The sequence below is a fragment of the Pelmatolapia mariae genome, linkage group LG8 (assembly GCF_036321145.2).
Source record: "Pelmatolapia mariae isolate MD_Pm_ZW linkage group LG8, Pm_UMD_F_2, whole genome shotgun sequence".
Taxonomy (NCBI): domain Eukaryota; kingdom Metazoa; phylum Chordata; class Actinopteri; order Cichliformes; family Cichlidae; genus Pelmatolapia; species Pelmatolapia mariae.
Genome location: NC_086234.1, coordinates 15,985,445 through 16,129,623, shown reverse-complemented (window position 1 = coordinate 16,129,623; position 144,179 = coordinate 15,985,445). Strand labels below are relative to the sequence as shown.

Genomic DNA, 144,179 nt, shown 5'->3' with positions numbered 1-144,179 from the left:
CTGCAAAGGGGTGACTTTCCCCTGCAGGCCCATCTTCTCCAGTATTGTCCTTATCACACACAAAAAATAAGAGAAGCGAGAAAACCATGACAACTATGTTTCTCCTCTTGTTTTAATAAATTGAACCATTTGATCTTTGTTCCCTAAAGCATATCACACAAAGGTTAATTCGAAAACTCTAAATTAGCTGTATACAGCTAATACATGACAAAACGGGACCCACCATACAAATTTATTTTCTAGCTCCCCTACATCATTACACACTCAAGGAATTTTCACAATGTGCATTCTGCCTACAGTTAGAAGGAAAAAAAACAATTTCACTCTTTAATTTTTATCCTCGCCCTCACTATCCTCTCCTCTGAGTCTGAATCTCCACTCTTTGGTCATTTCCATTCATCTTCATAGTCTAGCCTTCATATGCAAAAGATAACAGTAATAATACAAAAAAAAAACTTCACAAAAAAATGAGATTACACACAAAAATATGAAACAGCATTAGTTGTTCATCTGCTAAAAGAAAGCTTCAAGTTACCTTACATCAAGTTGTTCACTCATGAGAATCTGTTGTTAGGATAAGGAAGCAATTCAGTGTGAGACATGTTTCTCCTCTTTATCATTAGATCCATCAACCCATGGATGTTTGCCATTTGGACAGGGCATGTTCCAAGTTTGTGTATAGATGCACCTATCTATAGATGCACAAACATAACATTTTCAGATATTTTGGTTTACAAGTTTACAAAACTCTGTTCACAACTACGCATTCTGATTTAGAAGTACAAAATATTTATGACCACAATTTGAGCTCATACATGTCATCAGTCCTTCACAGTCCCCTCACGTGTATCGTTGCTTATAGTGGAGCCTCTCACGCAGCATATTTAAGTATCCACTGAGACCAATATGATGTCATATCAAAAAAACAAACAAACAAATCTTTATGATTTTGGAATGGATTGACCCGCTGCTAACCTTTTAGACAAAGGGACTTACCGTTCAATGTTATCTGTGGCCCAGATAGGTGAATTTCCCCGAAGCCCATTGTAATCTGGAGAAGCTCACATTACATTTGCTCTCAGTAAGATATTTTATAGCGCTTTTAGTTTCAGCCTTGCAGGCTTGCTTAAAAGAGAGCTGATAATAAAATTCTCAACACAAAATATCATCCCCTGGAGGGATGACACCTGACAGGTTTTCCTTTCAGCACATTGTAAAAAAAAAAAAAAAAATCGGCCTAGTTTAAGACATGTCCAAGCATAACTTTTCTCTGAAGCTATCCGAATAAAAGTGTTGACTTCCTGGGTGCGACAGAATTGCCTCTGCAGCTATTTAGACAAAACCTTCCTCAAGGAAAATGAGAAACATCTGACATTAAAGAATAGCTGCAGTTATAAACACTACCCCAATCGGACCAGGAGTGACATGTTTAGCCACACGTTCTCCTTAAATTGTTGGCTGTCTGAGTGGTGTCCAAAAACGATGTGGGCTTTAAAGATAAAAAATCACAAAGAAAGAACAATACAGTATCCACATCTAGGTCTCTCTCCTCCAAGTCTCTTTCAAGTACATGACTTAATAATTGACCAACAAATCGATTTACTCTGCCTTACACAAACTGGTTGCTGCAGGATGATTATGTTAGTTTAAATGAATCAACACCCCGAGTCATTCTAACTATCAGAATCTATCACAAGCCACGGGGGTGGTGTGGCAGCATTTGTCTACACCAGCCTATTAATCAACCAAAGACCAAGACAGACTTTTAATTCATTTGAAAGCCTGATGCTTAGCCTTGTCCACCCTAGCTGCAAAACTCAAAAACCAGTCTTATTTGTTATCATCTATCGTCCACCTGGGCCTTACACAGAGTTTCTGTCTGATTTCTCAGACTTTTTATCTGATTTATTGCTCAGCTCAGATAAAATACTTATTGTGGGTGATTTTAATATTCATGTAGATGCTAAAAATGACAACCTCATCATGGCATTTAATCTGTTAGTAGACTCAATTGGCTTCTCTCAAAATGTAAAATAACCTACCTACCGCTTTAATAACACTCTAGATCTTGTGTTAACATATGGCATAGAAACTGAGCATTTAACATGTTTCCTGAAAACCCTCTTTTTTCTGATCATTTGCTGATAACATTTAAATTTACAGTACTTGATTACACAGCAGTGGGGAGTAGACTTCAGCACAGTAGATGTATTATTGAAAGTACTGTAACTAAGTTTAAGAATATAATCGACCCACTGTTATCATCTTCAATGCACTGTACCAAAACAGAGCAGAGCAGCTACCTGAGCTACCAACAGAGTTTGATTATCTTGTTAATAATTTTGCCTCCTCACTACATACAACACTGGATACTGTAGCTCCTGTGAAAAATAGAGCCTCAATTCAGAAGTACTTGACTCCCTGGTATAATTCTCAAATATGTAGTCCAAAGCAGATAACTCCTAAGACGGAGAGGAAATGGCGTGTCACAAATTTAGAAGATCTTCATTTAGCCTGGAGAAATAGTTTGTTGCTTTATAAGAAAGCCCTCCGTAAAGCTAGAACATCTTACTATTCATCACTGATTGAAGAAAATAAGAACAACCCCAGGTTTCTCTTCAGCACTGTAGCCAGGCTGACAAAAAGTCAGAGCACTATTGAGCCAACCATCCCTTTACACAAATAGTTCACAAATAAAATTTTAACAATTAGAGAAAAAATTACCCATAATCATCTCACAGATATAACATAGAGGAATGGCTTATTTGAAGAGTTTCAGTCAGGTTTCAGAGCTCATCACAGCACAGAAACAGCTTTAGTGAAGGTTACAAATGATCTTCTTATGGCCTCTGACAGGGGACTCATCTCTGTGCTTGTCCTGCTAGACCTCAGTGCAGCGATACTGTCAACCATAATATTCAATTAGAGTGATTAGAGCACGCTGTAGGTAGGTATTGTGCTGCAGTGGTTTGTATCATATCTATCTAATAGACTCCAATTTGTTTATGTAAATGGAGAGTGCTCTTCACACACTAAGGTTAATTATGGAGTTTCACAGGGTTCAGTGCTAGGACCAATTCTACTTATGTTAAACATGCTTCCCTTAGGCAGTATCATCAGAAGCCATAGCATACATTTTCACTGCTATGCAGATGACACCCAGCTTTATCTATCCATGAAGCCAAATAACACACACCAATTAGTAAAACTGCAGGAACATCTTAAAGACATAAAGACCTATATGGCCTCTAATTTTCTCCTTCTAAATTCAGATAAAACCGAGGTTACTGTACTTGGCCCTGAAAATCTTAGAAATATGGTATCTAACCTGATTCTTACTCTGGATGGCATTACCTTGGCCTCCAGTAACACTGTGAGGAACTGTAGCGACTTCCACAGTGCCTGCCTCTTTGCCTGACGCGCTGTCAACTTTACGCAATAATGCGAGAGGTGGAATTGCTTGCTTGTGTATTAAAGTGCTTTGAGAGTTTACAGAGTAATGTGATCGGCTCCCGATTCAGACTCTTAAAACATCACAGGCTCTAATGCAACAAGGGAAAACAAGTCAGACATGTATTGGACTTTTTTCCATCTTCTGTGTGTGTACATATCAGTGGAATGGAATACTCCTGGTGGTAATATCGGTGAGGTCTTTAACAGAAGAAGATGATTAGGGGTCAAAGCTTCCAGGTCGTTAGGATCCATTGAGGCTTTGATAATTGGGCGGCTGTTAATGATGCCTTCAACCTCACAAAGTACTGTATGAAGACCTTCTTCATCCAGGTTTTGTACTTTCATTATGGAATTAAGTACTTTGCGAACCAGTCTTTTTTTTTTTGCCTGTCCCATTTGGTTCTTTAGCTGTCAGAATTGTTGTCTGAAGGCCAACAAGGATACCCAATGGATTTACTTTACCAAGTGGATCATCACGGCCTTGCCGTATTGGTCCATTTGATTGACCTTGTTATTATTTATTTTATTTTATTTTATTTTCAGTTGTTACAGACGGGACAGACATGACTAGGGGATAGGAAAGGGAGAAAGAAAGATGAAGGAAAAGAAAAACAGAGGGGAAGAGGGACAGTGAGAAAGGGCACTTAAAAAGAGAAAGAAAAAAATCTAGATCACCTGTTGAGAGAAACAGAAGAGAAAACAAGCAAAAAAAGAGAGCAACATAATAAACGCAACACCATCGCATTAATCTAGCGATGTGCGAGTGTAAAGAGCAGTAAATACTAAATATTGAATGTTGTGGTGCAGCACGCAGGACCGATAGCGCACAATGTGCTTTGAGGTAGCAGCCAAGAAAGGTGTAGTTTATGTCTATGAACAGTGAACACCCGTGTGCACACCTGTGTGGATCAGCGCGCTTGTATTCAGAAGGTTTCCCCATGTAACGGTCTACTAGAGGGTGTAGGGAGCCATAGCCCCGTCCCCCAAGGCATGAAGCAGGCATGGAGGAGGTCCAGGCTCCAGACATCCAGAGGCCCCAGAGTGCGAGAGCCCAAGGAGGACCACCGGAGAGGCATCCATGTCACCCTCCTGGGAAGAGCTGAGGAGAGCCCCAGACGAGGGGTCACCCAGCAGCCACGGAGCAGAAGCCAGAGGGGGCTGCACTGGCGTGCCCGCCGGCTCTGCCGGCAGCCAGCTGTGCCAGAGTGAACCGAGCCGTAGGCCCAGAGGCTGGAGGCCCGAGAGCCCCCTACGCCCCGGAAGAGGCCTGACCGAGCAACAGGCGCCAGGCCCCGCCAAGTAGCCACCGGGAGTGAGCTGGTACATACCTGATCGCCTAGCCCCGGACACCAAGAACACCAACGCACCGACCACTGAGGGCAACAGTCACCGGCAGGGAGTGTGGTGAGGGGAGATAGGCCTCCATACTTTGGAGGGCCTGGGAGTTCCCAGAGAGGTGGAGTCTAAGACCCGACCTGACATATAGACACAGACAAACAGGCACACACAGACACAAACATGCATTCCCACCCTCATGCACACATATACAAATACTCAGCACTCACCCAACATAAGGATAGACACAAGTGGACATTGTACACACAATCACACTCCCCAAACATACGCTATACCCCCGGTCCAGGTACCCTCGCCCCCAGAGGAGGAAACGGCACCTAGACCCAGGAGATGTTACCCGGCAAGCAGACCGGCCCCGGCTCCGCAGCAGCAGGGAGGCCCCGCATCCCAGATCCCAATCGGATGGCCAACACCTCCTCCCAGCCCCCCCGGCCCGATGGCCAGCAGAGAACGGGGGTGTGTGAAGACCCCATACCCTCCCTCCCTCCTCCCGCTGCGTGTTGTTCTAAAGTGCATTTAAAATACGGGAGGGCATGGTGCTGCTGCCAGAGAACAGCAGGTGTTAGCACGGCCCCTCCCGAGAACACTCAATGTCTACATGGATTTAAAATTGAGAGGTGGGCACCGACGCTAGAGGTGGGGTTGAATACACAGACCGTCCTCTGGACGCGGTTAACGTGCACACCCTCAAGGGTGTATGTGTTATGAGAGTGTGAGTAATGTGGATGTCCAAGTTGTGGAATAAAATTGAGGCACAGGTGGCCAGAAGGGGACAGAGGGGGTGGAATGCCTCCCATGCACCCTGGTGACACACCTGCACCCCAAGGCCCTACTCGTGTGTGTGGGTTTGGTGGAGCGGGAAGAGGGAGGCTGTCAGGGATGGGGAGGAAAAGAAGGGAGGGGCAAGAAGCCCCTCCCTGGGGCCAGCTCCCCCGCTGACCCCAGTAGGCACCCCCGTCCTCCGGCACCCACCAAGGCAAGGGGGCCCAGGCCCATCCAGACCGGGGTCTACGGCAGCACCACCGCCAAGCCCCACAGGACCCGGGGCAGCCCACCCGACCCCACCGCAGCGGAAACTGTACCCACCCCAACATTCAATCATCTCCCAGACTACACAGGACAATAGACACCCAGGTTAAGTTTATTCTCCTCCTCTCCTATGTCTCTCCCCCACCTGCAGAGTGGACTCCTGCAAGGATGGAACAACCTCCCTGCCAGTTGAAGAGCCCCCCAGTTAGGCGAATGCACCAGAGGCCCCCTGCACCAGGGCTGAGCCCCCGTGCACCCACCCGCCCACAACCTCGGCGACACACCAACGAGGACCGAAGCCCCCAAGGCCCAGCCAGAGCCCTAGCACGGAGGTGAAGCACCTTCGAACCCCAAGCCCCCACGCCTGCCCCAGATCCACTCAGGGGCAGCCAGGCTACCAGGCCAGTAACCTACGTCCGCCAGCACAGACCCTCCCCCAGCCCTGCTGCACGCAGCCATGAGGAAAACGCCCTCTAAGAGCAACCAGGGCCACTAACTAGGTTATGACTACAACCCCCGGGTTGAGCCCTCCAGGGATAACATCCCTAGGGATTCTCCAGATGCCCTAAACCCGTCCCAACCTCCACATCAACCACAATAGCGAAGGCGGGACCAAACCACGACCCCCCACTTCCGCAAGGTGATAGAGCCGATCAAAGGAGCCCAGAGGGATTGATCTAATGTGTTGGCAGAGGCTGTATCGAGACTAATGTCATCTGTTAGATGGTTTCTATATTGGCTAGAATTAAGATTATTTTTATTTTTCCAGTTCATGAGGACCGTTTTCTTGGCAATGCATAGGGCAGTAAAAACCATGTGGACTGTACTAGTTTCTGTAGTGACATCATCCAATATGCCCAACAAGCACACTAAAGGGGAGGTTGGAATTTTACATTTCAGACACTTTGATAAGTCTTCACATATCCCGCGCAAAAACTTCTGAACTGGTGGTCAGAACCAAAGAGCGTGGATGTAATTGTCTGGTGTATTGCCTTGACAGTGTGAGCAGTTGTTGGAAGATGTAAAGCCCATCTGGAACATCCGATGACCTGTATAGTGCACTCTATGTAGTATTTTGTATTGTATTAATTGCAGACTGGGATTTCTAATCAATTTAAAGGTTTTTAAGCATATCTGAGACCAGAAGTTTTGGTCTAAGCTGACTGATAAATCTGCTTCCCACTTTGCAATAGGAATGGATATTGATTCATCGATTTTAGAAAGTGTTCTGTATATATTAGACAATAATTTGGGGGATTTAACCCTTTAAGACCTACCATAGAACCAAGTCCGCCAGACCTAATATTATATATTTACATGCTGTAGTGGCATTTTTGGGAGCATTTCAAGTTGCTATACATCAATACAACCATTATAGCCCAAATTTTAATAATATGTATGCATTAAGTGCATAGTAATTACATAAATTGCAAAAAAGTGCAATAAACTACAAAAAAATTGAAAATCGTTTTTGTTTTTTTAACATATATTTCTAGTTAGAGAAATTTAAGAGGTTTATTGCTCAAAACTGTAAATACAAAAAAGTTGCACAAACTAGTTTCCCACCACAGGAAATTTATTTTAAGTGTCTTCATAGTTTTATTTTTGAAATACACCAATTTTCATATACTGCAGGAAAAACGAAAATAAATATTATTTGCAAATTTGCAAGAAAAACAGCATGTGCATCAAAATAAACTATTTCCAGCAGTGCAATATGAGTCCTAAGCATCACAGAAACAACACAGAAAGTCATAAAGTCAAACATAAGTTTTAAAAACACCAGTATAGGGTCATAAGGCCACGATGGTTAAAAAAAACTACATTTCCGCAAAATGACGTCACTTCCGGTTTCGGGCAGGTCATGTGGACATGCGACAGTTCACGCTGATGGACGTAGGAAGTGTTATGAACAGCTGATCGGATCGGCAAAGCGTTTTTCTGGAATATTATGTTTTTGTTGCTGCAAGCGCTTTTTATGCAGTTTTTGCAAAGCTATATGTAGAAGGAAACTTTGACCTAGAACAAGCTGATGGCATAAGATGTAAGTACAACTCCTCCGGTTTCATATGCAAAAAAAATTATTGCGCTAGCTTACGTGGTTGCAGTGCTACCGGGATTTAAAAATAGTTACGCAAAACGGAGCGTGTCCGCTCCGACCGGCTTTAAAGGGTTAAGAGTAAGAAAATGTACCGCACTTGGTGGTGTTTGTAATTCAACTTGACCGAGGTTAAATTTCTTTTTTACTATGGATTTAATTTGTTGATATTCTAAAAATCTTTTCTTGTTGATCCCATATTGTATAACTAGTCTGTCAAACGGAATAAAGTCTGTTCCTTCTAATATACAGTCAGGTCCATAAATATTGGGACATCGACACAATTCTAACATTTTTGGCTCTATACACAACCACAATGGATTCCAAATGAAACGAACAAGAGATGCTTTAACTGCAGACTGTCAGCTTTTATTTGAGGGTATTTACATCCAAATCAGGTGAACAGTATAGAAATTATGACAGTTTGTATATGTGCCTCCCACTTCTTAAGGGACCAAAAGTAATGGGACAATTGGCTTCTCAGCTGTTCCATGGCCAGGTGTGTGTTATTCCCTCATTACCCCAATTACAATGAACAAATAATAGGTCCAGAGTTCATTTCAAGTGTGCTGTTTGCTTTTTGAACCTGTTGCTGTCAACTGCCAGGATGAGATCCAAAGAGCTGTCACTACCAGTGAAGCAAGCCATCATTAGGCTGAAAAAAACAAAACAAACCCATCAGAGAGATTGCAAAAACATCAGGCGTGGCCAAAACAACTGTTTAGAACATTCCCAAAAAGAAGGAACGCACTGGTGAGCTCAGCAACACCAAAAAACTAGGAAGACCACGGGACACAACTGTGGTGGATGACCAAAGAATCCTTTCCCTGGTGAAGAAAACACCCTTCACAACAGTTGGCCAGATCAAGAACACTCTCTAGGAGGCAGGTGTATGTGCGTCAGAGTCAACAATCAAGAGAAGACTCCACCAGTGTGAATACAGAGGGTTCACCACAAGATGTAAACCTTTGGTGAGCCCCAAAAACAGGCAGGCCAGATTAGAGTTTTCCAAACGACATCTGAAAAAGCCGTCGCAGTTCTGGAACAACATCCTATGGACAGATGAGACCAACATCAACTTGTACCAGAGTGATGGGAAGAGAAGAGTATGGAGAAGGAAAGGAACTGCTCATGATCCTAAGCATACCACCTCATCAGTGAAGCATTGTGGTGGAAGTGTCATGGCGTGGGCATGTATGGCTGCCAGTGGAACTTGTTCTCTTGTATTTATTGATGATGTGACTGCTGACAAAAGCAGCACAATGAATTCTGAAGTGTTTCGTGCAATATTATCTGCTCATATTCAGACAAATGCTTCAAAACTCATTGGACGGCGCTTCACAGTGCAGGTGGACAACGACCCAAAGCATACTGCAAAAGCAACCAAAGAGTTTTTGAAGGGAAAGAAGTGGACTGTTTTGCAATGGCCAAGTCAATCACCTGACCTGAATCCGATTGAGCATGTATTTCACTTGCTGAAGACAAAACTGAAGGGAAAATGCCCCAAGAACAAGCAGGAACTGAAGACTGTTGCAGTAGAGGCCTGGCAGAGCATCACCAGGGATGAAACCCGGCGTCTGGTGATGTCTATGTGTTCCAGACTTCAGGCTGTGATTGACTGTAAAGGATTTGCAACCAAGTATTAAAAAATGAATGTTTGATTTATGGTTCTTATTCTGTCCCATTACTTTTGGTCCCTCAAGAAGTGGGAGGCACATTTGCAAACTGTTGTAATTCCTACACCGTTCACCTGATTTGGATGTAAATACCCTCAAATAAAAGCTGACACTCTGCAGTTAAAGCATGTCTTGTTCGTTTCATTTGGAATCCATTGTGGTGGTGTATAGAGCCAAAAATGTTAGAATTGTGTCGATGTCCCAATATTTATGGACCTGACTGTATGTTCCAAGTACGAGCTAGTCTTATCAGTTGCTCCCAGGTTCCTCCGTGATGTGAACCTCCAGGTGGATTAAAGGTCCATTTAACTCCCTTTTGCAGAAAGATGTCATTGATTTTTGCCTGGTTCCAATGTTCAATGGCAGTTCTAAGTTCGCATTCAGCACCTACAAAGTTAGTTCCATTGTCAGAACGCAGTTCTCGAACCTGACCTCTTCTTGCATTGAAATGTCTGAACGCATTAATGAAAGAGTCAGTGTCCAGTGATGGAGCAACCTCAATGTGAACAGCACGGATAGCAAGGCAGGTGAATATAATACCGCATCTCTTCACCACGCTCCTCCTACTTTTCACATTGAAGGGGCCGAAGTAATCCACTCCCACCTGCGTGAATGGAGGTTCATCTGGAATGATTCTTTCATAGGGCAAATCCGCCATCTGTTTATTCACTGGTGGTTCATTAAGACGTCGACAGATGACACATTTAGATAGCACTTTTCTTATTGCTGTACTAGCTCCAATCAACCAGTACTTTTCTTTTAGCTTAGACAGCATGTGGTTACGACCACCATGTCCAACTTCCTGATGTATATGTCTAAGCAAGAGCTCGGACATGTGTTGATCCTTTGCTAGTATTATGGGATATTTCACCTCAACCGGCATCGATGATCTACTGAGTCTCCCACCCACTCTGAGAATTCCATCTTGCAGCTGTGGACAGAGTCTTCGAAGAGGACTTGATTTTATAATGGGTTGTCCCTTCTCCAGACTCACATGTTCCAAGGAAAATCTCATCCTCTGACAGAACTTGATGATGACAACCTCAGCTTTGTCCAAATCTTCCACTGTAAGGTTCTTAATCACAGATGTCCTCTTGAAGTTCCTCAGCTTTTCTTCCACAAATGATTTCTGCTCTTTTCTGACCTCTGACTGTGGTAAGCTTGAACACAATTCTCTCCTTTTCTTCACAAAGGACAGAAGCGAGTCCTTAAATTTCAACAGCCATGCCACTGACTTCTTAAGACGTGCCCAGGTGGAAAAATGTTTAAACAAGCGAGTAACAGAATTTTCTCCAGCTTGCTCAACACTCACTGTGGCAACTGGTTTTACCTCAGGATCATCAGATGAAAGCAGACTGATGTCATCTGTGTGGACAGGCCATTCACTCATAGATTGTAGAAGATACTGAGGCCCGGATAACCATTTTGTATTCTTCATAAAAACATCGACTTTCACTCCTTTTGAGGCCATATCTGCTGGATTACTGGCTGTGTCCACATATCTCCATTGCGAGGAAGATGAAACTCTTAAGATTTGTGAAACTCTGTTGGCCACAAAAACCTTGAAGTCTCACTCCTGATGTATTTAAGAACAGAAGCACTGTCTGTCCAAAACAAAGAATCCTGAAGCTCCATCTGCAGCTCTTTCCTCCAGAGTACATCCATTCGACTGGCCATGGTTGCTGCAATGAGCTCTATTCTCGGGATGGTAAAGGATTTAAGAGGAGCAACACAAGCCTTTTCCATAACAAATGCACAGTGTCGTTCTGAACAGATGTTTTCATCAGCAGGATAGGTCACTGTGCCATACCCATCCTCACTGGCATCACAGAAATGGTGCAGCTGAGCTCTGGTGATTTCTCCAAATCCATCAGGTTTCAGACATCGACTCACTTCAAACTTGGTCAATAGCTGGAGCTGCTGGAGCCATGTTAACCATCTTTTGGAAAAAAGCTCTGATACATTGTCATCCCAGCCGATTCCTTCCTTGCATAGATCTCTTAGGATTTTCTTTGCAGTTAAGACCACAGGACTTAGCATTCCAAGAGGATCATAGATAGAACTGACAATTGAAAGGATTCCTCTTCTGGTGAGCGGTCTGTCCTTGAGCGCAATCTTGAACTTATTTTATGCACCACTTCACACCCAAAACTCGCTCGATCATTGAGGAATCCAATTCCATGTTCAACTCTTTCATGCCTGTTGCTCTGTAACTTTCAGGAATGGCTTGTTGGTGATCCACTTTTTAAGCGGAAATCCTCCTTTGGCACACAAAGAAACCAACTCCTGGTACATTAACACAGCTTGCTCATTTGTTCCAACGGACACAAGACAATCGTCCACATAAAAACAGTGCAACAACTTCTTCACAGCTCCCTCACTGTAGAGATGTCCAAAGTCACCCGCATGTGGCAGGATGAATGTTATTCCTTGGTTCAACCCACTTTCAGCCTGGCGCATTAGGGGGGCGCTAGTATAAATAGTGGCCATTTGAGCGTCCCTGGATCGCTTACCTGTGATCTCCTTTTTGGTCACCTGACTTCCCGTTGGTGTTGCCGAGATTAGTTGCGGGTTACTTCTGAAGCCTCCATCGCGGCTGGTAGGTGTTTACTCATTGTAAGTGTACATTACCTTACTTGGTGGTAAACGGCTATTGTTTGTAGGTCGTAGCTGTAGAAGCCTCCTCTGAGCCATTCTGCTCATGTTTTATGACGCGGCTTACTCGGTACGTGATCAACTTTTGTTACGATCTCTGCCTTTTATTGTTCTTTTATAGTAATTACTTATTGTGCTTTGCAGGAAGTGTGGGCCTTAGTTTTACGCCACGCTACGCGAGCTGAAGTGCTGCTGCTTTGCTTTGCTGTGCTTATACCGTCTGTTCCCGTTGCGAGATTTCTTTCCCTGCTGCTGCCAGCTTTTACAGTGGACGGCGGCGTGGACAGCGGCCATATGCATGCCGGTTATCGGAGTTAGCTGGAGTGCATATTGATTGACCGTTAACTTGTAGTCGTGTAGACGGCAAGTTGGAGCAATACGGCGATTCCGTTTGCTCCAGATTTTAGAGTTTTATCCAGATTGTATGTTGTTTTACTGTTTTTGATTTGTAGTTTGGATTTTTGTTACGCCACTGGTGGGAGGCCCTTTTTCTAGCTGTAGATCACCAGTGTGGTCCTGCAGTTGGGTTATCCCCCAGCGCTGCATATTAGTTTTGTTGCAATATATTAAAATTTTCTTTGTTTCTTTTATTCAGATGCGGAGCGCCGACGTGGAGGAGACTAGGGTGCCTTGGTGGTGGGAGCCTTTGAGTGTACACACCTGCCTTGTTTAGTTTATTAGTGTGAGTGTGTGCTGCACTGTCTTGGTGTATTTTCTTCTTTTTTTGAGTTTGTGTGTGGCATCCCTGCCCTCCACTGGTAAGCCTCAGCTCTGAATACCTTTTTTAGCATACTTGTACACTGATATTTATGACTGTGCTTTTAAACGTTGTTTTAATTAATAAATTGTCAACTTATTTTATCATTGAACCTCGTCTCTGTATTGAGTATAACAAACCTAACTGCCTTCTTGGTGATTAGTGTTACCTCCAGTATTCTCTGGGTGAAATTCCCAGGGTGGCGTTGTCTTTTTAAACTGTGAAGCGTACTTACTTTATTCCCACCTCGTGCTGCCACACGCACACTTTCTGAGTTCAAAGTTGGCGCAACTTGGCGATGAAGTTGCCCCAAAGAGATGTACATTCATCCTATATTCAGATGTTGGTTGTTCCACATCACCTTTAGGCCACCAGAGAAATCTCAATAGATCTTTATCTTCAGCTGGAACCATGACTTGGTGGAACATGGATTCAATATCTCCCATGATTACAACTGGCTCCTTCCTGAATCTTGTTATCACTCCTATTAAAAAGCTTGTAAGATCAGGTCCTTGTAAGAGTTGGGAGTTTAAAGATGTTTCATGCGTCTCTCTCAAATCTCTTTTTTAGAAAGCGCAGACGTTGTTGAACAACTTTCTTATTGTTTGGCATACTGATACTAGCATTCCGAAAAGGTAATGCAATCTGGATATGACCACCCACATATTTGAGTTAGTCACTACTTCCAGAAATCTCTGATCCTCTCTTGACAATCCAATCTGCTCATCAACTTTGCTCTCAGGAAAGTCATTTTTGAACTGTTGCTGCCAAATAGTGATGTGTCGGTCGCGAACAAAACGGCTCTTAGAGCCGACTCTTTGAAGTGAACGACGCGAGCCGAGCTGTGTTTTTTTTCTTTCTCTCACCCTCTCTCTCGCACTTTTTTTCCGCTTCACTCCGCACGCGAGCCTTGTGCTTTGCAGTGGGAAGAGGGGGGAGGGGCGGTAGTTACACTCGCAGTAGCACAGGAACAGAGCCGGAGGGAAAGAGAGAGAAAGAGAGCCAGGGACAACAACGTCACATTAGACAGGTATAGCAATCATCCACAACTATATTCAGTTGCAGATGATAAAGGATTCAGAAAGTTTATACATGCAGGCCCATATGACAGAGAATGTGCATCTTCTTTTTGTTTTCATATTTTAATTTATATTTAATTGTGTTGTGGTTTGCAGTGTTTTGTGTTGTTTCACTTAAAATTTGTTTAAAAGGAAAAAGCTGAAAATTTAAATAGTTAAAAGTTGAAATGTAAATAGTTGGTTTTTGTATTATATGATTTATTTATTACATTTTATGTGGAGTGAATAAATAAAAGTATATTTTCGGTGGCCCCTAGAGACAAAGCACGTACAAACTCCAAAACACGTAAAAACTCCAAAACACATAAAAACTCCGAAGCACGTACAAACTCCAAAACATGTACAAACTCCAAAACACGTAAAAACTCCATAGCATGTACAAACTCCGAAGCACGTACAAACTCCGAAGCACGTACAAACTCCGACGCACGTACAAACTCCAAAACTCGTAAAACTCCAAAGCACGTACAAACTCCAAAACACGTACAAAACACAACAGAAGTGCTCCAGGATGATAGGGGCAGTGTTGAGCTTTTGTTACCTAGTGGCTACACAAGCCAGGAAGTACCAACGACCGGACTTGGTGTGTGGTAGTAACAGGTAAATGAACATTTTTTAAATTATTTGAATATATATGAGTGTTTGTGTATAAACACACAAACAATACACATATGCTTTCAATTGTGTAATTTAAGTGATCTAGGTAGCTCTGTTTTGGAAGTTCAGTTAACGCTAGAAATGTGTTTTGGAGTTTGTACATGCTTTGAAGTTTGTACGTGCTTTGAAGTTTGTACGTGCTTTGGAATTTGTATGTGCTTTTTGGAATTTGTACATGCTTTGTCTCTAGGGGCCACTGTATATATTTATATATAAACATATATACTGAAGCGAGATCAATCAACTGCAGACCAGACAACAAACGACGGAGGCTCCAGAAAAGTGCAATCAAACTATGAGTTTATTACACAGGAGAAGAAGCATCAGCATATGTCCTCTTCTGACAAGAATACACTGAATGGGGGTTTTATAGAACAGAAAATGTACGCCCCCATGTACACGTCAAGTACAGGTCAAAAATACATTGTTGACAGACATGGGTACATCTTGTACATTTTATAGCTATAATCAGACATAGAACTTCTCTATTCTATAACACTCGCCTTTTAAGGTAATAAACTTAAAGCCTCAGGTTCCCTTAGGGCTAATTATTGACCCTCGTCACCAATCACTAAGTAGACAGAACTGCCGCAGGTCTCAGAAAGAAGCAGAAGACACTTGGGCCTTCGCTCAGGCCTGCTACTAGATTAATATGTGTAATGTAAGCCTGCATGCAATTAACCTGCTATGTTCTCATCCTCCCTCAACATGTATCACCTGAACATCGCGTCAGTGAAGCTTACAACCCTCCTGAATGGAACACCAACTCTAAACAAGCACAGATAAGCAATGTGTATAGAATAAACTCAACCTGCAAATAGAAAGGTCAATGTGGTGACAAACATCTTCAATATAACCCTGTAAGAAATATTACTGACAAAATAATGCTGTAAAACATGTTATTAATGCATTCATCATAAGGCAGATTATATGGCAGCAATAAAAGAATTTCTGAATCCTAACATTCCCTCTTTTGACATTCCAACAAGGAATGTCACCAAACTTCGTGTTGTATCACTCCCTGCCCCACTCTATGGGTTCTAAGTTCATCTGGTAGATGCCCTCAACCCAGCCAGGGTTCGCAACCCTCTCCATTAGTTTTACCAACAATCCTCTGACACAAGGAATGATACAACACCCAGCGATGACCAACATTCCCAAAAATCCAGCCAATGAGCATATCACTGACATAGCCACACCTTTCCATCGTCCAAACACAGATGTCATCCAGGACGCCAGCGGATTTTCGATACCTGAGTGCTATGCATGGTTTTAGACAATTCGATTTTTGCACTCCCGTCAGTGAACTCGGACCTAATTGTTCCGCGAACCCCACCATGGCGTCCCTGGTTAGGTTAGCGAGTCTCAGCAGGTTGTAATGAACATAATGCGGTCAACATTTTTATTAGGCGTTACTCAAAGAAATATACTCTCAAATCCTGCAGCTACCAGATTTACCAGCTTGTAGTCGTCTGGAACTCCCCTAGGCACTCCTATGGAGTCTATCCAAGTCGGTGAGTTCAGGCGAGGATCATAAGCCTGTGTACCCTGGGTCCCTCTTTTGGCCAAAACATGCCTCTTACGTCTGGCGGCTAAAGTACGTGTGTTACGTTGTGGAATAGCCTTTACCCGGTGCCCAAATAAGCATAAGTGGAGCTCCCAATCGCACCATCGCACATGTCCCTACGCTTCCCATAGGAACACGAACCAACAGAGTATTTTCCACTGTTGTCTGCTTTGAAATGGGAGGGAAAAGTCTGGACAACAGAGTGCAGTTGCCAGTACTCACTACACTCCTTGTTAGCTGCAACATACAGTCATAGCCCCACTTATCCTCTAAATGCAATAGTGCGGGCTCTGTAAACAAACGTGGCCCAGCCGAAGCACAGGCAACACAGTCAGATACCTGTTGTTCTCTAGCATTTTGAGCCACCCAATCAAGCCAGAGGTTACTGTCCTTGAAACCGGTGGCTCACTCAATCAAATCCTCAGGTTTTAATCTAGTATAATCTGTTGTAACAAGTAATCTCTCTTTTGGTTCCCGTTCCTTTTGCGCAACCGTTCCCCAAGTCACCGTCTGATCAGTCAGAGTGGTGATTGAGCTTTCTACGAGCGGCTTAGACTTTGGATCAACTAAATTTACCCTAAGCATATCATATGGTGATTCCAGACCCATACATTATACGCTCTCCAACTACTACTAGCTCCTGTACACTTAATGACGTCACACAAATCAAACGTGAATAAGCTGGTAGACCCCTTAACATAGTTCAACGCTATGCCATTACTCATGCTGAGACACTCATCACCTTTACCCGACACCTCGCGCTTTTGTCTTTTTACCGATCCCGTTTTAGCAACTACAGTCTCAGGAAGCGCTGGGCTGGACTGGCCTCTGTGTTCAGACAAGGGGTCCGGAGTGTCCTGCAAAATATAACCAACAAACAACACGGCCATAGTTAATATCATTGCATACAATAAACATGTAGTTGTAAGGAACATTTTGATGAGTTTTCTGATGGCCTGTCTCTGACTCGGGTGGTTGCCTCATGTTATATAAACTTTGTATCCTGGAATGAAACTCCCCTGCTTGTGTAGAGTCCTCAACTTGTCACCGCTCCTTTCTGCTGGCGTGGTGACCTTCTAAGCTGCCGCTCTTCTTTCTTCGGCCCCCCAGGTGGACTACTGGGTGGCCCGTTGCACAGGTGAGGGGATTTATTCTGCCTCTGTTTGTTGACACCCGTGTTAGTTGAAGACGAGTTTTCCTCTACCAAACTCTCATGTGCTGGTGCACACTGGGACCAATGATACCAGGTATCGCCTTTCCCTCTTAGTTGAACTGCAGTAGTTGTCCTAGCAAATGACCTCGTAAGGACCCGTCTAACGTGGCTCCTTTTCCAAAGACCACCCTCTTTCCGGGCTCCTTTGCTCTGCCACACCTCTTTCTCCTCCAGAGAAGCCTCCTGTTGGGCCCGTCTGGCCTCCTCCAACCTGTTGATGCCTGCCTCCTCTTCAGCAGTTACCTGCACCCTCTACTGTTCTCCTTTATAACCTCCTGCTTCCTTTGCTGCTTCATCCGCTCTCTGATTTCCTCTAAATGCAACCATGGTATTCGCCTGAAAGTATCCTTCAATTTTCCCTGCTTCTTTTATCTCAATTCAGTTCCTTATCTGCAAACTATAGCATAGCCGCTTTGGCAACAGTGGGAAGGAAAAACTCCCCTTTAACAGGAAGAAACCTCCGCCAGAACCACGCTCAGGTACGGGCAGCCATCTGCTGCGACTGCTTGGCGTGAGCTAACCGAGACTTTAAAGAGAGAGACCTAATATTTAATAATCCACATTTCCCTGTTTTATTCTTCTTCAGATGTGGATTCTGTATTGTTCTTGCTTTGTTATTATTTATGTTTAAGTTGTTTATTGATAGTTTTCGGTCTGTTGTTGTCTATTTGGGAGCTGACATAGTCTCTATGGATAAGGGTTTTTGACGGGGTAGCATCAGGAGAGAAGCTCCAGAGAGGCATGTTCCATGTCAAAAGCTAAAATATAACAAAAGAGATTATGCTAAACAAACAAAACCTTTCAATTGCCCAACCCTATCTGTCTCCTCAACGGGTTGTATGTTTTCAATGTTTCCTTATTATTTTGTCATAAAAATAAATCAAACAAATAACTTAAGCTGTGTGACAGCACCTTGCATTTACACCGGGCTGTGAGCTGCCCTGAATCTACTTTGCTACACCCCCTTTCCCTAGCCTGTATGTTCTAGAAGAGAGCAAGCTGCTCGTTGGTAAACAAGTTTATCATCACAAAAGTTATTAGATAAAAAGTCACGTAGACCTTTGCTTAGTGATCCTAAAAGAGCACATGTCATGTAGCTAATCACATATACACGATTTTCCTTTGACATATCTGTATGTGCAAGCCTAAATTATAACCTCTTATTCTAGAAATCAAAAAGAACATGAAAATAACAATTTCTGCCTCAGTTTTACCATACCTAAATTATCAAAACCCCCAAACGTCATCAAGTAATCCTAAAACCCATTTCAAATTAAGTCTTAAATCCTGTAACTCCCCCTTTTGTGACACATCTCATGTGTTACAAACTCAAAATCCTTCGCTCGAGCTAAGGAAATTAAAAGAAAAAGGTTAGTCATATCATATTAGGCATACATGCTCCGGCCCTTCAACCTGTGTTTAAGGAATGAAATCAAATTAATCATCTGTCAAATCTTTTCTTGGCTCCATCCACAGCCTGCATCCTTGGACTTCCTAGAAACAAAAACCTGTATGTTAACCAGAACTTCACATTTCATACTCAGTTTTTCCCCACTTATGATCCAACCTGTGTTATAAAAGAAAACTTAAACCAGAACAGTTATCAGTCATGTGTTTAACCTTAGTCCAGTCTTTATCTCAGTGTCCAGTCGGTCCAACCTATGGTCTGCCTGGTCATTCCATTCACCGTCCATTTCCACACATTCACTCACACGCATTAACATCAGGTATTGCTAATAGCAGAGACTTCCCCACAAATAATCAAACTTTCCACTCTCAGCAAATCAACTCATTTATTTTCTTTTACTTGTTTCTAGGAAAATAGTTCTTTATACTTTTGGACTGGATTGGCTCGCTGCAATCCTTTTAGACAGGGACTCACAATCTGATCAGATCCCCACAGGTGGCCTCTTTCCTCCGCCCATTGTAATCTGGAAAAGGTCACCTTATGTTTGTTCTGAGACTTCTGTCAGTGCTGTTATTCACTCTTTTGCAGGCCTAATTAGAACAAAAATGAGAAGAGGAGAGCTGATTATTAGCTCATCAAAGCACAAAACAAAATCACCTGACAGGTTTTTCTAAGTGCACTGCTACAAAAATAATGGGCCCAATTCTACACATGTCCATGTTCAATAAAACTCCCTCTAATAAAATAAGAAAACAACACAAATCTAACCAATAAAAGTAACCCATCACTACAACAACAACCTCAACAATCTTAAGCACAGAACATTTTGCCACAAGTTCTTCAGGGTCCTGACACTCTCAGTTCAACTTAACATAATTTCACCTGCTCCAAACACAGAAAATCTCGTTAAACGCCACACAACTTGCACACCATCAACACTAAATTCTGAATATTTCTCTTCTAAAAACTACTACACACTAAGCGAGTTGGACAACATGATAAACAGACTCGTATGCTAAACCTGCTATCTGATCTTCATGAACTCTTTTGTATTCTAAGGTTAAAGCATTTTCTATTTGTGTGTGTGATTGTGTATATGTTTTCTGTGGTTTTCTCAGACTCCTTCACAAGGTTCGCTAACCCCAATTTTGATTTCCCACCTTAAATAACAGCATTCCCTGTCCTCAGCCAGATGTTAGAGCTTGCTTTTCAGGTTCAGGGAACAATTCCCCCTGAAAGACAGTGAGTGTCTCCCCTCTTTAACTCGTCACTCGTCATTGTTAATGACATGTTTGTTTAGCATTTCCCCCTCTGCCTCAGCCGAACGGCTTTACCCTTGAAGCCCCATCTCCACCAGTGACTCCAAGCTCACCGGGACTTAGGGAGCAGTCGTGACTGTGCCTGCCTTAGGTTGTCCCAGGGTTTCGAGGTGGGATCTTACCCGTCATGGGCTATCCAGCCTTCCATGCTCGCCTGATACGGGGGCCAAGTGGGCACGAGTGGGCACGAGTGCTATGAGGTTAGGGGACACACTGGCTCTGGAAATAAAAGGAGTGTAAGCTGCTTTCTTCATTGCCTGGGTGCATTAAACTATCCCACTTCTGATCGCTTCCAACAATAATTTCACCTGTAGCAATTTGTGTACGTGTGTTTTCTATTCATTAGTGTAATTGTTAGTTCATGTATTTATTTTCTCGGTCTTTCCCTTTTCTAAAACATGTAATTAATATATTTTTATTACTTTTTCTTAAGACATTCAGTCTCTAATTCCTCTGTTTTCATGTTGCAACGTCTCTCCAGCTCACCAGCTATAATCAGACTTCCTGTTTGACGCACACACTCTCCAGTTTGGCTACGCACACACTTTTCTCTCGAACTTCCTCTTTCTCCCACACTCTGCTATGTGTTATTATTACTTATTTATTATTTTGTACAAATCACACAGAATCATTCAAATCGAGTACTCACAACATTCACACACTTAGAATCACTCGAAATACGCTTTCCTAAGAGTATTTTATCAAACATACTTTTGAGACTCAGAAAGAGGAAGTAGACAACACTCAGTAACTGCGTCTGTCCTCTTAAAAGAGAAGAGAAATAAACACATATGGGACAATTCTCCCCATCCTAGACGAAATGTGACCTTAAATATCTGTTTCTAAGTCATGTTCTTCTCTACACACAACTCTTAGCCTCCAGGGCATAAAACTTTGAACCTTAAGTTTTTACTTTACCAGAACCCTCATACGTGCAATAAGACTGCTATATGTGCAATTCTTTCTTTGACAAAATTGTATTTTGTATTTTCTTACTCAGCTGTATATAGTATTGGTATTCTATTTTATTCTATTTTATATTATTCTATTCTACTTTATTTTATTGCATTCCAGTGTTTTCTAATTTCTGCTGCATAACTTTGCACTTTTGCTGTAACCAAAACAAATTTCCCACCTGTGGGACTAATAAAGGTCATCTTTATCTTTAACTAGCCCAAATGAAATCCTAGTCCAATGCACACATGTGTTGCAGTCTAAAATTAAAAGAGGAAGTAACTCACACCTAAGAACTTTGTGTGTGTGTTAATGTCTGTGTCCCTTTAAATGAAAAAAGGTGAACACATGTGGTGAGTTTTCCTCAATTTCACAAAATATGACATTAAATATCCTTTTCTAATACCTATTTCTCTTTACACACTCTAACTGACCTCCAGGTCATAACCTTTGGACTTAACTCTGATATAAGTCCACACAGCGCACCAAGCACAGAGAAAATTCAACCTCGGTGCTTCAGAATTCTCCTCAAAATTCAGAAACTGTTTCTATCATTTTCTGCCCAAGAACTTCATCATATGGACGTCGCCGGGTCCAGTAATCTTCAGCACATGTACATCACTGCAGCCAGTGAGGATTTAAAACCAGTTTCTTGTCTCAGTTTACCCAGCATTCACTTATCACAGGGACCGCAACCGATCCATATCAACATAATTGTGAGTCCACATGTACAACTTATTCTTCACTTGTGTCACAACCCATCTAGTAATATCATCAGAATTACTTCAACATGGTAAACATTGATTTTCCTTTTAAAATCAACTTACCATCAAAACTCAAGATCACAGCTGACTCGATTCTCCGAGATCCTGAGTCAGTTAAACATCTTGCTCAACTCACGGTGTCTTTTTCTCGGACTCCCTCGTCTGAGCTCACTCTTTTTACCTTGGCATCTTGTTACGGGTTCGAAATTGAGGACGAGAGTAAAACAATGATGGTCCAGAAGAGGTCGGTCAAACAATTGATTTTAATGGATGCACGCAGCGTGGAGAGGTGTAAACTGCAAAACATCAGTTGTACATCTCTGCCCAAAATACACTCTAGATTGCTTTTATCCCATCAGGGTATTGTAACGCCCCCTCTTGCGTTTACAGTCACATAATTTGCATGTACAGAACATTCATGTATTTTAAGAGATAACTGCAGACACAGAAGTTCCCCATCCATCCAAATATGGTGAAGATCTCAGGCCTTTGAGGTCCCCATGGACTGGACATCCTTTCGTCACCTGTAACTAAGCAAACTCAAATACCACAAGAAGCTGAATACATTCAGGCCTTTGCTCAGCTACTATTTTACTGTAACAATATACTCAGGCTCTGAGTTATGATATATATATATTAACTCAATCATTTTAAAGTAGTTATAACTGCACCTGTAATAAACATGTTAATATTTGATTATGATAACCCCTATAATATAACTTATAACATAATGCCAGCAGCTTCAATAAACACTTTGATGAAATGATAATTAATGTAATGTTAAGGATGATGGTTATATACAGTTCAGCAGTGACCTAATTTCTTTAAATATTACAATTCCCTCTCTTGATGTCTCTCCAGAGACATCACCACACCATTTCCTTGGGTCACTCCTCGACCCACTCTGTCACCTCTACATCCATTAATGGGATCATGGGCCCCGAAACCACCATTCCCAGGTCCACTTCCTTCGCTCTGACCCTCTCTAGCCGTCCTCTGACTCAGCAAATCAGAAAACCACCTCATATCCTCTAGGTGGTCCAGTAATAAAACACCAGCTCCCACTTGAAAACACTTCATCCTTAAGTGGTCTCTGCTCCTTTCCTGGGTCCCTCTCTAGTGGAAATCTTCTCCTGTAAGGGATAAAAAACAAACAGCCTTTCTCTGCTACACCTCACTAACCTACTTTGTTCATCTAATGTTCCTTTAATTATTCAAAGTTGGTTGACAATATCATGTTCTGGGCTCTATCCGTTATATTAACTTTACCTAATCTCAATACTCTTTATGTGTGTGAGCAACGCTTTTAGTTCTATTAAGAACACCCCGGGTAAAATATACACCATCCCTATGTCAGCCTAAATGTCCGCTAGAAAACACACTTCAAAATTTTCTATCATCATTTACGCCTCTTTTTGCTTCAAGCATATACATAACATGCAAAAGTTACTGTTCATACCAGTTAGACAAGTTTCTATTATCTACAACATTTTGTTTCACCCGGCTCACCCTCACACATTTCCTGTTCACTTATTGCATATTTATCTTTAACACCTTTTACCTCAGCAGTTGCTAAGCCGAAACAAAGCACCATGTATTCCACCTTTACCCTACAAAATAAATCTATGTCATGTTTGTGTCTGTAATCATGTTTTGCATTCATTCATTACACTCCACGCCATTCCTGCAAGTTAGGAGCTGTAAATTTAAAAGCTACATAAAGTCCAGGCCTTCGGCCTGGCCTATATTTAAATCATGTGTGTTTGTAAGCGTGCATGCAATTAACCTGCTATGTTCTCATCTTCCCTCAACATGTATCACCTGGACACTCTCACCCGTGAAGCTTAAGACCCTTTTGGACGGAACATGAACTCTAAACAAGCACAGTTATGCATTGTGTATGAAATCAACTCAACCTGTAAATAGAGACATCACTGTTATGACAAACATATTCAATACTATTAAAATTATACTGTACAACCTATTATTAATGCAGTCATCATAAGGCACATTATATAATGGCAATAAAAATCTCTAAATCCCAACAGGTCCTGTTTTTAAATCTTCCCTGACTTTCCCTTCAAGTTCTGCTTTCTTAGTACAATAATTAGGTCCTCCTAATCCCATTAAATCTGCCATATTGATTTCTTCATGAGTAAGTGTCAGATTTCGAGCATCTAAAACTTTACTCAGTCTCTGTTGTGCTAATGATGTCATAGTGAACGCCTGCAAGTTCACATAAGCCACCACACTATGTTAGTTAGAACTTTTAGTGAGTGTTCTCTCCCTACATGTGCTGTTTCCTATATTATTTTGGCCACCCCTGCTGCATGCTGTGCACATTTAGGGTGCCTTGCTTCTGTTGGACTCAACCTTATGTTAACCTACATAAGTACCTGTCTTAAAAGCGACCTCTGCACAGCTCAGACGCCAGTTGCAAGAGCTCTCTAACATTAAATCATCAGCTGTGACTTATATAGTGTTATTTCGGTACTTTATACTTCACTCATTTGAATGTTGTTTATATGGGGAGTTCCTCTTTTTGTGTCTATATTTATTAATATGCCTTGTGCACTAAAACTTCCTATTTTTCAGTCTGGCTGAGCACTTGTTTGTGAGTAAAAGGTGGCCTTGCTCTACAAGCCAGCCTTCATTATTAAAGTACATAAAACAAGATCATAACCAGATTCATATTAAAAATATAGCTTTTATTCCTAACACCAGTCCCCGTTTTTTTTCTCCCCTGAGAAATGAACTAATTCCTAGTTTATGACATTTAAGTTTACTTCAATACATTCCCATTTAATTTTATTTATATAGCGCCAAATCACAACAAAAATTTGCTTCAAGGTGCTTCATATATACAGAGAAAAACCCACCAATCTTGTGACCCCCTATTGAGCAAGCACTTTGGCAACAGTGTGAAGGAAAAACTCCCTTTTTAACAGGAAGAAACCTCCAGCAGAACCATGCTCAGGTACGGGCAGCCATCTGCTGCGACCGCTTGGCGTCAGCTAACAGAGACTTTTGAAGAGAAATACTTAATATTTAATAATCCACATTTCACTATTTTATTCTTTGGTTCAAATTTTTATTCTGTATTGTTCTTTATTTGTTATTATTTATGTTTAGATTGTTTATTTCTAGTCTTGGTTTGTTGTTGTCTGTTTGGGAGCTGACATAGTCTCTATGGATAAGCGTCTTTTGGTGGGGTAGCATCAGGAGAGAAGCTCCAGAGAGGCATCTTTCATGTTAAACACTAACATATAACAAAAAAGATCTCCTCAACGTGTTGTATATTTTTAATATTTCCTCATTACTTTGTCATAAAATAAATCCAACAAATAACTCAAGCTGTGTAACAGCACCTTGCGTTTACGCCGGGCTGTGAACTGCCCTGAAGCTACACCCCCTTTTACCCCATTTAATTTCTCAATCTTACTTTAAACTATTTCTGACCTTCTCCTTCTCTCATCTGATCATCTCAAGCACGTCCTGTACCAAATTTGCTTCCTCTTTTCAAGTCCCACATTTAATTACAAGCTCTAATACATTTGCCCTATATGGCTGTTCCGACGTGTTTCCTGTCAACTTAACAGAGTTATTCTCAAAACTCAGAGCTGAAGTTCCCCTTTCCTAAGTCTGTATGTTCTACAAGAAAGCAGGTCGGTAAACAAGTTTATCATCACAAAGGTTGTTAGGTAAAGGTCACGTAGACATTTGCTTAGTAACCCTAAAAGAGCACATTTCATGTAGCTAATCACATATATTAAGACCCCCCTTTTTGTGACACATCTCATGTGTTACAAACTCAAAATCCTTCACTCAGGTTAGGGAATTAAAAGAAAAGTTAATCATATCATATTAGGTATAGTTGCTCCGGGCCTTCAAACCTGTGTTTAAGGAATGAAATCAAATTAATCATCATGTCAAAATCCCTTCTTGGCTCCATCCACAGCCTGCATCCTTGAAACGTCCTATAAACAAAAGCCTGTATGTTAACTAGAACATCACCTTTTATACTCACTTTCTCCACTTATGATCCAACCTGTGTTATAAAGGAAAAGTTAAAACAGAACAATTATCAGTCATGTGTCCAACCTTAGTCCAGTCTTTTGTCAGTGTCCAGTCGGTCCAACCTATGGTCTGCCTGGTCGTCCATCCACCTGTCCATTCCCACACATTCACTCACACGCATTAACATCGGGTGTTGGTAGACTTCCACACAAATAATCAGATTTACCACCTTCAGCAAACTCAGTTTATTTATATAATCATTTATTTTCTTTTTACTCGTTTCTTAAGAAAATAGTTCTTTATACTTTTGGACTGGATTGGCTCGCTGCAATCCTCTTAGACAGGGACCCACAATCTGACCCATTGTAATTCGGAAAAGGTCACCTTACTTTTTGTTTTCCTGAGACTATTGTCGGCGCCGTTATTCATTGTTTTCTTTTGCAGGCCTGCTTAGAACAAAAATGAGAAAAAAGAGAGCTGAGTATTAGCTCATCAAAGTACAAAACAAAATCACCTGACAGGTTTTTCTTTATAAGTGCACTGTTACAAAACCCCTTAAACATGTCCATGTTTATTAAAACTCCCTCTTTAAAAATAAAACAACAACCTCAAAAATCTTCAACAATCTTAAATTTCACCCATAGAACACACCCAAAACGTAAAAAGCTACACCGTTTCGTACACAATATCCCCCTTTAAGCACTTTACCAAACTCACATTCAACCAAACATATAAGCACGTTCTCACCATATGTCAACACTAATTTATAAACCTCTTAATCAAATTTGCACCTCTGAACTGTCTACTCCTCCTTCAAGGCCTCAATCACACACACACAGCAAGCTCCTCTGTCATCACTCACATTAGCTCTCCAACTAATTTTCATACTCAGTCACAAGATAAATACATGTTTAAACCTTATCACATTATTCAATTATTTTCATTTTCTTTCTATACTAATCACTTGTTTTTTTATCAATCAGTGCAACAGCGCTCCTAAGTCACCCTTCTTAAACTACTTTAATCACTTCTCTTTTGTTTTTGTTTTTTCCATAACTCACTCCCTTGTCATACAGCTTCGTTTGAGTTATTCCACAACTCTATTTTATCCAAGTGTGTTTTAAGTTTATTTTCTTCAACATTCACACTAGTTTAACACTCATGAAATTAGCAAGCTCATTTAATTACATATGTTTGTGTTCTTAGGCAGGTTTTAATCACTATCTATGCATTACTCTTCATGAGCTTATCTCTGTAGGGTTAGTGCATTTTCTGTTTGTATGTGTGATTTTTATAAATGTTTATTCGTGATCTTTGTGATCTCGTAAATGTTTCTTTTGCAGTGTTTCAGACTCCTTTTGACAGGGTGTGTTTTCTCTCTCTGGCTCATCACTGGTCATTGTTAGTGGCATTTCCCCTTCGCCTGTACCCAGCAGCTTTACCCATTGAAGTCCCGTCTCCTCCAGTGACTCCAAGGTCACTCCGGGACTTAGGTTCAAGCAATCGTGACTGCGCCTTGCCTTAGGTCGTCCCAGGGTTTCGAGGTGGGATCTTACCCGTCATGGGCTGTCCAGCCTTCCATGCTCGCCTGATACAGGGGCCAACTGGGCAAGGGTGTTATCAGGTCTGGGGGACACACTGGTTCTGGAAATTAAAGGAGTGTAAACTGCTTTCTTTATTTCATGTGTGTATTAAGCTTTCCAACAATAATTTCACATGTAACAGTTTGTGTACGTGCGTTTTCCCTTCATTAATGTAATTGTTAGTTCATGTATTTATTTCTCTCGGTCTATCTCTTTTCTAAACCCTGTAATTAATATAATTTTATTACTTTATTACTTTTCTTAAAACATGCATTCGCTTAATCTTTTTAGAATTTAAGGTCTGTCTATTTCTCTGGGTGCTCCCCTCACATCATCAATCACTCACACACCTTCCTCTCACACACACAGCAGCACAGTATTTCCTGTTTCTACAGCTTCTGCAGAGACTTTTTTTTTTTTCACAGTCTACAAATAATCAGTAATTCTACTAAATCTTTATTTAAAAGCAATATGCCTTCATTTCACTCACACACATTTTAATAACGCTCTTTCACATATCAGGACAACTAACACTTCTCCACACACATCACCATTCTTTAGGTCAGTTTTGTAGCATCAGTCACACAATCATTTCTTGAGTGGGTGTACTAAGTGCATATACTTATGTGTTTTCAATCAGCGTCGGTGGGATTTAGATTTCTATCCTGCCTACAGTATAATTCCAGGGCCCGAAATATAACAATACTACTACATACAAAATGTAATAATGCTTCTTCTGATCGCCTTATTACTGAAGTTACTAAAAAGCCGTAATAAGTATCTGAAACCACAGCGTGACATCGACAGGTTACGTCATAAACATCTCCTGTCCATGTATATTCAACTACACAATACCCTGAATCCAACATGTGTATTTACACAAACTGTTATAAAATGTTAGTCAAAAAACACGGTGTCAGTACAAAGAGTCAATAAAACACAAGTCCTATTGCTTTCAACAAGTATTACGTCGTTCAAGGACGTGTTAAAGCAAAACCCATACTCCAATTCTACATGTATCATAAAGTAGTCATCGTATCTAACAACCGTAGTGCCAACAAAGTAGAAATAAAAGCAATTCTTCCCTTAAAACACCAATTCAAGTCGTCCTTAACCCAGGCTCTGCAGTCAGTCATTAGCCACTCATTAGTAAACAGGAAATGTGACTCCAAATAAGTCAGAGGCATCTCATTTACATAGACACAGACACACAGAGTGTAAAAATAACCAGCTTGCTGCGATGCCCTTGGCAGACAGACAATATATACAAACCGAAAATTGCAGTAAAAACATCACACACAGACGTCTTATACAAAATCACATATACAAGGCCTTAGAAGTGCGTACCCTACACAATTTAGACAAATTTTAAATTAACCCTCCAAGGGACAAACTCCAAGTTTTTGATAATCAGTGACAGTATCAGGTCCAACCTGTATCTGTTCTAATTGCTAAGGTTCCTAAGTCAATTTAAAAGCGTCCAACGCCCAAGGTCCAACCTTTGCTACCCAAAAAAGCGCAAGTACCGTTCCAAACGGTAAAGTGGTCCAACCACTAGCTATTTTGGAGGTTCCCAAGTTCTCCACGATCGCTAATCGGACTATCCCTTCCAAAGGAAAATCCCAAGCGTCCCCAGGAAATTTGGAGCGTCACCTCCGAGAAATGCGCTTCTTAGAACATCCCACAGTTCCGTTCTACATAAATTTAATTATATTTTTAAAGACATCCTATGAAACCACCAAACCGACTTTACTGATGTCCAAGCCCAGCTTTATATTCAATTCTGACTGTATTACCATACACAGTTTCCAAATTACCTATATTCTAAATTCAGTAGTCCAACTACTGTAACTTATCCTTTTCCTATTTCCGTTACTTTTTACTTATTCATATTCAGTAGTCCAACTACTTAAATCCTTGTAGCAGTCCAACTGCTTTTCCTTTAATCAGTACTGTCACTTAACCTTACATTATCATTACTTCAACTTCAATTCTCATGAGATTTTCACCAAAATCAAAACAGACCTTTACCAGTAATTTCAGTGAGTAGACTTTCAATTTTGTAATCGTCAATCTGGCACAGTTTGGAAATAATTCAACAGGTAGTGCCTTACCTTTAGATAAGCCGGCTTATGTCAACTCACTTCGACCACTGACTCGCGTCTGCCTGTTTGAGTACCTCGGACCCTCTCGGTCTCAATCTCCAACTCTCTCCCTCTCTCAACCCTCGGCCAATGCACCAAATGTTACGGGTTCGAAATTGAGGACGAGAGTAAAACAATGATGGTCCAGAAGAGGTCGGTCAAACAATTGATTTTAATGGATGCACGCAGCGTGGAGAGGTGTAAACTGCAAAACATCAGTTGTACATCTCTGCCCAAAATACACTCTAGATTGCTTTTATCCCATCAGGGTATTGTAACGCCCCCTCTTGCGTTTACAGTCACATAATTTGCATGTACAGAACATTCATGTATTTTAAGAGATAACTGCAGACACAGAAGTTCCCCATCCATCCAAATATGGTGAAGATCTCAGGCCTTTGAGGTCCCCATGGACTGGACATCCTTTCGTCACCTGTAACTAAGCAAACTCAAATACCACAAGAAGCTGAATACATTCAGGCCTTTGCTCAGCTACTATTTTACTGTAACAATATACTCAGGCTCTGAGTTATGATATATATATATTAACTCAATCATTTTAAAGTAGTTATAACTGCACCTGTAATAAACATGTTAATATTTGATTATGATAACCCCTATAATATAACTTATAACATAATGCCAGCAGCTTCAATAAACACTTTGATGAAATGATAATTAATGTAATGTTAAGGATGATGGTTATATACAGTTCAGCAGTGACCTAATTTCTTTAAATATTACAATCTCCACCGGAATGTTACGAGATCTTCATAGACCCAAAAGTAAGCATATTATTTCCCTAGTCAAAAGTCAAACCGTTCCTCACACAGTAATTCTTAATCTAACAGCCTTTGTGTTTTGAAACTAAAAAGAGGAAGGAACAGCGCCCAATTTAAACTGCGCATGCTGTCACTGACCAACACACACACAGACACAGACCCAGGGCAAGTCTTATCTGGATCATTTACCAACGTTCAAACCAACACAGTCCGCATTGATTATTCTGGACCTCAGCGGATCCACCAAAATTCATGTAAATATATCAACCATTCACCAATTTATTTATTTTCCTCAGACCACCGAATCTGTTACTTCAGCACAATAAACACTGATTTTCCTTCAAAATCAGTTTACCAAGAGCCACAAAACCATTTCTGACTCGATTTTCTGAACTTCTGTATCACTTAAACATCCTGGCGACACCCGGTGTTTTCTGTCGGACTTCCTCGTCCGAATCCTCCAATCCCGTAAGTTTGACACTTATTAAAGCGTAAACTGACCAATAACTCTTATATACTTCTTTATTCTTAAACATGCATTGGTCTCTTTTTTCTTTTATCATAACATCTCATGTTACTTCTTATCTCAGTGCTGTCTTTCTCAAAGTTTCATTATCCTTGCTTCAAAGCTTCTCATTACTTCAAAGTCACTCATTCATTACTTCGACGTTTTACTTTATTCTCAAGAATTCAGTTTTACCACTACTGCGCCAGTTTTAATAGTTAAGATCATCTACTCAGCGAACAGATAATTTAGAATTCAGCCAATTTGCACAAATTTGCTTATTGAACAGGTTTGTGCATACCTTTTTAATCTTTTTAGACCGGTCCTCTGTTCGCCTCATATCAGATCCAACCTTCGGCCACATTTGTTCTCTCTAAAAACTTCACGGTAGTGAAGTTTTATCATGGTGAGCACCTGTTCTAATGTTTCTGGTTTCTCTTCCTGTTGTTGGGGAGGTGAATTTACCTGTTGAGCTTGAGCTTGAGACTCATCCTCTTTCATCCAAGCTCAGATCCCTTCACACATTATGATCCATCTGCCAAATTTTGCATGGTTTTCCTTCAAAAGTTTTATTTCTGCTCTGGTATGTCTGTTCGTTGCATGAGTTACTGTTTCCTGCTGCAATTGTTGTAATCTTTTTCTTTTTTCACAACTTTCCCTTTCTTGTTCAAAAATTAGATGAAGAGGTTTTCTGTCTTGCAAAGTTTTTTGCTGAGCAGCACATAACCTCTCAACATTTTCCTTACTACCTTAAATTCTTTGTCTGCTACTTTAATTGTTTTTGTACAAGTCATGTGAATAGCTTAGTTTAACTCTTCAAGCTGATCATTAAGTGGCTTGTATACTTTTTGTCCACTAGATGTTCCACCAAATGGCTGCTGTATGTCTCCGCCCTTGCAAGGTCTTTGGCGTAACTTCCTATTTTTTATCAGAAGCCCTGATGGCCAGAGAACAGACACTTTTTGTACCTGCTTAGTATAACACGCTGACCAACACGGGGCCAGACAGCGCAGCTTTTATTTCACAAACTTATTGAAACAAACACAATTTTCATCACTTCAAAATCAACGCACCAAACCAGCTGCAAGTCTTATTTTAAAAACCAAACACACTGCTCACAGCACTTCTCTGTACCGAATATTTTTAGTTTGTGCAGCTTACAGTCAGGGCCTCAATGAAAAAGAGGAAGTGCAGTCCGACTCAGACTCTTACAGAGGCCTGCAGTGCGTATTTTCTACTTGTACAAGAGGAAGTTGACCGCACCCAAATTTTAACTGCGCACTTTTCACCAGACAAAAAGAAAGGAAAAAGAGACTCTCTACAGCCTCTCACGCACCCAGCCTGCAGCCGGCACTTTAACTCATTTCAGACAGTTTCTTACGTCACAGTTTTCAACTCAGCTGTGCGTCTCTGCAACCCGGATATGCACCCTGCCGCTCGTGTTTGAGAGACGTCAACAGATCCGCAGATTCTCCAAGAATATCAACAAAAACACAGCTTTTCACGGGCCTCGACGGGTCCACAAATGCACAGGTAATACTTCTTAATCGTCTCTCATAGCTCACAGTATTTATTCTCAGAATTATTTCAACACAATAGACCTTAAGTTTCACTTTCACTGCTTGACTCGCGGCTGACTTGAATTCTCTTAAATCATATATCAACACCTCGGACCTTCTCGTCCGGCATTTACTGTTCACATTTCCTCAGACCTCGTCCGGCATTTACTCTTCACATTTCCTCGGACCTCGTCCGGCATTTACTCTTCACATTTCCTCGGACCTCGTCCGGCATTTACTCTTCACATTTCCTCGGACCTCGTCCGGCATTTACTCTTCTTCTCTTAAATAAGTGTCCCCCTCAAAATGATCCTCTGCGATCACCAGGGCTATTCCTGAGGCCACAAGTCTCAGTGGGGCCCCCCCCCCCAGTAAATCCTGGGAAACGTCTTTCCCAGGGAGGGAATTCTTCAATTCCGTGACTTTCGGACACTTATAATCTCTTTATCTCTTAATCACAACTTCTCTAGCTACTTTTCGCTCAGTACTGCTTTTTCCGAGCGACCGTGAACACAACACTACTCTTAAGTTTCACTTTTGTTTCAAATGAAGATTTTCATTTCAAACAAACTCAAAACAGAGATCAACGGATGACGACTTGACTACATATTTTAGAATTATAATCCAATGCAGCACAATTTCAGTTTAAGAGGTTTGTGCCTTACCTATTTGTTTTTTGTGAGCCCAATAGTCAAGCCACCACCGTGACGTCTGCCGTCCGATCACCTGATCTGGCTTCAACCTCCGCCTGAACAACAAACACCTGCACTTCTTTATACTGGTCTTCAGCTGCCCGCATCCTCCACCAAATGAAGCGAGATCAATCAACTGCAGACCAGACAACAAACGACGGAGGCTCCAGAAAAGTGCAATCAAACTATGAGTTTATTACACAGGAGAAGAAGCATCAGCATATGTCCTCTTCTGACAAGAATACACTGAATGGGGGTTTTATAGAACAGAAAATGTACGCCCCCATGTACACGTCAAGTACAGGTCAAAAATACATTGTTGACAGACATGGGTACATCTTGTACATTTTATAGCTATAATCAGACATAGAACTTCTCTATTCTATAACACTCGCCTTTTAAGGTAATAAACTTAAAGCCTCAGGTTCCCTTAGGGCTAATTATTGACCCTCGTCACCAATCACTAAGTAGACAGAACTGCCGCAGGTCTCAGAAAGAAGCAGAAGACACTTGGGCCTTCGCTCAGGCCTGCTACTAGATTAATATGTGTAATGTAAGCCTGCATGCAATTAACCTGCTATGTTCTCATCCTCCCTCAACATGTATCACCTGAACATCGCGTCAGTGAAGCTTACAACCCTCCTGAATGGAACACCAACTCTAAACAAGCACAGATAAGCAATGTGTATAGAATAAACTCAACCTGCAAATAGAAAGGTCAATGTGGTGACAAACATCTTCAATATAACCCTGTAAGAAATATTACTGACAAAATAATGCTGTAAAACATGTTATTAATGCATTCATCATAAGGCAGATTATATGGCAGCAATAAAAGAATTTCTGAATCCTAACAATACATAAAACCACTTTTTTTTTTTACATTAGTAATTCGTTTCGTGCATAATTTTATATTTTTGTTTATAATAAATTAATTAAAGCAACAAAACAACCTGAAGAGCCGGTTGGGAGCTGAAAGAGCCAGCTCTTTTTAGTGAGCCGAGCTGAATGAGCCGGTTCTCTAAAAAGAGCTGGAAATCCCATCACTACTGCCAAAGCTCCTCCAGGGTGACAACAGAAACTCTGTTGACTGTAATTTGTGGATGCTTCTGATTACCTGTATCTTCACAGTTTCCTGAAAGTGGCCCATTTATGGTCCAGCCAAGCCTTGTCCTTACGGCATACGGTCCTACATCAACACTACACACCACTTCCAGATGTTCCAAGGCTTTGGGAATGTTTGTTCCAATCAGAAGTTCGATTCCTGCATTTATTTGAGGCAAGTTTATGTGTTTTAAATGTGACCATCCTTCTGTATCTCCTGGTGTTGTAATATTTCCTTTATGTACAGGCATGGACTCCTGTGTGTACACTTTTGGCAGCTTCAGAAATTCGTCACCACAAAGAGCGGCAACCTCCAGTCCTGATAAAGTGTTGCTGCTCATAATTCTTTCCTGGCCCATGATTCTAAGGAGGATGTTTCCTTTCCTTCCCTCAAGGTGTAGTCTGCGCGTCAGACTCTCAGTGCAGAAAACTGCTGTGCTCCCTTGGTCCAAAAAAGCATATGTTGTAATAATGTCGCTTCCTTTCTTTGACTTTACTTGGACAGGCACAATGGGCAGTTTACAGTCCTGGTCTCTGGCCCCTGTAAGACCACTCAACACCAATCTGTTCACATGTGGCTGCATGTTCCTGTCGGTCTTTTCAGAAGGTGTACTTTCTTCGTGCAGGATGGCGGGATGTTTCCGGCTGCATTTGGAACAGGAAATCCTCTTACGGCAATCTTTACTGATGTGTCCTATACACAAGCAGCCAAAACAGATGCCATTTTCCTTTAAAAAGGTTATCTTCTTCTCATGAGCCATTTTTCCCAACTGTGCACATACGTCCAATGTGTGTCTTCCTCCACAACAAATACAGACTCAATTCAATTCAATTCAATTTTATTTATATAGCGCCAAATCACAACAAAAGTCGCCTCAAGGCGCTTTATATTGTACAGTAGATAGCACAATAATAAATACAGAGAAAAACCCAACAATCATACGACCCCCTATGAGCAAGCACTTTGGCGACAGTGGGAAGGAAAAACTCCCTTTTAACAGGAAGAAACCTCCGGCAGAACCAGGCTCAGGGAGGGGCGGCCATCTGCTGCGACCGGTTGGGGTGAGAGAAGGAAAACAGGATAAAGACATGCTGTGGAAGAGAGACAGAGATTAATAACAGATATGATTTGATGCAGAGAGGTCTATTAACACATAGTGAGTGAGAAAGGTGACTGGAAAGGAAAAACTCAATGCATCATGGGAATCCCCGGCAGCCTATGTCTATTGCAGCATAACTAAGGGAGGATTCAGGGTCACCTGGTCCAGCCCTAACTATATGCTTTAGCAAAAAGGAAAGTTTTAAGCCTAATCTTGAAAGTAGAGATAGTGTCTGTCTCCCGAATCCAAACTGGAAGCTGGTTCCACAGAAGAGGGGCCTGAAAACTGAAGGCTCTCCCTCCCATTCTACTTTTAAATACTCTAGGAACAGCAAGTAGGCCTGCAGAGCAAGAGCGAAGTGCTCTAATAGGGTGATATGGCACTACAAGGTCATTAAGATAAGATGGGGCCTGATTATTTAAGACCTTGTATGTGAGGAGCAGGATTTTGAATTCAATTCTGGATTTAACAGGAAGCCAATGAAGGGAAGCCAATACAGGAGAAATATGCTCTCTCTTTCTAGTCCCTGTCAGTACTCTTGCTGCAGCATTTTGGATTAGCTGAAGACTTTTCAGTGAGTTTTTAGGACATCCTGATAATAGTGAATTACAGTAGTCCAGCCTGGAAGTAATAAATGCATGAACTAGTTTTTCAGCATCACTCTGAGACAGGATATTTCTAATTTTAGAGATGTTGCGCAAATGGAAGAAAGCAGTCTTACATATTTGTTTAATATGTGCGTTGAAGGACATGTCCTGGTCAAAAATGACTCCAAGGTTCCTCACAGTGTTACTGGAGGCCAAGGTAATGCCATCCAGAGTAAGAATCTGGTTAGATACCATATTTCTAAGATTTTCAGGGCCGAGTACAATAACCTCAGTTTGATCTGAATTAAGAAGCAGAAAGTTAGCGGCCATCCAGGTCTTTATGTCTTTAAGACATTCCTGCAGTTTAACTAATTGGTGTGTGTTACCTGGCTTCATGGATAGATAGAGCTGCGTGTCATCTGCATAGCAGTGAAAATTTATGCTATGTCTTCTAATGATGCTGCCTAGGGGAAGCATGTATAATGTAAATAGAATTGGTCCTAGCACTGAACCCTGTGGAACACCATAATTGACCTTAGTGTGTGAAGAGGACTCTCCATTTACTTGAACAAATTGGAGTCTATTAGATAGATATGATACAAACCACTGCAGCACAGTACCTGTAATACCTACAGCATGTTCTAATCGCTCTAATAGGATATTATGATCAACAGTATCAAACGCTGCACTAAGGTCTAGCAGGACAAGCACAGAGATGAGTCCACTGTCAGAGGCCATAAGAAGATCATTTGTAACCTTCACTAAAGCTGTTTCTGTGCTGTGATGAGCTCTGAAACCTGACTGAAACTCTTCAGATAAGCCATTCCTCTGCAGATGATCTGTTAGCTGTTTGACAACTACTCTTTCAAGGATTTTTGATATGAAAGGAAGGTTGGAGATTGGCCTATAATTAGCTAAGACAGCTGGGTCTAGAGATGGCTTTTTAAGTAAAGGTTTAACTACAGCCAGCTTGAAGGCCTGTGGTACATAGCCGATTATTAGAGATAAGTTGATCATATTTAAGATTGAAGAATTAATTAATGGCAGGACTTCTTTGAGCAGTTTTGTAGGAATGGGGTCTAAAAGACACGTTGATGGTTTGGAGGAATTAATTATTGAAGTTAACTCAGAAAGATCAATTGGAGAAAAAGAGTCTAACTTAACATCAATGGTACTAAAAGTAGCTGTAGATGATATTACATTCCTTCCAACCTGATTATTTTTCATGTCTATTTCCAAAGGCTTAGGTGTACTCTCCACAACTTGCATAGTGGTGGCAAAGCTTGTTCCTTTATTTCCAGGTCGACCTTAATACTTGGGTTTACTCATTCCTTTAGTTGGTAAAGAAAGTGGAGAATCTTGAATATTACCGAATACAGGATCAGTTAATATTCTTATTTGCTTCTCCAAAAAGTCTGCAATATCCATAAATTTGGCTCTTCTTTTATCCTTTTCTTGCAGGTCACAAACATGGCTTCTCCATCTATCCCTGAATTTATATGGCAATTTTTTTAATAATGTTCACCATATTGGAAGGCATGTCCAAATCACTTAGATGCTGCACCTCCTCCACAGCATTACAGCATCCCCTGAGGAACAAACTGTAGTTCTGAAGAGCTTTTACTTCCTCTGTTTTAATCGAAGGCCATGAAAGTGCCTTGTCTATATATGCAGCTGCGACCTTCTGTTCATCGCCATAGTGCTCCTTTAACAGTGATTTTGCCTTCCAATAACTGTGATCTGAGTTAATTTGTTCACAGCTTCTCACCAATTCCTTTGCATGGCCTCTTGTGTATTGTTCCAAAAAATATAAACAATCACTGTTATTTTTTGTATTGCACTCAACTGCATTCTCAAATGCTTTAATAAATGAATAACATTGAAGTGGATCTCCATCAAAATGAGGTATTTCTCTCTTTGGTAAGGCAGAGAGACTTTGTTGTTGGATTAAAAGTGTTGTTATTTCATTTTGTTTAGTCATTATTCCAATAACATCATTTTGTGGTTCCAGTTCCACCATACCATTTGTATGACAGTTATTTTGTTCATTTGCATCAGATGGGTTTGAAGGAATAACTGAATATTGTCGAGATTGATTATTTTGAAGATTCAGTGAGCACTGCTTGTTGCATGACACATTCCTGGGTTTTTTCTTTTCTTCTGTTTTGAGTTTCAGCGTTATTCAATGACTTTTGTTTAGCAGAAATATGAGATATAAATTCCAATGCATCAACATTAAGGGTTTGTTTAGATCTTTCATTGGAAATGTATGAATTCATTCCATCCGAAACTTTTGAAGATCCTTTTTTGTTTGTCATGCTTTGAGCTTTAAGGACATTTATTGTTGCCATTTTTTCAGCAATTTCAGTGTCCAACTGTAACCTTTCCTTTCTTTTACGAAGATGTTCCTCCTCTTCTTCCAGTACATGTTTTTCATCCAATAATTTCTGCTTTATCATTAAAGCTGCCAACTCTGCCTCAGCTTTCATACGAACAGATGAAGTTGAAGATCTTGATGAAGAAGTTTTGTGGCTTTCAACATTTGAAACACTGTCACTCGGCTTGAGATCATCCTCCACTTCCATCTCAGTATTTGATGCAACATTGTTTTCCAGTAAACTGATTTGCTTTGGACAAACAGCAGGGTTTTGTTCTCTTTGATTTATCCAGTTTTGAATTTCATTTAAAAACACATTGGTGTATTTCATGATACTTGAAAACCATTCCTCTTGTTTTATTACTTCTTCCTCTGGCACCAAAGGCAACACTGTGGTCAATCCCTGCCCTGTTATGCCGCTGGCGTGCTCTCCGGTTCTTTGCGAACAATTTTTAAATCACTTTTTAGATAAAGTTTCATCTCTTAAGTCTTCACTTCCTTTAATGTCAAGCCCTGTTTTTACCCCTGACTGTTCGTCTACTTTCCATCAGTTTGAGCCCGTGTCACTTCTTACTCTCAAGTGTTTAGTTGAACAACTGAACAATACTAATCCTATACATGATATTCTCCCATCTCGCATAGTTAAGGACTGCTTCGATGTAATTGGACCCAGTATTTTATCGCTATTGAATTCTTCCTTACTCTCTGGCTGCGTCCCGTCAGCTTTTAAACATGCTATAGTTCAGCCTGTTCTTAAAAAAAGGAGCCTTGATTATAATGATTATAATGATCTCTAAGCTCCCGTTCCTGTCCAAAATCCTTGAGAAGATAGTTCTTCTACAACTCCAGGCGTACCTGGATGAGAACAACATTAATGATAAATTTCAGTCTGCCTTCAAACCACATCATAGCACCGAAACAGCGTTGCTTAGAGTCCTTAACGATCTTCTTCTAATTGCTGATAATGGACGCTCTGCGGTCCTAGTTTTATTGGATTTATCCTCGGCCTTCGATATGGTAGATCACAACATCTTATTAGCGAGGCTTGAGCATACTGTAGGCATTAAAGGTGTTGCCCTTGATTGGTTTAAATCATACCTCTCCAATAGGTTCTTCTCGGTCAACCTGGGCACTTGCTCTTCCTCCGCTGCACCTGTCTGCTGTGGCGTGCCTCAAGGATCTGTGTTAGGCCCTACTCTTTTCTCACTGTATATGCTCCCTCTAAGTGCAATCTTTGAGAAATACCACACCTCTTTCCACTGCTATGCTGACGATATACAGATCTACTTTGAACTAAATGATGATCTTGCTTTGTCCTTGCACTGTTTCCAAGAGTGCATGCACGAGGTCAAAGAATGGCTCCTAGCAAACACTCTTATCCTAAATGATAAGAAAACTGAAATTGTGGTATTTGGCAGCAACGTTCCTCGTGGCCAACCTCGTGATGCCTTTGGTTCCCTTACCAGCTCCCTTTCTGACACTGTTAGCAATCTGGGTGTGTTGCTTGACAGCTCGTTCAAACTCGATAAACAAGTGTCTGCTGTAGTTCGATCTAGTTTCTACCAACTCCGTCTCATCTCTAAGGCTAGACAGTATGTTCCGCATAAGGACCTGGAAAAGCTCATCCACGCCTTTGTGACCTCGAGGCTGGATTACTGCAACTCACTTTATTTTGGTCTTCATTCTGCCCTCCTTCATAGACTGCAGACAGTCCAAAATGCTGCAGCACGCATTCTGACCAGAACCAGGAAGTTTGCCTGTATCACTCCTGTCCTAGCTGATCTGCATTGGCTGCCCATAAAATACCGTATCCAATTTAAAATACTGCTGCTTACGTTTAAAATTACCAACAACACAGCACCGAGCTACCTTAAGGAACTCCTTAAATCGTATGTTCCTGCCAGAGCATTAAGATCATCTACTCAGCTACTCTTGGTGCAGCCTAGATCTCGGCTGAAATCTAGAGGTGATCGGGCGTTTGCCCTGGCTGCACCAGAGTTGTGGAATAACCTTCCGATTGTGATCCGGGCGTCTGATTCCATCCAATCTTTTAAATCACGGTTAAAAACCTATTTGTTTAATCTTGCCTTTCCCGCTTGTTAATACTCGCACCTGACTTTTAGATTTACTCTATTTTTTCTTATACATATTTTTATGGCTTGTGCTTTTACTATGTTTTTATTTTGATATGCATTTTATATTACCCCTGTGTATTAGTGGCATTGACCTGTGAGTATATTTGATACTTTGCTAAGGCCTTATAATACTTCTGTTCTTCTCTGTCTCTTATGTTAAGCACTTTGGTATACCGCTGGTTTTTAAATGTGCTCTATAAATAAAGTTTGTTGTTGTTGTTGTTCCTCTTCCACAACCAGACATGCACAGGTAGTCTTACCTGCACTCCTCAGAATTGCGTCAGGTGTGTCGGTGCTGCTGGCTCTCTCATTCAATTTCTTCGATCCTGCTTGTGGCTTGCTTCTCCAAAATGCCGTTTTTGTCAGGGTCCTGAGTCTGAGCGACCCAGGGACCCTGAGCAGTTTTGGACTAATATTATAATATATGTATTTTGTATTGCTGTCCCTCGTTCTCCCTGCATATGTGTCTGTGTGTGTGTGTGTGTGGGTGTGGCCCTGGCAGGTGATTGGCCACACCTGAAGACCATGTCACACCTGCAGCTGATCAGGCCGTCGGAGGAGCTACTTGAGAGTGTGGTGGAGCTCTCTCCGACGCGGGATCATTAAGCTAGGACTCCAAGTCAGTGTGTGTAGGATTAGGAAGTGCGGATCGTGTGTGCGCGAGGGGTCAGTGTTTAACGACTGCATCTGTTATTGTCCTGCAGGTGGAACGAAGGACCAGAAGGGCAGCACGCACAGGGTGTGCAGAAACACAACTGCCGGGAGCACGAGCACGGACGTCGGAGGGGAACACACACACGGGAGTCTAGGGAGCAAAGGGGATTTATTGTGCATCTGTTACTTCACTGTAAATAAACGCACTGTCTACTCATAGAGCTCCGCGCCTGGGTCCTCCTTTTCCCCATACCCCCACGGTCTGCCAGCCAGACCGTGACAGAATGATCCCGCCAGACATGGACCCAGCAGTCTCTCAGGAGAGGCTCAGGAGGGAGGTAATGGACAAAGTTTACAGACTCTGTGAGTTATGGTGGGAGAAGCCCGTGGAGGGGTTGCGTCGCGCCGTGGAGAGGCGGCTGCAGGAGACGCTGTTTAAATTCCCCTGGCTGGTGGACTCCCTTAATTCGGTAGTCCTGGACTTCCTGCTCTCAACCCTCCACCTCCACTCTCCAACTCAGGCTGCTCACCAGCCCGGACAGCTGGTAACTTCACAGCCTGACACGCCGGCCCCGACGTCTACCCGGAAACGACGTTCGCGCCGCCGGCGTTCCTCACTGCAGCCTAATCCACGGACATCTCAAGAGCCGGCTGTGGCGAGTAGTACGGACAATTTTCCATTTCCCTCACCATCTGTGTTTGTGTCTGCAGTGGACGAGCCGTCAGCGCAGGTAACATCACCTCGGTCAGTGGTCTCCACACCACTCGCTGCTTCACCATCTGCAGCTGTAGCACCGCCGTCGTCTCATCTGCCTGCAGCCACCACTCCGCCATCTTCTTCACCGGCTGCTACGTTGCCACCCGGACCTGCCCTGCCCGAGCAGGAGCTCAGCGAGCTGGAGGAGCTCAGCGAGCTGGAGGAGCTCAGCGAGCTCCAGCGCAGGAGCTCAGCGAGCCGGAGGAGCCCGCGCCGCCAGCCAAGGAGCCGGAGCAGGAGCAGCTCAGCGAGCCGCCGGAGCAGGAGCAGCTCAGCGAGCCGCCAGGGAAAACTACAGCTACCCAGCCCTCCTCTCTGTCAAAATCAAACCAGTGAATGACAGACTGACAACACCCTCTTAATGTCACCGCTAGCACCCACGTGACTCCAGTTACACAACACCATAGCAACCAAAGAAATGAAAACCCAGTGATCATTAAAATCCAGAATTGAATTCAAAATCCTGCTCCTCACATAGAAGGTCTGAAATAATTAGGCCCCATCATATCTTACTGACCTTGTAGTCAGTGTAGCGACTAACGCGTTATTAAGTAACGCGTTACAGTAACTACGTTATTATTGTGGTAACGAGCACGGTAACTAGTTATTATGCCAAAATCAGGAACACGTTAATCGTTACTGGGATTTAGATAGGGTCGTTATTCTTTACTTCGTGTGGTGGCTATCGCGGAGCTTCCACAGATTCAGTAACATTAGCAAGTGGTGGGCCAGCAGGTGGATGAGGGAAAGGGGACGCAGGAGGAAGAGAGAGACGAGGCGGCCGCAGGTCCGAGTGTCAGGTGAACTGAACTTCAGGTAAGAAGTTATGACCTGCAGTCTATCTGGGTCAGATGTAAACCAAGTTTAGGTGTAGTTTATTTTCGTTATCCTAACTTCTTCGTACTGGGTACTAGCTAGCATGACGGAGTTTCTATACAGCTGGGTGGGTGCTATAATGTTACTGATGTTGAACTTTATTTTGTTCATACGGTTAATTATTAGAGTTGCCAACCGTCCCCTAAAAAACGGAATTGTCTCGTATTCAGAGAAAATATTACGCGTTTCGTATTGAGGTGAAAAGGAACACAGTTTGTCCTGTACTTCAGCTACAATGACAAAAAGACACAAAGCTGGAGTTATTCTGTCTTTACGCTGTCAGCTGCCTCTTCTTCTCTCATTCTCTCCCCCTCCCTCTCCTGTTTCTACTTTAGTCATGAAACTGATCAATGATCAGCTGATCAGCTTTAAACAACAGCAGCACGTTTAAGTTTGATCAGCTGTTGTTAAAATTTATTTAATATTAATTTCTAGTATCAGCTGATGTTTGCTGGAGCCACAGCTGTAAAAGCTGCTGGTCATGATATCGGTTTGGATATGTGGTGAGAGGGAAACATGCAGATGAAACCAGGAGATGTCCTTACTGAATCATCAGAGCTGAACAGGTGATGGAGAAACAGGTTTACCTTTTAGGTGACATGAATGAGTTGAAGGGAAGTTATGAACTGTTTCTGAGAGACAAATAACACCAGGATCCTTTTCTATGTAGCTGACAGCTGGTAACTGTGCAGGGGCGGGTCTAGCAAAGTTTTGCCAGGGGGCCAGGTAGGGCATTAACAGGGAGAGGGGGGCACAAAGAAGTACTTTTCTTTTTTATTCTCATTTAAAATGTCTAGCTTTTAAAAAATAATTATCTGAATCTTACAACAAACGATTGATAGATTGATGCATATATACCATCAAAACAATGTACATCACTGTCACAACAGCGCTTGTTTTCATTCAAAGGCTTTATGGTTTTTCCTATAATGGTGGGCCGGTCTCTAGTCAAAATGCCCAGTCCAGCCCTGTATGCAGCTCATCTGCAGTCTGGTGTTACCTACATCTTCCTATTCGGAAGGCAGAATTTCTGAGTTCTGAGTACAATCAAAGCACCACGACTGCAGTTTTCGTGTTGGATATAAAAAGCGCACATGACGCTGTATAGGCTAGAATCATGGTGGCGGTCAATGACGGTCCAGGCGTGGGATTTCTCTCGTGGAAATATGCACATTATTTTTTCCTTTCTGTTGGTAGGTGGCACAGTGCACTTGTGGCAAGTAAGCAAGCTAGAAGACTGGCAATCTTGCTGGGTATCCAGTTACGGAAGCAACACATTAACAAGAGAATTCTGAGTAAAACCAAAGTTATTTTCCCTAGTAACTTATTACCTTAAAAGTAACGAGTAACTTGAAGTAACTGAGTTATTTTTGATAGAAGTAACTAGTAATGTAACTAAGTTACTAATTCAAAGTAACTTACCCAACACTGCTTGTAGTACCATATCACCACATTAGAGCACTTTGCTCTCGCACTGCAGGCTTACTTGTTGTTCCTAGAGTATTTAAAAGTAGAATGGGAGGCAGAGCCTTCAGTTTTCAGGCCCCTCTTCTATGGAACCAGCTTCCAATTTGGATTCAGGAGACAGACATTATCTCTACTTTTAAGATTAGGCTTAAAACTTTCCTTTTGCTAAAGCATATAGTTAGGGCTGGATCAGGTGACCCTGAATCCTCCCTTAGTTATTCTGCAATAGATGTAGGCTGGTGGGGGATTCTTCTTCAGTCACCTTTCTCACTCACTATGTATTATTAGACCTCTCTGTGTTGAATCACACTTGCTATTAAACTCTGGCTCTCTTCCACAGCATGTCCTTTGTCCTGTCTTCCTTCTCTCTCCCTAACCCGTTGCAGCATATGGCCGTCCCTCTCTGAGCCTGGTTCTGCTGGATGTTTCTTCTTATTAAAAGGGAGTTTTTCCTTCCCGCTGTCGCCAAAGTGCTTGCTCATAGGGGGGTCATTTGATTGTTGGGTTTTTTTCTGTATGTATTATTGTAGGGTCTACCTTACAATATAAAGCACCTTGAGGCAGCTGGTGTTGTGATTTGGCACTGTATAAATAGAACTGAATTTAACTGAATTGATTTGAACTACAGCTGGAGTCCATTACTTGACTTGATGAATTTCAGTGTTTCAGTGTGCAGAAGACAATCATACATTTTTTTCTGTCATGTATAGTCAGCATGGACAAGAAAAAGCCAGAGCTTCTCAATTTACTTAATGCAGCAAAACTGATGAGGAAAAAATATTTTGTCTTCCTCCACTCCTTCCTCCTGACTGTAAGTACCAGTACCGTATTTACCATCACTTATATTTTGAGAATGGTTTACTGTGTCAGCAGTAAACCCTTTGTCTGAGATCTGTTCTATGGCTGCTGAAGTTACTGCGTGACTATTAACCATGGTAATGGTATCTGACAACATTCTTCTTGAGTATCCTTTGACAGAGTATTAGATTACATTTCTTAGGTAAATATCCCCAACTATATAAAGCCTTGTGTGTCCCCTGCAGTCTCAAATGAGCGTGAGAGACTCACGACTAATATTACATCAAGATTCAACAGATTCATCTTAATTTAGCTCTGCACTTAGGTTATAAATTAAAAAAAAATAAATTTTCCCTTTTTAATGAAGAGATCTGATTTGACAGAATGGCGGCTCAAATCATGTTTTTTGTGCTGCTTTTGGGAATGACAGGTTAGTAATTGTATTTATGTTCCTTTAATCCATTTTATGGTGTGTTTATTTTTGCCTAAGTGATGACTCGAATTTTTTGGATCAGAAATAAAATCTTGCAATCTTGGAAAACATCATTTTCTGCTTTGCATTTTATTTATTTGTGTTTTTTTCATGTGCAGGTGTGACTGCTCAGGTTGTCAGTAAGTTTGTGTCTTCTCAAAACTTTCTCTAAAGATTTGACTCTCATCAGTTTATCCTCAATTTATATCACATTTACACATACATAGGAGTAAAGACTGAAAGCCTGTGATGAATATGTTTTATATTTATGTTTGCAGAATATTGACAATATAAGCCTTTTCTGTCTTTTTCATGATCTGCCTAATTGCTTCTTAGGACCTCTTTACCCAACATCTGGAACTGCAAGCTCTGCGATAGATGATGGAAGTTCTCCACAGATTACCCTGCTAAGACCTTTTTTCTATTTTGGGAGGACATATAACAGCATTTATGTATGTAAAATTAACATTAACAATTCATGTACTACATTTGTACCATAAAAATATTTTGCTGTCTAATTAAACTTCCTGCCACTAATTACAATATAAATAATTTTTTTTTTAGGTCAATCATAATGGACACCTAACATTTACTGGTCCACTAAGTGAATTTAGAAGTCAGAGGTTCCCACAACGTATCAGAGACATCATCGCTCCATTCTGGACAGATTTAGACAACAGAGGAAATGGTCAGATCTACTACAACCAATACACCAGTGGCAGTGTTCTCCAGCAAGCTACACGGGACATCAATCAATACTTTCCAGGACTGAACTTTAATGCCAACTGGGTCTTTGTTGCAACATGGTATGAGGTGGCCTATTATCCCACAAGTGGAACAGTAAGTCAACTTCCTAAATTTGGAATTAAATTATGTGCTTATGTGTGATGTATATGTGAAAGTCTGTTGCCTACTAACTCAGGAACAGTAGGTTAGTGTAATCTAGTGTCATCTTCCAGACATAAAGACATAAATTCCTGTGACAGATTTCATACAAAGATTCTTTTTGAATATTGTGCTTTTTAAAAAAAAAGTGATACCTGAAGATGACCTAAAGCATTTCATACTAAGAAAGGTGGTTAATAGTAATTATCTGAAATCTAGACCATTTAAATTGAAGCACAAATTAATGTCTTATGAATTAATACATTTGATATGGTGATACACGAAAAGTGTATCATAACAAAATTAGGTGTAAATCCATCAGAACACTGATCAAACAGTATATATTCAGGGCTCTAGAGTGCGACCAAATTTTTCAATGGTGCGACAAAAAAAAAAAAATTGGTCACACCGGTGCGACCAAATGTTCGGGTAACAAAAAAAAAAGAAAGAAAAAATCTCTGCAACTCTCCGTGTGGTCAACAACAGACACACATTATGCCCCTATCGTGGACTAAACCAATCAGATAGTCAGGGGCGGGACCTCTCTGATTGGCCGTGGTCCAGTTGAAAGTGCAGTTGGAAGAGGGAGGTGAGTAGCTTGAATAAAGCGATATCGATTCATTAAATCCTGAATTGACTTTTAAATATAACTGTGTTTTGCCAGAAATGCCAGATTCTCAGATTAAAGCTCACAAAACTATATCAACAACCACCAAACAGCAAATGAGAGCAGGTACACGGATTCCACACAAAGACGTAAACACAGAACAGACCCGATCAGAATCAGCTTTCTCTTTCTCGGCTTTCTCACCCGACAGCCCGTACACGGACACGCCGTCGGAGCTCACCGATTCTGATGCAGCGGGTCCGCGCTGTGTTTACGTCTTTTTGCATTAGATTCTGAGCTGCAGGTTTTGTCTCCAGCCAGCAGCAAAAGAAGCAGCAAACTACGCTTCACATTTGATCAATTACGTCATGAATTCCCTCTGACTTTTGCTGTTTTGATTCCACCACAATAAAAATCACACTTCATGCACAGCTCTCTCTCTCTCTCTCTCTCTCTGTGTGTACTTCAAGAACAGTTTCCCGTCTCAAATCTCTGTTTTCTGCATTATTCATTCGTTTTTTACCCACCAGTCTACCGTTGTTTACAGCGCTGTCGCCTGCTGTCTTTTTCTTTTCTTTTTTTCACTTAAATGACCTCCGACAAGAAAGCCTAATTTCTGCTGTTCAATACTGAAGAAATTTAATCTTTTTAAAATTATGCAAAATTGCAGAATATTGCAGAATATTTTTAAGGTTATCTGCTATAAAAAGCCAGACCAGAAAAATCTCCTTCATGTTTTTCTGTGTTTTATTCTGTTACTTTTACACAAAGGCATCTGCTGTGATGTTCACAATTCTGATGAAGTCTCACATGTATCAGTACTGATAAATGATCAGAATTATAATATTGCTGACTGTATGAGGAAAATTGAATCGAATCAGGACATTGAGAACCAGAATCAAATGGATTATAGAAATCAGTGATGATACCCAGCCCTAGTGAGCAGCCTAGGCCCGACAGAAGTGGATGTAGCTGTGGGTAATAAGAAAAGATATAAAGAACGATTGATAACTTTTTTGTTAAGTTAAGGCCTGATCCGTCTGAAATTCATAGCCAGTGCTCTGACACAGTGCCATCAATCTTTGAACGCTGAAAAAGCACAGTGTCCAGAAAACACATTATATGCTGCAATAAATGCACTGGCCAAGTGTCCCCTCTCCCCACTGCCTTTCAGCAGCAGGCAGCAGCAAACAGGTCGTCAGATGAGGCCGAGATGATGGTTAAGTTTAACATTTTCTACAATATTGACAAAGCACTTTAAGCACAAGATTGTTAGTTAATAATTTAGAAATGAATATTGTCTGTATGGACTGCAATTTCCCCCCCCCCAAAAAGTGCACATGTAAAACTGCGGTGTTAAGCGATGCGGCTGAAAAATTTGAGTGCGCCTAACTTTTGTGCCAGTGCGCCTAACTTAGGCGCACCGGTGCGCCCATGGCAAAAAGTTAGTCTAGAGCCCTGCATATAATAACTGAATTCATATTTTCCAGCGCACTACTATCCAATCTGTGCTGATCTCTGGAGGCCAATATTCATTTGTGCTGATGAACTACGGTATAATAGCCTCAACAACACTGAGCATTCAGGTCAGACCTACTATAGTCAATACTCTGCATATTTACTAATGAAAAAACATTCATTATTTCTAAATGCAATAATCATATTCTTGTGACTCACATTTGCAGGCTGGTTATGATACAATTGGCTCCACTCACTATTATGTCCTCCCTGGATCATTCACCAGTGCTGCATCAGGGAGTAACTCAAATTTTCGCCTTAGGAGCAACGTCAATGAACCTGGTCGCTGGGCCTTCCGGACAGACCATGGATCAACAGGCTGCACTTTTAATGGTAAGACTGCAGGATACAGAAGGCAACTGCTTCTGCTACCTTTATGTTATATATCATTACAGTCATGTGCAATTGTAATAGGCAAGGCAAGAATTCTAACCACAATGCATTAAGATGCAATGAGGTTGAGGTTATTAACACCAAAGTCTCTGACTGTTTTTCCCTAATGTTTAGTGATGTGCGGATCGATCCTGAAATATCGATTTCTCCGATACCAATCATTTATGTTCTAGAATCGATTCTCACATTAAAATATCGATATTTTAGTAATTTAGAGTAAATTTGTAGTTTATCATTAACAGGAACACTGTGAAAAGAAACTATAACTTTCGGATTGTCTACATTCAAAGGAACTACTTCCTCTTCCGCCTTTCATAGTCATGTGCGAAATATGGCTGTATAAATGTCTCGCAGCCCCTTAGCGTGCGCATTCACAACAATGGCTGAGCGTAATTGGAGTCATGTGCGGACTTATTTTACCTCCACAAACAGCTGAGACGTGGTTTGCGATACATGTGGCAAAAAAGTGCTCCAGGAGTGAGGTGTTGTGGCCATACTAGGGAGACATTCAAAAGGGCTGTTGGGGGGGGTAAAACACATTTCACAGACTCAAAAGCGGTTTGGCACGCCGCAGTCCAAGTGAAGGATTTGGTTGGGCTGACTAGGTCAGTCAGGGGGGCGACCACGGAGGCAAAGTTCTTACAGAACCCGCGGTAGTAACCACACATCCCCAAGAAGCGGCGTAACGCCCTCCTCGTTTGTGGGACCGGATACTCAATAATAGCCTCCACCTTTGCGGTTACGGGGCGCACTCGCCCGTGACCCACCTGCTTTCCAAGGTAGGTGATGGTGGCTTTTCCAAACTCACATTTAGTCAGGTTTACAGTGAGCGATGCTTCCTCGAAACGCCTGAAAACAGTGGAAAGAGTTTGGAGATGACTGCTCCAGGAAGCAGAATAAATGACCACATCATCTAAATAGGCGTCACAGTTTGGGACCCCAGCCAAAACCTTAGCCATCAAGCGCTGAAAAGTCGCTGGCGCATTACGCAAGCCAAAAGGCATCACGGTATACTGAAGGAAGTGATCGGGGGTAACGAAAGCAGAGATCTCAGACGCTCTTGCAGTTAAAGGGACCTGCCAATATCCCTTCAATAAATCCAATTTGGTCACATAAGTAGCGGACCCCACCCGATCAACACAATCATCCATCCTAGGTAATGGGAAAGAGTCGGCTTTAGTGGCTGCATTCACCTTTCGATAATCTGTGCAGAATCGAGGAGTGTTGTCTGATTTGGGCACTAACACGCATGGTGAGCTCCACGCGCTAGCACTAGGAACGGCCAAGCCATGCTCTAGGAGATAATTAACTTCTCTCTGCATTATCTCCCTTTTTAGTGGGTTCACCCGGTACGCATGTTGTTTAATTGGCTTATGCCCCTCCACATCAATGTCATGACATAAGACAGTCGTTTGGCGCGGGTGATCAGAGAAAAGCGACAAGTTGTCCTTTATCAGAGTAATGATGTCAGTTTGAGCAGCTTCAGGTAATTCGGCAACAAATGATTCAAGATCATTTAAAACCACTGAGTTCTTCAGTCCACTACCTAAGACATCTTCCTTCCCAGATAACCCGTCATCCGACGGTTTGTAAGCGGAGAGGGTGGCAACAGCGCACACCGAGTGCGCTGTTGTATTTTGCTTGCGAGGATAGAACAGTTTCAAGGTGTTCACGTGGCAAACCCTGGTTTTTCGCCACCGATTCGGAGTGCGTATCACATAATGGCTGTCGTCGAGTTTACGTTCAACACTGTAAGGACCAGCAAACTGCGTAGATAAACTGGACCCCACTACAGGCAATAACAACAGCACCTTCTCCCCTGGTTGGAAACTTCTGTCTACAGCTTTCTTGTCGAAACGAGTTTTCATTTTGGTTTGCACTTGCTTTAGGTTTTCCCCGGCTATTTTCCACGCCAGGCGAAGCCTGTCTCGAAGCTGGCTTACGTAGTCATGTACACTACACGGCTCCTCCGGAGCCTCCGACAACCATTTTTCCCTCAAAAGTCAGAGAGGGCCTCGGACCACATGTCCGAAAACCAACTCCGCGGGGCTAAAACCCAACGACTCCTGTCTAGCCTCTCTAATGGCAAATAACAGTAGGGGCAACCCCTCATCCCATTGTTTACCAGACTCCAAACAAAACTTACGTAACATAACTTTAAGGGTTTGGTGGAACCTTTCCAAAGCACCTTGACTTTCGGGGTGATATGGACTGGATGTAACATGCTTAGCATGTAGTTCATCAACAACCTGCGCAAAAACTCTGGACATGAAGTTGGTGCCCTGGTCCGTTTGAATAATTTTCGGCAACCCAAACACAGAAAAGAATCTGATCAAAGCTTTAATGACCGCTTTGGCTTTCACAGTACCCAGCGGAATGGCTTCTGGAAATCTCGTTGCTGAGCACATTATAGTAAGAATGTACTGATTACCGGCTTTTGTTCTCGGCAACGGTCCCACACAATCCAGTATTACCTTTTCAAAAGGTTCACTCATCACTGGGATAGGTGATAACGGCGCAGGTGGAATGGGTTTATTAGGTTTGCCCACCAACTGGCAGGTGGCACAAGACCGACAGTAGTAAGCCACATGTTTCTTTAAGCCAGGCCAAAAGAAATTACGCAGCACTCGGTAATAAGTTTTATTTACTCCGAGATGCCCAGCCATGCCGGCATCATGTGCTAAACTTAGCACCTGATCACGATGTTGAGATGGTACCACCACCTGTGTAACACTTGATGTGCCACTCTGATCAGAGGACCACCGCCTCATTAACACGCCATCCTGCAGAAAAAAACGGGGAAGGATGCTTTCCCCAGCCGTGGCAACGGCTGCAAAACAGGGACTCAAAGACCTGTCATTTTCCTGAGCACTTATCAAAGCTTCTTTATTCACATCCCCGCTCAACGCCGGTGTTAAATTCAGCACACTGCATTTATCCCCCACACAAGGTTTTTGCTCCCCAGCCACAAACGTATCTGTGATACTTTTTTTTTTTTTTTAAACCTGTCCCGTTTGGTTCTTTTGCCATCAGAATTATTGTCTAAAGGCGAAGAAAGATGCCCAACGGATTTACTTTACCAAATGGACCATCCCAGCCTTGCCGTAATGGTCTATTTGATTTACCTTTTATTGTTTATTTTATTTTATTTTATTTTTTTACTTGCTAGATACGGGACAGGGGAAAAGAAAAGGGAGAAAGAAAGAGGGGGAAAAAAAAACAACAAAAAAAAAAAAAACAGCAGAGAAGAGGGACGGGGATGAAGGGCAAAAAACAAAAACCAACAAAATAAGCAGACAAAAAATACATATATCGATCACCTGGATCACCTGTTGAGAAAGAAAAAAGAAAACAAGCAGAAGAAAACGAGAGTAATAGAATAAACAACATCACAATGATATATGGGAATATAACACTAAATACTTAATATTAAACATTATTGTGCAGCACATAAGATCGACAGCGCACAGTGTGCTTTGAGGTAGGAGCCAAAAAGGGTGTAGTTTGTGTGTGTGATCACCCGTGTGTACACCTGTGAGCATGAACGCGCTTGTATTTAAAAGGTTCCTTAATGTAATGATCTGCTAGAGGGTGTGGGGGGCCACAGTCCCATCCTCCAGGGCATGAAGCAGGTATGGAGGAGATCAAAACTCCAGACATCCAGAGGCCCCCAGAACACAAGAGACCAAGGAAGACCAACAGAGGGGCAGCCGCGCCACTGTCCCAGAAAGAGCTGAGAAGAGTCCCAGATAAGGGATCACTCAGCAGCGGGGGAGCAGAAGCCAGGGGGGGTTGCAGTGACGTGCCTGTGAGCTCCGCCGGCAGCCAGCTGTGCCTGAGTGACCGAGCCCCAGGCCAAGAGGCCGAGGGCACCCCACCCCCGAAGTGGCCCGAGCGAGCCCCAGGTTCCAGGCCCCGATAAGCAGCCACCAAGGAGTGAGCCGGTGTGTACCCGGACGCCCACTCCCGGACACAAAGAACCACCAACGCATCGATGTCTGAGGGCGTCTGCCACCGGCGGGGGAAGTGGTGGGGGGAGATAGGCCTCCAAACCTTGGAGGGCCTGAGATGTCCCCAGAGAGGTGGCGTCTGATACCCAACCTTACATATAGACACAGACATACAGGCACACTCAAATACAAACATCCATTCCCACCCTCATGCTCCCATAGGCAATTACTCCACACTCAACCAACGTGGAGACAGACATAAAGAGACGCTGTACACACAATCACACTCCCCAAGCGTACTCTAAGAACCGGTTCTAGGTACCCTTGCCCCTGGAGGGGGAAACTGCACCCAGACCCAGGTGGTGTTACCCTTTTCCCTGCAGTGGGGAGAAGCAGACTGCCCCGACTCCGCAGCAGCAGGGAGGCCCCACACACCAGACCCCAGTCGGACGGCCAACTCCTCCTCCTAGCCCCCCCGCTCCAGCAGGCCGCAGAGACCGGGGGTGTGAGAAGACTCCAAACCTCCCTCTACCCGCTCATATGTAGTGTTGATGTATATGTGTTCTAAGGTGCAATTAAAACCCAGGAGGGCATGGAGCTACCTGCCAGAGAGCAGCAGGTAAGCGCATAGCCCCTCCTGATAGCCCTCAATGTCTACGTGTATTTAAAATTGAGAGGTGGGCAACGACGCCAGGGGTGAGGTGTACACCCTGATGGTAATTTGGAGTCCGTGTTGTGAGGCCACCCCCAAGATCCTATATGTATGTGTTATGAGAGTGTGAGTAATGTGAATGTCTAAGTTGTGAGATAAAATTGAGGCAGAGGCAGCCAGAAGGGGACAGAGGTGGGGGATGCCTCCTCTGCACCCTGGTGACACACCTGTACCCCAAGGCCCTGCATGTGTGGGTGATTGTGGTGGAGCGGGAAGAGGGAGGCAGCTGGAGATGGGGAGGGAAGAAAGGGAGGGGCAAGTGACCCCTCCCTGGGGCCAGCTCCCCCGCTGACCCCAGTAGGCACCCCCATGCTCTGCAACCCGCCAGGGAAAGGGGGCCCAGGCCCATCCGGACCAGGGCCCAGGGCCCAGTGCAGCAGCGCCGCCCGGCCCCACAGAGCCCGGGACAGCCCACCCGACCCCACTACAGAGAAAACTGCACCCACCCCATCATCCACTCATCTTCCAGACTACACAAGACAATAGACGCCCAGGCTGAGATCTTCCTCCACCTCTCCTATATCTCCCCCTCCTGCAGAGAGAATTCCTGAGGAGAGGAAAGCTCCTGCAAGATGTGACAACCTCCCCCACCAGTTGAAGAGTCTGTGATACTAATGACATCCGCAAATTTGCGCGCTTGCGCCCGTGTAACAGCGCAAACGGGAAAAACTGTCGCCTTTGGCTCGGTAACATCTGAGGCAGCCACAGGGGTATCCGTCACCTCAGGCGGTGGAAACACTTTCCCCCGGCCAGATCGTTGCCCAAAATAAATGACACACCTTTAAACGGTAACTGTCGTCTTATGGCAACCTTCACAGGCCCAGTTGTGATGGGTGAGTGTAAATATACTCGGTGGAGGGGCGCCCGAAGAACAGTCATCTCAATCCCCCACACTAACACATCCGTGTGGCAGGCAGTTTTATCCGACAGTGGCAACACATCCTCTAACATAAAAGATTGATGTGCCCCGGTGTCTCGGAGAATAGTAATGGGAACCCTGTCCTCTTTTCCTGCCACCGAAACGAAGCCGTGGGAAAGGAAAGGTTTAAAACGTGACTCTTCCTCCCTTTCTGGGTCACACCGCTGCATCTGTTCAGGACAGGTAGGTGGGGAGACTACTTTAATGAACCCCACGGGTCCCTTAGACCCTCTGCGCTGCTCTTTCTTCCGCAGCGCAGGACAACTGGCGATCAGGTGACCAGACTCACGGCAATAAAAACATTCCCGCCTGTCAGTTTCCTCCTGCCTCGCCCTTTGGGTCTGTTTAGGGAATTTCTGTCTCTTTTCCTGTACCCCTCCCACTTCTTGTGCCACCCCGGGTGAAAAAACAACTTTATGTGTGAGGATGAATTCATCCGCTAAAACCGCTGCTTTTGCTAGGGACGTCACCTTCTGCTCATTTAAATACACTACCAACTGACCCGGGAGACACTTTTTAAATTCTTCTAAAAGAACCAACTCCTTCAACCCCTCAATATCCTTCACATTGCTGGCTTGCAACCAGCGTTCAAACAAGCGCTGTTTCTCACGGGCAAACTCCACAAAGGTTTGTTCGGCGGTCTTTTCACTCTTACGAAATTTCTGTCGATAAGCCTCAGGAACTAATTCATACGCGTGCAAAATTGATTTCTTCACAATATCATATTGGAGGCTGTCGTTAACGGAAAGGCTAGTACATACTTCCTGAGCCTTGCCGATTAACTTACACTGAAGTAGCAGCGCCCAAAACTCCTTAGGCCAACTCAATGCAGCTGCTATACGCTCAAAAGCGCTAAAATAGGAATCAACCTCAGCCTCCCGAAACGGAGGCACTAGTCTAACGTGTTTGGTGATGTCAAAACTTGGTGGAGAAACTATGGATGTGTCAGGGTGACCTGAGACGGGCGTGGAGGCAGCGGCCACAGGTGTTAAGACAACGGCGGGCTTGCGCTTCAGCTCCAAAGCTCTAACACGGAGGTGCATAGCCTGCACTTCAAGCTCCTTAGCACGCACCTCCGCCTCCCTAATACGGAGGGTCAAACGGAGGTCCGCCGCAGCAGACCCCACTGCCTGAGGCTCCACCTCAGCTACATCAGACTCCACCTCAGCCGCGTCCGTCTCCACCTCAGCCGCGTCCGACTCCATCTCAGCCGGGGGCACATTAGCAGGCCGTTTGGCATCCGGCTCCGGTCCAGGCACCGGAGCCACCTCCACGCCGCCCCCGCCAGGCTGCTTTACAGCTGCTTTCAGGGGAGGGAGAATGCCCCGCTCCACCAAACCTGCACACAAGGCAGCCCTCACCTCCGCTTTACGGGCGTTGTAGGACACTTTAATATCAAAAAAACTCGCCACAATAAGCAAATCCGCCTTTCGACACACCTCTATCTTATCCCAGGAAGGGGAGGTGACAAAATCATCTAACGAGAACTCCATCCTCCCATACACACACACACACCCCCCACACAAAAGAAAAGCCGACCGAACAAACCACAGACCACAAAACGGGACAAAGGGACGAGCCCCCAAATTGTTACGACCCGGCTCGTAATGACTGTAACCAGCGCAGGATGTCACGCGACTTCCCACACCCAAACAGACACAGTCACAGCGTTAGATTCTTAACAATAATTTATTTACACTAATGGCACAATGGGGGAGTATACTTCGGGGTGAGCCAAGGCCAAAACAATAAACAAAACTCAACCTATGCTTCGGTTCCCCTCTAACCTATCCACGGAGAAGAAAACAAAGGAATAACACAGACTGACCTCCCTGGTCTAAAAAACACAGGAGAAAAGAAGGCATCTCAAAATAATTGGCAGCTCACCCCTACTTACTCCGCACCACACACACATGCCCGACTTTATGCTAAAAGACTGTAGCTGCGGCCGCGCCGTCTGGGCCAGAGGCAGATGCATGGGAAGTCTGCCACACATCCCAACCAGTGCAGCTCTTCAGTCGCCCTTTTGTAGCTCACGGCCACCGCAGGAACCAGTCACATCAGGCCGGTCATTAGGTCCACCAATCACAGCCGAGCCCCTGCACAGGTGAATTTACATACATACGTCACACAACAGAGAAACCAACAGCACACGTAACAAGGGTTTATTTATCGGATAAAATACGTTAAATGTCACCGTTATTATTGGCCGGCCCGGAAACAGCGGGGGTGTCCAAATTCAGAGGCTGCTTCCACCTGAGGACCCGGCCTTTGCGGTCTAAAGAAAGCCGGGTAGTACGTCACAGGCTCCCTCGGTGGAGTGAAACTCTGCTGTCTGCTCCTTGCTATCTAAAATATAACCGGGCACTGACGTAAACTCTCGACCGTCTCACACTTCTGTTTATTCATTTTCTGTTTGACGTTTATTCAGCTGTGTGAAAACCCCGGAGGAACCCTCCCGAGGGATTAATAAAGTTAAATTTAATCTAATCTAATAACTTTAATCTCAGCCAAACCGATTTATTCACGAACAAATACAACACTGAAAAAGCCAAACAATAACATTTTTAAGTTATCAAAGTGACTTCTATATCATGTTTAACCCGAGTAGCGAAAGACCGCGGGGGTTTGAAGACGATGTGTTGGTCGGCTCAGATATTTGAAGTTTACACAGCTACATTCTCACCTGAAAATATGTTAAAAGTTTTTTTGCGACCCAGAAAGAGAAATAAGAGTAATATTAAAACTAAGTCGCTGCCGCCATTGTTGGAGACTGTAATTGGCTGGGCAGCGCTATGAATTCTGCAATATGGTTTTTCAATTTTGTTGTCTGGGTGGAAAATCGGGAGAAATTCGGGAGAATGGTGGCTCCGGGAGATTTTCGGGAGGGGCACTGAAATTTGGTATTCTCCCGGAAAAATCGGGAGGGTTGGCATGTATGGTTGTGGCAACATCACTAACCTTGTCAGACACCTCAGAGTAAATCATATCACAGACTATGACGAGCGTATGTTGAGGGGAACTGAAGAGGAGGAGCGGGACAGGTGCTGCTAGGGCGAGACAGATGTCTCTCACGGAGTCCTTTAGTGCTGCAGGCAGGCAAGGTGTTCAAATAGCGCACAACTTAAGTTTTTTTATTTCTATATGATGAACTCTGCATTATTAAGTGATAAGAACAAGTAATCTGATGTCCTGTAATCATTATGATGCTATAATTTGAGATACAATAAATAAAATAAGTTTTTGTATAAAGTATCGGTATCGGATCAGTATCGTCGATACCACCCTGAATATTACTTGGTATCGGATCGGAAAGGAAATCAGTGGTATCGCACATCACTACTAATGTTGTTGGAATCAATAATTCATGAAGGAATTTCAAAGAGAAATCAGCTTTCAAATTATTATCTGGAGGCTAAAAAACATTCTTCTTACCTGCTTAAAGGATGTTTAGCCCATGAATTCAGTTTTGAAAGATTTTGAATGGCAACATATGGCAAGCAAAGAATAAAGAATGCTAGAGAGAGAAGCCGTTCCCAACAAAGTGACTTATCCTAAGGCAAGATTCACATGGACACATTGCTTAACACAGATTACCTATCACAGTTATTAACTTCTTCATTTTGGTGCCAAACTGCATAAGGAACTATCTCTCTCACTCAGGATTTCCACTGATAATGTGATCTGATTCGGTGGCGCCTGCGCTGGTGTTTGAAAAGTTTCATATTTCAACACAAGCACTGCATGCAAAGCAGATGACAAAAACTGAAGTGGATGCGGTTTCTCAGTACATTAGAGTTGGAACCTTTCATGCATGAATTATGACAACCTCAATCAGGATTTTTTTCTTAAGTATTTTTATTCATGTTTAGGCATGAAAAAAAGATTTTTGAACTTGTATGCGCATTTTGAACTTGATGATTTTTAAACATGGCAGGGTATGGACTGACACATCAGTGTCCAATGTAGTGGTTTATGTGCAAGTATACCATCAACACTGACACAAATACAATAAAACAACCTTTGAATAGCTGTCCACTGTAGTGACCACCAATGTTCCCTCTAATTTTTCAAGTGTCTGAGCGAACACACAAACTCCCTGAGCGGACACTTAGACCACTGTGAGCAACAGCAGACATGTGCACTGTGGTCACGCCAGCATCGAATCCATCCAAGTTACATGGTTTATTAAAATAATCAAATTACAGCATTTACATTTATGTTAGACTACTTTTAATTAACTGCTTTAGCCCACTTACAATGAAAATGTAAAAAAAATCTTGTTCATGACCTGTGTTGTATGTTAACTAGGGATGGGTACCGGTGTCCGGTGCCATGATGGCACCGGTTCTGACATAAATGGTAGTAACCAGACCGAAAAGCAGCGCACATTTCGGTGCTTTATTTCGGTGCTTTTTTTTCCTGAGCCAATTCTAGCCAATTGTTTTACGTTTCCGAGGATAGTAGGCGGGCCCAGGTACGTACGTTCTTTTAGAGCAGAGCTACAGATTAAAAATGCCCAAGGCGAAGCGGTCAAAAGTCTGGCTGTACTTCGCAGCAAAAGATGCAAACTCAGCAGCCTGCAACAAGTGCTTTATGCTGATACTGTGATACTGTGCAAAGGAGGTAACACCTCGAATCTGATGAAACACCTGGCGACGCATAGCGGGTTTTTTTAAAGCCGAGAAATGCACCGTATTTCATAGCTTGCTGTGAGACCTCACACCGAGCACATCTACTGCGGGTGTGGTGCCTGTTATCGGACCCGGAGTTAGCAACATCCCCCAAAAACTCGAAGAGTAGAGTCCTGGCCCCTAGCCCTGCCAGTGTAGCAGAAATGATGAGGATGATGATGGCAGCAGCAGCCGTTCTTCTCTGCGTGAGTAGCTTAATGTTGTTCATGTGTAATTTACGCTGAGTAGGCTAACCACGTTATTAAATTAATGCACGTAAGGTGAACTAGCAAACACCGTCGTAGTTACATGCGGCTGTCTTCTTGTTTGACGGCAGATACTCCCTTCACCCTGGCCAAAAAGGCCAAAATGACCACAAAGAAAAAGTGGAAAACAGTTAAACATGAGAGGTTTTTGGACCAATTTTGTGTTTTTTCCATTGTTTAAGCACTGCTTCCAGCCAAGAGTGATACCATATATGCCCTATAGCTGCAGAAAAGGCTAACATTGTTATCTTTTTACAAAAAACAGCTGAACATGAGAGGTTTTTGGACCAATTTTGTGTTCTCCATTCTTTAAGCACCGGTTTGAGCACCGTTTAAGCACCGGCACCGTTTCAAAAGTACCGGTTTGGCACCGGTATCGGATAAAACCTAAACGATACCCATCCCTAATGTTAACACTATTGGAAGTAAAATTAACTTGAACTCCAATTTTGAAAACACAACTTTCTTTCTTTTTTTTTATAAAGCTGACTTGTACTATGAGTATGAGTCTGTCACTCCTAAAACTTCCCCCTTCCTAAACAACTAAATGCCATGTTGTCATATCATTTTTTGATTGGTCGACATGGTACATTTTTCCACCAATAGGAAAGGGTGGGGGGTTTTTTGGTTTTGCTCATAAGCGGAGAGTGCTTTCGAGCGCTTTCCTTATAAAACGTTGTTTTTGCCGTTTCTTCCCGCAGTAAATATAAACAACGATAGTATTCAGGAAGAAAACCAAACATTGCATATATTTTTATCATAACTCTGGTTTTACGTGGCCTATCAACACAATTTAAAAACTGGTATAAAGTCCACACTTTTTCCATCAATTGTTCCATCTGTCCTGCTCACATCTCCAATGGTTGTACACAATGTCATTAACGTGGCTTAGCTGCATATATACGAATGTGAATCGCATCATTGGCTGGACTATGGGATAAGGTGGCATCGTTCTAATCCCATACTGGAGCAGCCAGTCACTTACTGACTAACACTGCAAAACAGAATTGTTAAAGTTTTAATTTTAATTTCAATTCAGGTTAGATTTTCTTTTTTTGTGCGCAACGCAGATTTTCTGTGCGCAGAGACCGTGCCAGCAGTGCGCAATTGCGCACGCACGCAGCTTAGAGGGAACATTGTGTCTGAGTGAACACAAACTCCCTGAGCAGTCCATTGGACCACTGTGAGCAACAGCAGACGTGTGCACTGTGGTGATGCCAACATCGAATCCATCCAAGTTACATGGTTAATTAAAATAATCAAATTACAGCATTTACATTTATGTTAGACTACTTTTAATTGACTGCTTTAGCCCACTTACAATGAAAATTAAAATAAAATCTTGTTCGTGACCTGTGTAGTATGTTAACACTATTGGAAGTAAAAATAACTTGAACTCCAATTTTGAAAACACAACTTTCTTTTTTTTTCTTTTTTTCTTTTTTAATATAACGCTCTGACTTGTATTATGAGTATGAGTCTGTGGTCTGGGAGAGAGTCCCGTAACTCTGTCTGCAAAATACAGTATATAATGACCAATGTTGGGCAATTAATTATATAGTTATTTCTTCAAAAAAGTAACTGAGTTATGCAAACAACGTTTTTTGCAGCTGTTTACCTAAAAATGCAGCCAAGGCATTTTTTTTAAATAAACATTTCAAACTATTTGCAGAACAATCAGGTCTTCTGCATCAAATTTGATGCCACACAAATTATTTGTGCCACTCCAAAAATAATTTTTGTCCACTATGAGATAAAGGAGAACATCACAAGCCTAATACATGCAGGCCTGACAACAGGAGATGTATCACTCCTGTAACACCTGTAACATTCAGCAGTCGCCTCATTGTTCTGACACACACAAGAAAACTATTGACTACACTACACACTAACTACACAAGATTTGCGCTAAACGTCGCAAATCTCTCACATCTCAAAACACCTCCGTCACTCCTAAACTTCCTAAACAACTAAATGCAACCAATAGGAAAGGGTGGGGTTTTTCTGGTTTTGTTTTTGCTCACAGACGGAGAGTGCTTTTTACCGTTTCTTCCCGCAGTAAATATAAACAACGATAGTATTCAGGAAGAAAACCAAACATTGCATATATTTTTATCATAACTCGTTTTACGTGGCCTATCAACACAATTTAAAAACTGGTATAGTCCACACTTTTTCCATCAATTGTTCCATCTGTCCTGCTCACATCTCCAATGGTTGTACACAATGTCATTAACGTGGCTTCACTCCACATCAGCCACGCCGCTTTGCTAGCTAAAACACCGGTGTCGGCACATAAGGACGCTGTCATAGCCTGTCAACGACATTGATTAGCTGCATATATACGAATGTGAATCGCATTATTGGCTGGACTATGGGATAAGGTGGCATCGTTCTAATCCCATACTGGAGCAGCCAGTCACTTACTGGCTAACACTGCAAAACAGAATTGTTAACGTGTTTATTTTAATTTAGATAAAGTATCGGAATTTCAGGAGCGGGACCACGCCTCCACACACACTCCTTCCGGTTCTTATCTATATATGTTCCCCCAGTTCTACAAGCTGTTCATTCTCGTTTACTTGCCCCACCCTCCCTCCCCTTTCAAATTCTTTAACTTCTTCACTTTTATTTAGTACATGGGGATCTGCCAGGCCCAGGAGCCGCCACCATTCTGCTTCGAGGCCTTCCCCAAACCGCAGCTCAATTCAAGGTGAATGGCTCAATTAAAACGCTGTCAAACCTAAAATGAGAATGTGGGCCCAGCTAGTGAAATATGTAAATATGAATCCTGCACCAGTTGTACTTTGGTGGCCAGGAATCATTGAGTTAGGTGAAAGTCAACCTGTTGCTGAAGCAATAAATAGAGACTTGGCCCTACGCCAGCGAGCTACATACCTGTTCTTTAATTAAGTAGGTTGATGTTGTGCAATGAGAGCTGACCTACATACAGAGACACAATTGTGATGCACATCACACACCACTGCTTCAGGGACATTTTTTGAATAATTATTTCACAGAATAATAATTGACACTTTTATTGCCCATCCCCATTTTACACATATTATTGTTATTGCAGGTGTTCAGTCTGCTAAATCACAATGCATCATTATATATTTAATTCAGGATTCAAAGCTCACCACAGTACGGAAACAACTTTAGTGAAAGTTGCAGATGGCCTCTGATAGTGGACTTATCTCTGTACGTTTCCTGCTAGACCTCAGTGGAGCGATTAATAATGACAGTATTTTATTGCAGAGATTAGAGCAGGCCATATCAATTAAGCTGTTGTTTGAATCATGTCTATCTAACAGATTCCAATTGGCTAATGTAAATGGGGAGTTGTCTTCACACTAAGGTTAATTATGGCAGAGTTCCACAGGGTTCTGTACTAGGACCAGTTCTGTTTACATTATACATGCTTCTCCTAGGCAGTATCTTTCAAAGGTATCGTGTACATTTTCCCTGCTATGCAGATGATCTCCAGCTCTGTCAATGAAACCATAAGACTAAATTGTAGGAATGTCTTAAAGACATAAAGACATGGATGATCTTCAATTTTCTGCTTCAAATTCAGATAAAGACAAGATTATTGTACTCAGCTATAAAACTCTTACAAACATGATGTCTAACCAGATGCACACTCGGATTGGGATTACCGTGGCCTCCAGTAACACTAAGAGAAATTTTGGAGTTGTTTTTGACCAGGTTATGTCCTTCAGTGCTCATATTAAACAAATAATTAGAATGGCTTTCTTGCATTTATGCAGTATCTCTAAAATTAGAAAAATCCTATTTCAGACTGACGCTAAAAAATTAGTTCATGCATTTATTACTTAAAGTCTGGCCTACTGTGATTCGTTATTATCCAACACGTTCTCACTCCCAAAGCATAACATTTTACGCTAGGTGACAAATTGTCAACATATTACGTTTTCGGACACCCAACACGTTCCTAAATGACGAGATCGGAAAAATGAGGGAATATGAGAACCGTTTGCTCTCAATCTACACATGTTTGCTCTTTTTCTCAACATCGCTTGGGAAAACACTATTTCATGCCATTAAAGTGCTTGTTAAAGTTAGGAATAACATTAGGGTTAGGGATAAGGTTAGGTTTAGGGCTGGAATACAGGGCTGGAACGACTATTACCACAGGACCGTCATTCCACTTGATTTCATCCATAACCCGGCGCGTACCATAAGAACGCGGAAGGTCACCTTTCGCGTTCCTCAGGAACACCGTGGGACGTGACAAAACGTCGGGATGTTACGCCTCGGGAGTGAGAACGGTCTGTATTATCAGATTTTCCCAAAAACTCACTGAAAAGCATTGAGTTGATCCAAAATGCTGCAGTACGGATAGGGACTAAAAAGAAAGAACATATTTCTCCTATACTAGCTTCCCTCTTTTGCTCCCTGTTAAATCCAGATTCAAATGTAAAATTATTTTCCTCATATAGGTCTTGAACAATCAGGCCTCATCTTATCTTAATGAAATCATAGTGCCGTATCCTCCCAACAGAGCACATCTCAGACTGCTGTTAGGCATTGTTGGATTGTTGCGGTGTTCTCTCTGTTATCTGAGGGTCTTTAGTTTACAATATAAAGTGCCTTGAGGCAATTCCTGCTGTTATTTGACAGTACATGAAAAAAATGTAAGGTTTGAAAGTTTTTTCCTAAAGCTTTATGAATGTAAATGTCTGGACATTTAACACAAGGCATAAGGGACATTTCCTTTTATTCTTTTTAAGGTGAATTAGTGCAGCTGGGTGCTTCATTCTGGAGTGACAGGACCTGTGCACAGAAGTGCACATGTACCTCAACAGGCCTGCAGTGCCGCAATGAGCCGTGCTCCTTTTCACAGATCTGCAAGCCAGCTTCCTTCCAGTTCTCCTGTCAGACAGTGCCAAGAGGAACCTGCACCATAAGCGGTGATCCCCATTACTACACCTTTGATAACACAGTGTTTCACTTTCAAGGCACTTGCACGTATGTTCTCTCTGAGCAATGTAATAGTGGACGGCCCTACTACAGAGTAGAAGGCAAAAATGAGCACAGAGGCAGTACTCGAGTCTCTTGGACACGACTGGTGAAAGTGCATGTCTACAATGACACAATTGAACTTGTCAAAGGACGCCGTGGTCAGGCAAAGGTTGGTCATTTTGATTCTGGATAAATTCTACACTTTATGACCAGATATAGTTTTCTCACTTGATATATTTGCTGGGTTTTTTACAGGTTAACGGGAACTTTGCATCCACTCCATTCTTCCTTAGCAATGGCACCGTGCAGGTTTATGAGTCAGGTTTTTCTGTCTTTGTCAGCACTGACTTTGGTTTAGTGGTGTCTTATGACACAAATCATTATGTTCAGATCAGCTTGCCCTACACTTACCAGAATGGTACATGCGGTCTTTGTGGAAACTTCAATGGCATTAGTAGAGATGACTTTCAAACTCGTGACGGTGAGGTTGTGAGCTCTGATGTGGTTTTTGCTAACAGCTGGCAAGCATCTGGGGATGATGAGCCTGGCTGTGGGCCACAGTGCGGAGGTCTGGACTGTGCTGTTTGCACTGTAGCTCAGAAAGCACTGTACAGCAACACTGACCACTGTGGTATCCTCAGCAGTAGTTCTGGACCTTTCACGGCTTGCCATCAGCAACTTCCTCCACAGTCCTTTGTGGACAGTTGTGTGTATGATCTGTGTGTAGGAGGAGGGTACCAACCTATTCTCTGTCAAGCCTTAACTGTGTACGCAAGTCAATGTCAACAAAATGGTATTCAGCTACCAAGTTGGAGGAGACCTGGCTTTTGTGGTATGATAATCAGTTGTTTTTTTTGGTTTTTTTGCATTATTTCAAAATATTATTGTATTAAAATTCCACTGATGCAAATATCGATGTTGTTCTCTTATTCCTAGAAATCCCATGTCCAGCCAACAGCCACTTTGAGTCTGAAGGCACAGGATGTCCACCTACCTGTGTTAATCCCAACTCTACCCATAACTGCCCTCTACCTCCCCAGGAAAGCTGCATCTGTGATTCAGGCTACATCCTCAGTGGTGGGGTCTGCGTCCCTCATGCTGAGTGTGGCTGCAGGTTTGAGGGCCGTTACTACCGCTCTGGACAAACTGTAATACTAGACGAAGACTGTGGGAGACGTTGTAGCTGCAGTTATGGCTCCATGACTTGCCGCTCGCATGGTTGTGGCCCACTTGAATCATGCAGGGTGGAGGATGGAGAAAGAGGATGCAGACCAAATAGCTATGCAACATGCTGGATCAGAGGCCCAGGGTCATATCAGACATTTGATGGACTGACATACCAATATCCTGGGGCGTGTCGATTGACACTTGCCAAAGTTATGGGACTGTCCAGTCACCCACACTTCATGGTGACAGGAGAAAAATTGCCAAGAGGCCAGCAAGGTTTTGCACGAATTCTGCATTTTGAAGCAGAGGGGATACACATATCTATTGAGATGGCAAGGAACAGTAAAGTGAAGGTAAGTGAATGGAACACTTACTTAAAATTATGTTCTTCCTTTAATTCTTTATTTATGTGTACATAGACACAATACTGTTTAAGTCTTGTTAACTGCAAAAAACTGGATGACCCTACAGGTTAATGGTCAGCTGATCAGGCTGCCATTCAGCACTCCATCCAACCGCATCCAGATCTTCCACAGCAGCATTTACAGTGTTATCATTCGCACCTCCTTTGGTGTAACTGTGCAGACAGTCTGGCCTCACTTTGTCCGTGTCACTGCTCCTGGTGTCTACAATGGTTCCCTGGGTGGACTCTGTGGTAACTACAATGGTCATCCACATGATGACTTCAATACACCCAATGGTGTCCTGGTCAACAGTTCTCAGGACTTTGGAGACAGTTGGCGAGATGGCTCTCTGGCTGCTCACTGCGTGGAAAGCATGAACCAAAATTCTACAGCTAATTACAATTCTAGTGAGTACTGTGGCATTCTCAGCTCACCAGATGGGCCATTTGTACCCTGTTGGTCTGTGGTTGACCCAAGGCAGCAGGTGGATGTATGTGTGGAGATCATGAGGGGCTCTAACAATCCAGCATCAACTCTGTGTGGCGTCCTACGAGATTATGCACTAATGTGTCAACAGAAGGGTGTTGCCTTAGGACAATGGAGAAATGCAACTGGCTGTGGTAAGCATTCAACTGTTTTTGAATTAATTCTAGCCATGATCTCCAAATGTTTAAAAATGCTTTTTTATGTTAACCTGTTTGTTTTTCTCCAGCACTAACCTGCCCGTCAAACAGCCATTATGAACTCTGTGGAACCTCTTGTCCTTCTGCTTGCCCCAGCCTCTCTTTCCCCTTCACCTGTGATACTGTGTGCCAGGAGGGCTGTCAGTGTAACAGTGGTTTTATCCTCAATGGTGACCAGTGCGTTCCACCAACATCTTGTGGATGCTATCATCAAGGACGCTATCACCAAGGTGGTGAGCAGTTCTGGGATGGTGAAGAATGTCAGAGCTTGTGTACCTGTAATGGAAATACAGGGAACGTCCACTGTACTCCCACCTCCTGTGGGCCCCAGGAGTCCTGCCGTGTGGTGGAGGGTGAGTTTGGCTGCCATCCCAACCCTCATGGCACCTGCTCTGCCTCTGGAGACCCTCACTACATCACCTTTGATCGCAAGGCCTATGACTTCCAAGGAACCTGTCGCTATGTTCTGGTGACCCTCTGTAATGCCACTGATGAGCTCAATCAGTTTTCCGTGGAAGCTAAGAATGAGGCATTGAATGGGCGTCCACTTTCAATAGTAGCTGAAGTTTTTGTGAATGTCTGGGGCTACGACGTGCATATGTCAAGGGACAGAAGAGGTTTGGTACAAGTAAGTAGTTAATGATAGTTCTCATTCGATGATTGTTATGAACAATTTCAGGTGTATGAAGTAAATGGCAGCTACATATATTTTAGGGATGTTTTTACTGCTGTAAATGAAAAAAAATAACAATTAAAAAGTAGAAAAACTACCCACTGATTTTCTTTGCATATCTCTTCTAGGTGAATGGAGTAACTAGAAATTTACCTATTATCTTGAATGAAGGTAATGTGTCTATCTATGCAACAGGATCTCGTATACTTGTCAGCACTAATTTTGGCTTGAGTGTTACCTATAATGGATATAGTGCAGTGTTTATCTCCGTACCACCAAATTACAGGTACAATTCCCACCCATCAAAGCTGCAGTAATTATTGTTTGACATGCTTTAAAAAACAGGATAATCCCAGCTATATAAATAATTTATTTACTAATAATTTATCCTTCTGAAACTAACACAAGGACTATTGCTAACTGTTGTCATCAACAGAGAAAAAATATGCGGACTTTGTGGAAATTTCAATGGAAATCCAAATGATGACTTTCACACACCATCTGGAACGATAGTCACATCTCCAGATGAGTTTGGGAGAGCCTGGAAGGTGCCAGGCAACTACACGTGCAATGACGGCTGTGGCTCCTCCTGTCCACAGTGTACCAATGAACAGCCTGCTAGAGATCAGTGTGAGGTGATACAGGCATCTGATGGGCCCTTCAGTTTCTGCCACGAGGAGGTGGACCCGGCACCATATTTCAACGACTGCGTGTTTGATGTATGTTTGTCAGGAAATCAAGGCCACGATCTCTTGTGCAGTGCCACCGAATCATATGTCAGTGCCTGTCAGTCTGCTAATGTTCGTATCTATCCCTGGAGAGAGAACACCACCTGCAGTGAGTCAACATGTCATTATATTTTATTTATATCTAAATGTACAAGAAATTTGCTAACCACTTCAGAAATAAAATGTCCAATAATTTTACAATACTCACTGTATCCACACTGTATTACATTAAAAGTGGTATGTCTGACTAGTGCCATTTGTCACGTTTCTCACTTATTAAGCATTGGACTGTCCCACCAACAGCCATTATGAGCTGTGCGGTACTGACTGTGGCCACACCTGTGCCAGTAGCATTGATGAAACCTGTGAGCAGTTCTGCTCTGAGGGATGTTTCTGTGATGAAGGCTTCATCAAGAGTGGGACCAGGTGTGTTCCAGTGGAAAGCTGTGGCTGCCAATATGATGGATTCTACTATGATGTAAGACATATTAAAGTCAATAGTAAATACTCTTTGAAGTAATTCCCTTCAAATCAGCAGAATCAGCAGACTTGCCCCTCTTACATTTAGAAAGCTTCGTGAAGTGTTTTGGAATGTGACAAAGCTTAAAATTCAGAAATATATTTTAAACAAACAACAGAGTCTATTATAGCTCAGTAATAATGTGGTAATATTGAGGTAACAAGGTGGAAACAGGAAGATAAAAAATAGAGCTATAGCAAATAATTGCCACTTCATTTCCAGAATAATAACCAAGTGATCTAGTGAGTACTATTACATTTAAATCTATGTAATAACAGACCATAAATTATAAGTGATAATATGGATACAAATGTATGTACATGAGCTTAAAAAAACAATTAGTAATAGTATAGTCACAATCACTAGCAATAAAACACATTTTTATATATACTAACCTCATAATAATAGGGTAACAAGATACTAATATGATTTTAAGTTTTAATGTATTAGGATACCATTACCATATTGCCATAATGCTGGAATTAATCCTGCCTCAGCCACCAACATTCTTTTTTGTTTGACAACAGTATCACCGTAAATATTATGTTTAAATCTGATATCTTACCTGGAATCAATGTTGGTTTCTGTTCAATAACCAAGAAACAAGCCTACAAAATGCAAATTGATGTTACCTGGAAACATGTGGTAGTTTACGTCTAATAACCAGGAATCAGGGCTGCAAAATGGAAAAAATGTTAGTTCCATGTTAATAACCAAATAAAATGCAAACCAAATGAAAAATTTCAGGAAGCACGATGAATACCTGGAAACGTGGTAGTTTCTATGAAATAGCAAATAATAGGGGTTGCAAAATGCAAAACTACAGTTTATAGTTTCATATAACTGAAATCTTAGGATCACAAAAAACGTTTTCATTTGCTATCATATATTCAGCATAGCTATTATGACTGTTTTATATTACACCACTAAAAAGAAAATAATTAATATGTAGCTATACAAGCAGAATGATGCTCTAACTCTTTAAACTGCAGAATTTTGGGGGGGAAAATTCTGTCCCTAAATAAATGAATGCATTAAACAATCAGTTGAAGATTATACAGCTACATCAGAACAATTAAATACTTTTTTTCATGCAGCTCTGTTCCGCATATTTCTTGAAATTGTGGCATTTAGCATCTGTCCTTTCTGTGAGAGAAAGATCAACAGATACGACTAGTTGCTCTGTCACAATATTTAGTACATTAATAGTTGCAGTTTGCAGTGATCTAGCAATTACTGCACTAAATCACCTACAATTAATGAAAACGAAATCCTTCAAAATGGTATTTTAAGATCTATATTTGTTGTATCAATTTGGCTATGATTTGGTGTGGTGTGGTTCACAGGCTGGCGAGTCCTTCTGGACAGACGGTTGCTCCCAGAGATGTGAATGTCACGCTCCAAATGACCTGCGATGTTCTGCCTCGTCTTGCACTCCTGAACAGCAGTGCTCCATCAGAGACGGCCAGCTGGGCTGTTACGATGCTATGTCCACCTGCAACGGTATCGTGTACATTTTCCCTGCTATGCAGATGATCTCCAGCTCTGTCAATGAAACCATAAGACTAAACTGTAGGAATGTCTTAAAGACATAAAGACATGGATGATCTTCAATTTTCTGCTTCAAATTCAGATAAAGATAAGATTATTGTACTCAGCTATAAAACTCTTACAAACATGATGTCTAACCAGATGCACACTCGGATTGGGATTACCGTGGCCTCCAGTAACACTAAGAGAAATTTTGGAGTTGTTTTTGACCAGGTTATGTCCTTCAGTGCTCATATTAAACAAATAATTAGAATGGCTTTCTTGCATTTATGCAGTATCTCTAAAATTAGAAAAATCCTATTTCAGACTGACGCTAAAAAATTAGTTCATGCATTTATTACTTAAAGTCTGGCCTACTGTGATTCGTTATTATCCAACACGTTCTCACTCCCAAAGCGTAACATTTTATGCTAGGTGACAAATTGTCAACATATTACGTTTTCGAACACCCAACACGTTCCTAAATGACGAGATCGGAAAAATGAGGGAATATGAGAACCGTTTGGTCTCAATCTACACATGTTTGCTCTTTTTCTCAACATCGCTTGGGAAAACACTATTTCATGCCATTAAAGTACTGGTTTAAAGTTAGGAATAACATTATGGTTAGGGTTAGGGATAAGGTTAGGTTTAGGGCAGGAATACAGGGCTGGAACGTCTATTACCGCAGGACCGTCATTCCACTTGATTTCATCCATAACCCGGCGCGTACCATAAGAACGCGGAAGGTCACCTTTCGCGTTCCTCAGGAACGCCGTGGGACGTGACAAAACGTTGGGATGTTACGCCTCGGGAGTGAGAACGGTCTGTATTATCAGATTTTCCCAAAAACTCACTGAAAAGCATTGAGTTGATCCAAAATGCTGCAGTACAGATAGGGACTAAAAAGAAAGAACATATTTCTCCTATACTAGCTTCCCTTCTTTTGCTCCCTGTTAAATCCAGATTCAAATGTAAAATTATTTTCCTCATATAGGTCTTGAACAATCAGTCCTCTTCTTATCTTAATGAAATCATAGTGCCGTATCCTCCCAACAGAGCACATCTCAGACTGCTGTTAGGCATTGTTGGATTGTTGCGGTGTTCTCTCTGTTATCTGAGGGTCTTTAGTTTACAATATAAAGTGCCTTGAGGCAATTCCTGCTGTTATTTGACAGTACATGAAAAAAATGTAAGGTTTGAAAGTTTTTTCCTAAAGCTTTATGAATGTAAATGTCTGGACATTTAACACAAGGCATAAGGGACATTTCCTTTTATTCTTTTTAAGGTGAATTAGTGCAGCTGGGTGCTTCATTCTGGAGTGACAGGACCTGTGCACAGAAGTGCACATGTACCTCAACAGGCCTGCAGTGCCGCAATGAGCCGTGCTCCTTTTCACAGATCTGCAAGCCAGCTTCCTTCCAGTTCTCCTGTCAGACAGTGCCAAGAGGAACCTGCACCATAAGCGGTGATCCCCATTACTACACCTTTGATAACACAGTGTTTCACTTTCAAGGCACTTGCACGTATGTTCTCTCTGAGCAATGTAATAGTGGACGGCCCTACTACAGAGTAGAAGGCAAAAATGAGCACAGAGGCAGTACTCGAGTCTCTTGGACACGACTGGTGAAAGTGCATGTCTACAATGACACAATTGAGCTTGTCAAAGGACGCCATGGTCAGGCAAAGGTTGGTCATTTTGATTCTGGATAAATTCTACACTTTATGACCAGATATAGTTTTCTCACTTGATATATTTGCTGGGTTTTTTACAGGTTAACGGGAACTTTGCATCCACTCCATTCTTCCTTAGCAATGGCACCGTGCAGGTTTATGAGTCAGGTTTTTCTGTCTTTGTCAGCACTGACTTTGGTTTAGTGGTGTCTTATGACACAAATCATTATGTTCAGATCAGCTTGCCCTACACTTACCAGAATGGTACATGCGGTCTTTGTGGAAACTTCAATGGCATTAGTAGAGATGACTTTCAAACTCGTGACGGTGAGGTTGTGAGCTCTGATGTGGTTTTTGCTAACAGCTGGCAAGCATCTGGGGATGATGAGCCTGGCTGTGGGCCACAGTGCGGAGGTCTGGACTGTGCTGTTTGCACTGTAGCTCAGAAAGCACTGTACAGCAACACTGACCACTGTGGTATCCTCAGCAGTAGTTCTGGACCTTTCACGGCTTGCCATCAGCAACTTCCTCCACAGTCCTTTGTGGACAGTTGTGTGTATGATCTGTGTGTAGGAGGAGGGTACCAACCTATTCTCTGTCAAGCCTTAACTGTGTACGCAAGTCAATGTCAACAAAATGGTATTCAGCTACCAAGTTGGAGGAGACCTGGCTTTTGTGGTATGATAATCAGTTGTTTTTTTTGGTTTTTTGCATTATTTCAAAATATTATTGTATTAAAATTCCACTGATGCAAATATCGATGTTGTTCTCTTATTCCTAGAAATCCCATGTCCAGCCAACAGCCACTTTGAGTCTGAAGGCACAGGATGTCCACCTACCTGTGTTAATCCCAACTCTACCCATAACTGCCCTCTACCTCCCCAGGAAAGCTGCATCTGTGATTCAGGCTACATCCTCAGTGGTGGGGTCTGCGTCCCTCATGCTGAGTGTGGCTGCAGGTTTGAGGGCCGTTACTACCGCTCTGGACAAACTGTAATACTAGACGAAGACTGTGGGAGACGTTGTAGCTGCAGTTATGGCTCCATGACTTGCCGCTCGCATGGTTGTGGCCCACTTGAATCATGCAGGGTGGAGGATGGAGAAAGAGGTTGCAGACCAAATAGCTATGCAACATGCTGGATCAGAGGCCCAGGGTCATATCAGACATTTGATGGACTGACATACCAATATCCTGGGGCGTGTCGATTGACACTTGCCAAAGTTATGGGACTGTCCAGTCACCCACACTTCATGGTGACAGGAGAAAAATTGCCAAGAGGCCAGCAAGGTTTTGCACGAATTCTGCATTTTGAAGCAGAGGGGATACACGTATCTATTGAGATGGCAAGGAACAGTAAAGTGAAGGTAAGTGAATGGAGCACTTACTTAAAATTATGTTCTTCCTTTAATTCTTTATTTATGTGTACACAGACACAATACTGTTTAAGTCTTGTTAACTGCAAAAAACTGGATGACCCTACAGGTTAATGGTCAGCTGATCAGGCTGCCATTCAGCACTCCATCCAACCGCATCCAGATCTTCCACAGCAGCATTTACAGTGTTATCATTCGCACCTCCTTTGGTGTAACTGTGCAGACAGTCTGGCCTCACTTTGTCCGTGTCACTGCTCCTGGTGTCTACAATGGTTCCCTGGGTGGACTCTGTGGTAACTACAATGGTCATCCACATGATGACTTCAATACACCCAATGGTGTCCTGGTCAACAGTTCTCAGGACTTTGGAGACAGTTGGCGAGATGGCTCTCTGGCTGCTCACTGCGTGGAAAGCATGAACCAAAATTCTACAGCTAATTACAATTCTAGTGAGTACTGTGGCATTCTCAGCTCACCAGATGGGCCATTTGTACCCTGTTGGTCTGTGGTTGACCCAAGGCAGCAGGTGGATGTATGTGTGGAGATCATGAGGGGCTCTAACAATCCAGCATCAACTCTGTGTGGCGTCCTACGAGATTATGCACTAATGTGTCAACAGAAGGGTGTTGCCTTAGGACAATGGAGAAATGCAACTGGCTGTGGTAAGCATTCAACTGTTTTTGAATTAATTCTAGCCATGATCTCCAAATGTTTAAAAATGCTTTTTTATGTTAACCTGTTTGTTTTTCTCCAGCACTAACCTGCCCGTCAAACAGCCATTATGAACTCTGTGGAACCTCTTGTCCTTCTGCTTGCCCCAGCCTCTCTTTCCCCTTCACCTGTGATACTGTGTGCCAGGAGGGCTGTCAGTGTAACAGTGGTTTTATCCTCAATGGTGACCAGTGCGTTCCACCAACATCTTGTGGATGCTATCATCAAGGACGCTATCACCAAGGTGGTGAGCAGTTCTGGGATGGTGAAGAATGTCAGAGCTTGTGTACCTGTAATGGAAATACAGGGAACGTCCACTGTACTCCCACCTCCTGTGGGCCCCAGGAGTCCTGCCGTGTGGTGGAGGGTGAGTTTGGCTGCCATCCCAACCCTCATGGCACCTGCTCTGCCTCTGGAGACCCTCACTACATCACCTTTGATCGCAAGGCCTATGACTTCCAAGGAACCTGTCGCTATGTTCTGGTGACCCTCTGTAATGCCACTGATGAGCTCAATCAGTTTTCCGTGGAAGCTAAGAATGAGGCATTGAATGGGCGTCCACTTTCAATAGTAGCTGAAGTTTTTGTGAATGTCTGGGGCTACGACGTGCATATGTCAAGGGACAGAAGAGGTTTGGTACAAGTAAGTAGTTAATGATAGTTCTCATTCGATGATTGTTATGAACAATTTCAGGTGTATGAAGTAAATGGCAGCTACATATATTTTAGGGATGTTTTTACTGCTGTAAATGAAAAAAAATAACAATTAAAAAGTAGAAAAACTACCCACTGATTTTCTTTGCATATCTCTTCTAGGTGAATGGAGTAACTAGAAATTTACCTATTATCTTGAATGAAGGTAATGTGTCTATCTATGCAACAGGATCTCGTATACTTGTCAGCACTAATTTTGGCTTGAGTGTTACCTATAATGGATATAGTGCAGTGTTTATCTCCGTACCACCAAATTACAGGTACAATTCCCACCCATCAAAGCTGCAGTAATTATTGTTTGACATGCTTTAAAAAACAGGATAATCCCAGCTATATAAATAATTTATTTACTAATAATTTATCCTTCTGAAACTAACACAAGGACTATTGCTAACTGTTGTCATCAACAGAGAAAAAATATGCGGACTTTGTGGAAATTTCAATGGAAATCCAAATGATGACTTTCACACACCATCTGGAACGATAGTCACATCTCCAGATGAGTTTGGGAGAGCCTGGAAGGTGCCAGGCAACTACACGTGCAATGACGGCTGTGGCTCCTCCTGTCCACAGTGTACCAATGAACAGCCTGCTAGAGATCAGTGTGAGGTGATACAGGCATCTGATGGGCCCTTCAGTTTCTGCCACGAGGAGGTGGACCCGGCACCATATTTCAGCGACTGCGTGTTTGATGTATGTTTGTCAGGAAATCAAGGCCACGATCTCTTGTGCAGTGCCACTGAATCATATGTCAGTGCCTGTCAGTCTGCTAATGTTCGTATCTATCCCTGGAGAGAGAACACCACCTGCAGTGAGTCAACATGTCATTATATTTTATTTATGTCTAAATGTACAAGAAATTTGCTAACCACTTCAGAAATAAAATGTCCAATAATTTTACAATACTCACTGTATCCACACTGTATTACATTAAAAGTGGTATGTCTGACTAGTGCCATTTGTCACGTTTCTCACTTATTAAGCACTGGACTGTCCCACCAACAGCCATTATGAGCTGTGCGGTACTGACTGTGGCCACACCTGTGCCAGTAGCATTGATGAAACCTGTGAGCAGTTCTGCTCTGAGGGATGTTTCTGTGATGAAGGCTTCATCAAGAGTGGGACCAGGTGTGTCCCAGTGGAAAGCTGTGGCTGCCAATATGATGGATTCTACTATGATGTAAGACATATTAAAGTCAATAGTAAATACTCTTTGAAGTAATTCCCTTCAAATCAGCAGAATCAGCAGACTTGCCCCTCTTACATTTAGAAAGCTTCGTGAAGTGTTTTGGAATGTGACAAAGCTTAAAATTCAGAAATATATTTTAAACAAACAACAGAGTCTATTATAGCTCAGTAATAACGTGGTAATATTGAGGTAACAAGGTGGAAACAGGAAGATAAAAAATAGAGCTATAGCAAATAATTGCCACTTCATTTCCAGAATAATAACCAAGTGATCTAGTGAGTACTATTACATTTAAATCTATGTAATAACAGACCATAAATTATAAGTGATAATATGGATACAAATGTATGTACATGAGCTTAAAAAAACAATTAGTAATAGTATAGTCACAATCACTAGCAATAAAACACATTTTTATATATACTAACCTCATAATAATAGGGTAACAAGATACTAATATGATTTTAAGTTTTAATGTATTAGGATACCATTACCATATTGCCATAATGCTGGAATTAATCCTGCCTCAGCCACCAACATTCTTTTTTGTTTGACAACAGTATCACCGTAAATATTATGTTTAAATCTGATATCTTACCTGGAATCAATGTTGGTTTCTGTTCAATAACCAAGAAACAAGCCTACAAAATGCAAATTGACGTTACCTGGAAAGATGTGGTAGTTTAGGTCTAATAACCAGGAATCAGGGCTGCAAAATGGAAAAAATGTTAGTTCCATGTTAATAACCAAATAAAATCCAAACCAAATGAAAAATTTCAGGAAGCACGATGAATACCTGGAAACGTGGTAGTTTCTATGAAATAGCAAATAATAGGGGTTGCAAAATGCAAAACTACAGTTTATAGTTTCATATAACTGAAATCTTAGGATCACAAAAAACGTCTTCATTTGCTATCATATATTCAGCATAGCTATTATGACTGTTTTATATTACACCACTAAAAAGAAAATAATTAATATGTAGCTATACAAGCAGAATGATGCTCTAACTCTTTAAACTGCAGAATTTTGGGGGGGAAAAATTCTGTCCCTAAATAAATGAATGCATTAAACAATCAGTTGAAGATTATACAGCTACATCAGAACAATTAAATACTTTTTTTCATGCAGCTCTGTTCCGCATATTTCTTGAAATTGTGGCATTTAGCATCTGTCCTTTCTGTGAGAGAAAGATCAACAGATACGACTAGTTGCTCTGTCACAATATTTAGTACATTAATAGTTGCAGTTTGCAGTGATCTAGCAATTACTGCACTAAATCACCTACAATTAATGAAAACGAAATCCTTCAAAATGGTATTTTAAGATCTATATTTGTTGTATCAATTTGGCTATGATTTGGTGTGGTGTGGTTCACAGGCTGGCGAGTCCTTCTGGACAGACGGTTGCTCCCAGAGATGTGAATGTCACGCTCCAAATGACCTGCGATGTTCTGCCTCGTCTTGCACTCCTGAACAGCAGTGCTCCATCAGAGACGGCCAGCTGGGCTGTTACGATGCTATGTCCACCTGCAACGGTATCGTGTACATTTTCCCTGCTATGCAGATGATCTCCAGCTCTGTCAATGAAACCATAAGACTAAACTGTAGGAATGTCTTAAAGACATAAAGACATGGATGATCTTCAATTTTCTGCTTCAAATTCAGATAAAGATAAGATTATTGTACTCAGCTATAAAACTCTTACAAACATGATGTCTAACCAGATGCACACTCGGATTGGGATTACCGTGGCCTCCAGTAACACTAAGAGAAATTTTGGAGTTGTTTTTGACCAGGTTATGTCCTTCAGTGCTCATATTAAACAAATAATTAGAATGGCTTTCTTGCATTTATGCAGTATCTCTAAAATTAGAAAAATCCTATTTCAGACTGACGCTAAAAAATTAGTTCATGCATTTATTACTTAAAGTCTGGCCTACTGTGATTCGTTATTATCCAACACGTTCTCACTCCCAAAGCGTAACATTTTATGCTAGGTGACAAATTGTCAACATATTACGTTTTCGAACACCCAACACGTTCCTAAATGACGAGATCGGAAAAATGAGGGAATATGAGAACCGTTTGGTCTCAATCTACACATGTTTGCTCTTTTTCTCAACATCGCTTGGGAAAACACTATTTCATGCCATTAAAGTACTGGTTTAAAGTTAGGAATAACATTATGGTTAGGGTTAGGGATAAGGTTAGGTTTAGGGCAGGAATACAGGGCTGGAACGTCTATTACCGCAGGACCGTCATTCCACTTGATTTCATCCATAACCCGGCGCGTACCATAAGAACGCGGAAGGTCACCTTTCGCGTTCCTCAGGAACGCCGTGGGACGTGACAAAACGTTGGGATGTTACGCCTCGGGAGTGAGAACGGTCTGTATTATCAGATTTTCCCAAAAACTCACTGAAAAGCATTGAGTTGATCCAAAATGCTGCAGTACAGATAGGGACTAAAAAGAAAGAACATATTTCTCCTATACTAGCTTCCCTTCTTTTGCTCCCTGTTAAATCCAGATTCAAATGTAAAATTATTTTCCTCATATAGGTCTTGAACAATCAGTCCTCTTCTTATCTTAATGAAATCATAGTGCCGTATCCTCCCAACAGAGCACATCTCAGACTGCTGTTAGGCATTGTTGGATTGTTGCGGTGTTCTCTCTGTTATCTGAGGGTCTTTAGTTTACAATATAAAGTGCCTTGAGGCAATTCCTGCTGTTATTTGACAGTACATGAAAAAAATGTAAGGTTTGAAAGTTTTTTCCTAAAGCTTTATGAATGTAAATGTCTGGACATTTAACACAAGGCATAAGGGACATTTCCTTTTATTCTTTTTAAGGTGAATTAGTGCAGCTGGGTGCTTCATTCTGGAGTGACAGGACCTGTGCACAGAAGTGCACATGTACCTCAACAGGCCTGCAGTGCCGCAATGAGCCGTGCTCCTTTTCACAGATCTGCAAGCCAGCTTCCTTCCAGTTCTCCTGTCAGACAGTGCCAAGAGGAACCTGCACCATAAGCGGTGATCCCCATTACTACACCTTTGATAACACAGTGTTTCACTTTCAAGGCACTTGCACGTATGTTCTCTCTGAGCAATGTAATAGTGGACGGCCCTACTACAGAGTAGAAGGCAAAAATGAGCACAGAGGCAGTACTCGAGTCTCTTGGACACGACTGGTGAAAGTGCATGTCTACAATGACACAATTGAGCTTGTCAAAGGACGCCATGGTCAGGCAAAGGTTGGTCATTTTGATTCTGGATAAATTCTACACTTTATGACCAGATATAGTTTTCTCACTTGATATATTTGCTGGGTTTTTTACAGGTTAACGGGAACTTTGCATCCACTCCATTCTTCCTTAGCAATGGCACCGTGCAGGTTTATGAGTCAGGTTTTTCTGTCTTTGTCAGCACTGACTTTGGTTTAGTGGTGTCTTATGACACAAATCATTATGTTCAGATCAGCTTGCCCTACACTTACCAGAATGGTACATGCGGTCTTTGTGGAAACTTCAATGGCATTAGTAGAGATGACTTTCAAACTCGTGACGGTGAGGTTGTGAGCTCTGATGTGGTTTTTGCTAACAGCTGGCAAGCATCTGGGGATGATGAGCCTGGCTGTGGGCCACAGTGCGGAGGTCTGGACTGTGCTGTTTGCACTGTAGCTCAGAAAGCACTGTACAGCAACACTGACCACTGTGGTATCCTCAGCAGTAGTTCTGGACCTTTCACGGCTTGCCATCAGCAACTTCCTCCACAGTCCTTTGTGGACAGTTGTGTGTATGATCTGTGTGTAGGAGGAGGGTACCAACCTATTCTCTGTCAAGCCTTAACTGTGTACGCAAGTCAATGTCAACAAAATGGTATTCAGCTACCAAGTTGGAGGAGACCTGGCTTTTGTGGTATGATAATCAGTTGTTTTTTTTGGTTTTTTGCATTATTTCAAAATATTATTGTATTAAAATTCCACTGATGCAAATATCGATGTTGTTCTCTTATTCCTAGAAATCCCATGTCCAGCCAACAGCCACTTTGAGTCTGAAGGCACAGGATGTCCACCTACCTGTGTTAATCCCAACTCTACCCATAACTGCCCTCTACCTCCCCAGGAAAGCTGCATCTGTGATTCAGGCTACATCCTCAGTGGTGGGGTCTGCGTCCCTCATGCTGAGTGTGGCTGCAGGTTTGAGGGCCGTTACTACCGCTCTGGACAAACTGTAATACTAGACGAAGACTGTGGGAGACGTTGTAGCTGCAGTTATGGCTCCATGACTTGCCGCTCGCATGGTTGTGGCCCACTTGAATCATGCAGGGTGGAGGATGGAGAAAGAGGATGCAGACCAAATAGCTATGCAACATGCTGGATCAGAGGCCCAGGGTCATATCAGACATTTGATGGACTGACATACCAATATCCTGGGGCGTGTCGATTGACACTTGCCAAAGTTATGGGACTGTCCAGTCACCCACACTTCATGGTGACAGGAGAAAAATTGCCAAGAGGCCAGCAAGGTTTTGCACGAATTCTGCATTTTGAAGCAGAGGGGATACACGTATCTATTGAGATGGCAAGGAACAGTAAAGTGAAGGTAAGTGAATGGAGCACTTACTTAAAATTATGTTCTTCCTTTAATTCTTTATTTATGTGTACACAGACACAATACTGTTTAAGTCTTGTTAACTGCAAAAAACTGGATGACCCTACAGGTTAATGGTCAGCTGATCAGGCTGCCATTCAGCACTCCATCCAACCGCATCCAAATCTTCCACAGCAGCATTTACAGTGTTATCATTCGCACCTCCTTTGGTGTAACTGTGCAGACAGTCTGGCCTCACTTTGTCCGTGTCACTGCTCCTGGTGTCTACAATGGTTCCCTGGGTGGACTCTGTGGTAACTACAATGGTCATCCACATGATGACTTCAATACACCCAATGGTGTCCTGGTCAACAGTTCTCAGGACTTTGGAGACAGTTGGCGAGATGGCTCTCTGGCTGCTCACTGTGTGGAAAGCATGAACCAAAATTCTACAGCTAATTACAATTCTAGTGAGTACTGTGGCATTCTCAGCTCACCAGATGGGCCATTTGTACCCTGTTGGTCTGTGGTTGACCCAAGGCAGCAGGTGGATGTATGTGTGGAGATCATGAGGGGCTCTAACAATCCAGCATCAACTCTGTGTGGCGTCCTACGAGATTATGCACTAATGTGTCAACAGAAGGGTGTTGCCTTAGGACAATGGAGAAATGCAACTGGCTGTGGTAAGCATTCAACTGTTTTTGAATTAATTCTAGCCATGATCTCCAAATGTTTAAAAATGCTTTTTTATGTTAACCTGTTTGTTTTTCTCCAGCACTAACCTGCCCGTCAAACAGCCATTATGAACTCTGTGGAACCTCTTGTCCTTCTGCTTGCCCCAGCCTCTCTTTCCCCTTCACCTGTGATACTGTGTGCCAGGAGGGCTGTCAGTGTAACAGTGGTTTTATCCTCAATGGTGACCAGTGCGTTCCACCAACATCTTGTGGATGCTATCATCAAGGACGCTATCACCAAGGTGGTGAGCAGTTCTGGGATGGTGAAGAATGTCAGAGCTTGTGTACCTGTAATGGAAATACAGGGAACGTCCACTGTACTCCCACCTCCTGTGGGCCCCAGGAGTCCTGCCGTGTGGTGGAGGGTGAGTTTGGCTGCCATCCCAACCCTCATGGCACCTGCTCTGCCTCTGGAGACCCTCACTACATCACCTTTGATCGCAAGGCCTATGACTTCCAAGGAACCTGTCGCTATGTTCTGGTGACCCTCTGTAATGCCACTGATGAGCTCAATCAGTTTTCCGTGGAAGCTAAGAATGAGGCATTGAATGGGCGTCCACTTTCAATAGTAGCTGAAGTTTTTGTGAATGTCTGGGGCTACGACGTGCATATGTCAAGGGACAGAAGAGGTTTGGTACAAGTAAGTAGTTAATGATAGTTCTCATTCGATGATTGTTATGAACAATTTCAGGTGTATGAAGTAAATGGCAGCTACATATATTTTAGGGATGTTTTTACTGCTGTAAATGAAAAAAAAAAACAATTAAAAAGTAGAAAAACTACCCACTGATTTTCTTTGCATATCTCTTCTAGGTGAATGGAGTAACTAGAAATTTACCTATTATCTTGAATGAAGGTAATGTGTCTATCTATGCAACAGGATCTCGTATACTTGTCAGCACTAATTTTGGCTTGAGTGTTACCTATAATGGATATAGTGCAGTGTTTATCTCCGTACCACCAAATTACAGGTACAATTCCCACCCATCAAAGCTGCAGTAATTATTGTTTGACATGCTTTAAAAAACAGGATAATCCCAGCTATATAAATAATTTATTTACTAATAATTTATCCTTCTGAAACTAACACAAGGACTATTGCTAACTGTTGTCATCAACAGAGAAAAAATATGCGGACTTTGTGGAAATTTCAATGGAAATCCAAATGATGACTTTCACACACCATCTGGAACGATAGTCACATCTCCAGATGAGTTTGGGAGAGCCTGGAAGGTGCCAGGCAACTACACGTGCAATGACGGCTGTGGCTCCTCCTGTCCACAGTGTACCAATGAACAGCCTGCTAGAGATCAGTGTGAGGTGATACAGGCATCTGATGGGCCCTTCAGTTTCTGCCACGAGGAGGTGGACCCGGCACCATATTTCAGCGACTGCGTGTTTGATGTATGTTTGTCAGGAAATCAAGGCCACGATCTCTTGTGCAGTGCCACTGAATCATATGTCAGTGCCTGTCAGTCTGCTAATGTTCGTATCTATCCCTGGAGAGAGAACACCACCTGCAGTGAGTCAACATGTCATTATATTTTATTTATGTCTAAATGTACAAGAAATTTGCTAACCACTTCAGAAATAAAATGTCCAATAATTTTACAATACTCACTGTATCCACACTGTATTACATTAAAAGTGGTATGTCTGACTAGTGCCATTTGTCACGTTTCTCACTTATTAAGCACTGGACTGTCCCACCAACAGCCATTATGAGCTGTGCGGTACTGACTGTGGCCACACCTGTGCCAGTAGCATTGATGAAACCTGTGAGCAGTTCTGCTCTGAGGGATGTTTCTGTGATGAAGGCTTCATCAAGAGTGGGACCAGGTGTGTCCCAGTGGAAAGCTGTGGCTGCCAATATGATGGATTCTACTATGATGTAAGACATATTAAAGTCAATAGTAAATACTCTTTGAAGTAATTCCCTTCAAATCAGCAGAATCAGCAGACTTGCCCCTCTTACATTTAGAAAGCTTCGTGAAGTGTTTTGGAATGTGACAAAGCTTAAAATTCAGAAATATATTTTAAACAAACAACAGAGTCTATTATAGCTCAGTAATAACGTGGTAATATTGAGGTAACAAGGTGGAAACAGGAAGATAAAAAATAGAGCTATAGCAAATAATTGCCACTTCATTTCCAGAATAATAACCAAGTGATCTAGTGAGTACTATTACATTTAAATCTATGTAATAACAGACCATAAATTATAAGTGATAATATGGATACAAATGTATGTACATGAGCTTAAAAAAACAATTAGTAATAGTATAGTCACAATCACTAGCAATAAAACACATTTTTATATATACTAACCTCATAATAATAGGGTAACAAGATACTAATATGATTTTAAGTTTTAATGTATTAGGATACCATTACCATATTGCCATAATGCTGGAATTAATCCTGCCTCAGCCACCAACATTCTTTTTTGTTTGACAACAGTATCACCGTAAATATTATGTTTAAATCTGATATCTTACCTGGAATCAATGTTGGTTTCTGTTCAATAACCAAGAAACAAGCCTACAAAATGCAAATTGACGTTACCTGGAAAGATGTGGTAGTTTAGGTCTAATAACCAGGAATCAGGGCTGCAAAATGGAAAAAATGTTAGTTCCATGTTAATAACCAAATAAAATCCAAACCAAATGAAAAATTTCAGGAAGCACGATGAATACCTGGAAACGTGGTAGTTTCTATGAAATAGCAAATAATAGGGGTTGCAAAATGCAAAACTACAGTTTATAGTTTCATATAACTGAAATCTTAGGATCACAAAAAACGTCTTCATTTGCTATCATATATTCAGCATAGCTATTATGACTGTTTTATATTACACCACTAAAAAGAAAATAATTAATATGTAGCTATACAAGCAGAATGATGCTCTAACTCTTTAAACTGCAGAATTTTGGGGGGGAAAAATTCTGTCCCTAAATAAATGAATGCATTAAACAATCAGTTGAAGATTATACAGCTACATCAGAACAATTAAATACTTTTTTTCATGCAGCTCTGTTCCGCATATTTCTTGAAATTGTGGCATTTAGCATCTGTCCTTTCTGTGAGAGAAAGATCAACAGATACGACTAGTTGCTCTGTCACAATATTTAGTACATTAATAGTTGCAGTTTGCAATGATCTAGCAATTACTGCACTAAATCACCTACAATTAATGAAAACGAAATCCTTCAAAATGGTATTTTAAGATCTATATTTGTTGTATCAATTTGGCTATGATTTGGTGTGGTGTGGTTCACAGGCTGGCGAGTCCTTCTGGACAGACGGTTGCTCCCAGAGATGTGAATGTCACGCTCCAAATGACCTGCGATGTTCTGCCTCGTCTTGCACTCCTGAACAGCAGTGCTCCATCAGAGACGGCCAGCTGGGCTGTTACGATGCTATGTCCACCTGCAACGGTATCGTGTACATTTTCCCTGCTATGCAGATGATCTCCAGCTCTGTCAATGAAACCATAAGACTAAACTGTAGGAATGTCTTAAAGACATAAAGACATGGATGATCTTCAATTTTCTGCTTCAAATTCAGATAAAGATAAGATTATTGTACTCAGCTATAAAACTCTTACAAACATGATGTCTAACCAGATGCACACTCGGATTGGGATTACCGTGGCCTCCAGTAACACTAAGAGAAATTTTGGAGTTGTTTTTGACCAGGTTATGTCCTTCAGTGCTCATATTAAACAAATAATTAGAATGGCTTTCTTGCATTTATGCAGTATCTCTAAAATTAGAAAAATCCTATTTCAGACTGACGCTAAAAAATTAGTTCATGCATTTATTACTTAAAGTCTGGCCTACTGTGATTCGTTATTATCCAACACGTTCTCACTCCCAAAGCGTAACATTTTATGCTAGGTGACAAATTGTCAACATATTACGTTTTCGAACACCCAACACGTTCCTAAATGACGAGATCGGAAAAATGAGGGAATATGAGAACCGTTTGGTCTCAATCTATACATGTTTGCTCTTTTTCTCAACATCGCTTGGGAAAACACTATTTCATGCCATTAAAGTACTGGTTTAAAGTTAGGAATAACATTATGGTTAGGGTTAGGGATAAGGTTAGGTTTAGGGCTGGAATACAGGGCTGGAACGTCTATTACCGCAGGACCGTCATTCCACTTGATTTCATCCATAACCCGGCGCGTACCATAAGAACGCGGAAGGTCACCTTTCGCGTTCCTCAGGAACGCCGTGGGACGTGACAAAACGTCGGGATGTTACGCCTCGGGAGTGAGAACGGTCTGTATTATCAGATTTTCCCAAAAACTCACTGAAAAGCATTGAGTTGATCCAAAATGCTGCAGTACGGATAGGGACTAAAAAGAAAGAACATATTTCTCCTATACTAGCTTCCCTTCTGTTGCTCCCTGTTAAATCTAGATTCAAATGTAAAATTATTTTCCTCATATAGGTCTTGAACAATCAGGCCTCTTCTTATCTTAATGAAATCATAGTGCCGTATCCTCCCAACAGAGCACATCTCAGACTGCTGTTAGGCATTGTTGGATTGTTGCGGTGTTCTCTCTGTTATCTGAGGGTCTTTAGTTTACAATATAAAGTGCCTTGAGGCAATTCCTGCTGTTATTTGACAGTACATGAAAAAAATGTAAGGTTTGAAAGTTTTTTCCTAAAGCTTTATGAATGTAAATGTCTGGACATTTAACACAAGGCATAAGGGACATTTCCTTTTATTCTTTTTAAGGTGAATTAGTGCAGCTGGGTGCTTCATTCTGGAGTGACAGGACCTGTGCACAGAAGTGCACATGTACCTCAACAGGCCTGCAGTGCCGCAATGAGCCGTGCTCCTTTTCACAGATCTGCAAGCCAGCTTCCTTCCAGTTCTCCTGTCAGACAGTGCCAAGAGGAACCTGCACCATAAGCGGTGATCCCCATTACTACACCTTTGATAACACAGTGTTTCACTTTCAAGGCACTTGCACGTATGTTCTCTCTGAGCAATGTAATAGTGGACGGCCCTACTACAGAGTAGAAGGCAAAAATGAGCACAGAGGCAGTACTCGAGTCTCTTGGACACGACTGGTGAAAGTGCATGTCTACAATGACACAATTGAGCTTGTCAAAGGACGCCGTGGTCAGGCAAAGGTTGGTCATTTTGATTCTGGATAAATTCTACACTTTATGACCAGATATAGTTTTCTCACTTGATATATTTGCTGGGTTTTTTACAGGTTAACGGGAACTTTGCATCCACTCCATTCTTCCTTAGCAATGGCACCGTGCAGGTTTATGAGTCAGGTTTTTCTGTCTTTGTCAGCACTGACTTTGGTTTAGTGGTGTCTTATGACACAAATCATTATGTTCAGATCAGCTTGCCCTACACTTACCAGAATGGTACATGCGGTCTTTGTGGAAACTTCAATGGCATTAGTAGAGATGACTTTCAAACTCGTGACGGTGAGGTTGTGAGCTCTGATGTGGTTTTTGCTAACAGCTGGCAAGCATCTGGGGATGATGAGCCTGGCTGTGGGCCACAGTGCGGAGGTCTGGACTGTGCTGTTTGCACTGTAGCTCAGAAAGCACTGTACAGCAACACTGACCACTGTGGTATCCTCAGCAGTAGTTCTGGACCTTTCACGGCTTGCCATCAGCAACTTCCTCCACAGTCCTTTGTGGACAGTTGTGTGTATGATCTGTGTGTAGGAGGAGGGTACCAACCTATTCTCTGTCAAGCCTTAACTGTGTACGCAAGTCAATGTCAACAAAATGGTGTTCAGCTACCAAGTTGGAGGAGACCTGGCTTTTGTGGTATGATAATCACTTTATTTATTTATTTTTATTTTTTTGCATTATTTCAAAATATTATTGTATTAAAATTCCACTGATGCAAATATCGATGTTGTTCTCTTATTCCTAGAAATCCCATGTCCAGCCAACAGCCACTTTGAGTCTGAAGGCACAGGATGTCCACCTACCTGTGTTAATCCCAACTCTACCCATAACTGCCCTCTACCTCCCCAGGAAAGCTGCATCTGTGATTCAGGCTACATCCTCAGTGGTGGGGTCTGCGTCCCTCATGCTGAGTGTGGCTGCAGGTTTGAGGGCCGTTACTACCGCTCTGGACAAACTGTAATACTAGACGAAGACTGTGGGAGACGTTGTAGCTGCAGTTATGACTCCATGACTTGCCGCTCGCATGGTTGTGGCCCACTTGAATCATGCAGGGTGGAGGATGGAGAAAGAGGATGCAGACCAAATAGCTATGCAACATGCTGGATCAGAGGCCCAGGGTCATATCAGACATTTGATGGACTGACATACCAATATCCTGGGGCGTGTCGATTGACACTTGCCAAAGTTATGGGACTGTCCAGTCACCCACACTTCATGGTGACAGGAGAAAAATTGCCAAGAGGCCAGCAAGGTTTTGCACGAATTCTGCATTTTGAAGCAGAGGGGATACACGTATCTATTGAGATGGCAAGGAACAGTAAAGTGAAGGTAAGTGAATGGAACACTTACTTAAAATTATGTTCTTCCTTTAATTCTTTATTTATGTGTACATAGACACAATACTGTTTAAGTCTTGTTAACTGCAAAAAACTGGATGACCCTACAGGTTAATGGTCAGCTGATCAGGCTGCCATTCAGCACTCCATCCAACCGCATCCAAATCTTCCACAGCAGCATTTACAGTGTTATCATTCGCACCTCCTTTGGTGTAACTGTGCAGACAGTCTGGCCTCACTTTGTCCGTGTCACTGCTCCTGGTGTCTACAATGGTTCCCTGGGTGGACTCTGTGGTAACTACAATGGTCATCCACATGATGACTTCAATACACCCAATGGTGTCCTGGTCAACAGTTCTCAGGACTTTGGAGACAGTTGGCGAGATGGCTCTCTGGCTGCTCACTGCGTGGAAAGCATGAACCAAAATTCTACAGCTAATTACAATTCTAGTGAGTACTGTGGCATTCTCAGCTCACCAGATGGGCCATTTGTACCCTGTTGGTCTGTGGTTGACCCAAAGCAGCAGGTGGATGTATGTGTGGAGATCATGAGGGGCTCTAACAATCCAGCATCAACTCTGTGTGGCGTCCTACGAGATTATGCACTAATGTGTCAACAGAAGGGTGTTGCCTTAGGACAATGGAGAAATGCAACTGGCTGTGGTAAGCATTCAACTGTTTTTGAATTAATTCTAGCCATGATCTCCAAATGTTTAAAAATGCTTTTTTATGTTAACCTGTTTGTTTTTCTCCAGCACTAACCTGCCCGTCAAACAGCCATTATGAACTCTGTGGAACCTCTTGTCCTTCTGCTTGCCCCAGCCTCTCTTTCCCCTTCACCTGTGATACTGTGTGCCAGGAGGGCTGTCAGTGTAACAGTGGTTTTATCCTCAATGGTGACCAGTGCGTTCCACCAACATCTTGTGGATGCTATCATCAAGGACGCTATCACCAAGGTGGTGAGCAGTTCTGGGATGGTGAAGAATGTCAGAGCTTGTGTACCTGTAATGGAAATACAGGGAACGTCCACTGTACTCCCACCTCCTGTGGGCCCCAGGAGTCCTGCCGTGTGGTGGAGGGTGAGTTTGGCTGCCATCCCAACCCTCATGGCACCTGCTCTGCCTCTGGAGACCCTCACTACATCACCTTTGATCGCAAGGCCTATGACTTCCAAGGAACCTGTCGCTATGTTCTGGTGACCCTCTGTAATGCCACTGATGAGCTCAATCAGTTTTCCGTGGAAGCTAAGAATGAGGCATTGAATGGGCGTCCACTTTCAATAGTAGCTGAAGTTTTTGTGAATGTGTGGGGCTACGACGTGCATATGTCAAGGGACAGAAGAGGTTTGGTACAAGTAAGTAGTTAATGATAGTTCTCATTCGATGATTGTTATGAACAATTTCAGGTGTATGAAGTAAATGGCAGCTACATATATTTTAGGGATGTTTTTACTGCTGTAAATGAAAAAAAAAAACAATTAAAAAGTAGAAAAACTACCCACTGATTTTCTTTGCATATCTCTTCTAGGTGAATGGAGTAACTAGAAATTTACCTATTATCTTGAATGAAGGTAATGTGTCTATCTATGCAACAGGATCTCGTATACTTGTCAGCACTAATTTTGGCTTGAGTGTTACCTATAATGGATATAGTGCAGTGTTTATCTCCGTACCACCAAATTACAGGTACAATTCCCACCCATCAAAGCTGCAGTAATTATTGTTTGACATGCCTTAAAAAACAGGATAATCCCAGCTATATAAATAATTTATTTACTAATAATTTATCCTTATGAAACTAACACAAGGACTATTGCTAACTGTTGTCATCAACAGAGAAAAAATATGCGGACTTTGTGGAAATTTCAATGGAAATCCAAATGATGACTTTCACACACCATCTGGAACGATAGTCACATCTCCAGATGAGTTTGGGAGAGCCTGGAAGGTGCCAGGCAACTACACGTGCAATGACGGCTGTGGCTCCTCCTGTCCACAGTGTACCAATGAACAGCCTGCTAGAGATCAGTGTGAGGTGATACAGGCATCTGATGGGCCCTTCAGTTTCTGCCACGAGGAGGTGGACCCGGCACCATATTTCAACGACTGCGTGTTTGATGTATGTTTGTCAGGAAATCAAGGCCGCGATCTCTTGTGCAGTGCCACTGAATCATATGTCAGTGCCTGTCAGTCTGCTAATGTTCGTATCTATCCCTGGAGAGAGAACACCACCTGCAGTGAGTCAACATGTCATTATATTTTATTTATATCTAAATGTACAAGAAATTTGCTAACCACTTCAGAAATAAAATGTCCAATAATTTTACAATACTCACTGTATCCACACTGTATTACATTAAAAGTGGTATGTCTGACTAGTGCCATTTGTCACGTTTCTCACTTATTAAGCATTGGACTGTCCCACCAACAGCCATTATGAGCTGTGCGGTACTGACTGTGGCCACACCTGTGCCAGTAGCATTGATGAAACCTGTGAGCAGTTCTGCTCTGAGGGATGTTTCTGTGATGAAGGCTTCATCAAGAGTGGGACCAGGTGTGTTCCAGTGGAAAGCTGTGGCTGCCAATATGATGGATTCTACTATGATGTAAGACATATTAAAGTCAATAGTAAATACTCTTTGAAGTAATTCCCTTCAAATCAGCAGAATCAGCAGACTTGCCCCTCTTACATTTAGAAAGCTTCGTGAAGTGTTTTGGAATGTGACAAAGCTTAAAATTCAGAAATATATTTTAAACAAACAACAGAGTCTATTATAGCTCAGTAATAATGTGGTAATATTGAGGTAACAAGGTGGAAACAGGAAGATAAAAAATAGAGCTATAGCAAATAATTGCCACTTCATTTCCAGAATAATAACCAAGTGATCTAGTGAGTACTATTACATTTAAATCTATGTAATAACAGACCATAAATTATAAGTGATAATATGGATACAAATGTATGTACATGAGCTTAAAAAAACAATTAGTAATAGTATAGTCACAATCACTAGCAATAAAACACATTTTTATATATACTAACCTCATAATAATAGGGTAACAAGATACTAATATGATTTTAAGTTTTAATGTATTAGGATACCATTACCATATTGCCATAATGCTGGAATTAATCCTGCCTCAGCCACCAACATTCTTTTTTGTTTGACAACAGTATCACCGTAAATATTATGTTTAAATCTGATATCTTACCTGGAATCAATGTTGGTTTCTATTCAATAACCAAGAAACAAGCCTACAAAATGCAAATTGATGTTACCTGGAAACATGTGGTAGTTTAGGTCTAATAACCAGGAATCAGGGCTGCAAAATGGAAAAAATGTTAGTTCCATGTTAATAACCAAATAAAATGCAAACCAAATGAAAAATTTCAGGAAGCACGATGAATACCTGGAAACGTGGTAGTTTCTATGAAATAGCAAATAATAGGGGTTGCAAAATGCAAAACTACAGTTTATAGTTTCATATAACTGAAATCTTAGGATCACAAAAAACGTTTTCATTTGCTATCATATATTCAGCATAGCTATTATGACTGTTTTATATTACACCACTAAAAAGAAAATAATTAATATGTAGCTATACAACCAGAATGATGCTCTAACTCTTTAAACTGCAGAATTTTGGGGGGAAAAAATCTGTCCCTAAATAAATGAATGCATTAAACAATCAGTTGAAGATTATACAGCTACATCAGAACAATTAAATACTTTTTTTCATGCAGCTCTGTTCCGCATATTTCTTGAAATTGTGGCATTTAGCATCTGTCCTTTCTGTGAGAGAAAGATCAACAGATACGACTAGTTGCTCTGTCACAATATTTAGTACATTAATAGTTGCAGTTTGCAATGATCTAGCAATTACTGCACTAAATCACCTACAATTAATGAAAACGAAATCCTTCAAAATGGTATTTTAAGATCTATATTTGTTGTATCAATTTGGCTATGATTTGGTGTGGTGTGGTTCACAGGCTGGCGAGTCCTTCTGGACAGACGGTTGCTCCCAGAGATGTGAATGTCACGCTCCAAATGACCTGCGATGTTCTGCCTCGTCTTGCACTCCTGAACAGCAGTGCTCCATCAGAGACGGCCAGCTGGGCTGTTACGATGCTATGTCCACCTGCAACGGTATCGTGTACATTTTCCCTGCTATGCAGATGATCTCCAGCTCTGTCAATGAAACCATAAGACTAAACTGTAGGAATGTCTTAAAGACATAAAGACATGGATGATCTTCAATTTTCTGCTTCAAATTCAGATAAAGATAAGATTATTGTACTCAGCTATAAAACTCTTACAAACATGATGTCTAACCAGATGCACACTCGGATTGGGATTACCGTGGCCTCCAGTAACACTAAGAGAAATTTTGGAGTTGTTTTTGACCAGGTTATGTCCTTCAGTGCTCATATTAAACAAATAATTAGAATGGCTTTCTTGCATTTATGCAGTATCTCTAAAATTAGAAAAATCCTATTTCAGACTGACGCTAAAAAATTAGTTCATGCATTTATTACTTAAAGTCTGGCCTACTGTGATTCGTTATTATCCAACACGTTCTCACTCCCAAAGCGTAACATTTTATGCTAGGTGACAAATTGTCAACATATTACGTTTTCGAACACCCAACACGTTCCTAAATGACGAGATCGGAAAAATGAGGGAATATGAGAACCGTTTGGTCTCAATCTACACATGTTTGCTCTTTTTCTCAACATCGCTTGGGAAAACACTATTTCATGCCATTAAAGTACTGGTTTAAAGTTAGGAATAACATTATGGTTAGGGTTAGGGATAAGGTTAGGTTTAGGGCAGGAATACAGGGCTGGAACGTCTATTACCGCAGGACCGTCATTCCACTTGATTTCATCCATAACCCGGCGCGTACCATAAGAACGCGGAAGGTCACCTTTCGCGTTCCTCAGGAACGCCGTGGGACGTGACAAAACGTTGGGATGTTACGCCTCGGGAGTGAGAACGGTCTGTATTATCAGATTTTCCCAAAAACTCACTGAAAAGCATTGAGTTGATCCAAAATGCTGCAGTACAGATAGGGACTAAAAAGAAAGAACATATTTCTCCTATACTAGCTTCCCTTCTTTTGCTCCCTGTTAAATCCAGATTCAAATGTAAAATTATTTTCCTCATATAGGTCTTGAACAATCAGTCCTCTTCTTATCTTAATGAAATCATAGTGCCGTATCCTCCCAACAGAGCACATCTCAGACTGCTGTTAGGCATTGTTGGATTGTTGCGGTGTTCTCTCTGTTATCTGAGGGTCTTTAGTTTACAATATAAAGTGCCTTGAGGCAATTCCTGCTGTTATTTGACAGTACATGAAAAAAATGTAAGGTTTGAAAGTTTTTTCCTAAAGCTTTATGAATGTAAATGTCTGGACATTTAACACAAGGCATAAGGGACATTTCCTTTTATTCTTTTTAAGGTGAATTAGTGCAGCTGGGTGCTTCATTCTGGAGTGACAGGACCTGTGCACAGAAGTGCACATGTACCTCAACAGGCCTGCAGTGCCGCAATGAGCCGTGCTCCTTTTCACAGATCTGCAAGCCAGCTTCCTTCCAGTTCTCCTGTCAGACAGTGCCAAGAGGAACCTGCACCATAAGCGGTGATCCCCATTACTACACCTTTGATAACACAGTGTTTCACTTTCAAGGCACTTGCACGTATGTTCTCTCTGAGCAATGTAATAGTGGACGGCCCTACTACAGAGTAGAAGGCAAAAATGAGCACAGAGGCAGTACTCGAGTCTCTTGGACACGACTGGTGAAAGTGCATGTCTACAATGACACAATTGAGCTTGTCAAAGGACGCCATGGTCAGGCAAAGGTTGGTCATTTTGATTCTGGATAAATTCTACACTTTATGACCAGATATAGTTTTCTCACTTGATATATTTGCTGGGTTTTTTACAGGTTAACGGGAACTTTGCATCCACTCCATTCTTCCTTAGCAATGGCACCGTGCAGGTTTATGAGTCAGGTTTTTCTGTCTTTGTCAGCACTGACTTTGGTTTAGTGGTGTCTTATGACACAAATCATTATGTTCAGATCAGCTTGCCCTACACTTACCAGAATGGTACATGCGGTCTTTGTGGAAACTTCAATGGCATTAGTAGAGATGACTTTCAAACTCGTGACGGTGAGGTTGTGAGCTCTGATGTGGTTTTTGCTAACAGCTGGCAAGCATCTGGGGATGATGAGCCTGGCTGTGGGCCACAGTGCGGAGGTCTGGACTGTGCTGTTTGCACTGTAGCTCAGAAAGCACTGTACAGCAACACTGACCACTGTGGTATCCTCAGCAGTAGTTCTGGACCTTTCACGGCTTGCCATCAGCAACTTCCTCCACAGTCCTTTGTGGACAGTTGTGTGTATGATCTGTGTGTAGGAGGAGGGTACCAACCTATTCTCTGTCAAGCCTTAACTGTGTACGCAAGTCAATGTCAACAAAATGGTATTCAGCTACCAAGTTGGAGGAGACCCGGCTTTTGTGGTATGATAATCAGTTGTTTTTTTTGGTTTTTTGCATTATTTCAAAATATTATTGTATTAAAATTCCACTGATGCAAATATCGATGTTGTTCTCTTATTCCTAGAAATCCCATGTCCAGCCAACAGCCACTTTGAGTCTGAAGGCACAGGATGTCCACCTACCTGTGTTAATCCCAACTCTACCCATAACTGCCCTCTACCTCCCCAGGAAAGCTGCATCTGTGATTCAGGCTACATCCTCAGTGGTGGGGTCTGCGTCCCTCATGCTGAGTGTGGCTGCAGGTTTGAGGGCCGTTACTACCGCTCTGGACAAACTGTAATACTAGACGAAGACTGTGGGAGACGTTGTAGCTGCAGTTATGGCTCCATGACTTGCCGCTCGCATGGTTGTGGCCCACTTGAATCATGCAGGGTGGAGGATGGAGAAAGAGGATGCAGACCAAATAGCTATGCAACATGCTGGATCAGAGGCCCAGGGTCATATCAGACATTTGATGGACTGACATACCAATATCCTGGGGCGTGTCGATTGACACTTGCCAAAGTTATGGGACTGTCCAGTCACCCACACTTCATGGTGACAGGAGAAAAATTGCCAAGAGGCCAGCAAGGTTTTGCACGAATTCTGCATTTTGAAGCAGAGGGGATACACGTATCTATTGAGATGGCAAGGAACAGTAAAGTGAAGGTAAGTGAATGGAGCACTTACTTAAAATTATGTTCTTCCTTTAATTCTTTATTTATGTGTACACAGACACAATACTGTTTAAGTCTTGTTAACTGCAAAAAACTGGATGACCCTACAGGTTAATGGTCAGCTGATCAGGCTGCCATTCAGCACTCCATCCAACCGCATCCAGATCTTCCACAGCAGCATTTACAGTGTTATCATTCGCACCTCCTTTGGTGTAACTGTGCAGACAGTCTGGCCTCACTTTGTCCGTGTCACTGCTCCTGGTGTCTACAATGGTTCCCTGGGTGGACTCTGTGGTAACTACAATGGTCATCCACATGATGACTTCAATACACCCAATGGTGTCCTGGTCAACAGTTCTCAGGACTTTGGAGACAGTTGGCGAGATGGCTCTCTGGCTGCTCACTGTGTGGAAAGCATGAACCAAAATTCTACAGCTAATTACAATTCTAGTGAGTACTGTGGCATTCTCAGCTCACCAGATGGGCCATTTGTACCCTGTTGGTCTGTGGTTGACCCAAGGCAGCAGGTGGATGTATGTGTGGAGATCATGAGGGGCTCTAACAATCCAGCATCAACTCTGTGTGGCGTCCTACGAGATTATGCACTAATGTGTCAACAGAAGGGTGTTGCCTTAGGACAATGGAGAAATGCAACTGGCTGTGGTAAGCATTCAACTGTTTTTGAATTAATTCTAGCCATGATCTCCAAATGTTTAAAAATGCTTTTTTATGTTAACCTGTTTGTTTTTCTCCAGCACTAACCTGCCCGTCAAACAGCCATTATGAACTCTGTGGAACCTCTTGTCCTTCTGCTTGCCCCAGCCTCTCTTTCCCCTTCACCTGTGATACTGTGTGCCAGGAGGGCTGTCAGTGTAACAGTGGTTTTATCCTCAATGGTGACCAGTGTGTTCCACCAACATCTTGTGGATGTTATCACCAAGGACGCTATCACCAAGGTGGTGAGCAGTTCTGGGATGGTGAAGAATGTCAGAGCTTGTGTACCTGTAATGGAAATACAGGGAACGTCCACTGTACTCCCACCTCCTGTGGGCCCCAGGAGTCCTGCCGTGTGGTGGAGGGTGAGTTTGGCTGCCATCCCAACCCTCATGGCACCTGCTCTGCCTCTGGAGACCCTCACTACATCACCTTTGATCGCAAGGCCTATGACTTCCAAGGAACCTGTCGCTATGTTCTGGTGACCCTCTGTAATGCCACTGATGAGCTCAATCAGTTTTCCGTGGAAGCTAAGAATGAGGCATTGAATGGGCGTCCACTTTCAATAGTAGCTGAAGTTTTTGTGAATGTCTGGGGCTACGACGTGCATATGTCAAGGGACAGAAGAGGTTTGGTACAAGTAAGTAGTTAATGATAGTTCTCATTCGATGATTGTTATGAACAATTTCAGGTGTATGAAGTAAATGGCAGCTACATATATTTTAGGGATGTTTTTACTGCTGTAAATGAAAAAAAAAAACAATTAAAAAGTAGAAAAACTACCCACTGATTTTCTTTGCATATCTCTTCTAGGTGAATGGAGTAACTAGAAATTTACCTATTATCTTGAATGAAGGTAATGTGTCTATCTATGCAACAGGATCTCGTATACTTGTCAGCACTAATTTTGGCTTGAGTGTTACCTATAATGGATATAGTGCAGTGTTTATCTCCGTACCACCAAATTACAGGTACAATTCCCACCCATCAAAGCTGCAGTAATTATTGTTTGACATGCTTTAAAAAACAGGATAATCCCAGCTATATAAATAATTTATTTACTAATAATTTATCCTTCTGAAACTAACACAAGGACTATTGCTAACTGTTGTCATCAACAGAGAAAAAATATGCGGACTTTGTGGAAATTTCAATGGAAATCCAAATGATGACTTTCACACACCATCTGGAACGATAGTCACATCTCCAGATGAGTTTGGGAGAGCCTGGAAGGTGCCAGGCAACTACACGTGCAATGACGGCTGTGGCTCCTCCTGTCCACAGTGTACCAATGAACAGCCTGCTAGAGATCAGTGTGAGGTGATACAGGCATCTGATGGGCCCTTCAGTTTCTGCCACGAGGAGGTGGACCCGGCACCATATTTCAGCGACTGCGTGTTTGATGTATGTTTGTCAGGAAATCAAGGCCACGATCTCTTGTGCAGTGCCACTGAATCATATGTCAGTGCCTGTCAGTCTGCTAATGTTCGTATCTATCCCTGGAGAGAGAACACCACCTGCAGTGAGTCAACATGTCATTATATTTTATTTATGTCTAAATGTACAAGAAATTTGCTAACCACTTCAGAAATAAAATGTCCAATAATTTTACAATACTCACTGTATCCACACTGTATTACATTAAAAGTGGTATGTCTGACTAGTGCCATTTGTCACGTTTCTCACTTATTAAGCACTGGACTGTCCCACCAACAGCCATTATGAGCTGTGCGGTACTGACTGTGGCCACACCTGTGCCAGTAGCATTGATGAAACCTGTGAGCAGTTCTGCTCTGAGGGATGTTTCTGTGATGAAGGCTTCATCAAGAGTGGGACCAGGTGTGTCCCAGTGGAAAGCTGTGGCTGCCAATATGATGGATTCTACTATGATGTAAGACATATTAAAGTCAATAGTAAATACTCTTTGAAGTAATTCCCTTCAAATCAGCAGAATCAGCAGACTTGCCCCTCTTACATTTAGAAAGCTTCGTGAAGTGTTTTGGAATGTGACAAAGCTTAAAATTCAGAAATATATTTTAAACAAACAACAGAGTCTATTATAGCTCAGTAATAACGTGGTAATATTGAGGTAACAAGGTGGAAACAGGAAGATAAAAAATAGAGCTATAGCAAATAATTGCCACTTCATTTCCAGAATAATAACCAAGTGATCTAGTGAGTACTATTACATTTAAATCTATGTAATAACAGACCATAAATTATAAGTGATAATATGGATACAAATGTATGTACATGAGCTTAAAAAAACAATTAGTAATAGTATAGTCACAATCACTAGCAATAAAACACATTTTTATATATACTAACCTCATAATAATAGGGTAACAAGATACTAATATGATTTTAAGTTTTAATGTATTAGGATACCATTACCATATTGCCATAATGCTGGAATTAATCCTGCCTCAGCCACCAACATTCTTTTTTGTTTGACAACAGTATCACCGTAAATATTATGTTTAAATCTGATATCTTACCTGGAATCAATGTTGGTTTCTGTTCAATAACCAAGAAACAAGCCTACAAAATGCAAATTGACGTTACCTGGAAAGATGTGGTAGTTTAGGTCTAATAACCAGGAATCAGGGCTGCAAAATGGAAAAAATGTTAGTTCCATGTTAATAACCAAATAAAATCCAAACCAAATGAAAAATTTCAGGAAGCACGATGAATACCTGGAAACGTGGTAGTTTCTATGAAATAGCAAATAATAGGGGTTGCAAAATGCAAAACTACAGTTTATAGTTTCATATAACTGAAATCTTAGGATCACAAAAAACGTCTTCATTTGCTATCATATATTCAGCATAGCTATTATGACTGTTTTATATTACACCACTAAAAAGAAAATAATTAATATGTAGCTATACAAGCAGAATGATGCTCTAACTCTTTAAACTGCAGAATTTTGGGGGGGAAAAATTCTGTCCCTAAATAAATGAATGCATTAAACAATCAGTTGAAGATTATACAGCTACATCAGAACAATTAAATACTTTTTTTCATGCAGCTCTGTTCCGCATATTTCTTGAAATTGTGGCATTTAGCATCTGTCCTTTCTGTGAGAGAAAGATCAACAGATACGACTAGTTGCTCTGTCACAATATTTAGTACATTAATAGTTGCAGTTTGCAATGATCTAGCAATTACTGCACTAAATCACCTACAATTAATGAAAACGAAATCCTTCAAAATGGTATTTTAAGATCTATATTTGTTGTATCAATTTGGCTATGATTTGGTGTGGTGTGGTTCACAGGCTGGCGAGTCCTTCTGGACAGACGGTTGCTCCCAGAGATGTGAATGTCACGCTCCAAATGACCTGCGATGTTCTGCCTCGTCTTGCACTCCTGAACAGCAGTGCTCCATCAGAGACGGCCAGCTGGGCTGTTACGATGCTATGTCCACCTGCAACGGTATCGTGTACATTTTCCCTGCTATGCAGATGATCTCCAGCTCTGTCAATGAAACCATAAGACTAAACTGTAGGAATGTCTTAAAGACATAAAGACATGGATGATCTTCAATTTTCTGCTTCAAATTCAGATAAAGATAAGATTATTGTACTCAGCTATAAAACTCTTACAAACATGATGTCTAACCAGATGCACACTCGGATTGGGATTACCGTGGCCTCCAGTAACACTAAGAGAAATTTTGGAGTTGTTTTTGACCAGGTTATGTCCTTCAGTGCTCATATTAAACAAATAATTAGAATGGCTTTCTTGCATTTATGCAGTATCTCTAAAATTAGAAAAATCCTATTTCAGACTGACGCTAAAAAATTAGTTCATGCATTTATTACTTAAAGTCTGACCTACTGTGATTCGTTATTATCCAACACGTTCTCACTCCCAAAGCGTAACATTTTATGCTAGGTGACAAATTGTCAACATATTACGTTTTCGAACACCCAACACGTTCCTAAATGACGAGATCGGATGAGGGAATATGAGAACCGTTTGGTCTCAATCTATACATGTTTGCTCTTTTTCTCAACATCGCTTGGGAAAACACTATTTCATGCCATTAAAGTACTGGTTTAAAGTTAGGAATAACATTATGGTTAGTGTTAGGGATAAGGTTAGGTTTAGGGCTGGAATACAGGGCTGGAAAGTCTATTACCACAGGACCGTCATTCCACTTGATTTCATCCATAACCCGGCGCGTACCATAAGAACGCGGAAGGTCACCTTTCGCGTTCCTCAGGAACGCCGTGGGACGTGACAAAACGTTGGGATGTTACGCCTCGGGAGTGAGAACGGTCTGTATTATCAGATTTTCCCAAAAACTCACTGAAAAGCATTGAGTTGATCCAAAATGCTGCAGTACAGATAGGGACTAAAAAGAAAGAACATATTTCTCCTATACTAGCTTCCCTCTTTTGCTCCCTGTTAAATCCAGATTCAAATGTAAAATTATTTTCCTCATATAGGTCTTGAACAATCAGGCCTCATCTTATCTTAATGAAATCATAGTGCCGTATCCTCCCAACAGAGCACATCTCAGACTGCTGTTAGGCATTGTTGGATTGTTGCGGTGTTCTCTCTGTTATCTGAGGGTCTTTAGTTTACAATATAAAGTGCCTTGAGGCAATTCCTGCTGTTATTTGACAGTACATGAAAAAAATGTAAGGTTTGAAAGTTTTTTCCTAAAGCTTTATGAATGTAAATGTCTGGACATTTAACACAAGGCATAAGGGACATTTCCTTTTATTCTTTTTAAGGTGAATTAGTGCAGCTGGGTGCTTCATTCTGGAGTGACAGGACCTGTGCACAGAAGTGCACATGTACCTCAACAGGCCTGCAGTGCCGCAATGAGCCGTGCTCCTTTTCACAGATCTGCAAGCCAGCTTCCTTCCAGTTCTCCTGTCAGACAGTGCCAAGAGGAACCTGCACCATAAGCGGTGATCCCCATTACTACACCTTTGATAACACAGTGTTTCACTTTCAAGGCACTTGCACGTATGTTCTCTCTGAGCAATGTAATAGTGGACGGCCCTACTACAGAGTAGAAGGCAAAAATGAGCACAGAGGCAGTACTCGAGTCTCTTGGACACGACTGGTGAAAGTGCATGTCTACAATGACACAATTGAGCTTGTCAAAGGACGCCATGGTCAGGCAAAGGTTGGTCATTTTGATTCTGGATAAATTCTACACTTTATGACCAGATATAGTTTTCTCACTTGATATATTTGCTGGGTTTTTTACAGGTTAACGGGAACTTTGCATCCACTCCATTCTTCCTTAGCAATGGCACCGTGCAGGTTTATGAGTCAGGTTTTTCTGTCTTTGTCAGCACTGACTTTGGTTTAGTGGTGTCTTATGACACAAATCATTATGTTCAGATCAGCTTGCCCTACACTTACCAGAATGGTACATGCGGTCTTTGTGGAAACTTCAATGGCATTAGTAGAGATGACTTTCAAACTCGTGACGGTGAGGTTGTGAGCTCTGATGTGGTTTTTGCTAACAGCTGGCAAGCATCTGGGGATGATGAGCCTGGCTGTGGGCCACAGTGCGGAGGTCTGGACTGTGCTGTTTGCACTGTAGCTCAGAAAGCACTGTACAGCAACACTGACCACTGTGGTATCCTCAGCAGTAGTTCTGGACCTTTCACGGCTTGCCATCAGCAACTTCCTCCACAGTCCTTTGTGGACAGTTGTGTGTATGATCTGTGTGTAGGAGGAGGGTACCAACCTATTCTCTGTCAAGCCTTAACTGTGTACGCAAGTCAATGTCAACAAAATGGTATTCAGCTACCAAGTTGGAGGAGACCTGGCTTTTGTGGTATGATAATCAGTTGTTTTTTTTGTTTTTTTGCATTATTTCAAAATATTATTGTATTAAAATTCCACTGATGCAAATATCGATGTTGTTCTCTTATTCCTAGAAATCCCATGTCCAGCCAACAGCCACTTTGAGTCTGAAGGCACAGGATGTCCACCTACCTGTGTTAATCCCAACTCTACCCATAACTGCCCTCTACCTCTCCAGGAAAGCTGCATCTGTGATTCAGGCTACATCCTCAGTGGTGGGGTCTGCGTCCCTCATGCTGAGTGTGGCTGCAGGTTTGAGGGCCGTTACTACCGCTCTGGACAAACTGTAATACTAGACGAAGACTGTGGGAGACGTTGTAGCTGCAGTTATGGCTCCATGACTTGCCGCTCGCATGGTTGTGGCCCACTTGAATCATGCAGGGTGGAGGATGGAGAAAGAGGATGCAGACCAAATAGCTATGCAACATGCTGGATCAGAGGCCCAGGGTCATATCAGACATTTGATGGACTGACATACCAATATCCTGGGGCGTGTCGATTGACACTTGCCAAAGTTATGGGACTGTCCAGTCACCCACACTTCATGGTGACAGGAGAAAAATTGCCAAGAGGCCAGCAAGGTTTTGCACGAATTCTGCATTTTGAAGCAGAGGGGATACACGTATCTATTGAGATGGCAAGGAACAGTAAAGTGAAGGTAAGTGAATGGAGCACTTACTTAAAATTATGTTCTTCCTTTAATTCTTTATTTATGTGTACACAGACACAATACTGTTTAAGTCTTGTTAACTGCAAAAAACTGGATGACCCTACAGGTTAATGGTCAGCTGATCAGGCTGCCATTCAGCACTCCATCCAACCGCATCCAGATCTTCCACAGCAGCATTTACAGTGTTATCATTCGCACCTCCTTTGGTGTAACTGTGCAGACAGTCTGGCCTCACTTTGTCCGTGTCACTGCTCCTGGTGTCTACAATGGTTCCCTGGGTGGACTCTGTGGTAACTACAATGGTCATCCACATGATGACTTCAATACACCCAATGGTGTCCTGGTCAACAGTTCTCAGGACTTTGGAGACAGTTGGCGAGATGGCTCTCTGGCTGCTCACTGTGTGGAAAGCATGAACCAAAATTCTACAGCTAATTACAATTCTAGTGAGTACTGTGGCATTCTCAGCTCACCAGATGGGCCATTTGTACCCTGTTGGTCTGTGGTTGACCCAAGGCAGCAGGTGGATGTATGTGTGGAGATCATGAGGGGCTCTAACAATCCAGCATCAACTCTGTGTGGCGTCCTACGAGATTATGCACTAATGTGTCAACAGAAGGGTGTTGCCTTAGGACAATGGAGAAATGCAACTGGCTGTGGTAAGCATTCAACTGTTTTTGAATTAATTCTAGCCATGATCTCCAAATGTTTAAAAATGCTTTTTTATGTTAACCTGTTTGTTTTTCTCCAGCACTAACCTGCCCGTCAAACAGCCATTATGAACTCTGTGGAACCTCTTGTCCTTCTGCTTGCCCCAGCCTCTCTTTCCCCTTCACCTGTGATACTGTGTGCCAGGAGGGCTGTCAGTGTAACAGTGGTTTTATCCTCAATGGTGACCAGTGCGTTCCACCAACATCTTGTGGATGCTATCATCAAGGACGCTATCACCAAGGTGGTGAGCAGTTCTGGGATGGTGAAGAATGTCAGAGCTTGTGTACCTGTAATGGAAATACAGGGAACGTCCACTGTACTCCCACCTCCTGTGGGCCCCAGGAGTCCTGCCGTGTGGTGGAGGGTGAGTTTGGCTGCCATCCCAACCCTCATGGCACCTGCTCTGCCTCTGGAGACCCTCACTACATCACCTTTGATCGCAAGGCCTATGACTTCCAAGGAACCTGTCGCTATGTTCTGGTGACCCTCTGTAATGCCACTGATGAGCTCAATCAGTTTTCCGTGGAAGCTAAGAATGAGGCATTGAATGGGCGTCCACTTTCAATAGTAGCTGAAGTTTTTGTGAATGTCTGGGGCTACGACGTGCATATGTCAAGGGACAGAAGAGGTTTGGTACAAGTAAGTAGTTAATGATAGTTCTCATTCGATGATTGTTATGAACAATTTCAGGTGTATGAAGTAAATGGCAGCTACATATATTTTAGGGATGTTTTTACTGCTGTAAATGAAAAAAAATAACAATTAAAAAGTAGAAAAACTACCCACTGATTTTCTTTGCATATCTCTTCTAGGTGAATGGAGTAACTAGAAATTTACCTATTATCTTGAATGAAGGTAATGTGTCTATCTATGCAACAGGATCTCGTATACTTGTCAGCACTAATTTTGGCTTGAGTGTTACCTATAATGGATATAGTGCAGTGTTTATCTCCGTACCACCAAATTACAGGTACAATTCCCACCCATCAAAGCTGCAGTAATTATTGTTTGACATGCTTTAAAAAACAGGATAATCCCAGCTATATAAATAATTTATTTACTAATAATTTATCCTTCTGAAACTAACACAAGGACTATTGCTAACTGTTGTCATCAACAGAGAAAAAATATGCGGACTTTGTGGAAATTTCAATGGAAATCCAAATGATGACTTTCACACACCATCTGGAACGATAGTCACATCTCCAGATGAGTTTGGGAGAGCCTGGAAGGTGCCAGGCAACTACACGTGCAATGACGGCTGTGGCTCCTCCTGTCCACAGTGTACCAATGAACAGCCTGCTAGAGATCAGTGTGAGGTGATACAGGCATCTGATGGGCCCTTCAGTTTCTGCCACGAGGAGGTGGACCCGGCACCATATTTCAGCGACTGCGTGTTTGATGTATGTTTGTCAGGAAATCAAGGCCACGATCTCTTGTGCAGTGCCACTGAATCATATGTCAGTGCCTGTCAGTCTGCTAATGTTCGTATCTATCCCTGGAGAGAGAACACCACCTGCAGTGAGTCAACATGTCATTATATTTTATTTATGTCTAAATGTACAAGAAATTTGCTAACCACTTCAGAAATAAAATGTCCAATAATTTTACAATACTCACTGTATCCACACTGTATTACATTAAAAGTGGTATGTCTGACTAGTGCCATTTGTCACGTTTCTCACTTATTAAGCACTGGACTGTCCCACCAACAGCCATTATGAGCTGTGCGGTACTGACTGTGGCCACACCTGTGCCAGTAGCATTGATGAAACCTGTGAGCAGTTCTGCTCTGAGGGATGTTTCTGTGATGAAGGCTTCATCAAGAGTGGGACCAGGTGTGTCCCAGTGGAAAGCTGTGGCTGCCAATATGATGGATTCTACTATGATGTAAGACATATTAAAGTCAATAGTAAATACTCTTTGAAGTAATTCCCTTCAAATCAGCAGAATCAGCAGACTTGCCCCTCTTACATTTAGAAAGCTTCGTGAAGTGTTTTGGAATGTGACAAAGCTTAAAATTCAGAAATATATTTTAAACAAACAACAGAGTCTATTATAGCTCAGTAATAACGTGGTAATATTGAGATAACAAGGTGGAAACAGGAAGATAAAAAATAGAGCTATAGCAAATAATTGCCACTTCATTTCCAGAATAATAACCAAGTGATCTAGTGAGTACTATTACATTTAAATCTATGTAATAACAGACCATAAATTATAAGTGATAATATGGATACAAATGTATGTACATGAGCTTAAAAAAACAATTAGTAATAGTATAGTCACAATCACTAGCAATAAAACACATTTTTATATATACTAACCTCATAATAATAGGGTAACAAGATACTAATATGATTTTAAGTTTTAATGTATTAGGATACCATTACCATATTGCCATAATGCTGGAATTAATCCTGCCTCAGCCACCAACATTCTTTTTTGTTTGACAACAGTATCACCGTAAATATTATGTTTAAATCTGATATCTTACCTGGAATCAATGTTGGTTTCTGTTCAATAACCAAGAAACAAGCCTACAAAATGCAAATTGACGTTACCTGGAAAGATGTGGTAGTTTAGGTCTAATAACCAGGAATCAGGGCTGCAAAATGGAAAAAATGTTAGTTCCATGTTAATAACCAAATAAAATCCAAACCAAATGAAAAATTTCAGGAAGCACGATGAATACCTGGAAACGTGGTAGTTTCTATGAAATAGCAAATAATAGGGGTTGCAAAATGCAAAACTACAGTTTATAGTTTCATATAACTGAAATCTTAGGATCACAAAAAACGTCTTCATTTGCTATCATATATTCAGCATAGCTATTATGACTGTTTTATATTACACCACTAAAAAGAAAATAATTAATATGTAGCTATACAAGCAGAATGATGCTCTAACTCTTTAAACTGCAGAATTTTGGGGGGGAAAAATTCTGTCCCTAAATAAATGAATGCATTAAACAATCAGTTGAAGATTATACAGCTACATCAGAACAATTAAATACTTTTTTTCATGCAGCTCTGTTCCGCATATTTCTTGAAATTGTGGCATTTAGCATCTGTCCTTTCTGTGAGAGAAAGATCAACAGATACGACTAGTTGCTCTGTCACAATATTTAGTACATTAATAGTTGCAGTTTGCAATGATCTAGCAATTACTGCACTAAATCACCTACAATTAATGAAAACGAAATCCTTCAAAATGGTATTTTAAGATCTATATTTGTTGTATCAATTTGGCTATGATTTGGTGTGGTGTGGTTCACAGGCTGGCGAGTCCTTCTGGACAGACGGTTGCTCCCAGAGATGTGAATGTCACGCTCCAAATGACCTGCGATGTTCTGCCTCGTCTTGCACTCCTGAACAGCAGTGCTCCATCAGAGACGGCCAGCTGGGCTGTTACGATGCTATGTCCACCTGCAACGGTATCGTGTACATTTTCCCTGCTATGCAGATGATCTCCAGCTCTGTCAATGAAACCATAAGACTAAACTGTAGGAATGTCTTAAAGACATAAAGACATGGATGATCTTCAATTTTCTGCTTCAAATTCAGATAAAGATAAGATTATTGTACTCAGCTATAAAACTCTTACAAACATGATGTCTAACCAGATGCACACTCGGATTGGGATTACCGTGGCCTCCAGTAACACTAAGAGAAATTTTGGAGTTGTTTTTGACCAGGTTATGTCCTTCAGTGCTCATATTAAACAAATAATTAGAATGGCTTTCTTGCATTTATGCAGTATCTCTAAAATTAGAAAAATCCTATTTCAGACTGACGCTAAAAAATTAGTTCATGCATTTATTACTTAAAGTCTGACCTACTGTGATTCGTTATTATCCAACACGTTCTCACTCCCAAAGCGTAACATTTTATGCTAGGTGACAAATTGTCAACATATTACGTTTTCGAACACCCAACACGTTCCTAAATGACGAGATCGGATGAGGGAATATGAGAACCGTTTGGTCTCAATCTATACATGTTTGCTCTTTTTCTCAACATCGCTTGGGAAAACACTATTTCATGCCATTAAAGTACTGGTTTAAAGTTAGGAATAACATTATGGTTAGTGTTAGGGATAAGGTTAGGTTTAGGGCTGGAATACAGGGCTGGAAAGTCTATTACCACAGGACCGTCATTCCACTTGATTTCATCCATAACCCGGCGCGTACCATAAGAACGCGGAAGGTCACCTTTCGCGTTCCTCAGGAACGCCGTGGGACGTGACAAAACGTTGGGATGTTACGCCTCGGGAGTGAGAACGGTCTGTATTATCAGATTTTCCCAAAAACTCACTGAAAAGCATTGAGTTGATCCAAAATGCTGCAGTACAGATAGGGACTAAAAAGAAAGAACATATTTCTCCTATACTAGCTTCCCTTCTTTTGCTCCCTGTTAAATCCAGATTCAAATGTAAAATTATTTTCCTCATATAGGTCTTGAACAATCAGTCCTCTTCTTATCTTAATGAAATCATAGTGCCGTATCCTCCCAACAGAGCACATCTCAGACTGCTGTTAGGCATTGTTGGATTGTTGCGGTGTTCTCTCTGTTATCTGAGGGTCTTTAGTTTACAATATAAAGTGCCTTGAGGCAATTCCTGCTGTTATTTGACAGTACATGAAAAAAATGTAAGGTTTGAAAGTTTTTTCCTAAAGCTTTATGAATGTAAATGTCTGGACATTTAACACAAGGCATAAGGGACATTTCCTTTTATTCTTTTTAAGGTGAATTAGTGCAGCTGGGTGCTTCATTCTGGAGTGACAGGACCTGTGCACAGAAGTGCACATGTACCTCAACAGGCCTGCAGTGCCGCAATGAGCCGTGCTCCTTTTCACAGATCTGCAAGCCAGCTTCCTTCCAGTTCTCCTGTCAGACAGTGCCAAGAGGAACCTGCACCATAAGCGGTGATCCCCATTACTACACCTTTGATAACACAGTGTTTCACTTTCAAGGCACTTGCACGTATGTTCTCTCTGAGCAATGTAATAGTGGACGGCCCTACTACAGAGTAGAAGGCAAAAATGAGCACAGAGGCAGTACTCGAGTCTCTTGGACACGACTGGTGAAAGTGCATGTCTACAATGACACAATTGAGCTTGTCAAAGGACGCCGTGGTCAGGCAAAGGTTGGTCATTTTGATTCTGGATAAATTCTACACTTTATGACCAGATATAGTTTTCTCACTTGATATATTTGCTGGGTTTTTTACAGGTTAACGGGAACTTTGCATCCACTCCATTCTTCCTTAGCAATGGCACCGTGCAGGTTTATGAGTCAGGTTTTTCTGTCTTTGTCAGCACTGACTTTGGTTTAGTGGTGTCTTATGACACAAATCATTATGTTCAGATCAGCTTGCCCTACACTTACCAGAATGGTACATGCGGTCTTTGTGGAAACTTCAATGGCATTAGTAGAGATGACTTTCAAACTCGTGACGGTGAGGTTGTGAGCTCTGATGTGGTTTTTGCTAACAGCTGGCAAGCATCTGGGGATGATGAGCCTGGCTGTGGGCCACAGTGCGGAGGTCTGGACTGTGCTGTTTGCACTGTAGCTCAGAAAGCACTGTACAGCAACACTGACCACTGTGGTATCCTCAGCAGTAGTTCTGGACCTTTCACGGCTTGCCATCAGCAACTTCCTCCACAGTCCTTTGTGGACAGTTGTGTGTATGATCTGTGTGTAGGAGGAGGGTACCAACCTATTCTCTGTCAAGCCTTAACTGTGTACGCAAGTCAATGTCAACAAAATGGTATTCAGCTACCAAGTTGGAGGAGACCTGGCTTTTGTGGTATGATAATCAGTTGTTTTTTTTGTTTTTTTGCATTATTTCAAAATATTATTGTATTAAAATTCCACTGATGCAAATATCGATGTTGTTCTCTTATTCCTAGAAATCCCATGTCCAGCCAACAGCCACTTTGAGTCTGAAGGCACAGGATGTCCACCTACCTGTGTTAATCCCAACTCTACCCATAACTGCCCTCTACCTCCCCAGGAAAGCTGCATCTGTGATTCAGGCTACATCCTCAGTGGTGGGGTCTGCGTCCCTCATGCTGAGTGTGGCTGCAGGTTTGAGGGCCGTTACTACCGCTCTGGACAAACTGTAATACTAGACGAAGACTGTGGGAGACGTTGTAGCTGCAGTTATGACTCCATGACTTGCCGCTCGCATGGTTGTGGCCCACTTGAATCATGCAGGGTGGAGGATGGAGAAAGAGGATGCAGACCAAATAGCTATGCAACATGCTGGATCAGAGGCCCAGGGTCATATCAGACATTTGATGGACTGACATACCAATATCCTGGGTCGTGTCGATTGACACTTGCCAAAGTTATGGGACTGTCCAGTCACCCACACTTCATGGTGACAGGAGAAAAATTGCCAAGAGGCCAGCAAGGTTTTGCACGAATTCTGCATTTTGAAGCAGAGGGGATACACGTATCTATTGAGATGGCAAGGAACAGTAAAGTGAAGGTAAGTGAATGGAACACTTACTTAAAATTATGTTCTTCCTTTAATTCTTTATTTATGTGTACATAGACACAATACTGTTTAAGTCTTGTTAACTGCAAAAAACTGGATGACCCTACAGGTTAATGGTCAGCTGATCAGGCTGCCATTCAGCACTCCATCCAACCGCATCCAAATCTTCCACAGCAGCATTTACAGTGTTATCATTCGCACCTCCTTTGGTGTAACTGTGCAGACAGTCTGGCCTCACTTTGTCCGTGTCACTGCTCCTGGTGTCTACAATGGTTCCCTGGGTGGACTCTGTGGTAACTACAATGGTCATCCACATGATGACTTCAATACACCCAATGGTGTCCTGGTCAACAGTTCTCAGGACTTTGGAGTCAGTTGGCGAGATGGCTCTCTGGCTGCTCACTGCGTGGAAAGCATGAACCAAAATTCTACAGCTAATTACAATTCTAGTGAGTACTGTGGCATTCTCAGCTCACCAGATGGGCCATTTGTACCCTGTTGGTCTGTGGTTGACCCAAAGCAGCAGGTGGATGTATGTGTGGAGATCATGAGGGGCTCTAACAATCCAGCATCAACTCTGTGTGGCGTCCTACGAGATTATGCACTAATGTGTCAACAGAAGGGTGTTGCCTTAGGACAATGGAGAAATGCAACTGGCTGTGGTAAGCATTCAACTGTTTTTGAATTAATTCTAGCCATGATCTCCAAATGTTTAAAAATGCTTTTTTATGTTAACCTGTTTGTTTTTCTCCAGCACTAACCTGCCCGTCAAACAGCCATTATGAACTCTGTGGAACCTCTTGTCCTTCTGCTTGCCCCAGCCTCTCTTTCCCCTTCACCTGTGATACTGTGTGCCAGGAGGGCTGTCAGTGTAACAGTGGTTTTATCCTCAATGGTGACCAGTGCGTTCCACCAACATCTTGTGGATGCTATCATCAAGGACGCTATCACCAAGGTGGTGAGCAGTTCTGGGATGGTGAAGAATGTCAGAGCTTGTGTACCTGTAATGGAAATACAGGGAACGTCCACTGTACTCCCACCTCCTGTGGGCCCCAGGAGTCCTGCCGTGTGGTGGAGGGTGAGTTTGGCTGCCATCCCAACCCTCATGGCACCTGCTCTGCCTCTGGAGACCCTCACTACATCACCTTTGATCGCAAGGCCTATGACTTCCAAGGAACCTGTCGCTATGTTCTGGTGACCCTCTGTAATGCCACTGATGAGCTCAATCAGTTTTCCGTGGAAGCTAAGAATGAGGCATTGAATGGGCGTCCACTTTCAATAGTAGCTGAAGTTTTTGTGAATGTCTGGGGCTACGACGTGCATATGTCAAGGGACAGAAGAGGTTTGGTACAAGTAAGTAGTTAATGATAGTTCTCATTCGATGATTGTTATGAACAATTTCAGGTGTATGAAGTAAATGGCAGCTACATATATTTTAGGGATGTTTTTACTGCTGTAAATGAAAAAAAAAAACAATTAAAAAGTAGAAAAACTACCCACTGATTTTCTTTGCATATCTCTTCTAGGTGAATGGAGTAACTAGAAATTTACCTATTATCTTGAATGAAGGTAATGTGTCTATCTATGCAACAGGATCTCGTATACTTGTCAGCACTAATTTTGGCTTGAGTGTTACCTATAATGGATATAGTGCAGTGTTTATCTCCGTACCACCAAATTACAGGTACAATTCCCACCCATCAAAGCTGCAGTAATTATTGTTTGACATGCCTTAAAAAACAGGATAATCCCAGCTATATAAATAATTTATTTACTAATAATTTATCCTTATGAAACTAACACAAGGACTATTGCTAACTGTTGTCATCAACAGAGAAAAAATATGCGGACTTTGTGGAAATTTCAATGGAAATCCAAATGATGACTTTCACACACCATCTGGAACGATAGTCACATCTCCAGATGAGTTTGGGAGAGCCTGGAAGGTGCCAGGCAACTACACGTGCAATGACGGCTGTGGCTCCTCCTGTCCACAGTGTACCAATGAACAGCCTGCTAGAGATCAGTGTGAGGTGATACAGGCATCTGATGGGCCCTTCAGTTTCTGCCACGAGGAGGTGGACCCGGCACCATATTTCAACGACTGCGTGTTTGATGTATGTTTGTCAGGAAATCAAGGCCACGATCTCTTGTGCAGTGCCACTGAATCATATGTCAGTGCCTGTCAGTCTGCTAATGTTCGTATCTATCCCTGGAGAGAGAACACCACCTGCAGTGAGTCAACATGTCATTATATTTTATTTATATCTAAATGTACAAGAAATTTGCTAACCACTTCAGAAATAAAATGTCCAATAATTTTACAATACTCACTGTATCCACACTGTATTACATTAAAAGTGGTATGTCTGACTAGTGCCATTTGTCACGTTTCTCACTTATTAAGCATTGGACTGTCCCACCAACAGCCATTATGAGCTGTGCGGTACTGACTGTGGCCACACCTGTGCCAGTAGCATTGATGAAACCTGTGAGCAGTTCTGCTCTGAGGGATGTTTCTGTGATGAAGGCTTCATCAAGAGTGGGACCAGGTGTGTCCCAGTGGAAAGCTGTGGCTGCCAATATGATGGATTCTACTATGATGTAAGACATATTAAAGTCAATAGTAAATACTCTTTGAAGTAATTCCCTTCAAATCAGCAGAATCAGCAGACTTGCCCCTCTTACATTTAGAAAGCTTCGTGAAGTGTTTTGGAATGTGACAAAGCTTAAAATTCAGAAATATATTTTAAACAAACAACAGAGTCTATTATAGCTCAGTAATAACGTGGTAATATTGAGGTAACAAGGTGGAAACAGGAAGATAAAAAATAGAGCTATAGCAAATAATTGCCACTTCATTTCCAGAATAATAACCAAGTGATCTAGTGAGTACTATTACATTTAAATCTATGTAATAACAGACCATAAATTATAAGTGATAATATGGATACAAATGTATGTACATGAGCTTAAAAAAACAATTAGTAATAGTATAGTCACAATCACTAGCAATAAAACACATTTTTATATATACTAACCTCATAATAATAGGGTAACAAGATACTAATATGATTTTAAGTTTTAATGTATTAGGATACCATTACCATATTGCCATAATGCTGGAATTAATCCTGCCTCAGCCACCAACATTCTTTTTTGTTTGACAACAGTATCACCGTAAATATTATGTTTAAATCTGATATCTTACCTGGAATCAATGTTGGTTTCTGTTCAATAACCAAGAAACAAGCCTACAAAATGCAAATTGACGTTACCTGGAAAGATGTGGTAGTTTAGGTCTAATAACCAGGAATCAGGGCTGCAAAATGGAAAAAATGTTAGTTCCATGTTAATAACCAAATAAAATCCAAACCAAATGAAAAATTTCAGGAAGCACGATGAATACCTGGAAACGTGGTAGTTTCTATGAAATAGCAAATAATAGGGGTTGCAAAATGCAAAACTACAGTTTATAGTTTCATATAACTGAAATCTTAGGATCACAAAAAACGTCTTCATTTGCTATCATATATTCAGCATAGCTATTATGACTGTTTTATATTACACCACTAAAAAGAAAATAATTAATATGTAGCTATACAAGCAGAATGATGCTCTAACTCTTTAAACTGCAGAATTTTGGGGGGGGAAAATTCTGTCCCTAAATAAATGAATGCATTAAACAATCAGTTGAAGATTATACAGCTACATCAGAACAATTAAATACTTTTTTTCATGCAGCTCTGTTCCGCATATTTCTTGAAATTGTGGCATTTAGCATCTGTCCTTTCTGTGAGAGAAAGATCAACAGATACGACTAGTTGCTCTGTCACAATATTTAGTACATTAATAGTTGCAGTTTGCAATGATCTAGCAATTACTGCACTAAATCACCTACAATTAATGAAAACGAAATCCTTCAAAATGGTATTTTAAGATCTATATTTGTTGTATCAATTTGGCTATGATTTGGTGTGGTGTGGTTCACAGGCTGGCGAGTCCTTCTGGACAGACGGTTGCTCCCAGAGATGTGAATGTCACGCTCCAAATGACCTGCGATGTTCTGCCTCGTCTTGCACTCCTGAACAGCAGTGCTCCATCAGAGACGGCCAGCTGGGCTGTTACGATGCTATGTCCACCTGCAACGGTATCGTGTACATTTTCCCTGCTATGCAGATGATCTCCAGCTCTGTCAATGAAACCATAAGACTAAACTGTAGGAATGTCTTAAAGACATAAAGACATGGATGATCTTCAATTTTCTGCTTCAAATTCAGATAAAGATAAGATTATTGTACTCAGCTATAAAACTCTTACAAACATGATGTCTAACCAGATGCACACTCGGATTGGGATTACCGTGGCCTCCAGTAACACTAAGAGAAATTTTGGAGTTGTTTTTGACCAGGTTATGTCCTTCAGTGCTCATATTAAACAAATAATTAGAATGGCTTTCTTGCATTTATGCAGTATCTCTAAAATTAGAAAAATCCTATTTCAGACTGACGCTAAAAAATTAGTTCATGCATTTATTACTTAAAGTCTGACCTACTGTGATTCGTTATTATCCAACACGTTCTCACTCCCAAAGCGTAACATTTTATGCTAGGTGACAAATTGTCAACATATTACGTTTTCGAACACCCAACACGTTCCTAAATGACGAGATCGGATGAGGGAATATGAGAACCGTTTGGTCTCAATCTATACATGTTTGCTCTTTTTCTCAACATCGCTTGGGAAAACACTATTCCATGCCATTAAAGTACTGGTTTAAAGTTAGGAATAACATTATGGTTAGGGTTAGGGATAAGGTTAGGTTTAGGGCTGGAATACAGGGCTGGAAAGTCTATTACCACAGGACCGTCATTCCACTTGATTTCATCCATAACCCGGCGCGTACCATAAGAACGCGGAAGGTCACCTTTCGCGTTCCTCAGGAACGCCGTGGGACGTGACAAAACGTTGGGATGTTACGCCTCGGGAGTGAGAACGGTCTGTATTATCAGATTTTCCCAAAAACTCACTGAAAAGCATTGAGTTGATCCAAAATGCTGCAGTACAGATAGGGACTAAAAAGAAAGAACATATTTCTCCTATACTAGCTTCCCTTCTTTTGCTCCCTGTTAAATCCAGATTCAAATGTAAAATTATTTTCCTCATATAGGTCTTGAACAATCAGGCCTCATCTTATCTTAATGAAATCATAGTGCCGTATCCTCCCAACAGAGCACATCTCAGACTGCTGTTAGGCATTGTTGGATTGTTGCGGTGTTCTCTCTGTTATCTGAGGGTCTTTAGTTTACAATATAAAGTGCCTTGAGGCAATTCCTGCTGTTATTTGACAGTACATGAAAAAAATGTAAGGTTTGAAAGTTTTTTCCTAAAGCTTTATGAATGTAAATGTCTGGACATTTAACACAAGGCATAAGGGACATTTCCTTTTATTCTTTTTAAGGTGAATTAGTGCAGCTGGGTGCTTCATTCTGGAGTGACAGGACCTGTGCACAGAAGTGCACATGTACCTCAACAGGCCTGCAGTGCCGCAATGAGCCGTGCTCCTTTTCACAGATCTGCAAGCCAGCTTCCTTCCAGTTCTCCTGTCAGACAGTGCCAAGAGGAACCTGCACCATAAGCGGTGATCCCCATTACTACACCTTTGATAACACAGTGTTTCACTTTCAAGGCACTTGCACGTATGTTCTCTCTGAGCAATGTAATAGTGGACGGCCCTACTACAGAGTAGAAGGCAAAAATGAGCACAGAGGCAGTACTCGAGTCTCTTGGACACGACTGGTGAAAGTGCATGTCTACAATGACACAATTGAACTTGTCAAAGGACGCCGTGGTCAGGCAAAGGTTGGTCATTTTGATTCTGGATAAATTCTACACTTTATGACCAGATATAGTTTTCTCACTTGATATATTTGCTGGGTTTTTTACAGGTTAACGGGAACTTTGCATCCACTCCATTCTTCCTTAGCAATGGCACCGTGCAGGTTTATGAGTCAGGTTTTTCTGTCTTTGTCAGCACTGACTTTGGTTTAGTGGTGTCTTATGACACAAATCATTATGTTCAGATCAGCTTGCCCTACACTTACCAGAATGGTACATGCGGTCTTTGTGGAAACTTCAATGGCATTAGTAGAGATGACTTTCAAACTCGTGACGGTGAGGTTGTGAGCTCTGATGTGGTTTTTGCTAACAGCTGGCAAGCATCTGGGGATGATGAGCCTGGCTGTGGGCCACAGTGCGGAGGTCTGGACTGTGCTGTTTGCACTGTAGCTCAGAAAGCACTGTACAGCAACACTGACCACTGTGGTATCCTCAGCAGTAGTTCTGGACCTTTCACGGCTTGCCATCAGCAACTTCCTCCACAGTCCTTTGTGGACAGTTGTGTGTATGATCTGTGTGTAGGAGGAGGGTACCAACCTATTCTCTGTCAAGCCTTAACTGTGTACGCAAGTCAATGTCAACAAAATGGTATTCAGCTACCAAGTTGGAGGAGACCTGGCTTTTGTGGTATGATAATCAGTTGTTTTTTTTGTTTTTTTGCATTATTTCAAAATATTATTGTATTAAAATTCCACTGATGCAAATATCGATGTTGTTCTCTTATTCCTAGAAATCCCATGTCCAGCCAACAGCCACTTTGAGTCTGAAGGCACAGGATGTCCACCTACCTGTGTTAATCCCAACTCTACCCATAACTGCCCTCTACCTCTCCAGGAAAGCTGCATCTGTGATTCAGGCTACATCCTCAGTGGTGGGGTCTGCGTCCCTCATGCTGAGTGTGGCTGCAGGTTTGAGGGCCGTTACTACCGCTCTGGACAAACTGTAATACTAGACGAAGACTGTGGGAGACGTTGTAGCTGCAGTTATGGCTCCATGACTTGCCGCTCGCATGGTTGTGGCCCACTTGAATCATGCAGGGTGGAGGATGGAGAAAGAGGATGCAGACCAAATAGCTATGCAACATGCTGGATCAGAGGCCCAGGGTCATATCAGACATTTGATGGACTGACATACCAATATCCTGGGGCGTGTCGATTGACACTTGCCAAAGTTATGGGACTGTCCAGTCACCCACACTTCATGGTGACAGGAGAAAAATTGCCAAGAGGCCAGCAAGGTTTTGCACGAATTCTGCATTTTGAAGCAGAGGGGATACACATATCTATTGAGATGGCAAGGAACAGTAAAGTGAAGGTAAGTGAATGGAGCACTTACTTAAAATTATGTTCTTCCTTTAATTCTTTATTTATGTGTACACAGACACAATACTGTTTAAGTCTTGTTAACTGCAAAAAACTGGATGACCCTACAGGTTAATGGTCAGCTGATCAGGCTGCCATTCAGCACTCCATCCAACCGCATCCAGATCTTCCACAGCAGCATTTACAATGTTATCATTCGCACCTCCTTTGGTGTAACTGTGCAGACAGTCTGGCCTCACTTTGTCCGTGTCACTGCTCCTGGTGTCTACAATGGTTCCCTGGGTGGACTCTGTGGTAACTACAATGGTCATCCACATGATGACTTCAATACACCCAATGGTGTCCTGGTCAACAGTTCTCAGGACTTTGGAGACAGTTGGCGAGATGGCTCTCTGGCTGCTCACTGTGTGGAAAGCATGAACCAAAATTCTACAGCTAATTACAATTCTAGTGAGTACTGTGGCATTCTCAGCTCACCAGATGGGCCATTTGTACCCTGTTGGTCTGTGGTTGACCCAAGGCAGCAGGTGGATGTATGTGTGGAGATCATGAGGGGCTCTAACAATCCAGCATCAACTCTGTGTGGCGTCCTACGAGATTATGCACTAATGTGTCAACAGAAGGGTGTTGCCTTAGGACAATGGAGAAATGCAACTGGCTGTGGTAAGCATTCAACTGTTTTTGAATTAATTCTAGCCATGATCTCCAAATGTTTAAAAATGCTTTTTTATGTTAACCTGTTTGTTTTTCTCCAGCACTAACCTGCCCGTCAAACAGCCATTATGAACTCTGTGGAACCTCTTGTCCTTCTGCTTGCCCCAGCCTCTCTTTGCCCTTCACCTGTGATACTGTGTGCCAGGAGGGCTGTCAGTGTAACAGTGGTTTTATCCTCAATGGTGACCAGTGCGTTCCACCAACATCTTGTGGATGCTATCATCAAGGACGCTATCACCAAGGTGGTGAGCAGTTCTGGGATGGTGAAGAATGTCAGAGCTTGTGTAGCTGTAATGGAAATACAGGGAACGTCCACTGTACTCCCACCTCCTGTGGGCCCCAGGAGTCCTGCCGTGTGGTGGAGGGTGAGTTTGGCTGCCATCCCAACCCTCATGGCACCTGCTCTGCCTCTGGAGACCCTCACTACATCACCTTTGATCGCAAGGCCTATGACTTCCAAGGAACCTGTCGCTATGTTCTGGTGACCCTCTGTAATGCCACTGATGAGCTCAATCAGTTTTCCGTGGAAGCTAAGAATGAGGCATTGAATGGGCGTCCACTTTCAATAGTAGCTGAAGTTTTTGTGAACGTGTGGGGCTACGACGTGCATATGTCAAGGGACAGAAGAGGTTTGGTACAAGTAAGTAGTTAATGATAGTTCTCATTCGATGATTGTTATGAACAATTTCAGGTGTATGAAGTAAATGGCAGCTACATATATTTTAGGGATGTTTTTACTGCTGTAAATGAAAAAAAATAACAATTAAAAAGTAGAAAAACTACCCACTGATTTTCTTTGCATATCTCTTCTAGGTGAATGGAGTAACTAGAAATTTACCTATTATCTTGAATGAAGGTAATGTGTCTATCTATGCAACAGGATCTCGTATACTTGTCAGCACTAATTTTGGCTTGAGTGTTACCTATAATGGATATAGTGCAGTGTTTATCTCCGTACCACCAAATTACAGGTACAATTCCCACCCATCAAAGCTGCAGTAATTATTGTTTGACATGCTTTAAAAAACAGGATAATCCCAGCTATATAAATAATTTATTTACTAATAATTTATCCTTCTGAAACTAACACAAGGACTATTGCTAACTGTTGTCATCAACAGAGAAAAAATATGCGGACTTTGTGGAAATTTCAATGGAAATCCAAATGATGACTTTCACACACCATCTGGAACGATAGTCACATCTCCAGATGAGTTTGGGAGAGCCTGGAAGGTGCCAGGCAACTACACGTGCAATGACGGCTGTGGCTCCTCCTGTCCACAGTGTACCAATGAACAGCCTGCTAGAGATCAGTGTGAGGTGATACAGGCATCTGATGGGCCCTTCAGTTTCTGCCACGAGGAGGTGGACCCGGCACCATATTTCAGCGACTGCGTGTTTGATGTATGTTTGTCAGGAAATCAAGGCCACGATCTCTTGTGCAGTGCCACTGAATCATATGTCAGTGCATGTCAGTCTGCTAATGTTCGTATCTATCCCTGGAGAGAGAACACCACCTGCAGTGAGTCAACATGTCATTATATTTTATTTATGTCTAAATGTACAAGAAATTTGCTAACCACTTCAGAAATAAAATGTCCAATAATTTTACAATACTCACTGTATCCACACTGTATTACATTAAAAGTGGTATGTCTGACTAGTGCCATTTGTCACATTTCTCACTTATTAAGCACTGGACTGTCCCACCAACAGCCATTATGAGCTGTGCGGTACTGACTGTGGCCACACCTGTGCCAGTAGCATTGATGAAACCTGTGAGCAGTTCTGCTCTGAGGGATGTTTCTGTGATGAAGGCTTCATCAAGAGTGGGACCAGGTGTGTCCCAGTGGAAAGCTGTGGCTGCCAATATGTTGGATTCTACTATGATGTAAGACATATTAAAGTCAATAGTAAATACTCTTTGAAGTAATTCCCTTCAAATCAGCAGAATCAGCAGACTTGCCCCTCTTACATTTAGAAAGCTTCGTGAAGTGTTTTGGAATGTAACAAAGCTTAAAATTCAGAAATATATTTTAAACAAACAACAGAGTCTATTATAGCTCAGTAATAATGTGGTAATATTGAGGTAACAAGGTGGAAACAGGAAGATAAAAAATAGAGCTATAGCAAATAATTGCCACTTCATTTCCAGAATAATAACCAAGTGATCTAGTGAGTACTATTACATTTAAATCTATGTAATAACAAACCATAAATTATAAGTGATAATATGGATACAAATGTATGTACATGAGCTTAAAAAAACAATTAGTAATAGTATAGTCACAATCACTAGCAATAATACACATTTTTATATATACTAACCTCATAATAATAGGGTAACAAGATACTAATATGATTTAGGTTTTTAATGTATTAGGATACCATTCCCATTTTGCCATAATGCTGGAATTAATCCTGCTTCAGCCACCAGCATTCTTTTTTGTTTGACAACAGTAACACTGTAAATATTATGTTTAAATTAGAGATGGCACGATACCACTTTTTTATGTCCCATACCGATATCATAAATTTGGATATCTGCCGATACCGATATGAATCCGATATAGTGTGTTTTTTAATCAATGAAACTTTTTTTTTAATATCTTGCTGCATTTTGTATGAGTTCATACTCAAGTTTAAATAAACAACAACACTAAAGCTATTCTGTTATACCTGTATGTAAAAAATACACTGCACCCAAAATATTTCATAGTTCAGCAATACTGATCAATCTAATAAACTTAAACCTACTCCATCCTCCCTATTCTGGTATTTTAAAGAGTACTTAGCAGAAATATTAAGCACCTTAACTAATAGGGTTGCAAACTCCCAGCAAAAAGAAAAAATAGGGAACCACCCCCCACCCTCCACCTCATTGACGTAATCAACTTTAATTTGATGAAGTGTGAAAAAAAATGCACAGAAATCAATTATTTTTCAAGAATAATTAAATACTTTCAACATCTGTCTTCAACAGAATTGCAGACTGCACAGATCGTATCTTCCCAAAGGAAAAAGTAGTATAGCTTACTAGGGTATATTAGACTTAACAATTACTATGTACAGTAATGGACTTCTATACATTTACATCAGATTAAAACTTTGGGTGTAAGATTCAGATTATTATTTATTAAAAGCTAGACATTTTAAATGAGAATAAGAAAAAAAATGATGTCTTTGTGCCCCCCTTTTCCCTGTTAATGCCCTATCGGCCCCCCTGGCTAAACTTTGCTAGATCCGCCCCTGCACAGTTACCAGTGTCAGCTACATAGAAAAGGATCCTGGTCTAGAAAGTAATATTAAATAAATTCTAACAACAGCTTATCAAGGTTAAAGGTGCTGCTGTTGTTCAGCCGCTGGTTTCCTCTTTCTGGTGCAAAGTGGGCCAAAAACAAAGAAGAGAGACGGACTCGCCACAGAAAAGCCGATCAGCTGATCATTGATCAGTTTCATGATTGAAGTAGCAGCAGGAGAGGGAGGGAGAGAGAAGAGGCAGTCGCTCCATATATCGGTTGTTAAGCTTAACACGGGAATGCTTTACAAACATTCAGAGATGAACTTACACACTTGCTTTACTTCTCTCTGGGATCACTTCCTTGGAGATGAAATGCCGGTTTGGTAGCGAGGCTACAAATACACACAGCCGCTCTATCACGTGATGCATACTGCTCCGACGTGCTACGGTTATGAGCCAAATTACGCCGTGTCGCAAGTTTTGTGAGGTGCATTTTTGATATTTAATGGATCCGATTATAATTTTTATTTCTCACCGATATCCGATCCAGTAATTTAGGTCAGTATCGGACTGATACCGATATGTAATATCGGATCGGTCCATCTCTAGTTTAAATCTGATATCTTACCTGGAATAAATGTTGGTTTCTGTTCAATAACTAAGAATCAAGCCTAAAAAATGCAAAACTGTCTGTTTCTTTTTAATTCCATATGAATAATCTTCAAGAAAATTAATGATTACTTGGAAACACGTGGTAGTTTAGGTCTAATTACCAGAAATCAGGGTTTCAAAATGTAAAAAATGTTAGTTCCATGTTAATAACCCAAAAAATCCAAACCATATAAAAAATTTCAGGAAGCATGATGAATACCTGGAAACGTGGTAGTTTCTATGAAATAGCAAATAATAGGGGTTGCAAAATGCAAAACTACAGTTTATAGTTTCATATAACTGAAATCTTAAGACCACAATAATGTCTTTATATGGTATCATATATTCAGCATAGCTATTATGACTGTTTTATATTACACCACTAGAAAGAAAATAATTAATATTTAGCTATACAGGCAGAATGATGCTCTAACTCTTTAAACTGCAGATTTAAAAAAATAAATAAATAAATAAAAATCTGTCCCTAAATAAATGAATGCATTAAACAATCAGTTGAAGATTATACAGCTACATCAGAACAATTAAAAACCTTTTTCATGCAGCTCTGTTCCACATATTTCTTGAAATTGCATCTGTCCTTCCTGGGGGAGAAAGATCAGAAGTTAAAACTAGTTGCTTTGTCAAAAATATTTATTACATTATTAGTTGCACTTTGTAGTGATCTAGCAATTATTGCACTAAATCACCTACAATTAATGAAAAAGTCCTTCAAAATGGTATTTTAAGAACTATAATTGTTGTATCAATTTGGCTATGATTTGGTGTGGTGTGGTTCACAGGCTGGTGAGTCCTTCTGGACAGACGGTTGCTCCCAGAGATGTGAATGTTATGCTCCAAATGACCTGCGATGTTCTGCCTCGTCTTGCACTCCTGAACAGCAGTGCTCCATCAGAGACGGCCAGCTGGGCTGTTATGATGCCATGTCCACCTGCACTGTGTGGGGGGATCCACACTACATCACCTTTGATGGAGCAGTGGCTCATTTCCAGGGAACTTGCTCCTACATCATCGCTGAGAGCACGAACCATGGCACCAATGAAACCCAGTTTCAGGTGATAGCCACCAACAATCACCGTGGAAACAACCGTGTGTCATTTGTGTCTGCAGTGGACATATACCTCTTAAATCATCCAGAAAGTGTGCACATCAGGATCGGACCCAATAAAAGAGTAACGGTAAACTATCTATCACTTTTAAGATGAACAGCATTCTACTTTGTCTAATCTGCACAAAAGTAACAACACACACTTATTGCATCTCTTGTCTTCTCAGGTAAATGGAAATGATGTGTCTCTTCCCACCACAGTGGGAATCTTAGCTCAGGTGGTAAGGCAGGGAAGCTACATAGTGGTTGATGCCTCTGACTTGCTAGTCCAGTTTGATGGTCAGAGCACTTTACTGGTCAGACTGGGCCAAAACCGTCATGACAGAGTCACAGGGATGTGTGGAAACTCTAACAATGATCCTTCAGATGACAAAGTCTTACCCAATGGCACACTGGCACAAAACGATAATTATTTTGGACACAGCTGGAAGTCACCCACCAGCCAACCAGGGTGAGTTGCAATGGAAATCACTATTGATGCTTCAACAAGGCAGTAGCTGATGGCAGTATGATTTGTCTTTTCCAGATGTGGCTCCACTGATGAAGATGATGATGGACTGAATGACTGTACCTTTAGAGAAAAATACTCCCAACTCTGCAGTGTCATCACCAACACCACCGGCCCATTCAGAGCCTGTCACCTGCACTCTGACCCCCAGCCATTTTTCTCTTCCTGTGTCTACGACCTCTGCCTCTACACTCCAGCCAATGGCATGCTGTGTTCTGTTGTCTCTGCCTATGAGAAAACCTGCTCTGTTCTGGGGCTAGACATCCCTGACTGGCGCTTTGCTTTGCATTGTGGTATGTTTGTACTGCTCAAATAAGACATTTAATACAAATTTAAATCATTGCCATTCATCACTGATGATCCTTTCTCTGTGTCTGCAGATGAGTCAGACCCCTGTGAAAAGCTGGACTGCACAGAGCACGAGTGGTGTGGTGAGAAGGACGGTGTCTATGGCTGCTTCTGTAATGAGCACCACCATCGGCCAAACAATGAGAGCTACGGTGCGGGCTAACTAAAACCTTCAGTAATAACTGCAGTGTATTTATTGCATTAGTCAGCCTTTATATTAAGCAGTCAAGTCAACAAATGTCGTATCAGCCAAATCAGTATTGATGACTCAGCTTTAAAAAAAAAATCATGCCATAACGAGTCAGATTGTGTTTCTCTCTCCTTCTTAGACTCGTCCATCACTTGTGTCAGTAGTTCTGGCACCATATCTCTGTCCCGCTGTCAGCTGTTTGAGGCCGGCTTCCACTCTGATGCCCTCCATCTTCGAGATGAAACCTGCAATGGGACTCTTGAGGATGGTCGACTGGTTTTCCACTTCAACAATGATGACCAGCTTTGTGGGACAATGCTGAGGGTAAAATTAGTACATTGAAGGAATCCTCTGGGCAATATTTTTAATTTTTTTTAAAAATATGCTTAAAATCTTTTGTCTTCTTACTCTTAAGAGCAACGGGACCCATTTCAGTTATGAGAACACCATCAGTGGGGATGTGGACCCTCATGATGGCCTCGTAAATTGTGAGAAGAGCATCCGCCTGCACTTCTCCTGTGACTATGCTCTGACCCAGGCACTGTCTATGGATGTTGGCATCAAACCTGTAGAGAGGTGATAACCACAACACCACCTGGCTTACATTTTTGTTTTGTTTTTTCTTTTTGGTTATATGACATTGTGGTTGGTGCTCTTCCAAAGGTACATAGCTCGCTGAGCTTTATAGAAATCTCAGTGTCTGATTGTCTTCATGACTAAATGACCATGTGAATCACCATCATTTTACCCTGTTTTTGTTTAATACAAACATTGTTCTAATGTATGGAACGCCAGGACTGCCATAATGAATTAATTAAATACACCATTAAATAATTTATTAATGTGGCAATAATTAATTAGAATTGGAATTAATTAATTAAATAAATATTTTTGACACATTTAATCAATTAATTATTGCCACATTTAAATAATTATTTAATGATGTATTTAATTAATTCATTTTGGCACAGTTGACTCCTTTAGTTCTCACCATGAATTTATATTATCTGTCAACCTCATCCACCAATCTCAGGGGGCGGGGTTAACGCTGATCAAGTCAAAACCATTGCTTTGGCCTGGTGGCCGTTGTTTTTAGCACACCAACAACCGGCATGTGGAAACTAACAGAACTGAACTTTGAAAAATCCTGTTTGTGTGTCACCAAATACCGTTTTAATATTTTTTAGCCGAGAATGTATTGGTTTAATCTTCAATATCTGGTCGGTTTGTCAAGATAGAGCCTCTTTGCAAAAGTGTTTTGTTGATTTCTGAGATGTCTGCCCAGTCTCACGGCAAAGCGTGGGCTAGACCCACTCGCCTCGCAAGCAATCGAGCTGTTATTACCGCCGAAAAAGCGCAGCTCTTGGTACACAGCTGCCATAACCCCCGCAGTACACTGACTTCGGGTTTTTTTATTTCCTGATGTTCTTATGTGTCGTACTTGTTTCAGTTGCCAATTCTGAATTATAACTAACATTAAAAATCATGTTTGAGGAGGAGAGAGAGCAAATAAATCCGATTAACATCTGATCTTTGTGCTTTTTGTTCAATAATCAGCGTGACCTGTGTAAAACACATAAACTTTATTAAAAGAGATAACGTTGGTGTTTCTGTCAATAATTCACGGGTCATATCAATATGATTTAACAGAAAATCATCCTTATTACTGCCAACTATTCCAGAGACGTGAAAATCTACAGCATAAAGAACACAAAAATATAGCAGTCTAACGCAACAATGTAACAGAGATGAACCGTCAGTTTGTCGCAGATCAAAGTGGAATGAAAGTGATTGGTTGAACAGGTGGTCGTGGTCTGTGTTATCTGCATTTTCATCAGCGTAAGAGACTCAGCAGCAGATTAGAATAACATGAATACATTTAATAAATCACCAAATTAATACACACAGGAAACGATCAAACCTGTTTTGACAATTCACTGTTAAAAATCCCAAACACACCAGATAAAGAAAAGCAAATGGTTCAGTCTAACACATGTGCCAGTGAACCATTAAACTTCAGTAAAACTATGCAGTTATGAAACATAACTTTAACGTCAGCCAAACCGATTTGCTCAGTTGTAAATAAAACAGCGAAATAAACGTGACCGACAGACAGAATCTGAGTGAATCAAGTCCAGTGTTTAACCACTGAGAACTAAAACTCAGGTAAGGTTTCAAAGCTGTGTGCCGGTGATTGGACATCAGCCGCTGATAAAGTGGGTTCGCCTATAAAGTGCTCTGTAGTGAAACAAGCTCCAGCAGCTGTGCGCTCAGAAAAAAATACTATATTTACTTATTTTGTGCAGAAAAATGCGCCGACATTGCGTTATATAGAGCACCGACTGCCCAGTTAAACTGTAACTATCACCAGGTAACGTGGGCGTGTTTCTTAAATTAGCAGCAGGTGTTAAACATCTGACAGGTGAGGAGGAGGATGCATGCAGGTAAACTGAGGGCATGAGAAAAATGTCAGCTCGTTCTTCATGTTGCAGAAGCACAGAGACAGAAGACCAAGAAAATGAGAATCTGCAAATGCAACATGTGGAACACAGAGAGTGGAATATGTAAACAAACCAGTTAACCCCCCTTGCCCCCAAAAAACAAACAAACAAACAAACATAAAAAAAACAGTGACAGAGCTAGTGACATCTCTTTTTTTTTTTTTTTCTTTTTGCCGGTCCCATTTGGTTCTTTAGCTGTCAGAATTGTTGTCTGAAGACCAACAAGGATACCCAGTGGATTTACTTTGCCAAATGGATCATCACGGCCTTGCCGTATTGGTCCATTTGATCGACCTTTGTTGTTATTATTTATTTTATTTTATTTTCAGTTGTTACAGACGGGACAGACATGACTGGGGGATAGGAAAAGGAAAAAGAAAGATGAAGGAAAAGAAAAACAGAAGGGAAGAGGGACAGTGAGAAAGGGCACTTAAAAAAATCTCCTGGATCACCTGTTGAGAGAAGAAGAAGAGAAAACAAGCAAAAAAAAAGCAAAGCAGCATACTAAACACAACACCATCGCATTAATCTAGCTAAGTGTAAACAGCAGTAAATACTAAATATTGAATGTTGTTGTGCAGCACGCAGGACCGGCAGCGCACAATGTGCTTTGAAGTAGCAGCCAAGAAAGGTGTAGTTTATGTCTATGAACAGTGAACACCCGTGTGCACACCTGTGTGGATCAGCGCGCTTGTATTCAAAAGGTTTCCCCATGTAACGGTCTGCTAGAGGGTGTAGAGGGCCATAGTCCTGTCCCCCAGGGCATGAAGCAGGCATGGAGAAGATCCAGGCTCCAGACATCCAGAGGCCCTAGAGTGCGAGAGCCCCAGAAAAGGGGTCACCCAGTAGCCACAGAGCAGAAGCCAGAGGGGGCTGCACTGGCGTGCCCGCCGGCTCTGCCGGCAGCCAGCTGTGGCAGAGTGAACCGAGCCGCAGGCCCAGAGGCCGGATGCCCAAGGGGCCCCTACGCCCCGGAAGAGGCCTGACCGAGCAACAGGTGCCAGGCCCCGCCAAGTAGCCACCGGGAGTGAGCTGGTACACACCTGAGCGCCCAGCCCTGGACACCAAGAACCACCAGCGCACCGACCCCTGAGAGCATCAGTCACCGGCAGGGAGTGTGGTGGGGGGAGATAGGCCTCCATACTTTGGAGGGCCTGGGAGTTCCCAGAGAGGTGAAGTCTAAGACCCGACCTAGTGACATCTCTGAAAACATGTTCTATGTTGACAACCTGACCAGACATGTGAAGATTACGCCACAACATTCGCAGCTAAAACACTATTAAAAGTGACAGAAAAACTGGGTTTTTTAAAGCTTTACACCACCACCATTGCTACCTGTGATTTGAAATGCATTCTGGGATACCTGGCTGCCCCAAGTCCACACAAGCAATCGATTATCTAGGATCGACCTGTCTTGACTTACTTTGCACAGCAACCAATCAAATGTTAGCGAAGCTGCAGTGGCCGCGTTAACCCCGCCCCCTTAGTTTGATGGGTGAGGCCGACAGATAAAATGATTTCAAGGTGAGACATGAAGGGGACAATAGTGCCAAAATGAATTAAATATATACATCATTAAATAATGAATTAAAATTGTAAATAATTAATTAAATATGTAATTAATTAATTAATTAAATGTGTTATGAATATTTATTAAATTAATTATTTCCAATTGTAATTAATTATTGCCACATTTAATTATGATTAATAATTATTATTTAATGGTGTATTTAATTAATTCATTATGTCAGTCCTGGCGTTCCATACTAATGTGCTCATTTTTTTGTACACCCACTCTGTCACCTTAATTTGTTTTTGATCATTTCAAATTACTATCTGCAATATGTTCTAATTGGTGGTTGAACACTTTTATATGTAATTTCTTCTAGGCTGTATGATCCTATCTTTGTACTGCTGTTTATAATAAATTTACTTAAGAGTTACAGTGCTTTTCTATTAATGCATGAATTGTGTATTCCCCTCATTTGTGTTACATATTTTTGTATATATTTTGCTACAGACTGCACACACACCTGACCACTTTATGAATTCCAAATCCTGAAAACATCTTGTTTTATCATGTTTTCCTATAGCATTGTGAACAAGAGACTTCCATCTGGTCTGGGCCATTATCATTTGAGGATAATACCCTACCGGGACCCTGGCTTCCACTTCCCTTTGACCAGAAACAGAAATTTAGAAATGGAAATAGATGAGAGGTTATACATTGAGGTTCAGACGCAGGGAATCGATGAGCGGCAGATCTCCACTATCCTGGACTCTTGCTGGGCAACGCCTGTTAATGATGCCAGCTACCCTGTGCGCAGGGATCTGATCACCACACAGTAAAGAAATTGCCTTAACTTTTCTTTTCTTTTCTTGTCTTTTGTGATGGGTGAACTTTAATCATCTTCTTATCATAACTAAGTTGTTTGCACATTAACACTGCAACTTTCACATTATGCTGTTACCTAGGTGTCCTAATCCAGCAGATGGCACAGTAGAGCTGCTTCAGAATGGCGTCTCCACCGTAGCCCGTTTCTCATTCAGGATGTTCACCTTTACCAACTTTTCATCTATTTACCTGCACTGCCAGGTCCACCTGTGTCTTTTGAGACACAATTACTGCACAGCTGTACGTACTACTTATGACTATTTGTATTAACACTGGGTAAAAATCTTTCATACCACTTATTGGATTCCTTCATCTGCTGAAATCACTCTGCTTTCCACAGCATTGCTACCCAGGTTACCATGCTAGAGTGGCGAGGGATATTTCCTACCATGACAGTGAAAGCATCTCATTGGGACCGCTTGTATTGAACACAGGTAACATTTGTACAACATTGGCAGTCTTGTAGATAATACAGCTTCATAATCAGTGGATTGTGATAACTGGATTCATGAGCCAAATTTGAATTCACTGTAGATTTTGGTTGTTTTCTAACAGAAAGAAGAATGAAAGCAAGCAGCTCTCCAGGCCTCTTGACATCTCTGGTGACCCTGATAGTTTGCTTGCTGACTGCAAATATTCTGATCTAGAGAAATCAAGTTAATGCACAAATTACAGCAAACTCAGCAGTCGTATAATAACTTAGTATAGATTTGATGAATAAAAGCACTGAAAATAGAATCAGAAGACTTTTTTATATACACAGAGGAATAGTGATGGTTTGAAAAGTGAATGTTACTGAAAATTTGACATCTATTAAAATACTTCTTATTTGCTCTGAGCGCTCCTACTTGTAATTGCTGCCATTTTTCTTTGCAACACTGGAGGGCAGCACCTGATCAAAAACATATTTTGTATGCTTCTGTTTCCAGTTCATGAGTTTTACCTTCCGGTCATTCAGGATTGTTTTAACATCATTACATCTTGATTTATTTTGTGGTATTCATTCATTCATTAGCAAATATAAAAATAATGAAGAATAAATGTATGTTTGAAATATGAATGCCTTGTAAACTGTGTCAAAATACAGTCTGCGTTGATTGATGGACTTGTTTTCTTTTTTTGTTTCTTTTTTTTTTAAATAAAAATGTTACTACATTGCTTTTGAGTCACTTTTTCAATTTACAAAGAGGGCTTTTCATGTAACTGTAACAAAGGAGGAAAACTCAATTTTAGAATCACAATACATAAATGAACTGAATCATTTCTATAACAGATTTGATTCATTCATGAGGCAGTCTCCAACATTGGCTGCAGACCCACCCACCCCCACTGCTGCTGTTCCACCTCTGACACCTCAGACACTTCACACCATTACTCACCATGCTCACTGCTCCCCACCCCCAACAAAAAACATGCAATACACATTCAGCACAAGGCTCCAGCCTGTCTCTCTCAACCACCCAGGTTAGGAGGGAACTGAGGAGGATTAAAGCCAAGAAGGCAGCGGGTCCAGATGGCATCAGCTCAAGGGCTGTCAGGTCCTGCGCAGACCAACTGTGTGGGGTGATGGAGCACATCTTCAACCTGAGCCTGAGGCTGGGGAGAGTCCCACAGCTCTGGGAAACTTCCTGTGTTGTATCAGTGCCAAAGACTTCACGCTCCAAGGACCTCAACAGCTACAGGCCAGTGGCTCTGACATCCCACCTGATGAAGACCCTGGAGCGGCTGGTCCTGGCTCAGCTTTGGCGCCTGGTGAGCTCATCACTGGACCCACTTCAGTTTGCCTATCAACCTGGCATTGGACCGCTGGGAGCACTGTGAGAATCATGTTCTTCCCACAGTCTTGAAGGACAAGCTGGAGAACGCAGGAGTGGACCATCACCTCACTACATGGATATTAGACTACCTCACTGACCAACCACAGTATGTGAGAACTCAGGGCTGTGTGTCGGACAGGATCGTCTGCAGTACGGGGGCACGCAGGGAACTGTTGTGGCTCGGTTCCTCTTCACCATCTACACTGCAGACTTCTCCCACAACTCCACCCAGTGCTTCCTGCAGAAGTTCTCTGGTGACTCTGCAATAGTCGGCCTCATCACTGATGGGGACAACAGGGAGTACCGAGAACTGACCCATGACTTTGCGGACTGGTGCCAGCAGAACTACCTGCAGATCAACACTAGTAAAACCAAGGAGCTGGTGGTAGACTTCCGCAGACACAAACATCCTTCACTGCAACCTCTAAACAGTCAAGTTATGGACAGGTATGGAGGCTGTGGTATGGAGGTACCTTGGTGTTTATCTGAACAATAAACTGGACTGGACTCATAGTTCTAAAGCCCTCTACAGAAAAGGGCAGATCAGGCTGTACCTGCTGCGGAGACTCAGGTCTTTTGGAGTGAAGGGCCCACTCCTGAAGACCTTCTATGACTCTGTGGTGGCCTCAGCCTTTTACGGTGTGGTCTGCTGGGGTGGCAACATCTCTGCTGGGGACAGGAAGAGACTGAACAGGCTGATCCAGAGAGCCAGCTCTGTTCTAGGATGCCCTCTGGACCCAGTGGAGGTGGTGAGTGACAGGAGAATGGTGGCTAATCTGTCATCCCTGTTGGACAACATCTCCCACCCCATGTAGGAGACTCTGACAGCACTGAGCAGCTCCTTCAGTGGCAGGCTGCGGCACCCACGGTGTGGGATGGAGAGATCTCGCAGGTCTTTCCTCCCCATTGCTGTCAGACTCCACAACAAAGACTTTGCAACTGACCAAACACACACATCCACACATGTGCAATAGCAGTAACACTAAGTGCAATACTCTTTTTCTGACTACGTTGTATCGTACTCAGTGGTATATGGTACTTGCATTCTATTTTATTCTGTTGTATATAGTATTTGATTTGATTCTATTCTATTGTGTACAGTTGTGTAGAGTCTCTTTTTCTTATCCTATTCCTGTGTTTTTTCTAATTTTTGGTATGTAACTTTGCACTGTCCACTTTCTGCTGTAACCAAACAAGTTTCCCACGTGTGGGATGAATAAAGGTGATCTTATCTTATCTGATCTTATCTTATCTGATCTTATCTTATCTTATCTTATCTTATCTTATCTTATCTTATCTTATCTTATCTTATCCAAAGGACCATTTCACATGAAAGAAAAGAAACTATCGGTGATACAAGAGGTCTGGGGTGATTTATCTGTCAATATGTTGTAGCGTTGTGGGATAAGACCTACAGTAAACATAACACTTAACAAACATGCACATCATGAAATTTATCATTGGTGTTGTGATACAAGTGTTCAGAGAAGGGCATTGTGTCCAGAGGAATAAATGAATGCTTGATAAACTATAGCAAGAATATGCTGGACACACAGTTCAACATGGGTTCGTTTTGTAAAGATACATCTTGATATATGGTGCACGGTACATGTTATTCTGCTTCAATCTGGAAGCCGATGTGGGGTATTCACGGAATGCCTCATTATTTAAAACTGGAAATGTAAGACTGGAAAGCCATTTCAGAAATCCTCTACCTCATATGTTACTTTGTTTTTGATGCAGTTTTTGACATTTCAAATGTGAGACAAGTACTCTTGGACTACTACTGTGGATACTAATGTGGATGCTGATGTTATATAACAATTTTAATAAAAACAATATGAGAACCTAATTTCATCGAGGAATGTCTATTTATTAACAAACTTTAAAATATTAATGTTACATCTTTTAGCAATAAGAGGAAAATATTCATTTTTGTCATTTCTAGCTATAATAATGTAACAACAATGAGAAGCATTAATTTTGTCTCCTTTTAGCAAAAACAGAGAAAAATGTTTTTTTAGTAGTCATAAGGTGAAAAGGCTTTAATATCATTTAATGTCATCTGGAACCAGGTGTGCCCCAGTGGAAAGCTGTGGCTGCCAATATGCTGAATTCTTCTATAATGTAAGTTCTACAAAGGACCATAGAGGTGGATAAAAGAAGAACATGTTTCTTCATTTCAAGGATTTGAGCAGAGCATTAACAATGACACCTTGGCAACAGTAAATACATGGTGTACTTTATTATTAACTTTGTGATCATTCTTTCTCCTTTTGTTACATTTTCTCACACACGCTGGCGAGTCCTAATAGTTGCAGTATGTGGTGATCTAGCAATTATTGCACTAAATCACCTACAATTAATGAAAAAAAATCTTTCAAAATGGTATTTTAAGATCTATATTTGTTGTATCAATTTGGCTATGAATTGGTGTGGTGTGGTTCACAGGCTGGCGAGTCCTTCTAGACAGACGGTTGCTCCCAGAGATGTAAATGTCACGCTCCCAATCTTCTGCGATGTTCTGCTGCATCTTGCACTCCTGCACAACAGTGCTCCATCAGAGACGGCCAGCTGGGCTGTTATGATGCAATGTCCACCTGCATTGTGTGGGGGGATCCACACTACATCACCTTTGATGGAGCAGTGGCTCATTTCCAGGGAACTTGCTCCTACATCATCGCTGAGAGCACGAACCATGGCACCAATGAAACACAGTTTCAGGTGATAGCCGCCAACAATCACCGTGGAAACAACCGTGTGTCATTTGTGTCTGCAGTGGACATATACCTCTCAAATCATCCAGAAAGTGTGTACATCAGGATCGGACCCAATAAAAGAGTAACGGTAAACACCAAGCACTAACACTTACACTATTTGGTGCCTGCCACCTGCACTCTGACCCCCAGCCATTTTTCACTTCCTGTATCTATGACCTCTGCCTTTACACTCCAGCCAATGGCATGTTGTGTTCTGCTGTCTCAGCCTATGAGAGAACCTGCTCTGTTTTTGAGCTAGACATCCCTGAATGGCGCTCTGGTTTGCTGTGTGGTAAATTAGTGCTGGACAACTAAGTGATGTCTTCATAGAGCTTGTCAGTTTTCTTTGAAAGATTGGCTTTCTTTTATTTGATCCTTGTTCCTCTGCTTCTGCAGAGGAGTCCGACCCCTGTTAACAGCTGGACTGTACAGAGTATGAGTGGTGTACTACTCCTGAGGATGGACGACTGGTGTTCCACTTTGAAAATGACAACCATCTTTGTGGGACAGCATTCAGACAAAAATGGATATTCATTGTTATTGATTGATCATATTCAACTTGTACTATTTTGTCTTTTTTAATTTTAGAGCAACGGAACACATTTCATGTATGAGAACACCGTCCAGGGTAATGTGGATCCTAATAAAGGTCTAATCAGCCACCAGAGGAGCATCGATCTGCGTTTCAGCTGTGAATACCCCCTGAATCTGGCCCTGTCTATGGCTGTGGGCATCAACTCTGTAGAAAGGTAACAATACATACATACAATATTTTGTCAAGTTGGCTTTTTTAGTACCAGTGTTGGGGTTGTTACAAAAAAACTTGAAAAAACAAAGTAAAAATAAAACTAATTGTCTTTTGAAATTTCATAAATAACTTCAACATGTTCTTCCTCTGCTACACAAACACAAATCATCAAACTGGAGCAAAGAAACAAAGAAACAAAAGAAGAAACAAAGCAACGATTTAATTGTTTGTTTCTATCTGTCTGTCTCGAAGATACAGTCCAATCAAAAGCTTAAGACCACTTGAAAAATGGCACAAAACAAAAATCATACTTTGCATGGTTGGATCTTAACAAGGTTCCACGTTGAGCTTCAACATGCAACAAGAAGAAATGGGAATGAGACAAAACATTTGTTAAGACTTGTTAAGATCCAAACATGCCAAATATGACTTTCTTTTTTCTTTTCTTTTTTTTTTTGCCATTTTCAAGTGATCTTCAGCTTTTGATTGAACTGTATTTGCAAAACCTCTGCAACACAAGCAGTGGCATAATTGTAACTGTACAGTAACGCTTTACATTAGTGCATTACTAAAAATTGCAATTATTATTACAGTGACACGTCACTTTGAAGCTCTTTACACTTACACATACACTACTTCAAACATACATTATTTTGAAAGACTGTTTAGGATTAGCTCTTTCTAGTTTGAATGCACATTTTTGTTTACAATGTCAATGTGTCATGGAGTACTATACAACTACGGGAGTAGTTAACTCAAAGTGGGTAAAATGTGTGGAACACTGTATGGTTGCTGTCTAGACTACATAGCAGAAGGGCAGAGACCACCAGCAAGGAGTTTACATTTATGGGGAGGGTGTGGCTCTAGCATGGGTTTTCCAACAGTTGGAAGGCTATTGAATCCCAGATTCCTCCACTCCACATCCCAAAGTATCCTTGGGCAAGATACTAAATCCCAAGTTACCCCTCATGCATCCACTGTTGTGTGAGCTTGTGAATGTTTGAAAGCACATAGGCATCGATAAAATGTGCTGTATGAACGAATTAATGTGTGGGTGATTGGGTGAATGAGACAGAAACAGATTTGAGTGCGTAACTGAGTAAAAGATGCAATATAACTACCAGTCCATTTACTATTTGTCAAAGCTGCAGTTTTCTGAGAGGACTGGGGGTTGTCAGACATCAGTGTTACTTATTTTGATGTTCATGCATGTTAAATTGTAAATATCTGCAGCTAGCACAGCATTCACAGCTAAATGCTGCTGTTCTCATCCTCGATAAAAGTACAACTTGCCATGCTCCGTCTGAGATAACGCACTACATTGTAAGCTCGTAGTTTACACCTGTAGAAACGGAAGTGAACTGGATTCAGTGTTAAAATGTTAAATTTTTATTATTGAGAAGCTCTTGAGATGAAACTTATTTACAATCATTTGGTAATCAACTCACTTGTATTATTATTATTATTATTGTTTTTTGTAGCATCATTAGGAAGAAGATTGCAACTGCCATGGACAGTAGCACATTTGAATGATCCCCTTCCATGACCCCAGCTTCTGTTTCCCCTTCAGCAGTGACACAAACATAGAAATGGAAATAGATCAGAGGTTATATGTCGAGGTGCGAACAGGAGCAGTGGATCAGCATCCGATCTCCACTGTTCTGGACTCCTGCTGGGCCATGCCAGTCAACATGCCAAATTACTAGGGGTGCAACGATACACAAAATTCACGGTTCGGTTCAATACTTTGGTGTCACGGTTCGATATTTTTTCGATACAAAAAAATGTTCATGCTTTTTTAATTTGTCATTTATTAAAATTATAAATATATATTTTAACTCAAAAGTACAATTTTTAAATGTAATGTTGCTGAAACGACAAAGTAATAAAAAAATAAATATCTGATGGAGAAATCCCTCATCTTTGGAAAAGAGAGTTTATTACAGAGAAATGGCTCTCTCCAAAATAAAAGCTATACTATACGCTTCTTCTGGGCTATATTCTCAGCAGCATATTAAACATATCAGGTCCCCATAAGGAGAATCATGTGCTAACGGCTGTCTAAATGACTCGGGTAAAGTTTGTAGCATGCGTGCTTGTTGTTTTTGTCTGCTTCCACTTGTCTTTGCACTAGGATGATGTCGGAGTAAATGTGCAGTCATATTCATTGTGTTCCCACTAGTGCTGTCAGCGTTAATCTGAAATGACGTTAACGCCACAACACCGCAAATCTCCGTTAACGAGCTACCGAGGATCGCCCCGTGCGTGGGGCTGGACAGCGTCAACACCTTAACGAGCAAACTGCGCTAACGCAGTAGTTCCCACCCATGTAATTGAGCATTGCGTGGCACATCCGACATACTGTTTTACTTTTGTCCATGACGCGCTTACCTTCAGGGTCATACTTCACATGAAGACCAAAATAGTTCCAAAGGCCAGATCTGAATGAGGGTGGGGGAGGTTCAATTTGCTATGTTGCAACGAGCTTAGCTTCTGTCTTGCTAGCTTGCGCTGCACTCAGTGGATCTGCGCTCGACAGTGCAGCCTAGGCGGAGTAGTCGAACGCAGATCCACTGAGCTCTCAACACAGACAGCATCGTCAGAAGAAAAGTTGATAAAATAAATTAAAAATTTTGTATTGTTCGATACACATGCGTACCGAACCGAAAGCACTGTATCGAACGGTTCAATATCGATACGAGTATCGTTGCACCCCTACAAATTACCCGTCTGCCCATCTTATTACTGCAGAGTAAGATAACTTTTGCAACTTCACCTTGTCTTAGCATACTTTATTAAATACTTGAAAGAATCAGCTGCAGACAGACCTCTCCTCAGTTTTCCACCAATTCTCCCTCATAATGAATTTTGCTACTTTGCTTTATAATCTGGGATATTTAAACGTCTACCTGTCTTCCAGGTGTCCCAATGAAGCAGATGGAACGGTAGAGCTGATTCAGAACGGCATCTCCACTGAGCCCCGATTCTCCTTCAGGATGTTCACTTTTACCAACTATTCATCCATTTACCTTCACTGACGGACCCAACTGTGTCTTTTGAGACACAACAATTGCACAGCGTTATTGTTTTTCATTCTTACGTTATAAATTAGAAACAGTTAAATCAGCAGAAGCTTCTAAACATAACAGTTAAGAAATGCAATATTAGTGACATGATAAACTATATCTTCTGTTTAAGACGAAACTCTACATATCAGTGATAACTGCTAGAGTCACACAATGAAATGTCAGCCACCTCTGCACCCATTCATTTACAGGAAAACTGGAACTTTTATGACTTTATCTGAGAACAAGACAAGGAAGACAAGGAAGGCTTGGCTTGATAACGCTTGCATTTTTGATAAAATGCCCAGCTTTTACAGGTCCAGGGTGTTTTGCTTCTCTTCCTGAACAATAACAAGAAGTTATTGTATCATAAACCCTGAAAATAATACGCCCATAAAACTAAGAAGAAATCTAAAAAAATAAAATAACATAAAACTATAAAATATAAGTAATAAAACAATACAACATTTGTGACATGATAAAAATGTTGCTTCTGTTTGAAAGGATGCACAACAACTGTCATGTTATATAATTCTCACATTTCATACTGATACACAGTGTGTAATAATATTGAATGTAGTTGTCACGATTGCTACTACATTTATGAGATTATCACTGTAGTCCTGAGTGGATTCACAAAGGACTTGATGTTGTTTAACTAACAATAAACTCAGATGACTGTTTGGTACAAGTAGTTAATGATATTGCTCATTAGATCATTGTTATGAATAATTTACTTTCAGATTTATCAAGTAAATGGCAGCTACATATATTTTAGGGATATTTTTTTACTGCTGTGAAAGAAAAAAATAATAATTAAGCACAAAAAATAACCACTGAATTTCTTTGCGCATCTCTTCTAGGTGAATGGAGTAACTAGAAATTTACCTATGGTCTTGAATGAAGGCAATGTGTCTATCTATGCAAAGGACCTCGAATACTTGTCAGCACTATTTTCAGCTACAGTGTTGCTTATAATGGATATAGTGCAGTGTTTATTTGTGAACCACCAAATTACAGGTACACTTCCCACCCATCAAAGCTTCACTCATTTTTATTTGGCATGCCTTAAAAACCAGGATAATCAAATCTACATAACACATTTATTTACTATTTATCCTTATGAAACTAACACAAGGACTATTGTTAACTGTTGTCATCAACTCAGAGAAAAAATATGCGGACTTTGTGGAAATTTCAATGGAAATCCAAATGATGACTTTCACACACCATCTGGAACGATAGTCACATCTCCAGATGAGTTTGGGAGAGCCTGGAAGGTACCAGGTGCAATGACGGCTGTGGCTCCTCCTGTCCACAGTATGCCAATGAACAGCCTGCTAGAGATCAGTGTGAAGTGATACAGGCAGCTGATGGGCCCTTCAGTTTCTGCCAAGGAGATAGGCCCGGCACCATATTTCAATGGCTGCGTGTTTGATGGTTGCTTGTCAGTTTGGTTCTTTAATATATTAGGATACCATTACCATATTGACACAATGCTGGAATTAATCCCGCCTCATCCCCCAGCACTCTTTGTTGTTTGAGCAGTGTAAATATTATGTCTAAATCTGATATCTTACCTGGAAACACTGTTGGTGTCTGTTCAATAACCAAAAATCAATTCTAAAGAATGCAAAATGGTCTGTTTCTTTTTGATTCCATCTTGATAACCTATTAAAGCTAGCTCCAAGAAATGTGACAATTACTTGGAAACGTGCAGTAGTTTAGGTGTAATAACCAGGAGTCATGACCGCAAATTGTAAAACTGCTTGTGTCTATTCAGTTCCATGTTAATAATAAAATAAAACACATTACAAGAAGTATGATGAATACCTGGAAACATGTGGTAGTTTCTGTGAAACATCCAGCAATCAAAGCTGCAAAATGCAAAGCTACATTTCACAGCCCAAATCCTATTTTATATTACACCACTAGAAAGAAAATAACTGATATGTAGCTCTACAAACAGAAGGGCAGTCTAACTCTTTATATTGTAGTTCACAGAAAATATTTGATATAATATTATATATATATAATATACAATCTAATTATTTTTACATTATTGAGCAAGTGCAAGATGTTGTAGCTCTGATCAGACATCACTAACACCAACTTGTCATCCATCTGCCTGCACTGCCACCTGTAAGTATTTGCATTCACACTGTGGAAAAGTTACCAATTACTGATTACTTCTCCAGCAAAGTAATCCTGTTACTTTACTGATTACTTATTTTTAAAGTCATTAGTTACTTACTTATTACTTAGTTACTTTTTAAAAACATGATACATAACCTGGATACATAATAAAGCAATAGATCTTTCAGTCCAATTCAATTTTCTCTGCATAATCAATCATATTAAATTGAATCAAATGAAAAAGTCTCACAAACAAAATCACCGTTTAGTAACGCACTGTGCTTATGGGAAAGTAACAGTAATCTAATTACTTTTTTGCAATAGCAATCCCTTACATTACTTATTGGACTCCTTCATCTGCTGAAATCAGTTTTCCACAGCATTGCTACCCAGGTTACCATGCAAGAGTTGTGAGGGATATTTCCTACCGTGACATTTTTACAACACTGCAGGTCTTGTAGATGAAAGCGGTTGCATAATCAGTGGATTGTGATAATTGGATTCATGAGCCAAATTTGAATTCACTGTCGATCTTGGTTGTTTTCTTACAGAAAGAAGAATGAAAGCAAACAGCTCTCCAGGCCTCTTGACATCTCTGGTGACCCTGATAGTCTGTTTGCTGACTGCAAATATTCTGATCTAGAGAAATCAAGTTAATGCACACACAACAAACTCAGCAGTCATATAATAACTGAGTATAAATTTGATAAGTAAAAGAACTAAAAATAGAATCAGAAGACTTTTTTTATATATATATACACAGAGGAATAATGATGGTTTGAAAAGTGGATGTTACTGAATATTTGACATCTGTGAAAATGCTTCTTATTTGCTCTGAGCACTCGTTTGTAATAGCTGCCATTTTTCTTTGCAACACTGGAGGGCAGCACCTGATCAAAAACATATCTTATATGCTTCTGTTTCCAGTTCATGAGTTTTACCTTCAGGTCATTCAGGGTCATTTTAATACCATTACATAATGATTTATCTTGTGTTATTCATCATTAGCAAGGATTGAAATAATGAAGAAGAAAAGTATGTGTGAAATATGTCTTGTACACTGTATCAAAATACAGTCTGGGTTGACTGACTGTTTTGCTTCGGAAAAACCAGGCCCTTCTTTCTTTTTTCTTTTCTTTTTTAAAATAAAAATTGCTTTTGAATCACTTTTTGAATTTACAAAGAAGCATCTTTATGTAACTGTAACAAAGGAGGGAAACTCCATTATAGAATCACAATAAGTTTTGCACAGAACAAGTAAACAATAACCACAATCCAATCCAAACCATCACTACAAGAAGGTTTCCGTTTCACATGAAAGAAACTATCCGTGATACAAGAGGTCAGGTTTCTCTTTTGTGCTGAACCTCTTTTGTTGTTCTGAGTGTGAAGATTCAGTAAGCTTCCTCTGGCTTTGATGGGGGGGTGAACTGTATCATTGTTAGCCGATATGTCGTCAGTGTTGTGGGATGAGACCTACAGCAGACATAACACCGGTTAACACATATGCACAACATTTAATTTATTATTGGTGTTGTGGTACAAGTGCTCAAAGAAGGGCATTATGTCAAATACCTGGTAAGATGTGTAGAGCTGTTGAAGCTCATATTTCATGTCTTTTAATTCTAATGTTGTTAATTACTTCTCATAGACTTATAATCTACTTAAAAACCAAAAGTATGCCCATGTGATTGGTACTTAAGAACTGTATTTCTCATATAACTACTTTCCTCCTTTGACAGTGAGTACTGGGAGGTTAATTGTGTGGCTTATGTGGTATTAAAGTCAATGAGCAAACATGAATGAGAGAGTAAAACAAAGAATCACAACAAACAATGTAAAGGTCGCACTGGAACTGATATCCTGCAAGTCATTATTTGGCAGACATCTCTTCTTTTCTCTCAGTCTTATAAAATGTAATGTAATGCGTTGGCTATTCAGACCATGTAACTTTCTATGGGATAACAAGACAGGTTTGGTGAGAAAGTGCATTACATTTCAAATATCTGAAGGCAATAAGAACACGCAGTTTGAAATATAACTTAAAGTCATGCTGGCAGCTGTGATTATAGCAAAATTAGAAAGAAAGGGTTGTGAGTGGGGCTGAGGTGATGTGTATGATCCTTCAAAAAGAATATTGCATAGAGCTGGTGACAGTGGCTAAAAGTCCAGTCTCAATCTAAATATCTAAATCTCAGGCCCTCAAAATGCATCCTGCTTGTATGCTTGAATCTCTTTAATCCTCTCCTGGTTGCTCTCATATCTTCTTTTGCAGCCCATTTATCCCTCTTCTTCTACCCTGTACCTAACCGAATTAACTAAATGCAGTTTTTGGAACAGATTAAGCCCCACCTACATATGTCAGACTTAACAACATCCATCTGTGGTGAGTCATATCTTATCTTTGATTTGCAAACTGTCATACAATCACTTTAAAGGGCTCTCCTTGATCTAGGGCAGGGGTGTCATACATAAGGCCTGCGAGCCAGAAGCGACCAGGCAAAGACTCCAATCACAGCTTTAGAAAATTTCAAAAAGGGCATAGATTTTGGGCTTTTAACTATATTTTTCATAGGTTTTACAGTTTTTCGTGCTGATAATGACCTCCCCCATGGTTATTGATACTACACCAACTTTTTCTGTAATTTTACACATTAATTTCTTACAACTTAAGAAGAGTTATACTAACAGATACATACATTTCTTTATCATGTGAAAAACTGAGGCGTACTGTTGAAATTAAAATGTATTTATTAATACGTCTAAGGGATTACATGTGTAATTTACTTCTTTACACTGACACACAGAGAAGCTTCACTGGTCTGGCCTACTTGAATTCATAGAGGGCTGTATGTTATCGACAATGTAAGATGAGTCTGACAATCCTGATTTTGAGAGTTCTTACACACACACACAAAGGAAGCTGTTGGACTTTGCTAAAACAGAGGAGTGTGCATTTTTTTCTGGATTTAAACCAGTTAAGACCTCCTGCAGGAAATGCAAAAAGTAAGATGGTGAGAGGAAAAAAGCCCGTGGATGAGAGATGAAGGAAAATATGAGTGACAGCTTGTTGACTTTTACAAGTTGCAGTGGGCTCAGTGGGGTAAATTGGATTCCCTTATTAAATCCCCTGCGTGGTGTGTTGGAGGGGTCGGCTAGGGTCCCATCTGATGTTTGACCTCCTTTCATGGCACTAGCAGTGACCACTCCTGCACCCCAGCTCACAGAATAATTACATCTGTTCTGGAGTCTGTTTGGGCACTTTGACCTATTTTTGGTTTTCATATTTGTAGTTTTCCAAAATTCCTGCAACAAGTATGCTTTTAATTTTTTATCAATTTGTTTGATTCTGAATAAATATTCCAATTTTTTCCGGATAATGAAACGGATAATGAAACAAAAATATTTCATTTGGAAGCTCTGTGCATGCTTCTGCGCAATCAGAAATTAGAGGAAGTTGTAGTTTTCTTCTTGTTTAGAAACTTTTTGTTTTGGTAAAACTTTTCTTGTAAAAGAAATATCCGCCTGTTTCTGCCCAGAGTAATTAGGTTTCCCTGGTGAACTCTATACTCCTGAGAAGGCTGGACAGTCCTGGGACTGAAGTCATGAAACTCGATGGAGCAAACCATGTGTGAAAAATCAACGCTTTGTAAAGTAAAATATATATACCGTGACTTTATCCATGCTGTGTTATCTGTGGATTTACTATGACATCTTTACTGTCCTGAAAATTAGTCACAAGTGTGTAATGATATTTTTATAGCATTTCCCAGCACTTTTCTTTATTAACAATATCATGTCCAAATATAACTCAAACATAGGAAAACCAAATATCACCAAAACTCAAACTAGTCATTGTTTACTTGCCTTCTTTCCTACTGTTGTTCCACTATTACATCATGTCATGTTCATCCACTGATGAATGTTACAAAAATCCATTAGATAGAAAATGTAATGACTGTAAATTATTTTGTCTATGACAAGCCGTTTCCACCAGGCTTTATTTGAAATATTAGATCAGGGGTTTACCAGAGGGCTTCCACTTACCATCTGGTTTTGCTGTCAACTCATGACTGCTTCCTTTACTGTTTAAACCTGTACCGATTTCTGTCTTGCTAAAGATTTAAACATTCTTTTATAGGGCATTACCTTTTTGTGTCACCAGTAGTAATAAATCAAATCTTTTAGTGTAAAATTTACATTTTTTATTCTTTGAGAAACTCCTACCTACTCCCACATCGTCTCACATCTTGCTTTTTGATGCACCTAAATGTTCTATATCCCAGTAATGTTCAGTACTTGGACAGCAGTTCTACATCATTGCATCTGGCTGCTGGAATTGTATCCTTAGTGGGTAAAAGCAGCATGAATAGCTTATTTGTATGACAGCTTCCCAAAAGTGAAGGCAAAATATTTTGATTAAGTCACGTGACTAGCTGCAGTACAGGTCAGAAACCCCATCTGCTCTCCAGCAAAGTGAACTATTTGACTTCATTTGTCTGAGAGTTTGTTGTACTTTTTATAGTTAGTTAAGATCATTAGTATTAATTCTATTAGAAAACAAGCAGTCTAACATTAGCTGCTTGGGGGGGGGGGGGGGGGGGGGAGCAGCTACAATAATGTGAAAAACTAAGTACACTCCTACTGCTTCCACAGAAATTGAGAGGGTGAGTAGCAGTTAGGTTTAGCTTATAAAATGTACATGCTAAACTGGCACAAGCTTGATGCTGCTATGTTAGCTAATTATAGGCATATTTCTCATCTTCCTTTTATCTCAAAAATTCTTGAAAGAGTAGTTGTAAACCAGCTAACTAATCATCTGCAGAGGAATGACTAATTTAAAGAGTTTCAGTCAGATTTCAGAGCTCATCAAGGTGCAGAAACAGCTTTAGTGAAGGTTAGAAATGATCTTATGGCCTCTGACAGTGGACTCATCTCTTGTCCTGTGCTTGTCCTGCTAGACCTCAGTGCAGTGTTCGATTCTGCTGACATTATATTTTATTACAGCGATTATTACAGCGATTAGAGCACGCTGTAGGTATTACAGGTACCGCACTACAGTGGTTTGAATCATATCTACCTATTAGACTTCAATTTGTTCATGTAAATGGAGAGTTCTCTTCACACAATAAGATTAATTATGGAGTTCCACATGGTTATGTACTAGGACCAGTTCTGTTTACATTATACATGCTTCCCTAGGCAGTATCATTAGAAGACATAGCATACATTTTCACTGCTATGCAGATGATACCTAACTTTATCTAGCCATGAAGCCAGATAACACACACCAATTAGCTAAACTGCAGGAATATCCTAAAGGCATAAAGACCCACATCACCTCTAATTTTCTGCTTCTAAATTCAGATAAAACTGATGTTAT

At 41.5% G+C, this 144,179-nt stretch overlaps 3 protein-coding genes and 1 pseudogene across 3 annotated transcripts; all 4 read left to right on the top strand.

Annotated features, from left to right (window-relative positions):
• Positions 1 to 45,506: 45,506 nt before the first annotated feature.
• LOC134633514 (IgGFc-binding protein-like) lies at positions 45,507 to 77,498 on the top strand. The gene is made up of 24 exons (XM_065471577.1): positions 45,507 to 45,552; positions 45,714 to 45,734; positions 45,931 to 46,046; positions 46,159 to 46,434; positions 48,577 to 48,672; positions 48,772 to 48,937; positions 64,272 to 64,672; positions 64,759 to 65,335; positions 65,440 to 66,023; positions 66,142 to 66,694; positions 66,787 to 67,385; positions 67,559 to 67,716; positions 67,867 to 68,267; positions 68,440 to 68,636; positions 70,025 to 70,181; positions 71,572 to 71,897; positions 71,984 to 72,146; positions 72,247 to 72,296; positions 72,768 to 72,875; positions 73,366 to 73,918; positions 74,011 to 74,609; positions 75,254 to 75,491; positions 75,664 to 75,860; positions 77,250 to 77,498. Exons 1-24 carry the CDS (start codon positions 45,507 to 45,509, stop codon positions 77,496 to 77,498), a joined length of 6,831 nt encoding a protein of 2,276 aa, XP_065327649.1.
• Positions 77,499 to 78,666: 1,168 nt separating this feature from the next.
• LOC134633512 (IgGFc-binding protein) lies at positions 78,667 to 94,559 on the top strand. Its single transcript, XM_063482337.1, is given in 21 exon segments — positions 78,667 to 79,122; positions 79,209 to 79,785; positions 79,889 to 80,472; positions 80,591 to 81,143; positions 81,236 to 81,834; positions 82,008 to 82,165; positions 82,316 to 82,716; positions 82,889 to 83,085; positions 84,475 to 84,617; positions 86,107 to 86,347; positions 86,434 to 87,010; positions 87,120 to 87,703; positions 87,822 to 88,161; positions 88,467 to 89,065; positions 89,239 to 89,396; positions 89,547 to 89,837; positions 90,142 to 90,316; positions 91,705 to 91,847; positions 93,337 to 93,577; positions 93,664 to 94,142; positions 94,448 to 94,559. Coding segments are annotated over 21 exon segments (7,608 nt in total).
• Positions 94,560 to 94,903: 344 nt separating this feature from the next.
• LOC134633510 (IgGFc-binding protein-like) lies at positions 94,904 to 109,000 on the top strand (annotated as a pseudogene).
• A 344-nt stretch (positions 109,001 to 109,344) lies between these two features.
• LOC134633509 (IgGFc-binding protein-like) lies at positions 109,345 to 136,633 on the top strand. Its single transcript, XM_065471626.1, is given in 28 exon segments — positions 109,345 to 109,368; positions 109,487 to 110,039; positions 110,132 to 110,730; positions 111,375 to 111,612; positions 111,785 to 111,981; positions 113,371 to 113,527; positions 114,806 to 115,239; positions 115,326 to 115,902; positions 116,006 to 116,589; positions 116,708 to 117,260; positions 117,353 to 117,951; positions 118,125 to 118,282; positions 118,433 to 118,833; positions 119,006 to 119,202; positions 122,004 to 122,399; positions 122,497 to 122,780; positions 122,856 to 123,130; positions 123,218 to 123,337; positions 123,515 to 123,699; positions 123,791 to 123,951; positions 127,970 to 128,221; positions 128,352 to 128,511; positions 128,612 to 128,705; positions 128,827 to 128,885; positions 130,228 to 130,557; positions 132,642 to 132,935; positions 133,436 to 133,596; positions 136,516 to 136,633. Coding segments are annotated over 28 exon segments (8,160 nt in total).
• Positions 136,634 to 144,179: the final 7,546 nt, after the last annotated feature.

What these genes read in the sequence shown, in the direction of transcription:
- LOC134633514 (XM_065471577.1), top strand. Translation starts at nt 45,507, where the DNA reads ATGGCGGCTCAAATCATGTTTTTTGTGCTGCTTTTGGGAATGACAG. An exon ending in AACAGGCTGCACTTTTAATG is followed by an intron (nt 48,938 to 64,271) that starts GTAAGACTGCAG and finishes ATTCTTTTTAAG; the next exon opens with GTGAATTAGTGCAGCTGGGT. An exon ending in ATGATGGATTCTACTATGAT is followed by an intron (nt 68,637 to 70,024) that starts GTAAGACATATT and finishes TGTGGTTCACAG; the next exon opens with GCTGGCGAGTCCTTCTGGAC.